This window comes from Astatotilapia calliptera, chromosome 15 (assembly GCF_900246225.1).
Source record: "Astatotilapia calliptera chromosome 15, fAstCal1.2, whole genome shotgun sequence".
Lineage (NCBI taxonomy): Eukaryota > Metazoa > Chordata > Actinopteri > Cichliformes > Cichlidae > Astatotilapia > Astatotilapia calliptera.
In genome coordinates, this window is record NC_039316.1 from 25,304,792 (window position 1) to 25,438,072 (window position 133,281).

The following is a 133,281-nucleotide window of genomic DNA, read 5'->3' on the forward strand; positions in this document are numbered from 1 at the left end:
TAGGCTTTGGCATTTGCTTATGGTTATTGTGTAATTAAAATAATCTTCGTAAAAATTGCGCGTAAACTAGCATGTATGGTGGGTCCTGCAGTTTTTCATGTATTGCCACTTACATACAGCTAATTTTTATTTATTTTATTTATTTTATTTTTTCAAATTAACCTTTTGGTGATGAGTTTTAGGGAACAAAGACCAAATGGCTCAGTTTATTAAAATGAGAGGAGAAAATCATCACCTCTTCACTGGGGTGAAGAATTTGGCCACTGTGGCATTGGAGGTACATGAATAAATCAATTTACACATCATATTCATATGAGTACAGTTTTATTAACCCTCATGCTGTACAGAACCTGTGATGTCCAGATTTCACAGCTCTTGTGTTCTGCTGTGAAAACTTTTGGATTTACAGATTAACATAGTTGCCATGGTTTTTTGTCTTCTCTTATTTTTTGAGTGTGATCAGGGCAGTTCTGGAGAAGCTGGACCTGCAGGGGAAAGTCACCCCTTTGCAGGCCAGAAAGAAATGGGAAATCTTAAAGAAAAATACAAAGTATGTATGCGTGTTATCAAGAAGATAATTCTTAAGAACGCACATTAATAAATGTGCAATTACTAAGAGTCGTTGTGTTGTTTTTATTTGTCTACTGTCTTTTTTGATTTCCTCTGCCTTTAGGATTGCAAGTATCCAGGCGCAGGAGAGGGAGTCAGTGGGAAGCTCACTGTTGGTACTTGGCACTGGAGTGTCCTCATGAATGTGATAGGTGATAGGACAAAGGCTTTCCATTAGGCCTCCTGTCCTAATTTCAGCAGTGGGTGACCAAAACGAAAGTGATGAGGAAGTGAGTCAGCCACCCACAACAAGGAGAAAGAGGAAAAGACACAGGGATGATGAGCTGCTAGACCTCATCAGAAAGGACATGAGGCAGCAAAGAGAGGCTGAGGAGAGGAGAGCGCAAGAGAGCAGGGAAAGGATGGACAGACTGTTTTCAATTCTTGAAAGATTCGTTCCAAAATGAGTTATGCATGAAGAAATGTATTTATTTGAATATATTCGTTATGTTGTTATATGTGTTGCATTAGTTTAACTTTTGTGTTATCAATAATTTGATTAAAACAAACAGTAATTGTCACTGAACTCATTTTATTTGCAGGTATTTTTAACATGTATGAACATAACACGAACAATTTTACATGGATATTTATTTGATGAGAAGAAAGTAAATAACAATAACTATAAAACAAGAGTATTTATAATGCATCAACAACAATCCAGCCTGGGATCCTCCCGGTTAAAAAAAAACAAACAAACAAAAAAAAACGTCCAGGACTGGGACACTCAGGTTAATCCTGCGGTACAAGGGTCTGGTAGGTAAAGGAAAGGGTGGAGAACAATTTCATTCAGGTGTGTTGACCCAGGGTGATATCTAAAACCTGCAGGACACTGACCCTTGAGGCCTGGAGTTCCCCACCCCTGCTTTAAGCAGACGCTGTTTTGATTTCTGTTTCAAACGGTCTGATTTACCCACAGCTGCTCCAGAACCTGAATCACCGGCTTCTTTATAACAGGAAGAGTTCCTCTATGTCAACATAAACCTGCCTTAGCCGCTTCCTCTAAGATTTATTAGAGAGGCCTCCTGTATGTTAGATCACTAAAGCTGGAGGACCGATTGTTTTACTTTACTTACTCCACGAATAAAGATTGTCACTGGAAGAGAAGAGTGAGTTTTGTTTTAGACGGGGAGACAGGGTGAGAGATGAAAGTACGCTTTAATCATCAGACATAAATGCACTTCTCTATCAAACTAATCATCATTCTGATAAAACACTGAGTCACTGAGTTTTTTCTTTAATGGTAAAAATTGAAGGTGAAGTTCCTCAAACCTGAAAAGTCTTAAATGCCGAGATCGTTATTGTTTCAGCATGTTGTTGATTATTATGAAGATTCGGAAAGAATCAGACCTGTGATCAGTGCATCCTCCTCATTCCTTGTTCATATGTCTTCATCTGCTTTTTTTAAATCTCTCTGTATTGAAGCATTGCTGCTTCTATATTTGGAAGACAAACAGACTGAAGCCTGAAAGACTCGTTTTTAAATTTTCATGCCGATTCCAGTCACTGTACTTCTTGTTCTGTCCTCTGTCATAAAAGTGCTTTTATTCTTCTGGTGGATCTGCCAGGAACAAACTGTTTCCTTTTTATTAATATTATATAAGCCTGCTCCTTTTTCACGGTTTTTTCTCTCTGTCTCTTTGCTCTCAGAAAACTTTCTTACTTCATTAAACGGCAGCATGAGTTTGTGAGCCCGAAGCTGATGTTTTCATAAGAGGGCTCCACTTTGAAAGCTGTGAGTCGCTGTTGTAGATATTTGTCGACGTGAGACCTCCAGGACTGAAACGTAAAGCCAGTAGGGCCAGATGGGTGTGCTGCAGTTCCTCTAATGTCCACCTGAGGCGCCCTCCAGACTCCCAGCTTCATGGCAGAAATATCTGAGAACATTTTTTTTTTAAACTCACCTGTTTTGATCCTGTTAAAGCTTTAAATTTGGGCCTGACAGGTGTTTGTGCCTTTTACACCTTCAGCTTCCGCCGACCTTTGGAACAAAGTCTAGTACCAACACAGGTAAAGTGTACGCTTGTGCAGCAGGAACTACAGCATGAAAACGTTTTACCAGAGCTAAAGACCACTGAGACTCAAACTGTGTGAAAAATCTGTGGTATGAACTCGAGTTCGGAGCACGTTTAAGAGAACATTTTAGAAAGAGTGGGCAGAGCAGATGGAGTTCTTTGACTCATGTGGGTCCAATTTGGTTCAGTGAGGATGCAGCTGGGAGCAGGACAGGGCGGTTACCTGCTGCTGCGTCAGGCGTCATCATGTCTGTGCGCCGACTCCATCAGACGCGTTTCCTGGCCCTCAGGGATCTCCTCCCTCAGGAGTTTTTCCAGCAGAATGCAAATCCGTGCAGCTCCCGAACTTCTTATCAGGCAGGAAGTTCGTCTTGATTGACATTTAGAGGCAAATGAGATGCAGCGTGCAGCTCTTTGTTTCCACTCATCTGCACGCGCTCCTTGTCCTCCCTTGACCAAGAACATTCTGACCACTGAAGGGCGAGTAATCACAATGCATGCTGGTAATGAGCAGCATTTATCTGCAAGTCATTAACGAATAAGTGAAAATGCAGAAATGAACGCTGTGTCGTCTGCTTGCTCAGTTCGCCCTCTGTGATCTCATATGGACCCAAGAGCAAAAAAAAAAAAAAACTATGCGCCTGGCTGTTTGGAGCACAAACTCTAACCTCATCACCGAAACATTGGTTTAAAATGAGCGGTCAGCTCTGAAATTGATGCGTGGCTGGAAATGACATCAAGCAGAATTAAAATACTTTAAAAGTTGTCAGGAACAAAGAAATAGATGGAACTGAGCTAGCCAACACTGAGGGAACATCTACACACACACAGCCCTGAAGCTCACAGGCAGGATGAGGCTCCTGTTACCATGGCACTGATGATCAGCTGAGTCTCAGGGGTCAGAGGTCACCTGTTTGTGTAACAGACAGATTTCTTATTTTTATTTTCTCATGTTGTTGTTATGTGTGAACCACCTGTGGATGACGCGCGCGCGCAGTGTGTTTTTCACAATAAAAGCCTGATGGTCTCCTCTGTACTTTATTTTCCAGGATCTGCTCCAGCAGGTGAGACCTGCGGGTGGGGCCGTGCTCAGTGTGACAGCTGATTGTTCTGTTTGTTCTGTCAGACAGCTTTTATTTTGATGGTTTGGGCGGAAGATTAATCGTATAAATTCCAGCCTGAGCTGAAGTAAAAGCCCGTGCTTGTGTTTTTCCTCAGCTGAAACGTCTTCGCGCTCCTTCGCCGGGCAGTCCGGGTCAGGAAAGCGAGTCACCCCTCGCTCTCCCCGCCTCTCTCTCTGCATCGCCCTCCCTCTCACTCTCTAAACTTTGGAGACTTTTGCGCGTCCTGGGCGCATTCTGGATTTGCTGATTTGGAGTCTGAAAACTTTCAGCGCGAGAAAAAACTGGAAAGCAGAGAAAGAAAAAGGGAAAGAGGAAAAAAGGGAGAAAAGAAAGAGGAGGAAAGAAGACCTTCCCTCGGACACCGGACAGGGAGAATGATCCTGCGGGGGAACCAGCTGCCGCTCCAGTGAAACATGTAAGTCACAAAGTGTGAGGCTGTTTCAGCTGCAGACTCGTGTAGGATGGGTTTGCTGTCTGGTGTTTGCTCTGAAAGCTTCTCAGAGACTCACTTTGAGTGTTTCTGTGTTTTTGCCTCCCGTTTGTGGGACATCCACAGAGTGGATCCACAGCAGCCTCCGTGGAGAGGCTCCTGGTTAGCTGAGTCTTCAGCTCTGATGGACGCGCCGTTAATGAGGAAAATCATGTGTGCTTTTCTTTGAGCTGAGTTCTCCTGTGGAAAATGAGCAGATCTGTTTCCATGATGCTGCTGACTGCAGATGTGTGCACATGTTTATGGTGATAGAGACGGAGTGCGCGCGGGAGCGGGTCAGTGTGTGTAGAAAGCGCACAGACTCCTCTGGGTTCTTTTCTTTTGTCTTTTGTCTGAAACCCTGAGTTCAGACTACACAGGCCTAATATATCAGAGCTCTTCAGGTCTAGCACGTAACTTGAGTCCTGTGAGGAACAAGACGTGATGTTTGAAACATGTAAAAACTCTGCGAGCACAGCTGGGACAGTCCCGGGTTTAAACCTTGGCTTAAACAGTTAAAACACCTCGATTATACTTCAACTAGTTCAATTCTTAGATCGATCATTATAAACTGGACTAAGATCTTGTTTAGGAATCAGAAAATCTCGGACTGTGAACAGAGTCCCATGGAAAAGTGTAGAAACGTGACTGGAACCAAAACGGAAACTTTGTTTTTCTTTAATAAAACTGCTTTTAAATTACCACAGTTTATAAAAGATTAGTCTGTGAAGAGTCTTTGATTACTTTGTGGACTTTTTTGTGTTATGTAGAGTGAAATAAGCACCCGTGCTTCATATGTGCAGGTGTGCGTGTGAGTCTGACAGCGCACACGTTATGAAAGCAAAACGCACCAAAAGACCCTGGAGGCACCGTGTAGAAAGTTTCTGTTTGCCGGCTCAGTCAGTGAAGTAGTTTGTTTTTCAGATGATGCTGTCTGTCCATGCAGCTTATCCCAGCTCCCAGTCCACCTGGACAGGTCACCAGTCTGTGGCAGGGCTAACGCAGAGAGACCCGAGGGGCATTTACAGTCAGTGGGTATCCCAACCCCACAGAAAGGCCCCGGGCTGGATTTGAACCCAGAGAGGCGAGCATGGTGACCGCTGCATCAGCATGCTGTTGGTGTGGGTCATGTTTGTGTGTCACAGCATGACAGGAGCTGTGGAGGCTTTGTGCCTTAGTAACGTGTTTCATTGTGAAGATGGGACGGCGGTGACTCCAGAACCAATCAGTGATGTTCGAGGAAATGAAAGATGCATCCTCACAGGTCCTCAGAGCCTCCGCAGTCCCCTGCAGGGAGAGGATTCCTCTTTATCGAGTTCTGACTTTATCAAAGAGCGTCTTGTTTAGGGTCTTGTTTACTGCCAGGTGTTACGCAACCTGCGAAGGCGATACGGCCAAAAACACACCAAGGGTCCCAGAAGGTGAAGCGCCGAACAGGCCGCCTTTAAACGGAGGCGCGAGGTGACGTCAAATGACATTCTGCTGACGGGAAGTGTGTGTCTGTGTGTGAGGTGAAGTTACCAATCCTCCAGGTGTACTGAGGAGCCCTGATACATGTACATATTAAAATGAAAGTTATGTTCAAACAGAATGAAATCCAGACGGCGGCGATAAGCGAGAACGAGCTCGCGGTCAGGCGTAGCAGAGAGGAATGTGCTTTAATTAAGCTAAAGGGGAAGATCTGATCTCTCCACCTGCACCGTGAGTCTGAGCCTGGTGACATTTGGTAGGATAAGAAAGAGGCGCTCGCCTCGTTTCCCCTTTTCGTCGTGAAACGGGCGCACAAACTTTTACAAACTAAGCATTGTGATTTATATAATAAAAGTGAAAATGAGTGAGTGGAACAGTAAAGTCACAGGGAAGGTGTTTAACGAGGTCCCAGGTGAGACTGGGAGGCTTGTTTTCCGACAGACTTCTTTGTGCAGGAAGAGGTGTCGCCCCCTGCTGGTCATGAGAAAGAATACAGGTTTAAGTCGCTTCCTTTTTTTAAACCCTAGAAACTGCTATATGCACACATGCATTAAAAAACAGGAAAAAATAAAGCCCTGTGATGAGTACTTGTGTCAGTGGACCGAGTCAAAGACGGATTCGGCACTGAAGGCTAATTTCATTTAAAATGTTATGCTGGTGCCTAATAAATCATAATGAGCTGTTTACACCGAGTTATGAAGATGAGCTCATCATGTGTGAAATTCATTTGGACATCTTAAAACTCTTCCACTTCCAAAAACATGTTTTTATGCCTTCCAGTAATTAACAACAGTCATAATGTCAAAAAAGGGCTCCATGCTGTGAATGAGCAGCGTAGGTTTTTTTTAGCTGTCCACACTAAGTGCTGTGATTGTGCTTAAAATACAACAGCAGAATCAGTCACCAGCATGGAGCCCCCTGAGGATCAGCACCGAGCTGACAGATCTTTGGAACATTTAGTGTGCTTTAGGCCCTATTTTTGGTTTTGCGGCACATTTCCATTGCATCTGTACGTGTTTGCATAAAGCAGAGAGACATCACTGCAGTGCAGCTGATCAAACAGCGCAGCTTCCAGGAGCGAGCAGAGACCAAAGCGGAGCTAAAAGCAAAGGGAATATCAGACACGCCATGTTGTTGTCCGTTTACTAAAAATCTCATGATGATTTTGAATATCAGTGACCTCAAGGTCAGAGGTCAAGTTTTCTGAATATCCTATGAATGCCATTATTAAAGAGTGAAGCATATTGGTTGAATATGATGGAAACTACACAAAGAAAATGAAGCAGTAAATTCTGAGAGTTAAGAGCTACCCATTTTTGTTGTAAATAAAATAAATAAATAAATATGTCATCGCTGGATTAAAAACTGCTAAACATGTCACCCTGGTCACCCCGTGGTTCCTTCACAGGTATCGTCCACCTGTTGTTGTCACACTTGTGTTGCACAGCCTGAATTGTGTGTCCTCTGGTCCGTGCTGCTGTTGGTGCGTTTAGCTTCGCCTCTGCCGTCTTCACAGCAGACAAAGAGCGTCTGTGTCAGAAATAACGGCTCCACATTGGAGGGCATTGTTTCCGGTCAGCGCGTTGCATCTGCGCTTGCGGGCAGCGCTGATGTTTTCGGCAGCTCTTCCTTTTCACAGTCATCTCTGCTGTGGTCATTTCCCTTTTGCTTCAGGCTAAAATTTCAGCCAATTGGAGTTCAAAATATGCAAAGCGTCATCACTCAGAGGCGTCATGCTCTTGTTCTGCTGGAGGACTGCGTTTAAGTGCGTCTCAGTGTGCGTCGTCCTCTCCATGCAGGCTGGTCAGACGGACACAACAATGGGCCATAAATCAAGCGTCAGGCAGCTCTAGCTGATCTTCTGTACACATGTTTGAGGAGGGCAGTTAGAGCAGTTTCTCACAATAAATTAGATTTACAACCGTGTGCGTGACAAGAACTTGGCTGCAGTGTTGAAAGGACAGGTTCCTGTGTGGGCTTCAGACCTCCACCAAGTTTGAAGAATTGTTAATATTGGGATACTGCAGCGAGACGAGTGCTGCTATGGAGATTTAATCCTGAATGACTTTGTTCTCCACCCCCAAAGCCGACAGAATAGAAAACAAGTGCGCCTGTTTAACAGACTGATTACACATGCACGACACAGAAATCTGAGCGCCACGCCAACGCAGAAGAAGAAAGAGCACAAATATCTTAGATTAACATCTCTAGAATATAATACACTCATCTACAGAGTCAAACAGTTTGTCCCTGTTTACCTTCTCTTACTTCATAAGAGAATCCATACTTCTTTCTCTGACTTACAGAAAGGTCTTCACACAGATCCAGACTTTGTCTTACATGATGTCTGAAAGGTGTTTGGGTCTCAGAGGAGTGTTTTTAAGGACTGCATACCCCACAACAGCACCCCTGCAGCCCTAAACTGGATAAGAGGTTAATTAAAAGGATGAAGGCTTGCCCACTGGCATGCTTATGTGGCAGTTAGAGATGGATAATTTCATGCTAGTGAAGTTTTTGCACACCTGAGTCACATTCAAGCCTTTTCTATCCTGTTTTCAGGATTTTAATCAGAATCAATAATGTCGTCAGTATCGATGACATCCCCATCACTCTCCATCCGGAGGCGCAATTCTATTTTCAACTCACGTGTCCATAATACAGAGTAACTCTCTGCTCAGCTTTAAAAACTGTAAAACACATAGAGGCGGGGCTTCAGCCGTAAGCTTTCAGCAGTGTAGTTTCCTGCTGTTGATCTACGCTGATGATGGTGAAGTATTTTTTCTCAGAGTTCGGTGTTTTCTGTCTTAGCTACTATACTTAGCTACTATAACATAAAACCCTACTGAATTAGGTCTGTTAAAGTTGTTGCAGGATGCAGCTTCTGGTGATGGTGTGTAATGCAGTAGTTGACGCAGCAGCAGTGGGGAGACTGGTCTCTTACACATATTTACATTTAAACATCAGCCCTTTCCGGCATGTAACCGAGCAGATTTTGGAAGCTGAGCCTCTCTCTAGGCTTCAGCGACAGCAGGTAAAAGACACAGTTTATTTTGTGTTTTTAGTGACTGCACTGATTTAGTGATGACATAAAGGCAAATTCTTCAGTAATGCATCTGTGGTAGGGTCCAATCAGGAAGCAGTTGACACCGTTGGTTTGTTAATTAGACCAGAAAGAGAAGTTAAACAGCAACAAGATAAGAAATACAAAGAATGAGGTGACGCTGACAGAAAATGTTCAGCGTGATGTCGGAAAGTTTTCTTTGATTCTTGTGTGTCAAACATGAGCAGTTTGAGTAAAATGTAGTTGGTTGTAATTAATAGAAATCAATTTTAATGAAAAACATCTGTCAGGCTTGTTTTCTCACTCATGTCCAGGTTATTAACCTTCAATGTAAATGAACTTGAGGGTGAGTCACAAAGGTGTTCCTGCTTGTGCAGAGGGGTTGGGCAGAGAAGGTTTGTGTTGCCGAGTCATGTCAGAGCTCCTTTTCCTGCAGTGAAAGGTGATTTTCTCAGTTGTTCTGCAGTGAAACCCTCAGAATAACCTCTGGGCCACAGAATGCCTGGCTTGAAACAGGGGTTTGCAGGCTGCCATCCAGCGCTGCAGACACATGAATCGCCGCCTTTATGTGGTCATGTCTACCGCCTTGCTCGCTGACCTCGCTCTTCTTGTCATTCACTCCCATTTCCACAGCGGAGATGGAGCTGGGAGGAGGAGGACCGAGAAAACAAGACGCATGACTTGACAAAGAGGCGAGTTTTCTTTAATGTCAGGAGCTGCATGAATTTGCAGCACTGGACACAACAAAGCTGAACAATGAAATTAAAATCGAGCTCTGTTCTCTCTGCTCTAAATATTTATGATGCAGGAACTGTTCCCAGTAGTAGGACGGCCAAGTTTGCATCAAATGATGAAAAAAATTCTAATTAAAAGTTCCCAGAGACCGAAATGTTTCTGCTCGTCTTTTTGCTTTCTCTACCTTGTACAATTTTCATTTCTTCCTAGTGTGTTGAATAATTCACTGGTTTGATCTGCGGAGACAGAGGAAGTGTGCAGCTGCCATGTAAAGTTGTTCAAACACACCGCTGAGGCCATCTGCTGCCTCGCACATAGAGACGTGACTTTGTTTCAGCATGAGGACTTAGCAGTTTAAGCTCAGACAGGGTGACGACGAGAAAACTTTGCTGCGTTAAACCGTTGAATATTCACTGAATGTGTAGCTTCGGCACAGCTCAGGTCCACATTATTCTGGACCTTTGGAAACATCAACGGCCAAATTTGTCGTGAGAAAAAATTTGTCTTTGGTTGTGCACAGACAGACGAGGAAACTTTGAAGTAGCTGGGATCAACCATGTGATCGAGGCTTTTCACAGCGTACTCTTTCTGGATTCGCACAGGGATGGATATCAATACCAAAGTCCTAATCAGTTCAGTCACAGAGTGAATGAAGTGCCATGCAGGCTTCATATATTTCTGATCATCAAGCTGTTCTAGAGACCATGCTAGGTTTGCTAGCCACATGTTGGTCTTCGCCAAAATGACCACACAGTACAAAGTGTGTGTGTGTGCCATTATCATTAAATATGCTAACCTTCTTCACTTCTACCTCCTGGATCGGTGCAGATGTGGCAGTACTGCCTGAGTGAAGTTCAGGAGGATGCTGGCTACATGTGCCGTCATGGCAAGCATATATAGGAGTGCGGTGGGTGTATCTTGGGCGGCTTTGGCCTGTTCAAGGAATTCACCAATCACTGGCAGATACATGCAGTATCAATAGAAACACAAGGACTCGCTCCCACACAGCTCTGGTCTTAACATCATGGAGTTGGTAGGAAAACACAAGGACCTGGGGGCCATACCTTTCTTAAGTGTTTTTGATAAATATGAGCCACAAAAAGATCCCAGCAGTCCCAGCCGTTAAGTGTCCAATGGGTTAATGAACAGCTGAGAGAACAACCTGAAGGCTGTTGTGGAGATGCCGTGGTTTCTTCTGAAACTTAAAGACATTCGGAATTTTTAAGCTGTGAACAACTTTTCTCGGTCTTCGGGTCATTTTTGCTGTGATTCATAGTTTAGTATTACGTGATCTTATAACTCAGTAACCATGAAAGAGGAGCCGAGTTTATGCTCTTGCTCAGTTTTTAGCACAGCTGTCACTTCTCTGCATTTTACAGTCTCCTGACAACAGAGACAACAAAATACAATCAAATCAACTCAGCCAGAGTCATGAGGGACCGTCCGAGACACCGAAAACAACCTTTAGATTCACTTCACTGCGTTAAGCACATAGTGCACAGATGATGTCACTTCCTTCCTTGAAACCGCTGTAATTTCATGTTTTCTGTCATCTGCCACTTGGCCCTCTGTCTGCTGAGCCCAGGTGCATTAAAAGTTATTCAAGTTATTCAAAAAAACAGCAGTAGGATATTTTGGTAGATCGTAAACAAAAATAAACAAATAAATACATATTAATATACATATTAATAATGAGAGTAGTTAATTATCAGCCTTCTTAATAATTAATAATAATTGATTAAGTGAGGAATTATCCAGAGAAACTTCATTAGCAGTGATTCAAGCAAACCTGGAGTTGGATATGTGGAAGGAGCAGATTATAAGATCCTGCTTTTAATAAGCAGACTGTCTGTGTGATGCTGCGGGTATTTATTACTATTTATAATTTATACACAGGCGACAAACAAAACCTCCACAAACCCACTGTGTGTGTCTGTGGAAAATAACTGGAAAGGACTTTGGTAGAAAACCTTTGTAACTGTGGTTTCAGCATCCTGCACTGCTGTGTGTGTATACATGTGTGTGTGTGTACGTGTGTGTGTGTTACCAACAGCGATTATGGGGATCAAAATCCTGGTTTGAAGGCATTTTTGAGACTCAAAATGTGGTTTCAGTGGCAGGGTTACAGTTTGGTTAGGGTTAGGCATTCATTTTTCATGGTTAGGATTAGGGTAAGGGGCTAGGGAAAGCGTTATGTCAATTAGATACCCCCGCCCGATGTGTGTGTGTGTGTGAGTACTGTAAACATTCGTTTCAACTGCAGGAAGAGACTAAATCAGGAAGAGACGAGCTGGGTCTCCACATCGCTGTTCCTCCCAGAGGCCTTTGAGATTTGGATCACTGGATGGTTAACCCTGATAAAGTATAGATGACAGCCTCGCTCGACCTTTTGGTTTCATCTGTGCTGAGATAAAAGTGTCCCGACCTCACAGCCGTCAGGAAAATAAGAGGTGTCAGATGGCTGACAGTGGATGTGTGTGTTTGTGTGTGTGTGATAGATTGGCAGGATCCAGCTGATGGGTGAATAAAACATGAAACAAAGGTGTGCTGACGCTGTGCCTGGAACATCTTCCTGAATGTGGCTGACTAGTTTGGATCCCTGTGTGGGACTGAAATACTCCCAAACGGACACATTCAGATGTGTTATTGGACTTTTTTTTAATTTGGAGACTTTCCACAGTTTTTCATTAAGTTGCAAATCAAGTGACTCTTTGATTATATTAAATTTGATTTTGAATAATGTTATGCTGCAAAGAATGCCACAGAGAGCAAGCCTAGAGTATGGGTACCTGACTGAAGATATGTAATATAAACAGTTTAACCCACTGATGTCGGCTTTATTTAAACATTTCCTTGAAGGATAGAAGTCAGTCCTGTTGGGATAACTACCTTCAGTCTTCTCATGAACTCTCACTCCTCTATAACACCTCCGACCCGTTGGGGCGTGGACGTCAGCTGATGCTTTTGTTCTGTGTGTTGTCGATGGGGTCTCCATAGGTCGGGCTTGTTCCTGTGCCCTCTGTGACCCTTAATAGGTCCTGAGCCATTGTTGCGGAAAACTTAATGAATGAACTGAGATAAGATTTGAATTTGCTTTAAAGCTGCTTCACTTTGCTGAAGTGAAACTCTTTGATACAACAAGTCCTCTCATTAGCTTCTCTCTGCATTGGAGCAGTTTGATTGGTTCCCCGGGGGTGTGATTGTCTGACACGCAAACACATGTGATCTGCAGTCACTCGTTTATTCACAGGTCTCTCGTCAGTTTCAGGGCTGCAGGACACATTTGAATGTGACTGGTGAGAAGCATTTGAAGCTCCTTTTTTGTAAATCTGCATCAGGTGAAGTTGCACTCCACCCACTCTAGAGCGAAGTGGAAGGCTCTTTGTTCCCGCTGATGCTTTTCTGTTGCTCGGACTGAAAAATGACAGCAAATAAGTTGAAAATGGTTCAGAGAGCAAATGAATCATAAAATGTGGAGTTTTCATCCAAGAAAAACAGGATTCATGTTCAGAATATGAAAAAGTCGGAATGCACTATGCTGAAAATTTCCTTCTTCGTCTGCTTTTCCAGGGAGACCTTTAGAGGTGAAGGCGGAGGAGGAAGAGGAGGAAGGTGGAGACTTCGTCACGTTGTCCCGGTGGTTCTGCTGTGGATGACCCTGCACAGACACGGTAGGACTCGATGGTTTTAACTCTGCCTGAATGGGAAAATCCAGGACAAATAGATCTTACTTTTATTTATTCACTGAAGCAGGAAAGCCGTGCTGCCCTCACAGCTGTCACACTGACAGGAAAAAAAAATCACACATATTCTAATAAATAAACCTTCAACCCCTAAACCGCGAGCAGGAATAAAACCGTAATCATCTGAATACTGAAGACACTCCAACTGCAGTGTGTGTTCAGGCAGTAGTTGGAGTTACTGGGTTACTTCCTGATGACATGTTTTTAGTGATGTTTGCTGTGTTATTGGGCAGCGTGGATATTTTGAAGAGTTCACCACTGCAGCCACAGCAGCACCCACATGGAGAACATGACAAATACGTTCACTCGCACTTTAAAACACAAGGAAAACGCCTGCAGGTCACCTCTGCAGGAGAGGCTCAGGAACAGGCATCAGTGTTCTCAGTTACAGAGCGATGCCGTCTGATGACAAAACACGAAACCATCATGAAAATTGAATTTATTTGTTTGTGTATGTGAATGCAAACATCACCTCTTTGAGTTACGGTCAGCTCGACTTTGGAGCTAACATACGAGGAAGTGTAAAAATCATCGGGTCCATCTGAGAGTTGAGCTGCAGTCCTTGGTGCGAGGGGCAAAACGACCCAGAAGGCTGTATTTTTCTTTTTACTATTTGAAAGTAGAAAACCTCACAGCGTGAACACAGATACAATATATAAAACTTCATGCTTGTGTCAACCTGGGAAAAGAAAGAAAAAGGTAGGGGGAAGGATTAGATCCAGGATTTTGATAAACACAGAGCTAGTGCAGGGAGGATGGGCTTCATGTCACGATGTTGGTTTCAGGTACAGAATGAATTAACAGTAAACAAACCTTTATTCAGGTGACCCAATAGTCCAAAGGGGCTGTGGATACACTAGGCATGAACAGGCACACCAGCAACCTGAGGCTTTAAAGCAGGGGTGGGGAACTCCAGGCCTCAAGGGCCAGTGTCCTGCAGGTTTTAGATATTACCCTGGGTCAACACACCTGAAATAAATGATTTGTTCATTACCAGGCCTCATTACTTTGGTTGTGTCCGAATTCAGGGGAAGGATGCTTAAAATGCCATATTTGGAGGCAATGACGTCACAGCAACGCGACGAAGGCTGTCCGAATTCAAAGAGTACTCAAAATGTGGCGACAAATGCGTCTTACTTTTCCACAAATTTTAAGGATGGGTCCGATGTATCCTTCGTGTCCTACCATATCCCAGGATTCATTGCTGGTCATAGAGGAGATTTGTTTCTGATAACGACGGGGGTCGAAGCGGGAGCAGAAAACACTTTCAAATGTAAGTATATGAAAATCTGGTTGTACAAAAGTTAAATTGTTATAGCGGTCGTGTTGTTAAGCTTTGGGCATCTGCATAGACTTTTTTAATTTTTTTTTATTTAAATAACCGTAAACCAGCTTGTATGGTGGGTCCCGCAGTTTTTCATGTATTGCCGCTTACATACAGCTAATTTAGATTTTTTTTTAATTGGTGACATGTTATGGGGAACAAAGACCAAACGACTTAATTTATTAAAATGAGGAGAAAACGATCACCTCTTCACTGGGGTGAAGAATTGGGCCGCTATGGCGTGGAGGTACAAGAATAAATCAATTTACACATCATATTCATATGAATACGGTCCTATTAACCCTCATGCTGTCCTATTACCCCACAGCAGCGGTCCCCAACCTTTTTTGCGCCACAGACTGGTTTATGTCAGACACGGAGCCTTTAAGGTGTCGCGGATAAATACAACCACATAAAATGGTCCAACCAAGACAAAAACTGTGGTATCTTGTAAATATAATAATAAACGTGAATGTACTGTGTAATTGTGTAACTTTATTAGCAGCGTTCTCCTGAAAATGCAGAGGCTGAGGAGAGGAGAGCAGGGAGAGGATGGACAGACTGTTTTCACTTCTAGAAAGATTAGTTCCAAAATGAGTTATGCATTAAGAAATTAATTTATTTGGATATATTTGTTACATTGTTATATGTGTTGCATTAGTGTAGAGGTTTTATGTTATTAATAAATTAATTAATTAAAACAGTAATTGTCACTGAACTCAATTTGATTTACAGGTATTTGTAACATGTATGAACATAATGCTAACTTTGAACAATAGTACTTGGATATTTATTTGATAGCAATAAAGTAAATAACAAAAAGCTTTAAACAAGAATTAAACAACAGTTTTAAAGATGAAAAAACAATATTTTCAGTTGTTCACACAGGATTAATCTGAGTGACCTGTTCCTGGACGGTTTCTTTCACAACTGTAATAGATTACAGGAAGTCTCTGGCAGTGTTGCTGAATCTGCCCGAGCAAGATCAGACATGGATGGGGTGCTGCAACTGAGACCCGCAGTTTGTCTTTTCTGGTCTGCGAGTGGAGAATCACACAGGGTGGTCTGCAAAGAGAGCTTTAGGATGCTTCCTCCCACTGTCCACTGCATTGTCCATCCACAGGGTTTGCAGGCTGGCTCACTCGTGGCTGCCACACCACTAAGATGTTTTCAAAAATATGCAAGCAGGAGATGGTGGATGCTAAATTATTAGTATAATACTTGTAACTCTGTAGCAGACAACAGTTTGATAAAGTGCTATGTAAAAGAAACCAAAGATTAGATTCTATAAGTTTCAAAGACCTTTGGTTTATATATTTTATACAATACAGTACATGTGTATGAATGACTGGTGTTGTGCCAAAAAATGATAGTCTGCCAAAAACTGATTGCTCGTATTTAAACTGCTATGAATAACATGTTGGTCTATAATACGTGAAACACATGTCAAATGTATCCCTCGTGAATGATATCAAGTCACCTTGAGCCACAAACAACATTCCTGTAACAAGGTAGAAGCTGCAATCAGTTGTTGGCAGACTTTTAAATATCCTTTATTTATCCAGTTCAAAAAAAAATGTTGTTGACATTGAAAAAAATTTTTTTATGAGTAATCTGGTCAAGTGGACAGCAGACAGCGCAACAAATATATCAACAGCTCTGTAAACATACTCTAAGTGGACAAAAAAGATCAGATTGGTTATAATGTCGGTACAATAACACAGAGTTATAAAGACACTTGAAAAACAGGTAATTTTTAAATTATATAACCGCTTTGTGAACCCTGTTCACCGAAGTCTATTTACCAACATACATAAAGATATTACACACGGAAACATTGGAAATCAGTTTTGGCAGGCACTTTTTGGCACAACACCGGCAATGATTCAATTATCCATGTAATTAGCTGAGTAATTCCTAAATGTGTGTAGATTAAAGGAATTTATTTTACCTGCATATGTTTGTCTCTGTTGAGCCTAAGCTACAAAACGTGCCGGCGACGACGATAAGGTTTTTCTAGCTCCTCGAGAATTACAAATGTACAAAAAAAACGGAGCGACATTTCTGGGTCCATTTTAAAGTTTTCGAGTTGTGGCGCTAGTGACCATAAAAACACGGAAGTAAGGGCAGACTTGAAGGCTAAAAGGCTGTCCACAGCCCATCTGTTATGTTGCATACTCATTGTTTGTTCAATAAAGTTTCTATGGAGAAAAAAGGGGGCTGTCCACAGCTGCTCACTTCCTGACTACCTGTCCATCTAAGGACACTACCTTGTGACGTAGGTAGGTAGTGTCCTTATGAGCATCCTTCCCCTAAATTCGGACACAGCATTCAAGACATGTTGAGGAGTAATTTAGCCATTTAAATCAGCTGTGTTGGATCAAACGCACATCTAAAACCTCCAGGCCCTTGAGGCCTGGAGTTCCCCATCGCTGCTTTAAAGCATACAGGAGGCAATAAGGGAACAGGAAACACAGCTGAAAGTAATCATAGATAATGAAATAAAACTGGTAAATCATAACAAGAAAACAGCAAACACATAGAAAAGGAGAAACTAAAGCTCAAGGAATCAAAATGAAGCTGCACCTACAGATTATTTCAATCTCATTATGTTCATCAGTAGCACGTCGCTGCAACCATAGAGAACCTCCCTGAGACCGAAACCGCTGCTGAAACACGAAAGTGTGGCAGTGAAGACTGTTTGATGTCATTAAGGTGCTCACAGGTGTAGAACACAAACATGGATCTTTGTGTGTGTTTTGACCACCCTTCCTCCAGTTGACACCGGAATCATTCAGTGTTTGTGGAGGACTTCCTGAACGCTCGCAGCTGTGAGGGCAACGCAGCACAAAATTCTTCCTCTGACACAGCAAAACGATAAAAGGCCCTCAGCAGCCGTCAGAGCGACTGCACAATGATTAAATGTCAGAGTTTCAGAGCGGAGTAAAGTCTGCTTTCACTCTCAGTCTCATTTTGTTCACTCGTTGAATCTTTGGAGTGAACATGAATGTGAAGTTTTTCCTTGATTAAAGCTGCTCGCTCTGTGATAATTGCTTTAATTACAATGAATCTGTGCTTCTAATGACATGAAATCATCCATTAAATGTCATTTTCAGATGTTTGTGTGATTATTTTAATTAAACATGGGGCTTGCTTGCATTTCCTTTCCCTGTGAAAATGCCTTTTATTGTGAAAGGCTCGTGGACATGACCGTTTTGTGTTTCTTTGCTTTGTTCATGTTCTCTTTGTGTTCAGCTGCTGTTGGGAAAAGACGCTGCGTTTTTGAGGGAGTGCTCATGCTCTACGTTCCTCTGAATAAAGAAATGAGCCACGTGTAAAAGATTCTTTCGAAGCTTAAACTATGGGAAAACCGGCATTCCCAGGGATGCAGCGTTTTCATCTGACAGCAGTGATCTTTCATTTTGTCTCTTCTTCTCCCCGAGTTTCCATCGTTTGCGTCCCGCTTCATCCCACTTTGTTTTTTCATATTTTCCATGTCTGTGTTGGAGCATGCCTCCTCTTCTTCATGCTTCCATTAACGAGAACCACCCGCCATGTTCCTGAAGCCTGCAGTCAGATATCTTTTCCATCTGGTTTATTTTTTATTCCGTGGAGAGCATGTCAGCAGCGATCATGCTCTGATGCTTTCATTCATTCATTCCCATGAGGTCAGAAATTCATCCTCTCACATCCATGCATGTCTTTCTGTCGCAGGCATTACTCTAACACCTACAGACGTCTTTTTGTTTTTTACTTTAACCTACCCAATGTTTGTGAGTGGTGTGAGGGAGGTTTGGTTCCTGGAATCAGTTTCACGTTCGATTTGGAGCCAAATTAGACAACACTGGGCCAGAAACCTGTTCTGAAGCCTAACGGAGTTTAAAAAGTTTCGTTTTATAGATTAAAGCCGCTGTGTTTAATGATGTGTGTTTAGTGATTAGTTTGGTTATTTTTCCATGGTTTTATGGTTCTGTTTAAAAACAGAGGAGCGCTCTGGAAAGGTTTTTTTTGGTGTTTTGTACTCTGATTCAATCCTCTGTTTGTCAACACTTTCCTGTAATCCAGTTATGTTTTCCTCTGATTGTTCAGCTTTTGGCCAATGAACTAATCAAACATTTGTTGGTTGTTTGCTTCGTTTGTATCTTTCTGGTTACTTCATTTGTTCAGAGGATCAGTTTGATTGAAACTTGGTTTGTTAGTGTATTTTCTTTTTCTCCTCACTGTATGGCTTTTTTCAGAGCTTGTGTCTGAATGAAGGTGTAGTGGGTGGTGCCCACAGACTCATCTGTGCAGGTTTGGGCTCTGTCAGCCCGACTCTGCTGTTTTTATTATTTTTATTTAATTTCCATTGGAAATGTTGACAGAAGGTTACCTCAGCAGAAATGAAAGTTGTTTATGTTCATCAGTGTGGCTTGCCTTAGAGCACTGTACCTGGACGTAGTTCTATAACGGCGTGTAAACTGAGTCGAGAGAAAGGATTTTCTTTGTTTTTCTACAGCATTAAATTACATGGATTAATTTTCATTTAAAGAGATATTTCAAGTTCACGAGTCAAAATAAGCACAAATGGCTGCAACCGCTGGGTCTCCTCAGAAACGTGCACCCAGTACAGACTGCATACAGTCATTGCAAGCTTATTATCAAGGGTTTGACAAACATGCACGCTCAAACTACTCTGACAGCGCCGGCTCTGGGTGCCAGTGGCATCGGATGGGACCAAAGTTTGGCCAAATTCTTGCACGGCAGCCGTGGGAAAAGTGGGGCATCCACAGACTTTTGGCCATGTGAGTGTTTTTCTTAGATTTCAGTGTTCAAGGAGAAATGCAGGAGTGGAGGACCGAGAGCAGGGAACTGCTGGCTGTCCATGTTTTCCATGTTTCTGCCAATAACACTCATTAAACTGAAAAATTCAAACTCCAAGTGAGAGAGAGACAGAGGGACGGATGATCGAGAGAGAAAAGCGAGGGGCGAGCAAGAGGAAAGAGGTGAAGGGGGGGGGAGAGAGTACATTTAATGCATTTTCCATACCTCATCAGCAGCTGCAAGCCAAACCGCGCGGTTCACACACTCGTAAAGTTCCCAGCAGTCCTAAACCACAGCACACACACACATGTGCACAGGGGTTAGCGGTGGTCGCTGTTCTTCTGGTGACAAACACATAACCGACATGTGTGTGCTGCTGCTGACCGGCTGATAAACTGCAGCTCTGAACCAATCACACAGGAAGCTGTAAATATTAGAGAACGAGCGAGGGGGAGAGAGAGAGAGAGAGACCTTTGGTCTGACAGCAGCGTGGGGCCTTCTCCTCTCTGACACGTCAGTCCGTTAAGGGTCACATGCCAATCTGTTTAAAGTTGCTGTGCCCTCCAAACACAAGCTAACGCTGTAGCTGTGGGTCTGGTGAGGTTCCAGTAAATGTATTCTGCTGTTTGTTCTGAAGCTCTGAAGTTTCCACACACTCAGCAGAGCGCAAGTCTTCCGAGTGCTGCACCACAGTACAACTATTGTTGCAGAACCAAAGTATTGCACTGACTGAAAATGATGCAACGTATCAGCTTCACGGAGCAACTCCCATCAGGACGTTGCTCTTACCAATTATCTCCCCATTTCTTACTGATAAACACGAAGCCTGAGTGAAATGCACAGGCTGACAGACAGTGCTGAGTTGTTTTTATCTGATGACGTGAACATGGGGCTTTATCGAGATGGAACCAGAAGCTGTAGAAATGTGCTTTCTGTCACTTGCCAAAACTAAAAGCAGCACGCCTTCCTAGCTGCTCAGCTCGGTCACTGACCTGACAGCGGAGCATCTACACTCGACCTTACAAACACAACTCTGACTGTGATTCCAGTTCCCAGATCTCACAGTATGACCACAACGTTTGACAACATAATGCTCAGACTTCCTGAGTTGCTGGTGATTTGTTTCAAACCATCCATTTTCTACTGCCTGTCTGGATTTGAGTTGTGGGGGCAGCCATCTAAGATAAGCACAGACTTCCCTGATCCTGAAATCTTCCTCCAGCTTATCTGGGGGAGCACGGTCATTTCCAGTCTTGCAGAGAGATGGAATCTGTCCAGCGAGTCCCGCGTCTGCTCCCAGCATGACATGCCTGAATCACCTAAACTGATTCCTAAACTATCCATCCATCCATCCATCCATTTATTGTATTTTGCTTATCCAATTCAGGGATGTGGAGGGCTGGAGCCCATACCGTAGGGCGAGAGGCGTACACCCTGGACAGGTCGCCAGGCTGCTGCAAGGCTAACACACAGAGACAGACAACCTTTCATACTCACGAAATAAAATCCAGTTTTTAAAAAAAAATCTGGTCCTGTTTTAATGATTAGTCAGCAAAATATGTAAAAAACTTGTTCTTTGAAGTGAGGAGTGTGCTCTGATATTGGAGCTTTCATCTTTAAAAAAAGAGTTTCAAGTCTCATGAAGTCCAAAGAGTTTTTCAAAATATGATTAATTAATAGTTCATTTCCCACAAACATGCCTTTTGTTTCTTCTGTTTTCTTTTTCTTAACGTTTCCGTGCGTTCCAGCATCCTGCTGGCATCTGAACAACGTTTAAAATCTTTTCCACCCTGACCAGAATTTCTTTTTCCTTCCTGCCGCTGACTCGCTGTGATTAGTTTTTGTCCCGTCTGGGCTCGGAACGTTATCAGGGATCAGCAGCCGCAAATTGTTAATGTCACCCTCCACCAACACTGCTAATTAATCATAATTATGGTGTACTGAATTTTTTAGACAGTAAGGAAATGATTTCAAGCCTGGGCGCCTAATGGCTGCCCACTGCTTCACAGTGTGAATGGATTAAATGCAGAGAGGAACTTCCCCACGGGGGATCAATTAAGTATACATTATTATTATTAAATTTCGGTGTGTGGTTTTAAGGAATCGATGCAACGCAGCCGATGAGACGTGAGAAGGAGCAGCTGAGGTTGTGCACACATCTTGCTGTGTTCTTCATAATACACATAATCACAGAAAAGATTATTAGACATGAAAGACACGAAGTAGCGTTTGTGTTAAAAGAAGATTTTTAACTGCTCAGAAATCGTGTTTAAATAAGATCCTCCGGTCCTCCTCGGTTAAGTCGTTCCTCTGGAGGCAGCGAGAGGCCGGGGAGGGGTCGTTCCTACATATTTCATAATATGATGTGGGTGTGTGGTTGTGGGACGGTCCAGATTTTATCAGCCAGCTTGGCGTCCTCCCCTCATCCCTCAGTTTTTATCTCTACCTTCACTTTTTTTCTGTTTTCTCTTCTGCACATGTAACTAAGTACATTTACTTTACACCTTTTGTGCTGTACATATTTATTTCACGGTTACAGTAACCAGTTAACCAGTGTAAAATATGATGCTTGGTTATACTATAAAATAAGAAATCTGACCAGAAAATGAACAAATGAACGGTGTTTCGCTTCCAGCTTAACTTGACGTGACAAGTTGTTGTTTTTCCTCTTTGATCTGTTTTTAATCGTCAGTTTGAGGCTGTTTATTGGACACTCTTCTCACTCTTTTCCAATAATAATCAGAGGAAATAATGAGCATAATAGTGGGCTGATACATTACTGAGCAAAATTACATCCGCCCCTTCTAATCTTCATTACAGATCTTTAAAGGTTCCAGCAGAATGTGCACCGTTAACATGAAACTACTGAAAATGCATCATTCAAACTCAAAAGGTGCTGATTATGAAATTGACTGAGTACTGCAAAATAAAGATATTTCTAAGTATTTTTATCCAGCAGCACAGACGATGCCACACTTTTTTTTAAAGAGTTACTGTGTTGCTGTGAAGCCTTTCAGTTTGCAGAGAGTCCAGCAAGTTTGTTCCATATAACACGAGCATCGGTAAAAGAAAAGCCAGTTTTATGCCATGAAAATATCTGTTTCACATCCGTTTGTTCATCTTAGAAAACCCAAATGTATTCTGTTGATAGTTTTCAGTTTCAGTCTGATTGGTTGGCATGAGACTCTCTGATTGATGGTTTTTGGTGGGAGTTGAGATGAGGTGTTCAGCAGCTGGCTGTTTCCCCACCTTCACGGGAGCATATCCATATATATCTCCTACTGAGCATGCTTCATATGATTGTTTTGGTTTTCTTTGTGTCACTGTAGGGTCTTTCCCGTATAATATGAAGGGCTTTGATGTGACTGTTGTGATTTGGTGCTAAATAACTAATAGTGAAATGAACTGAATTGTTGCTGTGTGGTGCTATTTACTGTTTCAAACCAGAGACATGTTCCAAATGTCCTGTGCTGTAAACTTTAGCGGTATGTATTTTCTTCAGTCGTGTGAATAAGCTCTTACTTTGTGTTAGTCTCTGCTTTAAAAGCAGCTGGGCAGAGATGAAGGTTTACTTGAGCCCAGTTACAAAACCTGGACGATGATGTCACTTTTGGCCTTCAATTTTCTTGTTGAGCGCAAACAAGGCGATACTCTGTCCTCTCTCCTGTTTTACACATCATCCCTTCTTCAGTCAGCTCTACCTTCCCCCCCAACTCTCGGATGCCAGTCTTGATTATCTCCCAGTGAAAGACAAGAGGATGATGTGAGGGAGGAGCAGGAACACCTGGGAGAGTGATTCAGTATTCACCTGCAGAAAGAGAAAAAGTGGGGGGGAAAAAAAAGTAAAATTCCTCTTTCACTATGTAATTATTGCGCTTCGGGCGAGCTTATCTGTGCTCATTTCAGTGCTTCAGGTGTGTGCCGTTCATGTTTGAAGCTGGAAGAGAGCAGCTGTCGATGGATTGAAATCCGGGGTCTGAGCTAGCCACCCTGTTTGCATCTTTTGAAAGACCCTGATAGGTTGTCCAAATTATGGAAAATATTAGGCATCATGTAAGTGCAGTCATTGTGTAACTAGTCCAGCTGAATAATTGACTTCTCTCACAGCAAAGTGGAAACAAAGGGTTTTCTATGGAGCTCATATACCGTGTCAAACTGAAACAGACATACTGTGTTGACTCAATATTGTCTGAAATATCTCTGTATGCAGTGTCAATATTTTCCTCTTTGGAAGAGGCAGCTCCTGGGCGAGGTGTTCTGAGCATGTCCGATCCCAGACACACTGGAGAGATTATGTCTGTCAGCTGGCTGTCAGCTGGTGAAACCAGCATATCTGAGTCTCCTGTAAACAATTTTTCTATGGGGACGAGATCATTAAAGAACTATATTTTATGTGTGTGGAAATGCTCAGAGTCAAATTAGTTAGAGCTGTAAATCATCATTTCTTGGAGGAGAGGCAAGTCTGTTTCTGACCGATGATTGGCCAACAAATGTTTCTTTCTGTAATTGCCATGTTTGTTGTTGTGTTTCAACCGCAGGACCTTCCCTCAGATTACAGAAATTCTTATAAGGATCTCAGTTCCTGTGCAAGAATTTAAACTGTAGAATGAGGCAATAAATTCACTTCTGATAAGGTCTGTTTATTCCTGGAAAAATACCTGATTAAGGTGTAAAATTATCAGCAGTTTCAGGAACTCCTGATTAAGGGGAACGTCACGGTTGTGATATATCAGTTCTTGGAAGTAAATCTGTTTGGATGTGGGTCAGTGAGTGAGGATTAGTGTTGGAGGTTGGCTCAAACAAAACATAATAAAACATAATAATTAGTGCTGCACTTCACTAAGTCTGCAGTTAAGGACTGTACACATTTTACTGTAGTAAAATGTGTCTGAACATCAGGACCAGCGCTGTAACTCCATCGTCTGATGTTCTGAATGAAGTCACCAAGAACCTGAGTAACAAATTAATATCTGAATATTACAGGCCAAGAATGGTTTTACTCTCAAAAAGATGGAAACAAGCTCTCTGTTTTTATTCTCTACATCATCACCGCTTATGAAGAAAGACCGCTTCAACATTTCCTGCCAGTAACCCTGTCTCTTTGTCTGTTCGATGACATCTGCCTGTAAGTACGGGTGTCTGGTACAGCTTTGCATTATGAGATGGTCTTGTAATGACTAGTTCCTTTCAAGCGCACCCAAGGCTTGATTGGGTTTCTCTTTTGTAGTCGGATCTTAAAAAGTCTTAGATTGTAATCAAAAAAAACACTTCAAGTTCTAAAACTGAACCCATGCTGGAAAAACCTGTGACCTGTTGAGCATTTATCAAAGTTTTGTCTCTAAAAAGCTACATCTGAAGTGTTCGCTGAGGGAAGCGACTTCAATTTCAAACCTTTTTGAAGTTTTGTCCCGTGTGTAATTTGAAGAACTTCTCACAGATTCTTAAAGTGAGTTTAATTTTCACAAAGCATGATTCAGATTCCTCTATACTGCAGACTGATACTGACCACAAAGGCATTCTTACATTTCATCCAGCATGGTAGGCTGTTGTGCCTTCATTTGGAAGAAGTGTGCACGGTGTTTGGACTGAACTGTGTTCAATTTGTAGGTGGGAAAGAAGGAAAGCAAAGAGAGGGGATCAAGAAGGAAAGCAATGGAGCGATAACAGTGAATGCCTGAAGAAGAAGGAAGGAGTAGAGAGGAATGCGAATGAAAGAATGTGAGAGAAATGCTAGAAAGGACAGAGAGGTGAAAAGAGAGAAGGGCAGGTTGATGGAAGCCAAATCATCTATAGGATTATTTTCAGGAGAAAGGCTGAAAGGGGCAGAGGGGGCTTTTATTTTTAGTGTATTTGTGATACCGGAGAATTTAAGATGAAGTTTGGCTAAGCTCCTTGGGTCACAATGAAATACCAGGTGTGCACTGATATCTTGTTGATAACAGAAATGATGCCAGAAAGTTCCTATTTCAAAAATCCTCTCTGACCTTTCCTCATTCTGTCATTTTCTAAGATCTTGGGGGTTAAGGAAAGGTCTCTCATATCTGTTATCAGAGTGGGCAGGTTTTAATACTGAGGACATGGTTAGTTGGCACCACTGGTGCATTAACAAATTTGCAAAATTAGTTTTTAAATAAGCTCTTCTCTTCGACGCAGAGATGCTGTACCAAACTCACTACAGACTCACACCAGCAGCTCTGAGTAAGCCCGATAAGAAAGACTGAAAAGGCTCCTTCAGTTGCTTGTTGTATTTCATCATTGGTCCTGATTGTAAAGGTGCAACAAACAGAAGTTTATCTTTATCTTTCACAACGACAGCAGTTTATCAGACACGTTAGCCAACATCAGCTATCTCTGGTGGTATCTGCTGTGTCAGCATGCTCATTACGGATTCTGGATTTTAACACCATGTGATCACGCACAGTATTTCAGAGCCCACACAGTGGTGTTTTGGTTATGTTCAAACCCACTGGTCAGCCTTTAAATAGTAAATGTGAGTCTCTGTGCTACTGTATTACTGTGATAGACTGAATAGGATACTAGTGATTGAGCACCGAATCGTTATTGACCTCGTTCACATACTGCAGATGACGACCTAGCATGAGTGGACTGATATCAGGTCAGAGGTGCTGCTGAACATGCAACAAGAGCTAAAGTCTATGATGTAAATTATGATCAGGCTGACTAACCACTGATACTATGAGCACACCAGAAATGTTGTGAATACAGCATCATTAATGAACAGTTATTACAGTTTGATGTGGTTTGTCTTGAATTCTCATTATACTATTATCTCAGAGAGTATTAGGAAGTCCTCGGCTGTGTGCAGCTCTTCTTTAACTTTTTAAGGACAGTTTAACAGTCCTGCTTGTGGAAGATAATGAAAGATTCACTTCACTTAGAACTCACAGTGAATAAGAGTGAAGCAGAGCACACAATGGTTTTATGACCCATCGTTCTGTAACTATTAAATTAGAATTTCATTGACTGGAATAGACTTGAGGTGTTTCTACACACACTTAAGTATTATTATTATTTTTATTATAGTGGACAGAAAAGCCACAGCCAAGTATGAGGAAATATATGAATTTTAGTTGAGCCACCATCTTATAATTCACTTCATGTAATGCAGACTTTGGCAGAGGCTGAAAGCTGCCACTGCTGTGATGTTGTCACGCTGGACGGAGGCCAGCAACTTGAATAGAACCCAAGCGCAAACACACAGGGCGGAGGCAAGAGAGCGTTTTAACACAATTTATTGGTGAATATATAATATATGTGAAAACACAAGGACGTGGCATCTGTGGTGTGGAAATGTAGCCGTGGAACTATTAGCGTGGCATGAACGTGAGGACAACTAGATCTAGGCAGGTAAGTATTGGTCACACTGGGGAGAGAGGAGAGTGGAGTTAGAGCTGGGTTAAAGTGGATTACCAGAGAGGGTAAGTATAACAGTTTTTCCAGCTTACTTGCAGGAGGTGGAGGTGTGGTATTGAGGGAGAGGTGAGGGATTTCCTCGGAGTTTGAAAAAGGTGAAATAGCTGACCTGGGGTTCGTTGGATCCAAAGTGGTGAGTGAGCAGGAGGGCAGGCAGGTGAGGTTTGGAGATATTTCCCAGTGAGGTGGAAAGAAGCTGAGATCTAAGTGGTGAGCAGCAGTCGACACTGGAGAAAAGGTCCTGAAGCACAAGAAACAGCGCGAGTAAATCTACTTGAGAATAGCAGCATGAATGTGAGAGCCGGTTACCAACATCAGGTAACTGACGAACTGGCAGGGAGGAGATGACAGCGCAGAGCTTAAATCCCCTTTGGCCTGATTGCCCCAATTAGCTCCAGATGCGTGAAGCTGAGGAAGTCCTGCCCACGGGCGGAGCCAAGGGTTCTCTGGCACTGATGGAAATTCCCAGCTGCTCACCTAGACCATGACAGATGTAGAGGTCGGCTGGATGTCTTTCTTCAGAAAACTTAAAACTTCAGAAAATATAAATTTCTTTCATTTTATGCCTTTATTTAACAGAGACAGTGACAGAGGGATGATGAATATCAGGAAACCAGGACGTTTGTGCCAGAGCTGTTCCTCTTTTACCCTAAACAAGATTTGGAGTTGCTGTAGGTTTGCAGGCTGTGGATGTTCTTGTTCCTTGTTTTACAAAGTGTCCCCAAATGTTCTCTCCTGGTGTTGCAATAGTCACCACAGTTTAGGAAACAGGCGTTCTCCTGTTGGATATTTGTCTTCTGACATGAGCTTAACTTTATCAGTAGGTGAACCTTTTCTTTCTAAAACCTAACCAAGTGTTTGTGGAGGCAAACAAATACTCCAAGTTTGTGAAGGTGATAACTGGTGAAAGAGGCAATGTAGGATTTTGAAATTTGTACCATTGGTGCAGCTACTAAATATCTTGCACGGCTTTGAATTTCAGTGACCTAGATGTCAAGGTCAAGGTCAGAGGTCAGGTTTTCTGAAAGTCTGGTGAATGCCTACTACTGCCTTCTACTCGGAGGCTGAGGGAAGTCATGGGGAGCCTCCAATATTTTTACATCCTTTCGCAAATAAAGGCCTCGTCTGCCTGTTGGAGCGACTGTGCAGTCATTCTAAAAGGCAGTGATTAAAAGGAGATGTTAAAAAGTGTCAGTATGTGATGAGTTGGGCGTTATACTCAACAAACTGAGCCCTCACAAAAGCCGTCACCAGCGCTTACAAAGTTAATAAGTAACTGCATCCACACACCCCCACCCAACCCCACACCTCACCCCACACCCCTCCGTGCTGCCTCTCCATAATTAAAATGTTGTAAATCTGTCTCGAGTGAGTAAAATGCACTCTTCTACACTTCTTCATTGTTGCATCTTTTTAAAAAATCCACTCTGGCAGAACTGCAGCAAAGCCAGCCTCCTGTCTCCCACACTAGCTCCCAGACAAAGGCCTTTTGTTTTCGGCTCCATCAGATGGGCTAAACGAACAGTGCTCTGGGTTGTAGCTCTGACAGAGAAGCGTACCCACATGTCGGGCTTCCCGTCAGGACTGGTTTCAGTATTCTGTGTGGGAACTGCTGCAGGAAACAACATCTTCTAGATGTCGACTTTGTTTCATCTAAAAATTTCTCCGAGCACAATGTGGCAGGCTTTGGTCAGTAGCTGGAAGACGTCTCTCAACGTAAATGTAGACACACAGCAAAGTAGACACATGTATTGCCAAACATAACACTGTGTAATTCTAATATTCAGTCGACCTAAAAGTATGTAGACAGTAAAAAAATGTATTGTCTTTATTGTCAGGCTTGTTAACCCTCTCTGGACTGCTCTGTTTCAAAGAGGGATGAACTCGTGTGGCCATACCTCAGCTAATCGTGACCCAACAACCCAGGATGTGTGTTGCTTCCCTTTGTCATTTGTAAATCGTACGATCATTTCTTCCTCTTAACCATCAAACAGAAGTATTTAAACACGATGCATGCAAAATGTTCAGGCATGACCTCGTTCAAAAAACGGAATCCTGCATGAACTACAAACTTGGGCATCTCCTCTGCAAATAAATCTAAATAAGCAGGAAGTCTGTGACCTTTCTGATAATCTACCATGAAAGAGAATCTTGGACATTAGCAGCAGTTTGTGAAGACACACCTGTACTGTGGAAGAAGTGAGTAAAAATATTTCTGAGGATTAATTACATAAATGTTCCTCAGTCAGTGATTCCAGTGGAACAGCATGTTGAGCTGGAATCTGGGCTCAAATTGTGTAAAGTCTGTAGTTATGAAAAATGAAGAGTGTTGGGAAAAGGCAAGCCTCTGACACACACACACACACACACACACACACACACACACACACACACACACACACACACACACACACACACACACACACACACAGCCAATAATTAGCAGCTCAGCATACACTTGCTGCGGGTCATTAGCCTCGGCCCTGCAGCCTGGTTGCGTGGATGCTGGTAATTAAAGCGACGTGTTGTTTGTATGTTGTTTGTCACATGCTTTTTTTTGGCTGTCAGGAAACTCAGGAGGGTGAATTAGCAGGAGTGAATGAAGGTGTGAAGCACACACACACACACACACACACACACACACACACACACACACACACACACACACACACAGACAGAGTGGAAACACTAAAACTGTGTGTGTGTTGCGTCATCTGTACTCTGTACAAACAGGCTGTTTACAGTCTCACTGAAATAAAGAAATATGTAATACTTGAGTTAACTGAATGCTTTTTAGCCTCGTTTATGTGTGTGTGTGTGTGTGTGTGTGTGTCTCTGTGTGTGCTTTGTTCAGTCAGTTGAACTGCTGCTGAAGCTGATGTTTCAGCCTGCCGGTACAGCAGTCCTGCACGTCTATCTCCTCTCTGGAGCAGAGCACAAACACACTGTGCACCGGTTGTTTGTGTCCTGTTCCTGATGCAAATATATTAAGTATTTATTCAATCTAAAGGATGAGAGGTGGAGTTTTAAATTGACTTCTACTTCATCAGCTTTCTGCCTCTAACGAGCTGAATACGAATCCTCTCTGCCAAACAGGGACAGAAGCCTCCCCAAAGACATGAGAAGGTTCATTATGACCTTTTATCTTTAACAGGAAACACAGCGACACACACACACACACATGTTTCCTGTCTATTCTCTGCAGTTCTCCTTTACCCACCAGTCCCTTTTCATTCTTGCCCTCTTTTTTTAATTACTTCCTTTCCTGTCACTTCTCTTCTATTTGTTGCCCTTTTGTCACGTTTTTTTTTTTTTTTGGCATATTTTCAATCTCCCCACCTTTCTTTCCTTCACATGCTGTCCCTGCTGTCCTTTCCTTTGATTATTTTTAATATTTTTTGTCTCCATTTATTTACGTACACCCCTGAGACATTCCTTCGTCCTTTCCTTTCCTTATTTTCTCTTATCTACTTTCTCCAAACGATTTCCTTTATCCAACGTCTCTGACCATCCGTCATTTCCTCTTTCTCCTTTTTTCTGTCCTCTGTGCTTCCCCTTCTCTGTTCTTTCATTTTTCCTCCTCTCTCCTCTTCCTGTTCTTGTCTTCGTCCTGATCAGAAGATGCTTCCTTTTTGCTTCCTTCTGTTTTTCTTATTTCCTCTCATCTCCTTGGGAAGACCCAGAACATGGCTCACTTATAGGTAAAAATGAATAAACTATTTTATTCAGTCCCAATTTTTATTCTGTCAGCAGAATCTGCTGATAATTTGTGTCTCTGTCACATTTCCTGTAAATAAATCCCGTTTTCATTCTGTTTGGCTTGGCTTTGATTCTCTTGCTTTAATCCAATTGATACACACAGGGTGAAATTTATAGCAGTCCACAGAGAAACACTCAATGCTGCCAGGATCATAAAATATTAACCTTTCAAATTAATTCTGTAGTGGTGAAATCATCCACCTCTCAATGTGTGACAAGCTGCTGCCAAAACCAACCACCCATCTAAATGTAAATGCGTACAGCTGTGCCACTGCTAATCCTCCGCTCATTACACACGTTCCTAATGATTCCTCCGTTAACTGCGACAGAAATTTAAGGAGACATTAGCAGGAAATAGACTGCTCCTGTCCACTCTCTCTCCCTGACTCACATCATTAGTTAACAGTCGAGCTGCAGAGCGTCCTCTTCATCATGAACGAGGGGGAGGCTGTAAAGTTTTCCTCCTGCTCTGATTATCAGCAGTGAAGGTGACTTGGAGCCAGCAAGGAGGCATTAATGTGCTACCGCTGAAATAACAGTCAGCAGATCACACCTCTAACGGAGAGACCCGAAGATCGTTTGTTTTATTACATCGCTAAACACAAGCAGAAGGAGACAAGGGGGCAAGAAGTGGACTGACCAGATTAAAGCAAGGAGACAGGAGATGATTCGATGAACAGAGGGGAAGAAACTGGAGGGAGCAAGGAAAGGAAAAGGGACAGTAAAGAAGAGAAAAAGGGGAAAGGAAACAAAAAATAAAGAAAGGATGAAACAAGAGGAAAGATGTCATAGAAAGCAGAGGAAGAGAAATAAGGTAAAATGAGAAAAATAGAGGAAAGCATACAAGAAGAGGTGAAAAAGGAGTCAGGAGGAAACAGGGGAAACTGATGGAAAGGATGGAAGAAGAGAAGAAGTGAAGAAACAAGAAGGAAAACAAGTGAAAGTTGAATAAGAAACAATAACGAGAGAGGAAGCATGGTAAAGTCAAGAAGAGGAAACCGAAGAAGAGAAAGGGAAACAAGAAAAGTATAAAGATGAAAAGGAAAAGGGAAGATGGATGGACTGGAGAAAAAAGGAAAGAGTAGAAGGGAGAATAAGACAGAGGGGGGTGAAAAGAAATTAGGAAACAAGAGGAGAAGAAAAGAGGAAAAAGAGAAGTAAGAACAGCAAAGACGAACAGGAAGAAGAACGCTGCGCAGTGAAGTGTGTCACTTCTCGGCCCCTCCCACCCTGAAGTCATTGTATCACTCTAGCAGATTATTGTGAAACAAATCTCTCCTCATTTCCCACATTTGCTTATCAGCACAGTCATATTTGCATGGGTGGACTTCCTGTCTGCTGTTCTGCTTTTTTTCCTGTTTGGCAAATACACCCACACCCACCACTAAACACACACACGCACACGCACACACACACACACGTCAGGGTTTATCAGCTGCATGGAGCTGCCAGAGAAATGTCATCACATTAATAAGAGGCAAGCAGAGAAAAGAGAAAGAGTTTAGGTTTGATTGATCCAGCTGGTGAGAAGTTCGGCCATCGGGGACGGGCTCAGAGTAGAGCAGCTGCTGCTCCACATCGAAAGGAGCCAGCTGAGGTGGTTCGGGCATCTGACAAGGATGCCCCCTGGGCGCCTCCTGGGTGAGGTGTTCCAGGCATGTCCCACCGGGAGGAGGCCCCGGGGCAGACCCAGGACACGCTGGAGAGATTATATCTCTCGGCTGGCCTGGGAACGCCTTGGTATTCCCCCGGATAAGCTGGAGGAGGTGGCTGGGGAGAGGGAGGTCTGGGCCTCTTTGCTTAGGCTGCTGCCCCCGCGACCCGGCCCCGGACAAAGCGGATGAAAATGGATGGATGGATGGATGATCCAGCTGCTGAGGTTGTCCCAGGGTGTCTGATTCAGAGCCGTGTGAATCTGTTTACCTACAAAGGTGTGACTGTGTACGTACACACCGGCTGACACTGAGGCCTATTGTCCCACCTCAGCCAACAGAAATGTTCCAAATACAGTTTTTGAATATTAAGGCTGTACCTGTAAAGTCATTTCACACTTACAACACAACTTCTTGACGGAAGTGCCAGACGCAAACGGCCGACACAGTAAAAGGATGAAAAAAACACCATGTCATTAGATTATGCAGCACAATTAAAAAAAATAAAACAGTTTAAAAGAAGATCTGTGTCTAGAGTACATTTTATATTAACAAAATGGAGAAAAATACAATTAGCACATTTCCTCAAATAAAAACCACCGGGCCTCGGATAATGGAGGGGTGTGTGGTCGACACAGCAACACAGCTTTTTACAGGCACTTTTAAAAGTAACCCCAACGCCTGCAAATATTTCACAATAAAAGCCCAACATGAAAACAATCCAGTCTTTAAGTGATGACGTGATGAATCCTGCTTCTGGGCCCGAAGTACTCTGAATTTAATAAGGCTGATGTGTTTTTTACATGTTTTAACCTCCTAGGACAGGGGTGTCTAACTCAAATACACAGTGGGCCAAAATTCAAAATGGAACATTAATATTTGTTGAAAAAAAAAATCTTCCTCCAGATATAGGAATGAATCTTTTCTTATGGACTCAAACAAGTTTAGCTGAAAAACTGAATATGGGACAAGCAAAGCTTAATACTAAACAATATATATATTAGCTGTATAATACCAGTAGGCCAGCTCTAATAGTAATTTGGTATGGCTTCGGGCCAGAGTTTGACACCTATGTCCTAGGACCTGGCGTCCACATATGTGGACATCACATTTTGGGTTATTTAGACCAAAATACTCAATTTTGCTTTACAAGGGCCTGATATCCACTTATGAGGACATTATACTGCTACTGTTCTATCAAAATTTTAAACAAATATCCTCATCCTCTTGTTTTTCTTAAAAACAAAAATAAGGTAAAACAAATAAATAAATCTGGTAATTCTTTGTTTTTATGTTCTTGGGCCCCAATATGCCCAAATATCAAAGAGAAATTAAAAATGCATGCTGTGGAAAGGTTTGGGTCTTAGGAGGTTAATGCTTTGTATCTTGTTCTATTTTATCTCAACAAGGCAATGATCACTGTAGGCTTCTCTCAGTTTTTATTACCGCTAATCATTTTAAAGCTCAGTTTTTAAACCCGTACAATGTAACTACAGCCCAGCCCATGCAGCAGTATATCAATGACTAACCTCGTATTGTGGATGGATTATCTCAGTTGTTCTCCTGACTGAAGTTTGGTTTGTTTACAGCATCCTGCCATGCGATTGCATTTGTCACTAACCATCGGGAACCCTCACGTTAACTTTTATCGAGTGGAAAAAAGCCCTCCGTTCGATAGCGTTCGTCGTCCAAGTTCACTATTTATATTGTGCTACAAAGCTGTGATCACATGGCACATCATTATATACCAGCTAGCCCAACTTCAGTAACCCTACAAACATCAATGCTGTTTACTTTCCCATCTTCATTTATGTTGGAAGTGATAACAGAGCTATACATTTTAATTTGTTTCATAAATCCCTCAGTCAGAACATGGTATATTATATTTAGATGGAAGCTAGCAAGCTGACTCCCTTCTAACTTCTAACTCAGTTAAACTTCATAAATTCTGTTTTCATGGATGCCTGGATGTTAAACTTAATTGTTACTCCTGGTAAAGCAGCCACACTGATCATTTTATTACAGATGAAAGAATTTAGATAGTTTTTCAACTCAGTAATGCTGCAGTGTTCGTTTAATTTAGGGACCTGCAGCGGAGTTTGGGCCCAGACATGGCTAATGACGTCAGACTTAAAGACCGGATAAGAATGGTTTCTTTTTTCTTTTAATTTCATGGATGTGGTGAAGGAGGACATGCAGAGGATTGGGATGTGTTGGGATCCCTTCACCCCAACCGGTCACAGCAGATTCCGGCATTCCGGTTCTGGCAGAACCTGAGTCTGGGTTCTGCCAGAGTTTACTTCCTGTTAAAAGGGAGTTTTTCCTTCCCACTGCTGCCAAGTGCTTGCCCTAAGGGGTCATTTGATTGTTGGGTTTTTTCTGTGTTGTTGTAGGGTCTTAACCTTACATTATAAAGTGCCTTGAGGAGACTGCTGTTGTAATTTGGTGTTCAAAGCTCATTTGCTGGTGTTGTGTTTTATTCATGTTCATGTTAGCTAAGCACAGACCTTCTCAAAGTGTGGGGCCCGCCCCCTAGGGGAGGCGCAGAGCCATGGCAGGGGGGGCGCAGTATGAAAAGAGGGGAAAAAAAACAAAACGCTTGGACACTGCTACCATGGGGCGCCCACGGACACGCAAAGCAGGAGATGAAGCATGGCTGAATATGTTTCCAAACCAACTTCATTCTAAGCCAAAGACTAGAAAATATGGTGAAGCATATCTTCCCTTTGGCTTCACCTGCACAAGTGCCAAGGTAGGTCTCCCCTGCAGAATTGGTTTTACCTTGTTGGGAGCACGCACTGGGCTCTTCAAATCACGGACAAACGGTATCCCACATTCTTGATTGAAAGGAGTTTTAAAAAATTATCAGTTTTCGGTGATTCGAAACGCCGTTTACGTGTGGAAGAAACAGCTGCGTTTTCAAAAATACCCGTGTAGGTGTGGACGTAGCGTAAAAGAGTTAGTGGTTTATTTTATTATTTATTTACTACCTGCAGATTACTTGTATTTGCTTAACTGTTTACTAAATGTTTGAGGTGTGAAATAAACCGCAATGGAGCAAAATGGGGGGGCGAACATTATTCTTGTAAAACAAGGGGGGGGGGGGGGGGTAGCAAAAAAAAGTTTGGGAACCACTGGCTTAGCAGAGCAGTGACACCATGAGTGCAGCAGGCAGCTGTGTTAATTAATTGAGGCCCCTCCTCTGTGTTAAAATAATGACCCATCTGGGGAATTTCAGGCCACCTTGCCCATCTTCTTCCACACACCACAGAACTAACAGCCTGATGATATAAATTTAACGAGACAATCAGGACAAGGTCGGATTTAATAATTCTTTTGAATTTGATTGGCCCACTGTGCCTAGACCAGGCAATAGACACATGACAGTCAACTTTGAACTAGCCAATAGGTGGAGGCTTGACACCTGAAAGGTAAAAAGAACACAAAAGCAAAGCCACATCTCTTGGCACGTAACAGTGGACTACTGAATTTCCTCTTAAATACCAGAGTATCTGTATTTAAGATGTTGCCCATGTGTTCAGCTGCTAGTGGAGGGAGGGGCTGTGTGTCAGATGGAGGAGACAAAGATGGCTATGTTGTTGAAAATGAATGAAATGAAAAGCATCTAATTTGATAGTAATCTTTATTGGTACCCAAATATCACTCTCTTTTAACAAAACCCTATCTGGCAAAAACCAAAGTACTGTCATGTTTTCAGAAATTTAGTACTGAAAGGTAATGTAAATATTGGTTTTGGTGACATCCCTGATTATACTCATGCTATAGTTTTTTTTTAGTTTTTTTTTTTTAGTAATACTATTTAGTAAAGTGAAAACATGGTGTAACATCTTGAGATATCAGCCAGTTTTGTGGCTTTCTGCTGCCTCCTAACTCTGCTCAAGCCCTGTTTCACGGACGCCTGGATGTTAAAGAGACCAGCCTCACTGACTGTTTTATTGGAGCTGAAAGACATTTTGACTGTCACTGATGTTGCCGTCTTTGATCTGGGAAACTGAAGGAACATTTGGACAGGAAATGACTAATTATGCCAGACTAAGTGAATTACACCCAGCACCTTTAAATCCATTGAATAAACAATGTCCAGGGCATCCTGCTATATTCAGCCAGCACATTGTGCAGGCATTGTGCCGAAGAGACATGAAAGAGAAGCGTCAGAGTCTGTGAGCCTTGTAGTTTGATATTCAGGCTGAAAACATGAAACCTTTTTTTTTTCCTGCCTTCGCTGCTCTGATCTTGAAGATATCGACACTCAGACCAGCTGCAGTCAAACAGAAGCACGCAGGACTGGTCAGACCAATGGCATTTGGACACTTAGAGTGCACTCAGGGAGAGCGTCAGCATCTTGTACTAACAAGATGCTGACGCTCTCTAGTTGGTGAGATTTTCAGTTAGTGAATATTATTAAAAATATTATGGCTGAATATTAAAATGTTGGCTGATGAGGGTCCAGCCATTAGAATCAATCAGAAGGGTCGGCTGGAGACGAGAGAATCCAGAGAAATGTGAAGTTGTACTGCCAGAAACTTGAGAGGCAGCTTTTAGGCTTTTGAGGGATGAACTGTGCGACTTACAAATGCCCCCCCTTCCACAGACACAAAGCCTACCCTGAATGAATGAAATCAGGGAATCAGGAGACATGGGGAAACACTCATTTTGTGTGTGTGAGTGAGAGAGAGGAAGAGAGAGAAGCAGAGCAGAGCTGGGAAAGAGAGAGAGAGTGAAGCTGTTTTCTGAATCGTGTGGCAGCGTCTAGCTTTTCCATTAGTGGAAGGGAGGAAAAAAAGCTTGGTGCTTTTTGATGTTACATCCAAATGTTCCTAAAATTTCACGCTGAACAACTTTAATGGGAGCAAAAGGTTTAGCTGAGACACACTCACACACACACACGCACACTTAGGAGGATTGGAATTTTTGTGCATAAATTTGCCATGTGTGCTGTGAATGTGTTTGCGTGCACCTGTGCAGTCAGAGTCTGCATGTGTATTTCTGTCAGCATAGAAATCCTACATCACCCTCTGTTGATCCGACATGTTCAGCATGCTTTCAGTAAATTGCTTGTAGAACATAAATGACTCAAGGAAAGAGGGGTGGAATAAATGGGGGGATATAACCTCACGCTCCACGGTTTGAACTTTTCAATTCAGCCAATGCCATTTCAAAGCCAGGTGCATTAAAAGGCAGAAGCACAGCAGGAGTATGGCTTACAGCGGCAGAAAGCATTTAAAACCTTTTTGGGACACAGTCAGCAAGAGTTTGTCACCACCCGTGAGTGGTGATTGTGTATGTGCAGGTTTTTGTGTTCCGTGTCCTCTGAAATCACCAATCACCAGATAGGCAAATAGCCTCGTCACAGTGTAAACAAACCCTGAATCAAAAAAAACATGAAGCACGAAGGTGATCACGGTTTCTTAGGCAGAGGTCTCTAAAGGACACAGCTGGGAGATTCCTAAATACTCCTCAGCCATTGCTGTGGATGGTAGGCGTGTCCGAGGATATGCCTGAGCTAGGCTCGTGCATTTGATTGACCAATTGGATGTGAAGGCTGGGGAACACCTACTCTGATTGAGTAACAGTAACACAGCACTGCAAAGACTCCTTATGTGTGTTTTTGGGAATCTGTGAAGAAGCATCATGTCGAGGATGTTCCATTAGCAGAGAAACACTGACCCCTTCCTCAGGTCACTCATACGTACAAATATTTGTGAAAGGAGGTAAATGTGTGGCTTATTTGCTTATTTAAATGCATTTAAATGACTCCTTTTTCATGTTATGACTCGTCCTGGTGGCTCAAAGGATTAACGGCCATGATTTAGCTGTTTGAGCAGCTGTCTCCTTATTTTTGATTTAAGCAGCGCTATAGAAGCCTGAAAGCGTTTCAGGATCTGGCAACATGCCACGATTGTTTTAGCCGCTCGTAATTTGAAGTCTGCTGCACTTGGTTAATAACATTTACCAGAACGATGCGTGAGCTTCACCTCATCTGCTTCTGTTCCCATGAGCGAGGCGCGGAGCTGTCAGTTTCTGCAGTAAAACATATGAATATGAAATAAGACGACTGTGAGAAATGTTACACCGCCAAGCTTTTCTTATTGGAACGAGGGCTCTGAGACGCGTGCACGTGCATGCTGGCGTTTCTGACGTTGGCTGTGGTTTTGGCTGCCGCAAAGGCCGAGCCTGAGATCAACGGAGGCCATTGTTGCCCCGAGCGAGAGAAGCAAACCATTCTTTCCACTTTCCATTTCAGCTCTTGTCTGTTATTTTTTTTTTTCCTCAGGAAACGTTTTTGTTTCCAGCTGTTGTTAAGGGCGATGAAGGCCAACATGTTTCATGTGTAGAAAATTTTATATCAAGCTTCATTAACAGCCAACATTTTACGGTTGGAGGTGGATAGGGCTATACGTGGCCCCGTTACCGGGATGTGAAAATGTGAAATATGACTTTATATTAACTTAAATATGGAATCTCAGCCGGCCGAAGTGCAGCATGTATCGGTACCTTTAAATGAAAGTGGTTTTCTTTGGATCTCAGAGAACTGAACACAGCTGCTCTTGTTTTTTTATTTTCTGCCAAGATTTTCACATTTTTGTTTAAAACTTAAGAATTTGACTGCTTCTTGAAACAAGGGTGACTCACTCACTTTGCATGTGCATGCTTGTGTGTTTTCAATGTAAACTTGCAAGAGACTGGTTGTGGTGTCAGTCTGCTAGTTTGATTACACTCTGGATTAACTGCACGAGTTGTTCTGGCTCATAACTGAAGTGCAATTGCTCCAAGATTACTCCTGAACTACTCTTCTTGCATCTTATCTTATTGTCCTGTAAACAGCAATAAAACATACTGGGTTTGTCTTCTGAGTCCTTCTTGAAAACCTTTCTTGATCCCTGACTGGCTGACTGGGCTGCGTTTGTCCGTGAGAACTACTTTGCCTATTGACTTCTAAAGATTGTATGAAATATGTCTGTTCCCTGTCTGTTTCACATCTTATGGCCCTGTAGTCCTGTACTCTTTGTCTCATTCTTATCCCCATGTCCTTGTTTACTAAGCGTCCTGTCTCCGTTATGTTGCTGCCTCATTGAAGGTTGTCACAGTGTGAACACTCATGAATTTATCACCCCCAGTACTGGGCTGCGCCTCCACAAACTGTAACCTGGTGCTAACGGAGGCCCAGGGAGAAATCACATCACCGTGCTATCCCCAGAGATACCCCAATTCGTACAACTGTAGGTGGATCATGCAGGCCCCCACCGGCTTCATTATCCAGCTGTCCTTCCTGGACTTTGAACTGGAGGAGGCGCCGGGATGCATCTATGACTGGGTGAAGGTGAATACAGGCAGCGCTGAAGTTGTGTTCTGTGGTCTGACGGCCAACGGGCTGACGCTAAACTCAACGGGGAACCAGATGGTGCTGTCTTTTACCTCCGACTTCAGTGTGCAGAAGAAAGGCTTCAGAGTTAGCTTCCAACATGGTAGGTGAAAGCCGCCAACAGGGTCCTGATCTTCAGCTGTGTCTTAAGTCAGGCATTAAACAATAAGAGTTTGAGGATGGGTTTGGTGACAAGGACGGCTCATTTGGTTACATCAAAGGGCCGATGTTACAGCATGAGGATTACAAATGCTCTGCTCACTAAACTCTGACCAAAAGCACCATTGTCACATGTAACACACAGTGTTTAATCAAGGAGAATTTGGTCCAGGAGGTTTTTCTCACGCAGGTGTGAACCCACTTTGGTTTGCTGACATGTGAAATCTTTGCAGCCGACCATTAGCAGTCCAACAACCAGCCAGTGTTTATGTACTCACAGATGGCGGGTGTATGTGTGCAGCATACTGCAAAGTTTCAAACTGGTAAAAACCAGCAGGGGTGTCAAATGTACGGCCCGCTGGCCACATCCGCCATACAATTATATCCAGCCCATGAGATAATTTCATATGTCAGTTATTGATAGCCCTGCTGAGAATCCATGCGGACGGGGGCGGGACTTTAATTTGATAGGAATGATACATAAAAAAAAACTCCCTTATGGCTGTTCGTACTGCACAAAGTAATTTACAGTACGATAAACAATTAACCTGCTGAACCCCAATGCCCCGTTACCGGAGACGAGAGGGAGAACATCTGGTTTAATGTGATGTACAGAGATCTGTTATTTAAACATAGACGTGTGTGGTATCCACGGGAACGTCAGAATCTCAGCTGAAAGCTCAAAAAACCATTTTAACGACCACCAAACAGCTGAAACAGCAAACGATGAAAGAACAGGTAAACAGACTCTGCAAAAAGATGTAAACACAAAGTATGGCGCGTTCACCTGATGGCGTATACGTGGACACACCATCAGTGCTGACGTCTCACAGATTCTGATGTTGCAACCTCATTTCTGCTGTTCAATTCCGAAGAAATTTCAACTTTCACAAATTCTGCCAAATAACAAAACACGTAGCTTTGTCTCTAATAAAACCTCAGTGAAAAACAAAGGTTTCTGCTTTTCACTTTCTACCATAAAAATCTATTTTTTAAGACTTAAGTTAAAATCTAATGGACAGTATCGAAAATGGGCTAGCAGAACTTTTTCTGCAATTTTACATATTTATTTCTTACAGTTTAAGTCCAAAGAGTTGCACTGACAGATTTCTTTCTTTGTCACAGCAAAGAACGAAATCAATTAAACACATAACTGGCCCACTTAAGGTCAAAGTTTGCTGTAAAATGAGTTTGACACCCCTGGCATAAAGCCTTAAATCATGTGAAGAGGCCTTATGGTCTCTGAATGAACCAACAGGTGCAGATAACATATAGCGTTAGCTTAGCATGGATTTCAGGGCAGTTTGTTGGCCCAGGAAATGTTGGACATTGGACTGGAGAGTGGAAAGGCTTTGTTGTTTAGTACCAGGTGTCCAGTGTCATTGCACTCCCTGCTCTTCATTCACCAACACGTTAAGACACCTGCCATCAATGCCTGTGTACAGCTCCTAGCTCCAGCTTAACACCATGACAACAAAGCTGTTCCTAAATCAGAAACATTTATCATCTATCATCTAAAAACAGAGGGAAGTGTTTCCACACCAGTTGTTTCATCAGTGATAAAAAGTATAATCAGTCAATCAATTTCCTGGTTTGTATGAGAGGCTGAATTGGACTTGGAAACTACATTGTCTCCTCGCTGGAGGCCAGCCTCTTGACTTTAGCTGTATGAGTTCATGCACAGTCTGACTGAAGGTGCATGTTTTTAGGTTATCGTGCAGTCAAGAGACCGAAGCGTCTCAGACGTCACAGACAGTCCGATGTGTCACCGACTGACCCAACGCTGTTGCAGTGTGTTGATGCACCGTGTGTACCTGCCTTCCTGCATGTTTGCTGTGTATATTTGAGCGCTTTTCCAGTGAGCAGTGAGAGATGACAGCTCCAGCCAGAGCCGCTCTCCTGCTGAGAAACGTCGTTTGACGTGACGCTTGAGAAAGGCTGAGGTCCTGGTTAGGAGCTGCTTGTGGATAAAACGTCTGTTTTCTGAGAGTCGAACTCAGACTCATCATCACCGCTTTGCTTTTTTCAGTCAAACTTTCATTTAAAAAGTTCGGCACATGAAGCAAATATTATCACCAAATCACATCTGAACAATAATAATTAGCTTTGTTGGGTGAAATCGAGTTTTGATTTGACCTGTTTAAACTGAAAAACCAATCAAAGACTCGGTAATTTTCCCTTCTGTGATTCTGAGTTTTCACTCCCGTTTTTGTCCTTTTTTTTTTTTTTTTTTTTTAAACATTTCTTTCTTTCCTTGATTGAATTTCTGGATTTCTTTTTTTTTTTTTTTATCTCTTTACATTTTTTGCTTCTCCTACTTTCTATTTTTGTTATTTTTACTCTCTTTCATTCTTTGGTGCTTTTGTTCTGGAATTTTGTCTTTTATTTCATTTCTGTCTTTTTTCCTTTTTTATCCTGAATCTTGAATTTTTCCTGAATTTTCTTTTATTCTTTTTGCTCTTTCACCTTGTTTCCTTTTGCTGTTGCTTGCTTTTTTCCTGTTTCTTTCCTCCTTTTTACTTTTCTCGTCTTTTGTCTTTACTTCTCGTCCTTCCTTCTTCTCGATGTCCTTCTCTGCGTTTTAGTTGCTGTGGCCCTGAGGAACCAGAAGATCAAGATGAGCAGCGGTGTCGGGCAGATTACCAAGGTCGCCAATTCTGTTTCCATCCCTGCGCTGAGTCAGCTGACCATATGCTTCGAGGTGGAGCGCACCAGCCTGAAACAGGTCTGGATAAACGTCACTTTTTGATTTGACTAAACTCCATCTGGTCATTTATTTCTTTATTTCATTAACTTTTTTTTACAGCTTCAGTCTTAAGTAAGTCAAATCATAAGAAAATAGACCCATTTAGGGGCTTTAAATTATTTAATTTATACGCACATGTGTGTTATTCATCCCACCAGAGCAAGTTTGTGTTAGCTATTGTTCTTGTTCCCTGAACAGAAAGAATGGATCTTCACTTACTCCAAAGACAGCAGCGCCATGTTGCTGAGTCTTGGTTCCGATGGAACGGGGATGAAGATGGTGGTTGATGGAGTGGTCTGTCCAATAGACAACATCATCTTACCATCTGACTTCACTAACTCCATGAAGTCCTTCTGTGTCCTCTGGACATCATCAAATGGACGTGTGGCTGTTTACTTCAATGGGAACTACTTGGCCAAGACCTGCTCCAGCTCCACCGGACACTCCGTGCAGGCTGGGGGAGAATTCCGGATAGGAAGTAAGCTCCAATACGAGTTGTATGTTTTTGATGCATTTTGTTAGACGTGCACGTAAAGTGTCAAACCACTTTAAAGACATTCTGCAGAGAAACTTCACCACCCGGTAATCACAGGTTTGGGGATCTGCGGGATTATGAGATGTGAAACTGTGTGCATTAAAGGATAAAATGGATGAAAGACACTCGTAGACAGAATATTAAAGCAAAAAAAAACAAAAACCTGGAATGCTGATTCTCTGCGTGACATTTCATGGCGCCCTGTGCTGTCACATACAGTAACCTTGGTTTGATAAGTGATGCAGTCACTTCTGTTAGTAAGCGGGAAAGTCTCAAGCCCTGCTCTATGGTGCTGAGCTCATTACTAACCCGCTTCTACCTAAGCAGACATTGATGTAACTGCATACTTTGAGGATGTAGAATTATTATTGTGATCTTAGAGGAAAATAAATTAATACATTTCTGCAATGCTCAGTGCTGTTTTTCTGGGATTTGTTCAGGTCAGCAGCAGAGCTTCGATGGGAACATCTACAACCTGCGGCTGTGGAATTACGCCATGTCCATTCAGGAGCTCGGCGCATTAAAGTGTGACCACGTGGGGAATGTCATCGACTGGGACAACAGCTACTGGACCATCCCGGCCTCTCTGGCCCAGACGAACACCTCGCTCAGCTGCAGTGAGTACAGGAAAGAAATCAAAATGTGATTAAACAAGCACGATGGCGGGAACAGGAGGGTGTGCTGCATGGGCTGTGATAGAGCCACGTGTGTTGCAGGTCAGGGGTGTCACACTGACCTGCCAGGAGGCCTGAACTGGGTCACTGGATGGAAATGTGCAAAAAGGAGAGAACTTTTTTATTCGACTTTTTTACTGCATGAGCACCGATCAGAAAGTTTGTTTCTCTGCACATCCAGCTGCTAATCTTAGATCACTCCCTGGTAGTCCAGTCTGACACTTCGCCATCTAAACAGACCTCGAACACGATCAAAATTTTTAATGACGGATCAATGCCAGGATCGGAACATTCTGAGCCCCACAGCAATGAGTGAGAGCAGGAGCACGATCGCCATGTTTTTAAATCATTTATTGGCTGTTCTGCGATGAATGAGACCCCTGAGGTATCTGCGCACACAGCACTCTTACTGTGAAGGAGATTTTTGGCTGCACCGACACATCGCCATCTTCAGTCACGATCTAAACCGCTTGGCAGATTCGCTGCATCGTTGCCCACTTCCCGAAAAATAAAACCGAAGTTGAATGATGACCAGTTTGACACTTTTAGAGAGATCCCGCAGCCATCACAGAGGGACTCTAAGAATAGCAGCAGCGCTAAAAGCAGGCACATTTAAATGAGGCTTTTCATTTGCATCGAGCGTTCCCGTAAGCTTCTGCTCACACCTCGTGTTTCACACTAGGAAGCATTGTGTTTCAAGTCAACCGGGCTGCGTCACCGCGGTGGCGTCCGACCCAGAGGTCTGAATCATTGTCAGCATTACATTACCCACAGCCTGCCACAACACACAGAAAAAAGGCGGTTAAATCGAGAAGCCACGCTGACACGTTTCTTTGATTTACAACATTAGACTGAGCAAATGTGGAAAAGCTGAAACACGAAGAAGAAACTAAAAAACTCAAACTCTGTTCTTTAGCTGGAACCAGCGGTCCACACAGAGGAGTCAGGAAGAGCCGAGAGACGTTCTAACACATCATATTTGCTGAGTGTGCACACTAAACGTTGCCATGAAAACATTTTTCTTCCCATTTACTGTGGCACCAAGAAGTCGCATGTCTCTCCCACACACACACACCTCCAGGTACTCTTCAGTCAGCACTTCAGTCTGTTTGCTATCAGCGTGGAAAATTAGAACCAGACTTCAGCCAAATTCTGGTAGATTTTAGCTGCGCCTGGTGACTTAATCAGCTCCAGCAACCTGTTTGGCTGCTGATCAGAAATCGCTGTGATTCCTGCTCTGGTCCACAAACCCACTTGGCTGGTGAAACACACAGACACAGATGTGTGCTACTGTACCGCTCCGAATGGAGGCATGTACATTTAAATGACTCAGTTATTAAAGATTTCTCACTGTTTTTATTAACATGTTTTGCACACATACACACACCCACTGGTACAAACCTGCGTGTACATTTGTGTTTGTGTGTGTGCGCGCGTGTGCGCGCACCGACAGTGCAGTACCTCCTAGTTAAAGCTTTGTAAACGAGCGTATAGCCACAGGAGGTTAGCCACAGCGGTTTTAGTGAAATTCCAGCCAACACTGTACCCACTGAAGAAAGAGCCTTCTGTGTGTGTGTGTGTGTGTGTGTGTGTGTGTGTGTGTGTGTGTGTGTGTGTGTGTGTGTGTGTGTGTGCATGCCTGTTTACCTCTGAGACTTGTGGTGGTTTTTCAGAAATGCATGATTCTGCACTAACCTTCCATATTGTCCTGCGCTTACAGTAAGAAGCTGACATTATCTTTTCCGGGGGGTGGGGGCATTCACTTTAGCTGTACCTGAAACTTTATCTGTGAGATCCACACATACAGAGACTTTATAGACCGAGACATGAGTGAGGTTTTTCATGTTACAGCTTTGACATGGTGCAGCACACAGTGCACAACAAGCTTCAGAGCGACATCAACAACAAGTGTTTAAGACTGCAGGCATTTCCATTTCGGGTAACCTCCACACATCTGCAGACACGCACTTTTGATTTTGAGGGATCTGCCTAATTCCTGGAGCTTCAGACCACCTACGCTGGTTTGACTGATGTGCTGAAGATTAAACGCTGCCTGAGTGACTGATGACTTACTTTCTGTCTTTTGTTTATTAAGTGTGTCAACCTCACATTTGCATTTACAGATCTCTCCAATGATTCTTGCCTGTATTGTTTTGGAACTCATGCCCACTAACCTGTCCCTCTCTTCACAGTTTGCTACCCTCATTGTATTCACTTAACAACTACTGCGCCAGCTAGTGGTGAGTGCTGCTAACACCTTGTGTGCACCTGTGTGAGTGTGAGTTTATGTGTGTGTTGGCTTGTGCTAATGCATGAACTGGGATATGTAACGGTCTCCTTTTATCATTCTAATACGGTAGCCTTTGGATTCATGTTTCTTTAATGTAGAAAAATCAGCAAAACATAATCACAAAACAAAAGATCTTCCCCAGCAGCAGTTATTTAAAGGTTCTGTATATGTTATTCTCAGATTATTATAGGTTCAGATTATCAGCTGTGTATGAAAGCTGTAGATTATGCTCTGTGGCATCTTCCATCAATTTCCGGATGCACTTTGAAGCCTTGACTTTACCAGGATGTTTTTTTGGCCTGTATTAAAGCAATCCGCATCCATATACTGTACAGATGCAACACGCATCTCTTCTCTGTGCATTAAATACTGTCATAACCCTGCAGCCGAATCATCCAGCGATACAGAAATGCATTGTTAGATAAACTAAACACTTTTTTTCATTTCATCATCAGTATCCACAGGTTCCCAGGATTAAAACACCATTAAAGTCTCTTCTTTCACATATTATAAATTAAACATCAGTAATCGTATCATATCAACTCATAATGAAAGTAACTTTTGCTCGTATCCCTAGATGATCACATTTGCTGCAGCTGGCCTTCCGCATTTTGCTCAGCAGCAATCGCAGCAGAATTATTAATAAATAAACATGACATGAACTTAATTGGTCCCTACAGGGAAACTGGATAATTGCAGCAGGAGGAAACACAAACAGAGGATTAGTCTGGAGAATAAAATATGTTGGGAGTCATTCGCAGATGTCTGCTGCTCGGAGATTAGAAATGATTTGATGTCACACTCATTCACAGGTTTGTGTAGCAGAGGTTCAAATGCAGGTCACAGCTTGTGCGAATGGATTCAGATACACATAAATGCCATTTACACAGAAGCAGTAACAGCAGTGGGAAGGTTTGGAAAAGTCTGAAAAAGCCCTGGAATCTTTTTAATTTCATTCGCTGTCATTCATTGAAGAAAAATGTGATGCGTCTTTAGATTTTTGGACAAAACAAGCAAATATTTTAAATTTTTGCTTAAAAACTGAATAATTATTGAGCTCCAGATTTTAAATCATCTGTCCTTATTTGGTGGTGATCCAGCTGTTTGCAGTGACCTCTCTGTTAATGTCTTTACTATTATTAAGTTTAATTAATGTTCAGGAATTTCAGTTATGTGATCTTTAATTGTCATTGAATTAGACATTTTTGAGGCGAGTCAGGAATAATTGATTGTTCTGTATTGATAAAGCTTATTGATAATTAATAAATAATAATTAGGTGTATACACTAAAAACTGTTTGTGAACTCCCAGAGAGTCACAGTTCCACACAAAGCTGTGTTTTATTATTTAAATAAATAATCATTTAAAATGAGTTCTTAGAAGTGAAAGTGGCCCTGGCCGCCCGTTGACCCCCCGCCTCCGTGTTCTTCATTTAATTTATTATATAGTTAAAAAGCGCTTTGTATGTGCTTGGAAAGAAAAAGTTCATTCCATGAAGTGGAATGAAGCAGTTAGATTTACATCATACTCTCATACTTGGTCCAGTATGTTGGGGAAATGAAATTAGTCCTTCAAACAGGTCTCAAAACGTCTTTGTGTAACAGAGGACAGCGTGCAGTAATGCTGGCCGTGCACACTGTCCAGAGAGGGAACACTGAGAGTCACTGAGCATTGGAGTGTTAGTGTTTCTGATCAGCAGCCACAGTTTAAGGATTAACTGAGCGAACTGTTGTGTTTTAGTCTGAGCCCGATGGAGATGCACAGGAAAGGATCAGAGCAGACATGTGAGGTCCCATCTGAAGGTCGCAGAGCTCTTAAACACGCAGGCTTCAATCTAATATTTGCATGTTTGGCTAACGAGCTAAAGGTATTAAGAAAAAAAAAGTCTCAACCATCTTTGCTGAGCTGTAAGCAAACGAACAGTTTTTTAGACACGCTGCTAAAACTAAACGGTCCTCTGTAATGATGTTTTCACTGACTGTGTGCTCACTTCTGAGGGTACAGTTTGTTGGTGCCCATCCTATTCAGATGAACAGTTCACCCTGAATTATATTTTTGTGTTGTAGCATGTTTTCTTCCACTTTAGGAGGAGGGTTCATATAGCCTTTAGTATGTGGCCAGTGCTGGTGGACACAGAGTGCTGGATTTACCTGCCAGAGCTTCAGTGGACTTTGATTTTGTGTGGTTTTCATCACCATTTGATGATGTCATCTTTGGCTTTGCCTTTTTTTTACCTGCGTTTTTCCCGTGTTTCTTTTCTTTTCTACTTTTTAGCTGTACTGTCAGTGACAATAGCAATGAAGAAATACACTCAAAGGCAATAAACTGCCATCACCATCTCTACTTCATACCTTAAGCGACTTCTACAAGATATCTCTGTCATGTGTAGAAATGGATAAGGTGGACCCAGAATGCAGACTTGGAGGATGCAGTGGAAATACCAAAGCTAACCTTTAAATCCAGGCTGCAATCCTAGAAATCCAAGAAATCCTAGTAACAAGTGACAGAAAAAAAACAAAGTCTGTGTATCAAGTGGGAGAAATGTATGTCTGATATCTATCTACCTATCTACCTATCTATCTACCTATCTATCTACCTATCTATCCATCCATCCATCTATCTAAAAACTTTATAATGAAACAAAAACTGGATGATCTGTCCTTTGAAGCATAAAAATGGTGACTGTTAAACTAAAACTAAATATTTTGTATTAATGATGTCTGCGGGGACGCTTTTGTTCCAAGTACACTTCACACTCGTTTATGTCTCCCCGGAGAAAAGTGCTGTTGATTTTGTTTACCTGAAAAGGCTCTTTCCTTTTTTATGAGCCTAGCAGAGAGCCGCTGGCCAAACCAGGTTTATGTGGCTCTCTGGTCTGTTAATGAGGCCAGTGGTGATGGAGGCTATGTGCTCATACAGTTTATATTGTACATGCATGTGCATGTGTGTGTGTTTGCACGTCAGCTTGCCTTTCATCTCCTATTGATGCCGGGGGGGGGGGGGGGGCAGACACCTACAAGCTGCTAATCGTGTTGCTACAAGGACTTATTCACGGAGTGGTTTTCTTTTAATTTGACACAGTGGACCGTATGTTTTATGGCCTGAAAATAATGCACATTAATTTAGAAGTGCAGTGTGGATGGTTCCTGTGAACAGGCAAAAGCAAAGCTATGTGTATTCATTGGGGAAATATTCAGAAACAAAACACGGCTTCATATGAGAGCTGTTCTACAGGATGCCTTGAAGTCATCTGCCATCCTGCCAGACCGCAGAGAGAGAATTTAAATCTCGGTTCATCTTTGCCAGCTCAGAGAGGAACATGGGTTTTTTTTCCCAAGTAAAATCCAGCCAGGCACTCACATGGAAAAGCTTCAACGAGCTGAATATTGGTTAACATGCCACAGTGTTATTACAAGTGTCAACTGCTGGTTTATATGAAAATGCTGCACAATATTACTTTAACCGCATCTGGCGCCCATAAATATGGACAAACAGCTCTCGAGTATAAACATGTTTTCCACTTATCACGGTGAGTTATGGTGCGCTGTCCTGTGCCGAGTCATCATATTAATTACAGTTCATGAGCTACTGTCAGCACGGCGACGCCCTGATGAAGCCATACGGGGCGAACATAAGCGCCTTTGCTGACAACGAAAGGAAATTTGCATTTTGAGCTGCTATGAGAACAGATCGCTTGTGTTTTTGTTTGTCTCAAATTCAGATATGCTTCATGTGGACAATTGATTAAGCGTCGCTGAAAAAATAACTGTGAATCTCTTCGTGCTTTTTCCTGTCATATATTTTGACAATAATGGCAAAGCAATTTAGTTGTCTAGCAAGTTAAATTAAAGCTCATTACCAGTGACAACTTTCTTCATCTGCCTCCACTCTTTCTGGCCCAACACTTTGTGCTGTTAACGGGCTCGGCATACCTGCTTATCAGCACGATGCTGCTTTTAATCTCCAATCACAACATCCTGCACAGAGACAAGAGGAGAATCAGAAAACAGAACAAGAGGCAAAAGTCAAAATAAAATATAGGACATGGACACGATCACTGTCAGCACAGTTAGTGCTGAAGAACATTTGCACACCTCAGAGGAGCCAGGATTTTATCTTCTCTCTTAGATTCACGTGATGGAAAAAGAAAGTTGTTGGACTTTTGTGAAGATGTTCCACCTTTGATCCATGACGCTTAAGTTCTAAACAGAACGCATGTGGTGGTTGGCACACTATTATCAAATAACGAACCGAAGTGTGATAAAAGGCGTGGGTCATTGCCATCACTAGGGTTTTACGGGTGAAGCTGTCATGATCCTGGGTCCTTTTGACCCAGCATTTTGTGTTTTCTCTTCGATTTTGGTTCTGTTCTTCCTTTGTTTAGTGTTTACTCTGTTCTGCCCATGTGTTCCTGTTTTATTGTGAAGGTCTGCGTCTTATGTGAGTGTTTTCAGTTTGCCTCCCTAGTCTCGTTATGTTAATCACTCCCAGCTGTGTTTCCCACCTGTGTGTAATCTCCCTGTGTTCTCTGAGTGTATTTAAGTTGTATTTTCTGTCTTAGTAATTGCTGGTTCGTCTGTGTTGTTTCCCCTTGGTCTCCCTGCGTCTTCCCATATGTATTTCTCCGGACCTCCCTGCATCCTCGTTCTGGTTTGTCTTATTAGTTTACCCAGTTTAGGTTTCCAGTTTCATGTTTTGTCGCCACCGCTGTTTGTACTTACCCACCCCTGTTAATAAACACTCACCTGCACCAGAGCTGCTGCCTTTTGTGATGGCGGCAAGATGGCAGATGGCGGCGCGCACGGGTGCAGCGGCTCTTAGCTCTCCAGTTTGGTGCTCGTTTTTACTTTTAATGTGGATATTTTTGAATGTTTGCAACGCCGCCATCTCTTACAGTCGCCAGAACCTAATTGATCTAGGTTTTAAATATAGTTTGTCTGTTTCTGGCGACTATCAGCGAACACACAACATCCTGGTGGAGATAGCGAGACCGCCAGGGTCACCGTGGATGGTCTGCCCGCCCAGCAAGCGTAGAAGGCGACGGAGGGAAAGAAAGCAGAAGAGGGGATGCCGGTCGGGCTCAGACGCTAGGCTACGCAAACATCCACACCGGCCAGCACTTCCGAGCCTTTTCCTATCGAACGCCAGATCCATCACCCACAAACTTGACGAATTGGAGCTACAGATAGCCAACACAAGCTTTGCACGTAACTGCAGCATTATTCTTATTACGGAGACGTGGCTTCACCCGCTGATTCCCGACGCTGCAGTCGAGTTAGCAGGCCGCACGCTACACCGGCATGACAGAAACAGCAACTCAGGTAAAAGCAGAGGAGGGGGGCTATGTGTTTACGTGCATAACGAGTGGTGTTGTAACAGCAGGATCATTCACACACACTGTTCTCCTGATTTGGAGGTTCTGGCAGTCTCGTGCATACCTTTTTACATCCCGAGGGAGTTTACAGTAGTTATTGTGATAGCTGTTTATATACCGCCGGATGCTAACGTTAGCACGGCTCTCAGCCTCTTGCTCAACACCATAAACAAACAACAGCTTGCCCACCCCGATGGGGTTTTTATTGTCGCCGGCGACTTTAACAAAGCGTGCCTAAAGACTGTGCTTCCTAAATTTGTCCAGTTCGTGGACTTTGCTACGAGAGGAGAACACACTTTGGACCATGTCTATTCAAACATCAGGCATGCTTTCAGAGCGACACCCCTCCCCCACCTGGCTGGATCTGACCACCTCTGCATGTCCCTCACCCCCACCTACACCCCCCTGCTGAGAAAAACAAAGCCCCAGACAAAGACAATAAAAACCTGGCCTGAAGGAGCCCTTTCTCAACTGCAGGACTGCTTCTCAACAACTGTATGGGATTTATTCTCCAGCCACAACCTCCAGGAGTACACGGACACTGTACTCTCGTACATCAGGAACTGTGTTGACAATGTCACCGTCAACAAAAGGGTCAGGGTGTTTCCAAATCAAAAACCCTGGATGAATAGCGAAGTGCAATCCCTCCTAAAAAGCCGCAACACTGCCTTCAAGTCAGGGGACAGGGCTGCGTATAGGGTGGCCAGGGCAGACCTGAGTAGAGGCATCAGGAAAGCTAAGGCTGCCTATAGGAGGAGGATTGAAGATCACTTTGCTGACAACGACCCCAGAAAAATGTGGCAGGGGATCAATCACATTACCAACTACAGAAGCAATAACCAGGCAACATCTAGGACTGATGCCTCACTGGCTGAGGATCTAAACCGTTTCTTCGCCCGCTTTGAGACGACCAAGCCCTCAGCTGCCACACCACTTCCACCCGCCCCCAGCACTGGCACACTAACACTTAGGGAGCACCAAGTGAGGTGTGTTCTAAGGTCAGTGAATCCCAGGAAGGCGGCAGGTCCTGATGGAATACATGGAAAGGTTCTCAGAGCATGTGCTGACGAACTGACCGGAGTCTTCACTAAAATCTTCAACCTTTCCTTGTCATCAAACACCGTCCCGCCCTGCCTCAAAACCTCCACCATCATCCCCATCGCCAAGAAGACAGCTGTGGCCAGCCCAAATGACTACAGGCCTGTTGCACTTACGCCTGTAGTGATGAAGTGCTTTGAGAGACTGGTCTGTCAGCACATCAGGGCCGGTCTGCCTCCCACTCTGGACCCCCACCAATTTGCCTACAGGACAAATCGTTCCACCGAGGACGCCATCACCATAGCACTCCACACTGCGCTGAGTCACCTGGAGCACCGAGGAAGCTATGTGAGAATGCTCTTTCTGGACTTCAGCTCAGCATTCAATCATATCATCCCGGAGATCCTGGTCCAGAAACTGTCTCACCTGGGACTCTCCACCCCCATCTGCCTCTGGATCAAGGACTTCCTGACAAATAGACCACAGTCTGTCAGACTCGGCCCCCACCGGTCCAGCACCATCACACTCAGCACCGGGTCTCCACAAGGATGTGTTTTGAGTCCCCTCCTGTTTACGCTCTACACATCCGACTGCTCCCCTACCCATCTCTCAAACACCATCATAAAGTTCGCGGATGACACCACAGTGGTTGGACTCATCTCAAGGGGGGATGAGTCGGACTACAGAGATGAGGTCAACAGACTGACTGAGTGGTGTTCAGTTAACAACCTCCAACTGAACACCACGAAAACTAAAGAACTTATCTTGGACTTCAGGAAGGGCAGAGCAGACCCGGCCCCACTTTACATTCACGGGAGCTGTGTGGAGAGGGTACACTCCATGAGGTTTCTGGGCGTGCAGATATCTGATGACCTCTCCTGGACTGCAAATACTACAGCGGTGGTTAAAAAGGCCCAGCAGCGTCTCCACTTTCTGAGAGTGCTCAGGAGGAACAACCTGGAGGAGAGGCTGCTGGTGACATTTTACAGAGCCACCATAGAGAGCATCCTAACGTACGGCATAACAACATGGTATGCAGGGTGCTCAGCTGCAGACAGGAAAGTACTGCAGAGGGTCATCAACACAGCCCAGAAGATCACTGGCTGCTCTCTGCCCAGCCTGGAGGTCACTGCAAACTCTCGGTACCTCAGCAGAGCTGGCAATATCATCAAGGACCACTCTCACCCCAGCAACCAACTGTTTGAACTATTACCGTCAGGCCGACGGTACAGGTCACATAAAACCAGGACAAACAGATTCAGGGATAGCTTCTTTCCCAGAGCTATCACCGTAGTAAATAAGCACAAAAACAATTGAACCTATTCCATACCGTCACTGTCATTATATTATGCTGCTATTCATACTGTCATTATATTAATGCTGCTATCCTGTATATATTGTACATACTATTGTTTGAGTACTTACGATTGTTTTTTTTGTACTTTTTATATTTTACATTTATATTTATTATTGAAACTTGCACCAAGGGAGTGGCACTCCAATTTCGTTGTACTCTGTACAATGACAATAAAGGCTATTCTATTCTATTCTATTCTATTCTATTCTATTCTATTCTATTCTTTTGGGTCCTTCCTACATTCCACACGGCTTGCCCCGGCAATCCGTGACAGTACGAACCAGCCACCATGGACCCAGCAGCAGTAAATCCGTCCGAGGAGCTCCAGGACGACGTTACATATAACGTGGAGATTCTCCTCGGGCTGTGGCTTGAAAACCCTCCAGAGGAGCTTCGCCGCACCGTCGAAAGCCGGCTACAACGGCTCTTTTCCGGCCTGCCATGGCTTCTAAAATCGCTTCCTCCGACCATGCAGGCTTTTCTCCAGCACACACCTCACCTTCTCTCAGCCACTCCTGCCTCGCTGCCCGACTCGCCGGATGTGATCTTGCCCGGCCCGTCGGAGCCGTCTGCGGGGAGGAAACGCCGATCGCGCCGCCGACGCGCCACCCCACAGCCGGACGTTCGGACTTCTAATTTACCGGCTGTGGTGAGTGAGGACTCTGTGTCTTTTCCAGACAACGTGACTGTTCATTCAGGGGCTGTGTTTTGTGTGGCGGATGTCAACGCGAGCTGCGTATCGCCTGTGCAGCTACCCTCAGTTCAGTTAGCTCCCTCGCAGCCACCCTCAGCTCAGTTAGCTCCCTCGCAGCCACCCTTAGCTCAGTTAGCTCCCTCGCAGCCACCCTCAGCTCAGTTAGCTCCCTGGCAGCCACCCTCAGCTCAGTTAGCTCCCTGGCAGCCACCCTCAGCTCAGTTAGCTCCCTGGCAGCCACCCTCAGCTCAGTTAGCTCCCTGGCAGCCACCCTCAGCTCAGTTAGCTCCCTGGCAGCCACCCTCAGCTCAGTTTCCAGTGTCCCCCTCAGCTCAGTTTCCAGTGTCCCCCTCAGCTCAGTTTCCAGTGTCCCCCTCAGCTCAGTTTCCCGTGTCCCCCTCAGCTCAGTTTCCCGTGTCCCCCTCAGCTCAGTCTCCCGTGTCCCCCTCAGCTCAGTCTCCCGTGTCCCTTTCAGCTCAGTCTCCCGTGTCCCTTTCAGCTCAGTCTCCCGTGTCCCTTTCAGTTCAGTCTCCCGTGTCCCTTTCAGTTCAGGCCCCAGAGCCACCCGTGTCCCTTCCAGTGCCGCCTGGAGCGCAGGCCCCAGAGCCACCCGTGTCCCTTCCAGTGCCGCCTGTAGCGCAGGCCCCAGTAGCTCCAGTGCCGCCTGTAGCGCAGGCCCCAGTAGCTCCAGTGCCGCCTGTAGCGCAGGCCCCAGTAGCTCCAGTGCCGCCTGTAGCGCAGGCCCCAGTAGCTCCGGCTCCAGTATCCCCGGTTTCACTCATTCACTCCATGCAGGGAGAAAGTCTAATATCACCTCAAGGGGCTTTTCGCGGTTCAGCCGCCATTGGCACAGTTTGCCGCTCCAGGGCTTCCCCAGAGGCTAGGTCTCAGTCCCCAGCTGATTCTGGACCCCTGAAGTCTATGCAGCCACCTGAGAACTGCACCATGTCAGCGTTGCCTGGGCAGAGCCAGTGCTCAGTGCATTGCCAGTTGCCTTCGTGTTTGCCAGAAGACTCCATGACTGCTGGCTTAGTGTTGACTTCTGCTGGAGGGTCCGAGGGACCGCTCCGGCCTTTGTCTCTAGTCTCCGCTGGAGGGTCCGAGGGACCGCTCCGGCCTTTGTCTCTAGTCTCCGCTGGAGGGTCCGAGGGACCGCTCCGGCCTTCGTCTCCTGTCTCCGCTGGAGGGTCCGAAGGACCGCTCCGGTTTTCGTCTCATGTCTCCGCTGGAGGGCCCGAGGAGCCCGTCCAGCTTCCTACCTCATCAGCTGGGGGGCCCGAGGAGCCCGTCCAGCCGCCTGCTGCAGCTTCATCATCCTCCTCGCCGGCTGCAGCTTCATCATCAGCCTCGTCTGGTCCAGCCTCAGAGCCTTCAGCCTCGTCTGGTCCAGCCTCAGAGCCTTCATCCTCGCCTGGTCCAGCTTCATCCGAGTCTTCATCCTCGCCTGGTCCAGCCTCAGAGCCTTCATCCTCGCCTGGTCCAGCTTCATCCGAGTCTTCATCCTCGCCTGGTCCAGCTTCATCAGAGTCTTCATCCTCGCCTGGTCCAGCTTCTGCCTGTGCTTCGCCTGGTCCAGCTTCTGCCTGTGCTTCGCCTGGCCCAGCTTCTGCCTGTGCTTCGCCTGGTCCAGCTTCTGCCTGTGCTTCGCTTGGTCCAGCTTCAGCTTCAGCTCCAGCCTCGCCTGGTCCAGTTTCATCCTCGCCTGGTCTAGCTTCAGCTTCAGCTCCAGCCTCGCCTGGTCCAGTTTCATCCTCGCCTGGTCTAGCTTCAGCTTCAGCTCCAGCTTCGCCTGGTCCAATTTCATCCTCGCCTGGTTCAGCTTCAGCTTCGTCCTCGCCTGGTTCGGCTTCAGCTTCGTCCTCGCCTGGCCCGGCTTCATCATCTCCGCCTGGCCCGGCTTCATCATCTCCGCCTGCTGTGGCCTCAGCCTCGCCTGGCCCGGCCTCGTTTGGGTCTGGAGCTAAGCGGCCGTTTTCTAGACCGCTGGCTAGGCTACTGGCCGGCCACCATCGCCTGAGTGGCCGCCGTTGCCTTCCGCGCGGCCGGCCCCCGGACCGCCATCGCCTGAGTGGCCGCCGTTGCCTTCCGCACGGCCGGCCCCCGGACCCTCTTCGCCTGAGTGGCCGCCGTTGCCCTCCGCGCGGCCGGCCCCCGGGCCGCCATCGCCTGAGTGGCCTCCGTTGCCTTCGGCACGGCCGGCCCCCGGACCCTCTTCGCCTGAGTGGCCGCCGTTGCCTTCCGCACGGCCGGCCCCCGGACCGCCATCGCCTGAGTGGCCGCCGTTGCCTTCCGCACGGCCGGCCCCCTGGACCTTTCTGTTTTGGACTCCTGTGCTGTCGGCCCCCTGGCCGGCCCCCTGGTCTTTTCTGTTTTGGACTCGGTTTTCCTGTGCTTTTGTGTGCTTTTCTTTTGGTTTTGGACTTGTGTTTTGTTTTTCTTTTTGTCTTCTGGCCTTCTGGTGCTCCTGTTTTGTTTTGCCTCGAGCCCTCCGTCCTGGACCCCCTCCGCCCGCCCTGGTCGGGTTGTTTTCTGTTTTTTTTGTTTTGTTTTTGGGCTGTCGGGAGCCAGCCCTTGAGGGGGGGGGGGGGTTCTGTCATGATCCTGGGTCCTTTTGACCCAGCATTTTGTGTTTTCTCTTCGATTTTGGTTCTGTTCTTCCTTTGTTTAGTGTTTACTCTGTTCTGCCCATGTGTTCCTGTTTTATTGTGAAGGTCTGCGTCTTATGTGAGTGTTTTCAGTTTGCCTCCCTAGTCTCGTTATGTTAATCACTCCCAGCTGTGTTTCCCACCTGTGTGTAATCTCCCTGTGTTCTCTGAGTGTATTTAAGTTGTATTTTCTGTCTTAGTAATTGCTGGTTCGTCTGTGTTGTTTCCCCTTGGTCTCCCTGCGTCTTCCCATTTGTATTTCTCCGGACCTCCCTGCATCCTCGTTCTGGTTTGTCTTATTAGTTTACCCAGTTTAGGTTTCCAGTTTCATGTTTTGTCGCCACCGCTGTTTGTACTTACCCACCCCTGTTAATAAACACTCACCTGCACCAGAGCTGCTGCCTTTTGGGTCCTTCCTACATTCCACACGGCTTGCCCCGGCAATCCGTGACAGAAGCCACTGTGAGACCTTGCCCCACCCTATCATGTCAGGATGGGGCAAGGTGTGGCTGCGTGATTTGCCACCCATATGGGCGTCATGGGAGTTTGCTGTTCTGATTCCTTGTTGTGGTCCAACACCGTGAAGAAAGAAGTTAAAATCTTAATAAAAAAGAATGAACAAAAATTTGCAGTCCAAACAGATGGCGGGTGGCATGAGCAGAGTTTGACATCCACAGTTCAGTTGTTGGTAGTCAGACACTGGAGTCAGCACAGCCACATAACACATAAGAACAACTGCAAAATGAGACGGAGTACAATACGACGCAAAGCTGGAAAACGGAGACGGCTAAAGTACAGCTCATGAACGAAAGTTGTCTGATACTCGCATACTTGAAATAGGCAGTGGACATGTGAACATGAAGCCTGACTGGAGAGGGTCATGAGCTTAAGGTTTTCAGGGTTTTTGCTGTCTGTGGGAGATTTGGTTCTGTTAGGGTCATCAGGCTGGTCTTGGAGACAGGGTGAGGAGCTCAAACTAGAACTGCTCATTTTCATTTTACTGTAAGGGGATTTAGGCATCTGATCAGGATCTACTGATATGTGTGACATCCTCCCAAAGGAGGTTGATGTTTTTGGATGCATGGGCACCTAGACTAACTTGTTTAGTCTGCTGACTCCCAAACCTGAGCTTTGATGAGGTCTAGGACTGAAGTCAGGCTTTAAGTTCTGGCTCACGGTCCGGTTTCTGCCAAAGGTGTTGAAAAGGGGTGAGGTAACAGACTTGGTTCAGACAAACACCACACTGGCAAAACTGCTGGTTTAGAGGAATACTGCTGTGAAGTAAAGTTTCCTTTCATTGGAGCTAACTTGTCCAAACCAACAAAAGTAGTCCAGACCAATAAGTGGGCTGTGGTATCCTGTTCCTAAAGAGCCCAATCTCCATCTCCCCCCATTTTCTTCCTCTCACTTCTGTACTGTGAAAAAGAGACCGTGGATTATCTGTCTGCTACAGTACACTGAGGAAAATAGAAAAGAGGTAATAGAAGCACACGGAGTAGAAAATGGGAGATTCGTTGTGCTGAGGTTGTGAAAAGAACAGGAAGGGGAGAAAATGTAAAAGCGAGGGCAGCACTGAAAAACCGAAGCAACATAAGAGAAGGTGACAGTCAGTCAGAGTGTTAGGTTAAAAAAGAGGACGAAGGGAGAGAGCTGGAGGTAGATTATGACTGGGCACAATCCTCAGCCCTCCTCACCTCTTTTGATCCACATGCTATCCACGATTACTGAATTCCTGCTTTTTCACTCGGCTGAATGCTGCGATGATTTGCTGACATCTCTCGAACACATTCCTCTCAAACAAAGTCTCAGCTTTCTCCGTCTGCCCGTCCACCCACTCTGCTGAATGGTCTGTGAATATGCAGCATGTGTGGGCTGCAGCCAGGCTCGGGGTCACATTTCAAATGGCCAAAGTACTTAAGGAGCGCTTGATTTTTGGCTGCAGTAAGCACACAGTTGGTTAGACAGACTGTCCCTGAAATATAACTTTGAGGGCTCGATCTGTGCAAGCAACCAATCTGCACCCACCACAGACCTCAAAGTCCGATTGATTAGAAATCTGCACGCCATTAAAATGGTGTGGGAAACTTTCTTAAACAAGCAGCAAACACTTTGAGAAATAGAAGATTGTGTTACTCGTCTGGCACTCTGTTCAGTGTGTCCATGTCTTCATGTCCAATGCATGCTGGGATAGGCTTCAGCTCATTACAAGCCAGAAATGGATAAGCACTTCAGGCACTTGGGTTGAACCTTGATCACATAACTGTTAGTATAAAAACCCAAAACTGAGCCGGACGGATGCAGCCAGGTCTGCTGCGTCAGACTGGTATCAGGCATAAACACAGTAAGCCAGAGTTACTCCAACCCTGAGAGTACATTTTACATCTGCGGTATGGAGCTGAAGTACCAACCAGGCAAAGTAGCTTAGTGCTGGAGGATCTCACATTTACCGTCTCGGACTCCAGACTTATTTGTACCTGTTAAACAGGACACCATCTTCAGAGAGCTTTTTTCCTGCTTTTTGTGGATTTCTACCCTTTCTCTCTCACACACACACACACACACACACACACACACACACACACACACACACACACACACACACAGGAGGTGTTGGCGATATAAGTCACGCAGAAACATGCTAACATCAGACTGTGATCAGTGTAACGGTGTAAAGATTGGCATGTGAGCTTAAAATATGACATCATTATATGAATAATATATATTCTTTCATTTCTTTTACTTTATTTTGAAAAAAAATTTTATACTTTGCGATTATTTTTTCTAAAATAAAAAAATCTTTAAGCATTAACCAGTGTAAAGATTTCATTGTGTTTATCAGACTAAAAATCTTTCCTCCTCTCCTCCCAGGCGTCTTCCCAGTGAGCAACGCAACCCTCAATAATAACTGTGACCCATCTGCGCTGGGCTGCCCAGGTACGAAACGATCACACTCTTTGACACAATTGCTGAAAAGACCGCTTTTCCCCCCGTGAACGTCCTCTGTTGTTGTTTGTTGTGTGTGATGTTCACGGCCAGACTTGCACTGAGCATTTGAGCATTTTTATTGTAAAGAAAAAAGTGTTGCCAGGAATCTTTAATAAGTAAATTCAATTAGTTTGTTAAATCGAAGTTTATCAAACGATAATGTATTAAGATAAGATAAGATAAGATAAGATAACCTTTATTAGTCCCACACGTGGGAAATTTGTTTTGTCACAGCAGGAAGTGGACAGTGCAAAAGTTATGACGCAAAAATTAGAATACAATAAGAATAAATACAGTACACAGCTGTACAGAATAGAATAAAATAATATACTATATACAGTAGAATAAAATAGAATAAAAATATACAATAAGATAAAAATAGAATACGAATGCTATATACAACTGAGTAAAAATACAACGATGCCAGAAAGGATTATTGCACTTAGTGTTATTGCACATGTGTGGATGTGTGTGTTTGTTCAGTTAAAGTCTTTGTTGTGGAGTCTGACAGCAGTGGGGAGGAAAGACCTGCGAAATCTCTCCGTCCCACACCGTGGGTGCCGCAGTCTCCCACTGAAGGAGCTGCTCAGTGCTGTGGTCTGTGGTCATGCATACTCTTCTTCTTGGACCAAAGAACCAGAAACAAAAAGACAAATACCCTGTTCTTCTAACAGAAATTTTGAACTGATGGAGTTACAGATAACATCAGTATGTTGGGTAACGCCAACTACTGGAGATTATGTATCGGAATTTCAGGAGCAGGACCACGCTTCCAAACACGCTCCTTCCGGTTGTCATCTACTGTATATAGGCTCCCCCAGTTCTGCAAGCTGTTCATTCTTGTTTACGTGCCCCACCCTCCCTCCCTGTTCTCAATTCTTTAACTTCTTCATTTCTATTTAGTGTATGGGGATCTGCCAGGCCCGGGAGCCATTGCTAGTCCCCTTCGAGGCCTTCCCCAAACCGCAGCTGTCAAAGCATTCACTTTTACCTACCAAAACACTGTCAAACCTAAAATGAGGACGTGGGCCCAGCTAGTGAAATCATATGTAAAACACAAATGACAACAAACATTTTTGATCAGTTCTTCCTTTAAATGAAAACATCTTTTCACAAAATTGCTTCAGAGTCTGCATAATTTCATACATTTTTATTATGAAGTAAAAATGGTAAAAGACTATTGCAGGTAGGTCTCCGTAGGTCTCACAACAAAATCAGCTGTAAGATTTTGTCTTAATGAGTCACTGACTTTACCTTTTCTGTTACATCTGGTTGCTTAATCCAGATCACAGTGACAGACACACTCACACCAGTCAAAGTTCATTAGAGCTTAGACAGAAGTGAAGAACACAAAAGTGAATCTAGCACAACATTAACCTTTTCAGATAAATATTTGCTCAGAACAGCTGATTGGCAGATACCAAGAATAAATTATGGGGTTCTTTAAACATGGGGTTTGTGCCATTGCATCGCATCTCCTTGGTTGCATTGATGTCTTTTCCCTCTGACATTAGTGCTGTCAAAACTGTCAAATATCTATTAGTCTCTGTTCTTAGTCAGCTCTTCACACTGTGTTACAGTTTGGTGAAAAATGCAAGGGCTGTAAGGACCTCAGAGGAAGTAAGAAGGGAAAAGAGTTTTGACCATGAAAAAGTGACAGTTTGAGTGTTTGAAGGCGAATGGAATATATACAAGAGCTATAGTGCTGGGGCTGAACCTGACAGTGTATACACTTTGAACTGTTCAAGTACAGAAGGCATTGTACAGCCTTGACATCTATATAAAAGTTTTCCTCAGTGACCACATGAACTTTTTATAAAGGTAAACCAAGTGCATCGGTGCCTACACTTCTTATTCAGCTTCACACTATGATGGTTTTTTCTGTCAAGCTTTGCTTTCCACCTTGTGAAGAAGTGTCTAAGGGTCAGGTTTTTTGGGAATGTGCTCATAAGAGAAAGACGCTTAATTGAATTTTGAACATCCTGTTAAGAAAAACTTTCTAAATGAAAGCAGGCTCAGGTTTGGATCGAGATCCTTGGCTTTCCCCAAAGCCCTGAACATATTCTAGCCTTTAAGCATTCCCAGTGCTGTCACACTGCTCTGAACAGTGAAGAGATGCTAGTTTGTTCAAGGATGAATCTGGCAAGAGGTGAGAAGATCAATATAATTGTGATCAACAACTTTGTTTGTGGTGTTTCTAGAGAACCGCATTTAATGATACTGCAGGCCGGTCACATTCTGGTGATGTCAGAGTTTTGGAATTTGGAAGCCAACGCTGCATAATTTGAAGAGCACAGCTTGTCCTTACCTAAACCTGCAATAAACCTTATGAACTTCTTCACGCTGTCATTGACTTTGACAGTTTTTGCGATACAAACCTCGTTCTCCCGGGTCAAACGCCTGTGCTTGACTCCTTTGTCCAGGGTTTATTGTACTTCCTAAAGCTTTTCTGCCAGAAAACCCTCAGTGACCTCCTGATCATCACATCTGTGTTTGCTGTTAGGTCCTTCTGTTACTGACTGGTGCATAACTGTTAGTTGGGACATGAAGAAAACAGTTACAAATTAAAATTTCCAACATTTACACTGAAGATTTGGTGAATACACAAAAAGAAGATGAATTTTGGGTCAGTTTTCTTATTTAAAGCAAACATATGAGAAAAGAGAAAGTCGTGCAGATTGCAAAACCCTTTGATTTATGGTTTTGGGCTTCATATGTGACATTAATGAGCCTGGACAAGAAAAGAAAGCAAAAGGGAATGGAATCTCAGTCAGATTCATTCAAATGAGGACATTCTTGAAATGGAGACAGATGCTTCACTCTGCTTTATTCATTTAATCAGCCTTCATAAGTTCAAGTGGCTGATAAAGGAGGAAAGAATAAAAATGGGCATTTGGCCCATGTCACCTACTCTCACCAGTCTACGTGGATCTGCCAAGAATCTATCCAGGAATGCTCGGTTAATTACATTTTCTAATTCCAAAGTAGATCATACCCGAAGAAACAAAATAACGTTTTTAAAGCTATATCCCCCAGGGTGCCGTTCAGCTGCTGCCATAGCCATTAAAACTGGAATGCTGTCCCTGCACAGATTGTGGCCCTCGAGGAAAATGGACCTCCACCAGTTTCTTTTGCTCAAAGAGGTCACATGATCCAAGACTTACCAGTGAGCTCTGGTCAGAACAGTAGCTGTGGGCCAACTAGTAATGTGACCCAATTGACCCAATGTGAAATGTCAGTTCTCACACTGTCCAGAACTATGGAAGCCTCAGAGGGACATACTGTATTTCTAAAGGTCAGTTTTTGTGCGATTGCGCCATGAGAGCATGGAAGTGAAGCCAATTAAACTACAGTTTGTGTTGCAGGATAGAAATTAAGAGCACAGACAGCTCAACAAGCCATTAGAAAGGGTGATAATATAATAACTCGTAAGCTCGATGGAACAAAGAATAAATGGTCAGCTGAAGAGTAGAGCTGTTAGAAAGTTAGGGTGGTGGTCTGAGGAGTGAAGAAGGCCTGAGTGGGTGTGCTTCAGTGGGTGAAGCTAATTCAGGTGTAGCTGTCCTGAAAAACATAACTCTGACTTCTGTTCGGGAGATGTAGGTGGAAGAAGTTAAATGGAACCACAAGTGAGTGAGCAGCATTGTCTTTTTTTTCCCAAACACATTTGACTTCACTTTAACTCTGAAGCACAAACTTCTTTTCATGAGTAGACTTTATCACCTCTTGTTTCAGTCCACCTCTGAAATCCCTTTGATGGTACAGAATTCATTGTTTCAAAACCTCATCTGTGACCATGCTTAGACTCAAGCCTTTCCACATGACATAATCAAACTTAATCTGTGTAAACCGTCTCATGGCTTTAAACCCTTTGGTCAACAAGAGCTTGGAGAAACTCTGGAGACTGAGCTGTGTATGTCAGCTTGACGATGGCAGGAGAGGAAGCTCGGGACAAAATAAAAATAAAAAACCGGACTGTGTGGTAAGTTTTGACAGCAGCCACAGTCTCAGCTGTTAAATCCACATCACTTATTGGTTGGTTGCTGCTGGTTAGTGTGATTATGTTGTAAGCGGTACACAGACCCACACAGTCAGCTTTGATTAAAAAAAGAGAGCTTTTATCATTATGACTACATAACTGTTGAATAATTTGCATTCTTTATTAACGATGCTGAGAACACTTGAGAAGCCCAGATCCAATACCCCTACTGTGTACATTTAAGATGTTCATTCCTCATCACATCCATTTATCATCCTTTGCATCTGTTTCTCTCTCATCCCATCACATTGTCACTACCACCAGCTGTTTCCTCTCCTGCCACCTCATCCACTGACTCCACTAACACCATCTACACTACTAATGCCAACACCCACGGTAAGCAACCCTCCTCTTCATGCAGCCTCTGTCCTTCCTTTCCATCTTCACCTTCTCCACTTCTCTGTGCCATTTTTGTTCCCCTCAGTGTTTTTGCTTTATCATCACCTCGCGGTTCCTCCCCCTACTTTCCCTTCTTCCTTCCATCTTTTTTTTAAATGATTATTAAACATTTTTGGTTGGTTTTAAGCTTCTGGATTTTTCAGTCAAATACCTTTTCTGTAGAGGCTTCCCCTTTTTTCTTCTGTTTCATCTAACTCTAATTTAGGATAAACTTTTTAGGGTTCATCCAACACCCACAAAGAAAGACCTTTTTTATGGAACTCAGTTATAGTTCATCACCACAAAGCCGTTATTCTTAATGGTTTTCAGAGAGATTTCCCTCATAAAAATCTCAAACCTTTTTAGCTCTGCCATATTTGACCTTCCAGGAAGCCATGAAAAGTAGCTTGAAGCTATTTTGCCCCTCTAAGATCAGTTTGGTCATTCTCTTATTCATTAACTACCTGTGAGAATACTCAACTAATTCAGCTCTGATGAACCCGTCCGCTTGACAGACGAGTAAATTATCTAATGCTGCGTTTGAAGACGGAGTTCATCAAACTTTTCATTAGTCAATTAACCTTTCTGTCGTCCTTTTTCCAACTGAAAAGTTGTAGCTCTAAATGAACTTTCCCAGGAATTTATGAAAAATCAGCTCTCTGTGTTTGATTAGGATAATAAGAACTTTTCATTCTTAATGGAATTTTAATGAAGCACCGATATGTGCTGCTTACATTATATATATCTGTTTGTAATATGTGCATGTGAGAGTTTTAGACCTTCTGGAACATTTGCACTCAAACTGGGCTTTGGGAAAAAGCACACGCTCACGCTAGCATTAAAACCACTTTGTTTTTGCATGTGTCATCCTCTCGTCCTGCCTTATCCTTTGATTTGTCATCATCAGTCCTCTCTACCATCACTCCATCTCCCAGCATTCTCTCCACTCGCATGCCTCTAACCTCTATCATCAGTACCACCGCCTCCGCTGCAACCAGCCCCTCCTCTTCTGGTAAGGCTTCATCTGCTTTCATGTTTGATTCCTGTGCAAAACCTAACAAAGATAATAATAAATGAATGTGTCCCCTAAACTATTGAGTTTACGATTAAACAGGCTGAACAGGAAGCCTCAAAAATGGCCGTTACCTCTAAACGCTAATCCATAAGACTAATCAATGGGTTCCAAGAGAACACATATACACAGTGTGTACATAGAGAAATTGTTACTTGAAAGTTACATGAGGACTTTTATCTCCCAAATGTCATCAGGCTAAATAATTTTGCCACCTTTTCAGGTGGACCCCTCCCAGTCTAGTCATGAAAATTAAATACCAGTAAAATTACACATCTAAGTTTCATCATAGGCTTCCTTCAGGTTGGCGCATAGCTTATTGTATCTGCAGACAGTCACATGAAGAAGAAAATCTTCACAGGATTTATGCAGCCTTACCAGCAGGACAACAACAGTTTAGTCTTTACCTGCTAACCATGCAGGTGAATTCTACGACTCAATTCCTTGTCATTCCTAACATTAAAAGTTTACCTCTCCTGTGACTACATAACATTTAATCTTTAATCAGTGGTATTTGTGGTGTTAGATAAACAGCATAGATAGAATATTTCTGTACCAGTTATTGTTCTGGCAGTCGACCTTTGACCTCAACAGTGAGTGGTAACAGTTGTTTGTGTTAGAATAACCTGTTCAGTGAGCAAGTTTCACATTTCTCATAATGCATCATTAATGTGTCGTTGAATCCAAGATACTTTTGTGTTACTGACATAATCCAATCTGATCTAATCAGTTTTGCCTAATACTACCATCACCACCACCACCAGAGCTCCTACCTCTGCATCTACCGATACTAATGTTTCTGCATCCAGCAGCACAGCACATGGTAAGGTAGCTAACACTATCTTCATATACAGTGTTGTCAGTAGCTGCCATTCTTTATGACTCTGTTAACAGCTGTTTTTGTTGTAATTAATCTTTTTTTTAAAGAAAGATTAAAAAGCTGCTGCTAAAACCCAAATCCAAGTGGACACGATGGTAAATGGTCACAGGATTTTGTATCCATCACACGAAACACTACTTTTTTTCCCAAATGATGTGACTTCAAAGTTCAAAATATTGTAGTTTTTATAAACTAAAATAATTATGTAGTCATATTTTACAATCCAGTAATGGATTTGATTCAAATTAGTCTTAGAATAAGGAGAGAAAACTTACACATGTGGAAAAACTCGTATAAATTGTCACTGAGTGAGGTTTTTATGTTTTCATGAATGTGCTGTAATGACGGGTAGTTAGAAGAAGAAGTGGCTTTTAAGGCCTTTCACTGCCTTGAAGTGAGTGGGTGCTTTCACAGATACAAAGCAAGAAGTTGCTTTCGCATGATTTACTGAATTATTAACTAATCAAAAAAAAAACCCAAAACTTAAATTCAACTTAAAGCACAATAAAGCATACAGCATCGTATTGACGTCTCCACAGTTTAGGTTTGTTTTACCTGCTGTTGTTCTCATATTGATGCATTTTGAACGCATTAATATAGGATGTAGTCCACTGTGAGCATTTTGAATCAGTTGTTATTCTGTCAGTGTCACTGTGTTTTTTTGTTTTCCCTCCAAAAAGCAGCTCTTTTTCACAAACATCCCGACGACATCTAATACAGACGTTCATATGTTGCTAGCTCCATTCAATAGCTGCCTTTTAATCCTTACAATAAAAGCCATGCCTCAAAACACAGCTTTACTTTACGTTTATATTTACACTTTATTTTACTGTTGTTGGATATTTTGTGACCTGCTCGTTTGTGACTACAGTTGAGGGTGCACAGGTACGTTCACACCAACTTTTCTGGGTGCGTTCAGTCCACTGTGAGGCCCTGTGCTTGTCTGACCTTTGATGGTTGCAGGTTGCAGGGCCACTCACCTGTTACTGTACAAGGACGGCCCAATGGAGCACAAAGGAAGTTTGTTCCACATGTGGTGGAGTTTGGTGTTCATGCTCATTAACGTGTTATGTTCAGCGCAAAGAATTTAGTTTGATTTATGTAATGTGGTCACAACATGCAGCGGCTGGCATCATAACATATATCATGCGCGCTTTTTTTGGCGACAGCAGGAAGGATGTACCAACAGACGTATTCATATTAATCACTGTCTTTGTTTCTAGTTTATTTGTGACACTGATCACTGATACCACATTACATCAGAAATATGGCATTTCTATATGAAGCTCTATGAGGCTGCGATGTAGCGACAGCGTGTGTCAGTTCAGATGACTGATAATCTGTGATTGTTTACTTCCTGTAGCCCAACAGCCAACCAGCAGCACGGCAGCTGTTTCATCTTTTACCACTAACCATCCAGATACTAACCCCACCCTGCATGGTAAGAGGAACAGTAATACCATTGCCAAAACTGGCATGAATAATATTGTCACTGTCTAACTGCATGGATTTTTAACAGTAGTATTTATGCAGCAGATACAGAAACTGTATATGATTGGATGTTGTTGTGCCACAGCCTCAGCTCTTATAAACATAAACGTGTCCCCAAAAAGTTGATTCTGGTTATCTGGACTTGGCCTTTATTTCCTGTGTCTTAAGATCTTGATTGTCATATACTGTTGAGGATAGTTTTAGGCCTCGGGCTTCGTCTTTTAATAATACATTGATTTGTTCTTACTCTTCTCCAGCATGTTTAATTCTTTTAGTCCCTACTCTCATTTCTTCTTCTACACACTGTTCCAGAAACATCTGGCCAGCTGCAGTTCATGACTACTAACCAACCAGAGACTAACATAGCTGTTCCTGCTGCTTCTTCCTGGGGTAACATTCACACTTCCATGTCTAGCTCTTAAACCAAGATCAGTGTTAGCCAATCCTCATCATTCCTGTGGAATATGTGAGGCTTTTCTGCTAATAGCTGTGTGTTTGCACTGCAGGATCTAAGGCCCATGAAACTTTATTTTTGGGGGTCTTTTTTGTTTCCTTCTCCTTTTTTAGCTCTTTAACTGCTTAATCAGCCTAACCTAGTTATAGTCATGTCATATCTTTTGCTTTGGTTTCTTCTCGTATGGTTCATGCACTCCTTTGTTTCATATCGCTGTTACAGACATAGTAATCACTGTACAATCCTACAATACTGTCTGTGACTGAAGGATGTTGAGATGGCTTATGTAAAAATATCGTGTCCTATATTAGTGGTTTATTTTTGAAATGCATTTTTTTACCTTTATTTATTGTATGTAACTTGCTTTTTCACTATAATTACATCTGCTTCGATCGGCCATATCCCGGTGACAGTGGAGGAGACTCAAATTATGCTTCAGCAACCTGAGCCAATGGCCTTGAAGTCCAGGTCCCTGACTGTTTGGCCAGCTGGTTACCTCAGAAGACAGACTTCTGGATTTACTGTTGCTGCACTCTCTTTTTCCCAAACCCCTAGACATCCAGTTCCTTTAGTCCACAAAATCAGGCAAACCAGGTCTGCGTTTTTTCGCAATCCTCCTGGAGGAGCTTCTCTTCATAGATCTCTTACGTCCAGTCCTTTGAATCCCCCCGCTCAAACCCCCAGTCCCCATCATTCAGCTCATCAATCCAGATTCTTAGCTTCAGTCCCTGGTTCCTCTGGTCCATCTGAAGCTACCCGCCCCAGACCCCCTGCTCCCTTCCAAAGACCTCCACGGTATCGAAGATCCAAGATTTCCCTGGGGTACATTTCAACCCCTTTGAGGAAGAGGCCAAACCGAGGAAGACATCAAGCTACCACTAAAGCACCACCTAGGGTGGAGATTCACATCACAAAACCTGCTGTTCCATTAGCTGATCTCAAATCCACAGCCAGGCTTAAATTCACACCAACGACTGGATTCAAAGACACAGATGGGTTGAAAGACTCGACGCCTGCAACCATTCATCTAAATATTTCTTCTGTTACGTCCCAACCAAAAACTTTTCACCAGTCAACCTCCAAAACGGAGGTCTCTACCACCACTCAGGACTTAAAGTTCCTTCCTGAATCTCATACTTCAAGTTCACCTCAGGGGTCACCTCTGCAGCAGAATAAAAGTGAGGCATTAGCTGCGGCTGGGCTAGCACCACTGTCATCATCGTCGTCATTGTTTTTGTCATCATTATCAGCACTTGGCATTAGGAAGAACAAACCTGTTGCTTCATCATGGTCACTCCTGAACATGAGTGGTGGTGAAATCCAAACATCTGCTGCGGGTAACCTGACAGATCAGGAGATACCGGATAATGAATATTCATCAGGCTCTGGGCCATTCATGTATGACATGACTGAACTTGTGGGGGAAAGGAGTCCTTATAGATTATATCAATTTGATGCCTTATCCAAAGAACCCAATACTGGACCTGATGCCAGAAACTCAGACCCGCAAAGTGCTTCCCACCTTTTCATCCAACCCTCAACTCCTTCTGAAAGAGGAAGTGAACATTTTTTCACCCAAACACATTTCCATAATGGCTCAGAAAGCCTGCTCAGCATCCTAGCAGCAGGCATCAAGCCTTTTAAAGATCACTCACCAGACCTACTGGTACCAGAAACATCCATCAGCACTCTTAATCAGACTTTGACAACAGCTCAAACCCACCACGAGCTTCCAAAGAGCAGCGGTCCAAGTGGACAGAAACAAGAGGAAAGTTCCTATGCACAACTGGAAAGACTGAGTTTGCAAGCAATGCCGTCTTCCCTTCCTCCCTCCTCTTCATCCCACCTCTTCATGCAGCCAACACCTTCTTTGCCGATGGCACATCTAAGCTCCCCTTCTTTCCTCGCCGAGGTGGTTTTCCCCAAACAAATCTTTTCCTCTTTTGTGCCACAGAAGGAAGACAAGGCCCAGATATCCTCACTTTCTTTAAACCCTCTGGGCAGTAAAGCTGGACTAGCTGTAGCCAGCAGTAGTCTGGTTAACAATTTATATACAGACGCACATGCACACATACAGTCTTCTGTGCACGTCATTCCCCATCGATCATCCATTCTCTCCCCTCCATCTCCTCCCTTTCACGAGCCATTCCAGAGCCCTCACTACTCCTCATCCAGTATCCTACCTCCTACTTCTCCCTTTTCTCTCTTTCAGTTAGAATTTACAGCCACCTCCGCCCATGCCTCCCCCATTCAAACCGTCATACCCCAGTACTCCCCACTCAGCCCCACCCTTCCCTTGGCCTCTGATCCCCTTTGGCCCACCCTGGTTCCTTTTCCACCTTCTGCTGCTCCTCGGTACCCCTCCCTCCTCCTGCCATCATCTTCCCAGCCTGCAGAGCGAAGGCTTTCAGAAACTGCTCACATGCCAGTGTCTGTGTTGTCATTTCTGTCCTTTAATCTTCAAAAGAACTTTGAGGACTCAACGGTTGACACAGCATCTTTGTTGTCATTTCCTCTCTTTTCTAAAGCCCCAGCTGAATCTCAGTCTCCTTTTGTTGATAGTGCACTGCACCCTGAATACCACTCTGCAGAAAAGTCCTCTAGTGGTTTATCTAAAGCTAACAGAAATGAAGTGCCCTCCACTGTGCACAACCTGTCCCCTGATACTCGATCACATACATTAACCCATGCAGAAGATTTTTCAGATAACTCCTTTAGTCACACTAACCCAACTCCCTCAAGATTATCTGTGGAGGCTCTGGTATCCAGTCCTGCAGCGCTTGTGCCGGACTTTGGTCCAGCCCTGTCACAATTAGAGTTTCCTGTATCAGAGCTAAATTTGTCAGTGGTTTTGTGGCCATCCTCAGATGCAGCTAGCCTGTCAGTCAGACCTTTTTTAGTTCATTCTCATCAGAAAGATTTGAGCGAGATAGAAACTCGTTCAGTGCTTCACACTGACACTGGCTTGACCTCGCTGCCAACAGCTGGTATTTGGGGCCATGATCACACTCTGGCTCTGCTCAGGGCAAATATTGAAGGAAAGCAAGAACCGCCCTCTTCCTCTGCCTCTTCTACATCATCTTCCAATGTCTTCCTTTTAACTCAAAGCTCTCACATCCCTTCATTTACCGACTCCATCAGGGAGACAGAGGGGATGATGGGAGAGGAAACCGTTCTGACTCAGAAATCTTTGTCTGGGTCACAAGAGAGAGATTCTTCCAGCCCGACTGTTAACAGAGATCCTTGGAGGCTGCATCATGCAGTCTCACATTTACACAACCAGGGAGAAGTGAATGGAGCTGCTGGCACTCGGACCAACTCGCAGGCCCCTGCTGGCTATGACAGTGGATTTAGTCTCTCCACTCCGCCTTTGTTGAATCCGTCCCAGATGCTGGCACACCGCGACAGCTCAAGTGCACAGCTTGGTGTGACAGCCCCCCGGCACGCTCCGGGGATGGCTCTAGCACACGTCTCAGGCCTGACACGAGCTAATACTGTACAACCCGGCCGTCTGATCCAGACACACATTTCAGCACACACACAGCTGCCCACACACTCTAACAGTCAGGCACACACTCAGAACTTTAGGAGTGATGGGCTCAATTTGAGCGAGGGGGCTAACACCAGGGGGCCACGGCAGCAATCTCCAATCTTGAGTTTCTTCACACCCTCGCTTCCTGTCCTTTTGCCCTCCATGTCATCTTCTGTTTCTCTCGTAGAAAGTGTTTCACTTCTTCTTCCATCTCAGCACCTGTCTTACACCTATCCTCCTGTCTCACCCTCTGTCTCCACCCTTTCATCCTCCTTTCTCCTCCCCAGCCGGGCGACATGGCCAGCAGCACCTGCTAGCATGATGAACACAGAAATTGGGTCCTTGTCACCCACTCGTCCTACTGTTAGATTCCTGCAGCCCACAGCAGCACAGTCCTTACAAAGACCCACCATACAGCCAGTTGAAGAGTTTATCTCAAACACTCAATCTCTTTCTTTTGGTCAAGTTTCCATGGAGTCCATCCAGTCACGCCTGCTTATTTCTCCTAACCAGGATGAGGTTTTATCACAGTTTACAAACCACTCTCAGCCACAAAATGAGTCTACGTTAGTCGGCGTTTTGATATCTGAGGCCTCAAATAAGCAAACTGCTGGTGGGAGATTATCACATCTCTCTGCTCCATTTAACCCTGCAGATGTTGTTCCAAAGATACACTTTGCTAATGAGCATGTCTCACCTGTGAGCAACAAAGCTCCTGTAATCTTAAGCGCTGTAACAGGCCATCACCCTAATGAGCATGTAACTCCACAATCTGCCCTGAATTCTCTCTCATCTCCTGTTGATATGCAGAATACTCCCTGTCCTATTTCTGAATCCTGTTATCAGCCTGGTTCTGCTACATCATCACAACCGAATGTTGCTCTGGTTCTTCCAACCCCCCTGCAGTCTTCTGACCTTAATACCCCCTCTTCCACCTCCAGATCCCCCACTGGCTTCTCTATCGAGATCACAAATCATGGCTTCATTTCTGGGCTTGATGAGCTCTCACCTCCTGGGAGAGACAACCACACCACAAACACAGCAGGCTTTAAATATATACCTGAGTCTAATTCAACCACTGCTGTGGCACTCCGAGACTCTCCTGTGGCGCCGGCTGCGATGACCAACATCACAGCAGCTAAAGATGCTAGTGCACTCGTAGAAAAAGGAAGTCTGGATGTGTCGGAGGGCAGTATGACAGGCAGCAGGCCAGTGCCGGTGCTCGTGAATGCAGCAGCAGCAGCAAAGTCAAATTTAACCGCCTCAGAGCCAGGTTTGAACTCAAGTCCAAATGTGTCGAATCACAGCAGGAACCAGAGCTCAGGAGGTTTAATGAAGGGGGACGTGAACCAAGACCACGGCACTGGCAAGATCAAAGACAACAATCTCAACTTTTCCCCAACGCCTCCAGCAGCTGCCAGTGGTTGGCATCTCATAACCCCAAAGATCTCCTCTCCTACACCTCCATTCAGAGCTCTCAGTCCATCAGCTAACGCCGGCAGCAGCAGCGGCCTCAAAAAAGCCACGTTGCACCCCAGTCTGGGATCCCCAACAGCAAATCCATCCATCAGGCCCACACTGCCCTGCCGGTGTAAACAACGCTTTCTTTTTACATGTCAGTGTGGACTGCCATCGGGGAATAGTATGTTATGCAGCAACAACTTTGTTGTCATAGAAAATAAAAATAAATAATCAGTAATATTACAAAATTGCAGAAATACAGTATTTAGTCTTCAAGTCTTTTAAAGGATCTGAATCAGAACGTTTTGATTTGAGCAGCATTACAAATGCATACGGACACCTGTGTCCGTATTATTAAGTGTTTTTGTGGTGTTTCCACCTCACAGTGTTCCCATAACCAACTCCATTCAACCAGCCCTCTTTGGTTCTGAAGAACATTACTGGTCCCCATTCAACTTCCTCCCTAATCTGAGGTGACAGTGATTCAGACCTTACCGGCTGATATCATTGTTGGCCCAAAGAAACCAAGCTCTGGCTGCCAGTAACGGATAATCTTATAATAGAATAATCAGAATAATCTCAGAATGACATGTTCAGCTGTTGTACAGTCAGTTATGGGTCAGTCTTTGGTTGAGTTGTAATATCAATGCATTGGTTTAAAAACACAAAGACTTTAAGACTGAATACTCACTTCAGGTGGTTGGGTTTCAGAGCAGGTCAGTAGTTCGAATCATAGATGTCAGTACAAATGCTGTGATTGGGCGGGATTCCCATCAAAGTTGAGACTCGTGATTGGTTTAAAGTGATTCTGGCTCATTGTAGTTCATTAACCATGAGTTTAGCTGACCAATCAGATGTTGGTATTTAGCCTGGTACTTGTAGTGAAAAAAGGGATTGTAGTCTACTTTCTGCCTGTTTTCCTTTCCTCTCTGATAACTGCCAACACCTTTTCTTATTACATAGTTTTTCTGCTTTTCTTATATTCATTTTTCAGTCCGTGCAGCTTCTTGGTGGAGGCATCCTGCTTTGGTGCTTCGCATCGTCCGCATGCTACTTTCTGCTATCAAATCAAATATTCAAAATCAATCAGCGGCACTCTGAAACTCTGAAAAGTATATTTATAACCAAAGATAAGCAGCCTGCAGGATTTCCCTCCAGACCTGATGGAGTGGAGGTCTCATTTCCAGTCAGTAGCATTTACTAACAATTAGAGATATTAGAGAGACATCTCGTGGCCGGTGTCAAGCATAGCAGGAGCATGGAGGGCCCTACAAGGAAGAGCTTAGATGTGCCTCCTCTGAAACCGAAAGTATGCGTTAAAAAGTTTTTTTCTTTTTTCCCTTTTTTTATAAGCTTTAATCAGTTTTGATTCCATTAGTCGTTACTTTCTACACGTATCTGTTTTTAAGGAAATCAATACACACACAAAAACTCAGTTAAATGAGTCTGTGTAACAAGAAATTAATTTTACAGGAAGTTTCAGACCCCAAAACTCTTTAACATTTACATTTCTCCACAGATCTTTAACGTACCTGCTTCATAATTGTGCTCTTTATTCCTTTTTAAGGTGGATTTGTGAGAACGCAGATCAAAGGGTCAAACAATCCTGAGAAAGACTCAAATTGCACAAATCCTGCTTCAACTCCTTGATTTGTGCAGTTTGAAAAAAGAAAGGGGAATGACTGTTCTCCCCTCAGCGCCGACGTTATTGTCCGTCAGGCGGTGTGTTCCCATTTTTCATCATTTTACTTCAAAATGAGATTTTTACATAACTCGATCAGCTCAAACCGCTCGGGCCGTCTCCTGCTATGTGCCACAGGCTCGGTATGAATTAACTGTTGCACATCGAATCTGAAGTGCTCTTCTTTCTTTCTCCTGTGCTCTCACCTTGGTCTGCAGATGAGCAGTTTTACCGATTCGAGTTTGTGGTGGATGACAGCAGATCGCAGACGACACGGGAGACGCTTAAATCAGCCGTGGCTCTTTGGGTGAGTTTTTACTCCACTTATTCATCCATGTCCAGACCTCAGTGAGCGTAACCGTGGCAGCAGCGACAGACCTCATTAGATTTTCTTTCATAATTTTAATTAGTTGAAGCTCTGAGCAGCTTAACTTTATCAAACGTAGAAATATACTAAAATATGATTTTCAATACAAAGTCAAAAAACTGTGTAAAATGTATTTTATTCAAAACATAACACAGAAAAAACCTAAAATTTCAGAACCGCTTCCAGTTATTATCTTCTTAAATGAAACAAAAGGAAGTCTCAGTACAACATAGTTTAATGTCTGTGGCAGCAGCCCTGCACTGGCAGTGATGGTTTTACTGGTTACTCTGGTTGACTGGCATAGTGGTGGTGTAGCTACAGCAGCTAGCAGAAAGTGTATGATGCTGCAGATAAAAATGAAACAACAAAAAGTGTCAGAATATCTAAAAAACAAAAAGATCAAGTGTGCAATTACTCTCACTGCCAGGAGAGGGAGACAAAACAGCCACACTACATGAGTTCAGTAAAACACTGGCACAGAATTATTGAACAGAACTCAAACTTCATCTCCAGGTCTATGATAAACAAGATTAAAGTCATATTTTATTTAATTAAGACTGAATTAAGATAACATGGGAGTGAAAAAAATTTCTGAGCTGCTGAACTTAAAGAAATGAAGATTAGGAGAATACAGAGGTCGGGAGCAAGACTCACCTTTACCTGAACAAGCGATGACTTAGATTTGTTGGAACAGTTTTTACTCATGAAGCAGGTACATAAAGTTTCTTCTTCACACCAATGCGGCAGTTTAATATTCAGTGCTGAGCAGACTTCAAACCCGATCTGTTATTTTTACAGCTCAATCAGACCTTTCAGGACTGGATCCACAAAGTCTACGTGGGCAACATCAGGTAATCCTGCAAACAGCTATCACACAAAGTGCACACGACCTAGGGCAAAGGTGCTTTTGTATGGGTGATGCTGTTTGGGTCTGTGCTCGTTTTCAGCCATTTCACAATAGCTAAAAAGATGAGCTACACCAAGGAGAGAAAAAAGAAATGGTTAGAAACAGTTAGACCTGTGAGAGCGACAGGTCACGCCAGGATGAAGTTTACTGTCCTGCTCCTGTGAGCACGAGTGCAGATGTGTGAGGTGTTTGAAGCTGAGCAGTAAGGCTCTGCGCTCCTGGGTCATATTTTGAGGTGAACAGTAAAAGTCTGACTTATGTGCTTCCTCCTGGCTGCAGGTACTTTACTGTGTTCATGCATCATTTATCATTTGTAGTCTTTCATCTCTGCTGCTTCTCTTCTTTTCCCTCTCCAGTGTTCAGCTGAGTCCACAGACTGCAGGAAACCTGAGCAGGTAGCATGACTCTGTTTAACTCTGCAGGTTCCTGTCATTATGTGCTCACCACCTCATAGAAGTCAGGTGTTTAGGATGGTAGGTCATTCTGGCATGTCTCTTTTTGCTGCAGCTATGAGTGCCGTGGTCTGCTGGTTTATACCGAGATCATCAACAAGAACCTGAGCCTCATCGATGATGCGTCTGCCCGGCTCAGACAGGGGAGCGTGTCAGAGGGTGTGGAGATCCAGAGCGCCTCTGTGGAAGTCAAACAGATTGGTGAGAAGGTTACACTGAACGCTAAACACAGAAAAATAAGAACCGGAGATAATAAAGAAGTATGGTTTCTGCACATCACTCACACAACTCTCTGGATTTGATTTGTTGTGGATTTTATTGTCTAAAGTCTGTCTGTTCGCCTTCTCTGATCACTCTGTGCCCTGGATGTTTTTCCTGTTTCATTATATGAATGTATGTCTGCTTCAAAACTGTGAAATCACTCCTGTTTTTTTCTGCTTAAAGAAAATTGCCCGTACGACCCGCCTTGGCCTGAAACCAGACCGACCGTTACTGAGTACCAGCCCTGCTTCCCCAACAAGAAATGGAGGACCTGGTAACACGAACACACACAAAACATGAGCTGAATGCAGCCAAACACGAATATTTGATTGCAATATTTCCAGCTCCATATTCTTATTTTCCACTTGACAATAATCCTTCATCATCCTTGCAACTAGCACGTTTGCACAAGTTCAAGGCAAATATTAGGATTTGCACTTATATTCACGAACTGTTATTTATTTCATATCCATCTTTTGTAGGCACTTTGTTCTCATGATCATTGTGAGGTTTTCGTGTTTCTGGGGAGAGTCATTAATCAAGACTGCATGATATATCCCAAAATGTATTTTAAGAACCCCCACTGTGATAAAATCAGCAGTAAAAGCAGCTCATATCTTTTCTTTGTTAGAGTCTGTGGTTTTAATCAGATCTTTCTGAGACACTGTGGTGTTCAGTGAAACAGCATTTGATGTTGATTTATTGACTTAATTCATCTTCCTGTAATGTTATACACCTCATGGTGATCTATGATTTATTAGTATGACAAGCAGGACATCTTCCGACGCCCACGAGTGCCTCAGCATAAATTCTCAGAGGGAAGTGGTCCTTAGTGGGGTTAACTGTGGAGTCAGTGGGGCTAAAGTTCTGGTTATTCTTCTCCTTTTATCACACGTTTCCACAGCAGCATTTCTGTTGAGCAGACTCAATGATAAAGTCTGAACGAAGCAGTCGGACCTTTGAAGAGCGCTGCTGCACACGTACTCCGGACCGCAAACACCAGGGCTAAAATCCCATTTGAACCCTTTAAATGTTACTTCACCATCTTAAAACAGGAAGTAGGCGATGTTATTGTCATAGAGTTAGTGTAGGGAGGAGGTCGGGGCGGATGGGTGGGCTGATAAAGTCAGAGAGTGCTATAACTACCTTTACTGCATGTTGAACTGTGTGTTTGGAGCGACCAGGATTGGGTTTGTTAAGCTGTTGAATATTTAAGCACTTCCTCCACATTCCTCCACAAAACCTGCCTGCAGCAGTGCCGGCTATCTTACTTAGGACTACTTCTTTAAGCTGAGTAATTATATGTCTTATCGATAACCTCTTCTTTTCCCAGTTTAATCAGTTCGATGAACTACTCATCGTACTGGTCAGATCCAGACAGCAGCAACTGCACTGATATCGACTCCATCCAAGTGTCAGCAGGTACGCTCAGACACAAAGTCAATCTGACAGCGGACTGTAGACGTGGCGTGCCGACACCGTTGATTCTAACAATGCATCATTTGCTTTGTGTGTAAAAAAACATAGACAGCTGAATATCTGAGTTGTTTTATTTTTGCATGAATAAAAAAGCAAATACATGATTTTAAATTATTTTATTCCAACTGCCGCAGTTCAGAATAAAAGTATTAACAACAAAGTTAAAGAGTCTGAGACCACAGCGTAGTACAGATTTAAAAATGTTATTTTCCAGTGTGGGAACATTTTATTCACTCTTTGTGCGTTTCAGATAATAAGCTGGGTCACATTTTTACAATATTTTCTGCTCGTCCGTTTCTGATTTGCCCCAAAATGGTATGGTTTGAAATATGTAACATATATGATTTCTGCAAATAATTCGCTTCATATATCAAATACTTATTTACCTATTCTTTTTGACATACGGTCTCTGAGCATAATTGAGCATGTTTTTTCACACCTGTTTGAATATAAATATCTCACAATGAACTATGAAAGATAAAAGCTTTTCTTCCAATAACATTTAATCAGGATCCATAATCCTGCAAAATCAAACATGCAGAATTAATTTAACATAAATTCACAAATATAAAGAAATATTCATTCACTTTTAAAGCTGCTGTGAGTAAATCTGACATTTGTAAAAGAAAAACAAAAATATTAAGATGACCTGTATGAAACTCTAATTTTCACTTATTTTTGACAAATAGATATAGATTTTTGTTCAGTTTCAAGACTTTATACATTAAACTATTTTAAACCTGAATTATAAGTCAATAGACTAGAAATGACACAGAACTGGAAAATGAACCTGAATTTGTGTTTTAATCTGTGATATATCACAAAGTTGTGATAGAAAGTGACAAAATGGAACCATTTGTGTGTTGCTTGAGCAGAAAATGCATCTGATGTAGCGGAGCAGCTCAAAGCGTTCACCAACAACAAGCTGAATGAGAAAGAGGTGAGTGTTTACACTGGCATCTGTTCGCTCAAGCCTCCTGTGACCAGGAGAGTGACTCCGTGTCCTCCTGTCCTCCTTGTCCTCCGTGTCCAGGTGTCTAAAGTGGTGTCAAAGGTGGAACAACTAGTGAACGTATCCAAGATCAACTTCACGTTAGCCTCCAGCATCGTCACCATCATCTCCAACGTCATGAGTGGCTCAGCTACAGTCCCGGCAGCCTCAGACAAGTACAGACTTCTTACTCTGCCCACCTGATATTAAAGTCCTGTTTGTGGCACATTAGTATATGTGAGGGGGGCAAACTCCTCAAGATGGGTGGTGACCATGGTGGCCATTTAGAAGTCGGCCATCTTGGATACAACTTTTGTTTTTAAAGTAGGAAGAGGGCCATGTGACACATCAAACTTATTGGTAATGTCACAATTTAGACCAACTCAGACTGGTTGTTATGTGATGGTTGATCTGCTAAAATCTTAATTTTGTAACCAAAACATCTGAAAAATGTAAAGTTATCACTCACACACCACCAGGAAGAAAGGGTGACTGGAGAAATTCTGCAAATGTCACCAGGTCTGTGAAAATTAGCAGTTAGCAAAGAAACTTTGAAGCATCAGGATGACGATAAACTGAGAATAAGGTGGAGAGTCTGCTATTAGTTTGGATCATCAGTTTCTGATAATTTGATGATTAACTGGAATAAATCGGTGAAAACTGCAAATCATTTGCTGTCTCCATACAAAGTTTTTCACTTTAAACTGAAATTTACATTAAGCATTTAAATTCAGAGTCCAGTAGCTTCTGAAAGTAGGAGATTTAACTGCTCTGTGACAGCAGCGGATGAGTACCTAACATTTGCATAGGAATAAAACTTGAGTTTAGCCTCCTATTGCAGCGAGTTTCACCATAGACAGGTTGTACTGGTTGTGCAGACTGACTCAGACTGGTTGTTATGTGATGGTTTTGTGTGTATTTATTAATCACATGAACATTATTTGCAAAGGTTCACCAACCTATCTGAGAGACCGCAGCAGTTTGGACATAGGCCGCCTTCCACCAAAAGTTCACTCGGAGATTGCAGAGTGCTCCATGCTCAACCTCTGGGCAACCAGCTGATGCTACAACTACTTACAGTTGACCTCCAACAGCAAAACAGTTCAGCATGATCACCGGAACCGACAGGTTGCCCTCAGTTGCGCGGAGGCCGTGTCCCATTTCTACGATAGCAATCAGCTAGCATGTAGTCAGAGTGTTGAAACTTTCTGCCGCTTAATGAACTCTCAGCCACAAAGTTTGCTGGCAGGACGGAAAGTTCAGTATTAAACTGAAACTTAAACGAGACTCACATGTTTGAGTCTGTTTCACATGAATCACCTTCAAACATGATCATTTTCAGCTGCGTTTCAGTCAGCCGTGTTAAACGCCACCTCTGTGTTTCTCACCAATATCTGTCTGGTTTTGCTTCCCTTTGAAATCATCGTAGAAATACTTTGCTTCTCTCTCCTCCTCCGAAGAGCTCTGAAGACCGTGGACGAGCTGGTGCAGAAGATCCAGTTTGATGGTCCGTCCATCCAGATCAATTCCAAGAATCTGGCTGTGGGAATTCTGGCCCTCAACACGACGATGTTCAACGAAACAACCCTCAGCGCCTTCATGTCTCCAAATAAGTCAGACCCACAGGTAACAGCTGGGAAAGTCAAAACTTTCTCCTGTAGAAGGTGGATTTGTGTTTTTTGATTTAGCTTTGACTGTTTCCTGTCCCCTCTCAGATTGATTTTAAGTCTAAGCGGCCGAATCCTTTAGCTCAGGTCACACTTCCCGCCTCTCTGCTGTCCAGAGTCTCTCATGCCGAAGCCGACACACCGTCCAGGATCAGCTTCATGTTCTTCAACAGCCCCAGTTTTTTCCAGGTCAGAGGTCACGGTGTGACGTTCACACAAAGGCTGATGTTTTAGGGTGTCTTAACATGACGTGTTTTTCAGAAAAAGGCAGAAAATGAATTGATCAGCTACGTGGTGGCGAGCAGCGTGGTGAACGTCCCCATCCACAACCTGAGAGACCCAGTGAGGATCGAGATCGCTCATCGCTCTGACCCGGTGAGCGTTCACGTTTTTTCCTTTCTTCTCTGTTCCATTTTTGGACTTTATACACATTATTTATATATTTGCGTCACTCTTTTCACTTCCTTTCTTTGACCTGTGCTTCATTGTGTTGTCTGTTTCATATAAATGACCTTTATGTTTCTCATGTTCCCCTTTTTCTGAGGTTAATTAATACATTTATTAACATTAATAATCCATATTATTGAAACTGTCAGTAAGAATGTAGTTCCTGGAGATGTGCTGAAGGATTTGAAATGACAGTGTCAGAAGATCATGCAGAAATGAGCCAGGTGTGATGGTCACGAGTGGCTCTGATTGTCTGCTTACTTGAACTTGCTGCTGAGTCATTGCTCTTCTGTCCTCTCAGGCTCGTGGGACTCTGGACTGCGTTTTCTGGAACTTCACCAAGAACGGTAAGTCTGTCCGTCGCCTCATCACTCACCTCAAGTTCATCACTGGTCCTCAGATCTGCAGAGAAGGGAGTCGGCAGCTGTTACAGCTCGTCACACCTCCGTCCTGCTGCACTTTTACTTTGACGTTCTGGTCTGGTTGCTCTTTCAGCAGAAAATTCTGGTAAATTTAGCAGCTTTTCAGGCCGTATTACCAACAGATTCAAGTACTGCAGTAATTACTGAAGAGGACGTTTGTGCGCAGTCTTATCTCAATACAGATATTTGGCTTCGGAGCAGCCGCCCTCAAACTTTGCAGAAATATTTCGAGCTCCTGAATCCCGAGCAGTGCTTTATTTATTATAAAAAAACACATTTATTATATTATATTTTATTATTAGAAAGAAATCAATCTTTTCATCTGTTTAACTACACATTTTCATTTTGTGTTGAGGTGACTTTGCTGTAATGCCTCTGTGTCACCACTAGATGGAACTGGAGATTGGAGCAAAGAAGGCTGCAAAAAAAACTCCACCGAATCCACCGCCAACAAAACCGTCTGCCTGTGCGACCACCTCACACACTTCGGTGTCCTCCTGGTAAGACCGCCGTGTTCCTGTGAGTGTGTGTGTCCGAGCTGTCCTCACACACCTGTCACACTGACGTCCTGGCACGGGCGCCGCATACATGTCACGTTGTGTGGATCCTTTCATGTTTTTGTTGTGGTCATGATGGTCTCCATAGTTGCCCTCTGGCCTTCTTTGTTGTTCATGTGCGTTTCCTTCATTCATGTAGTCGTTGCCGTCTCTCTCTTAAGGACATCTCTCAGACTTCGCCCTCCATCGATGAAAAGAACAACAATATCCTGACCTTCATCAGCTACATTGGCTGCGGGATCTCCGCCATCTTCTCTGCTGCCACGCTGCTCACGTACATCGCCTTCGAGTGAGTCCACCGTTCGGCTGCAGTATGAACCCTCCAGCTTCCAGTGCCTGGCTATCGTCTCTCCTCATCCGTGTTTTCCATCAATGATGTCATTGTTTTTTGGTGACAAAAGCGAGTCAGTCTGTTAAAGCAGAACTACACAAAGTGTTGGAAGACAGTCTAGATTTCCATCATCTGTAGTTTCCTTGAGTTGTTCCTCCCAGAGTGTGAAACACCGCTGCTCTGTCGGAGCTGATGGTGTCTCACAGATGTGCACGACATGTCCTTTGGCTCCAGTGCTGTGACCTCTGGGTTTGCAGTAAAAGCAGCATGGATCGCTCTCTTTCAGCTCTTAAAAAGCTGCATTAAGCTTGTAAAAGCACTTTGCAGAGACAGAAGGACTAAAACAGTGTGATATAAATGCCACTCCTTTGTTTCTCTTGGCTTCGCATTTAAATCCCAGAGCCAAGCATCACTGTTCAAAGTGCAGGCTGTTTATACAGAATCTGTTTAAACCCAAACCGTCATCTTTCCCAGGTTTACATGAGTGCAAACGACACTAATCAGCAGAGCCTGTTGTCCCAGGTGTGAACACCTGTACTCCGAAAAGGAGGCATGGGATGGTGTGGAGGACAGAGGGTTGCGTGCATCACTGTTATCACTTTTATCAGTGATGTCAGTGATGCATGAATAAAGACATTTAGTGTGTTTTTAGCTCTGTGTTGGGTAAATGGAGCGCACATGGGTCACGCTCACGGTGCTCTGAAGGCTTTCAGCTCGAATGTTGTGAATCACCAATAAATTTCAAAGTCACAGAAAAATTTGGAGCAGGAAACCAGAGAGAAACTTGAGAAACTCTCAGCTACTGCATGCGGCTTTGACTTGAATGAGAATATTCGGAAAAAACTGCAGCAAATATATTTCTCGACAATATCAGAATGTAACCACGCAGAAATTTGTGCTTTCCTCCTCTTGTCCTTACAGGAAACTGCGACGTGACTACCCGTCAAAGATCCTGATGAACCTCAGCACATCCCTGCTGTTTCTCAACATGGTGTTCCTGCTGGACAGCTGGCTGAGCACCATGAAAAACGATGGGCTGTGTAAGGCTGTGGCCATTTTTCTCCACTACTTTCTGCTGACCTCCTTCACCTGGATGGGGCTAGAATCGGTCCATATGTACATCGCTCTGGTCAAAGTCTTTAACACCTACATCCGCCGGTACATCCTGAAGTTCTGCATCGTGGGGTGGGGTGAGTCGCCCACTGATGATCCACACAGACCCACAAAGACAACAAAAGATCATGAATAAAGTAAAAGTGTCCAACATGGTTTAGCATTTCTCTGCATCAAGAATAATTTATGATTAATAATTACTGAAGCTCCTACTGTTGTGCACAAGTCAAGTCTTCGTTTGGAGGTGGATTTGGTCGGGAACTCTGTGAAGCTGCGGGTGTCTCAGGGCAAAAACACACAGCACAGCTTCAGCTTCATATCATTCCTGTTGAATATGATTAATAATCTCTTACAGACAGGTCTAAGTGCATGTAAACCTGAACAGATGTGCACCAGCGTACCAAACATTCCTCCGAGAAAATATCTTCTGAGATTTATATCATCCTCCTGAGACTGGAGATGCAATTTTAATTTCTATGAGCTGTTTGGGATTAAATGGCGCTGATATGCACAAAAAAATTAACTAAAAAAAGGAGGCCGTTACCTCGTTAGATAATTGTTGAATACTTTTCTGTCTTGATATGAGGACGTGGGTTTAATTTACAAGATAAAACAGTTTGATGCCATTTCAGTCTGTGATTGTGATGCAAGTATAAGAGACCCGGGAGACTGACGTTAACGTGCGGACGGCGTGCTTTGTGTGTTCCAGGTCTTCCTGCTGTGCTGGTTGTGATTGTCGCTGCGGTGGAAAAAGACGCATACAAAGCAGTAGAATACAAAGGAGGGTCAAAGTTGTAAGTGTGCCCAGAATCTCAATAACAGGTCTACAAACCACGTCACTAAATATGGACGTGATGATTTCTTGTCAGAAAAATCAGGATTTGATTAAGTCACTGAATAACTCATTTATCAGAGTGTTGCTTAATCAGTCAGTTAGCTAACAAAAGAAAAGCCTTGTTACATGCAGGCATCATCGTTAGCACAACTGCTCCACGGTGCCAAGTTTATGATGAAAGGACAACAAGTTGTTCAGGATTCGAGTTAAAAACTGCTGTGTGCATGGCGCTGACGTGCTTGAGCTCCTGCAGCTGATTCTGTCTGTTATCCTGCAAAACTCGCAAAAACGATCAAACTGAACAGCTGCACAAAATCTCACCTTAAGCAACCCTCAGTCCTCAGGGTTTGCTATAACGGGATGACCAGTGCACTTTCACTTCGTTTTAGTTTACTGCATCTCAAATTGATTAAGGCTGGATTTAGTTTCATTATAATAAAGTGGCTGATGTGTGAAAAAACCTTAAATCCCTCTTTAATAGTTTGAACGGGCATGTGTGTGTTTCCTTGTCAGCTGCTGGATTACCAATGACGCCGTCTTCTACACCACCTGCGTCGGTTACTTCTGCCTGGTGTTTCTGCTCAACATGGCCATGTTTGTCGTGGTGATGCTGCAGATCTGCGGACGCAACGGCAAACGCAGCAACCGCACGCTGCGGAAAGAGGTCTGTACTCATGCCCAGTGATCTGGACTAAGACTGTTTCATGATTTAAAAAAACTTTCTGTCGGTTGTAATAACTCTCTGAATTAAAAGTTAACCCTGACATTCCTGTAATATAATAACAACCATATCATAACAGGTGTCAGCAGCCTTAAGGCTCTGTCAGTTTCTCATGTCTGCTTCTGGAAAAGGAAGTAAACTAAGGAGACAAGGAAAGGAGGGAACGTTTAACGCTTTAAAATTCTCTCCTGCTATGATCCAGGTTCTCCGAAACCTACGGAGCGCCATCAGCCTCACCTTCCTGCTGGGAATGACCTGGGGGTTTGCTTTCTTTGCCTGGGGACCGGTCAAGCTGACGTTCATGTACCTCTTCTCCATCTTCAACTCACTGCAAGGTGAAGTGACCGCATAGCGTGATAGTGTGAACATGTTTAATCCGTGTGCTGAGTTGTGTTATGTGTAAAGATAAAAGGTTATAGAGCAGGTTTGTGCAGAGGCGATAACTGTAAAGTGACCCAAGCAGTTATTTTTACCTGTCAGCAGGTCTGCTGTGGTAGAATAACTCATTCTGTTTCTATCTGTCTGTTTTCAGGCCTCTTCATATTTATTTTCCACTGCGCCCTGAAAGAAAATGTGCAGAAGCAGTGGAAGAGATACCTCTGCTGTGGCCGATTCAAGCTGTCAGACAACTCAGGTATCCCATCTGTCTGTCTGCCTTTTTCAGGTCAAGGCCAGTTCACGTCTCCCCTCTCAGGTCTGTCTGCCGGACCCCAGAGAGGTTCCCACGGCAGCATAAAAAAAGAAATAAAAGGACGTTTTATTAAAAATATAAAAGCTAAGTCGCCACGGCTTCATAGGTAATAAAAAAGATAAACCCAGGAACTCCTCCAGGTGCGCTCAGTCTCAGGATGTGCTGTCCGGGTGCCATTTCATTTAAGAGAAATCACTGAGTTTCACTTGATGCCAAAAAATTACTGTGCAAAAGTCTCCAACCACAGATAAAGTTTTGCTTGGAAAATAGAAAATAGATGCATAAATACACAGAAATACAACCTGGAGAGCTGGATGTTTGCCTGTTTCGGACATCAGAGGCAGATACTATTCATCTTCTTTTAAAACAGGTTCTTTCCTCAGATGTCTGTCATGTGTAGACATGACACTGATTCATGACTTTAAGCAGGCGAAAGATCCAGTATTTACTGACTGTTATCAGTCGTGTCCTGAAAAGTCCTCTTTACGTGATTGAACTCACAAATCCAAAGAGCTCCACTTTAGTGCCAGCAGTGCTTTTATGAAAGGAGAGAGAGGATGGATGCTCCAGCCCTTGCTTCGCTTTAACATGTGAAGGTTTTCAGTGAGTGAACACGTCTTTCACGTGGACATGTGTGAGATCCGTTTATTCACTTATACAGAAACATCTCTGAATGTTTCAGCCAAAACATGTTTGGAAAGAAACAACTCAAAACGAAGCTTTATTTAATTTATTTTTCATTTGATAAAAATCCAGATTATGATGACTTTTTAAACTTGTTGGAATGAGTTCATGATACATGTTTGTGTTAAAGCCAAAATCTCTCAGTTCAGGTTCCCTAAAAACATCCTGAGAAGCTGTGAAAGTAAAAGTTAGACCTGCTTTTTTATGTTCTGCTGGCAACTCTTCAGTCTGATGGGACAGGATTTTCCTTTTCTCTGTTTTGGCAACAGTTGGATGGGTTATCAAAACCACAGATTATGTTTCTCCCTCATTGGAGAATTATTTAACTGGAAAAGGAAGGAATCATTTGTAATGGTTTCATCCACCTGTCCACATTCTTTCCAGGCCAGCTGAATTTAAACAGGTGTTGTTGGGAATTGTTCTAAACAGCTGGAAACGGAATGTTTAAAGGTTAAATATGCATAATGACAAGATGTGTGTTATTCAAACATCCTGAACATTTTTAATCTCAGCAAATTAAACTTCAGTTGCAAAAATCCTGAAAATGGAAATAGTGCAGATATAGTTCATGTTGACTGTGAATTGTTTAGTCAAAATCTAAATTTGTACATGTTCCTCTAGAAGAAAAATGTGGAGAATTATTAGAGAGGTCCAGTAATTGTGTCTGACACTGAACTTCAGTAAAAGTGAGGAACATTAACATTGAAGAAAAAACCCTACAACACATTGTGTCCCACTGATATCGTCTCTAAAAATCTGGAGATAATTGATTGTTTCTCGCGTGCAGACTGGAGTAAGACAGCTACCAACAACACCAAGAAGGTGAGCTCAGACAACCTGGGCAAGTCTCTGTCCTCCAGCTCCTTTGGCTCCACCACCGCCAACTGGACCTCCAAAGCTAAAGCGACGCTCAACCCGTTCAAACGACATAGTAACACAGGTGAGACCCGCTCAGAAAGGCCCTCGCAGCACAAACGCTCTCATACAGTAATTACTTAGAGGAGACTGTGAGACCGAGAGGACATGGAAGCAAAGAGAGGAGAAACATCCAGCGTGAGTTAGTCTGAAAAGAAAACCACCACCCTGTTTAGACAGCTTGTCTGAAGTCCATTGCTCTTTGTGAAAACACCGCTGCACATACTATGCCTCAGAGCTTTACTGCTTTAATAACACTTGTATATGTTAGCATGTAGCCTATGGCAGGCATGAGTGCGTGGACCAAATGTTCCCCTTATGCTGCGCAGCACTACTATGTAGTAAACAAGTTTGCATGCAGACTCCAGTGTTTTCTGTCCTGAATATGAAGATGAAAGGAACTTGAATCACCCCCTACTGTGGAAGTTAGTGTAGCTTATCACAACCCCGAAGCAAAAAGGCCTGTTTGATTCCATCATAGTTATATATTATAACGTCCTGCTCAGTAACAATCTCTGTTATTAATCCACCTTTCTCCTTGAATAAATTAGAACATCTTTAAATCACTTTCACTATTTAATGAACGGGATGATCCATAATAGTTGTTCAGTGACTCGGTTTGAAGGAAAGACTTTAAGTGCCAGTTAAACCCATCTGCATGCAAACTTGACTCCACTTGAAGATCAGTTCCTTTTTTCCGTGATTGTTGCAGGTTTGTCACTGTTACCATGAAAGCCTGTGTAATATCTCCTGGTACGTGATGTTGATGTGTGTGCCTCTGTGTTTGCTGTGTAGACAGCTATTCCAGCCAGTAACAAGAATGGAGGACCAGTGGAGGTAAAGCCTAAGCCGATTAGAGGGTTGTGCTCCTGCTTCCAGCATCATGTGATCTGATCTGGGTTTCCCAAAATGCTTCTGCTCTAAAATTAATCTGGAAATCCAAATTCTAGATGATGTTTAATTTGGTGTCTTTAATCCAAAAGAGGAAAACGTTCAAAGGTTTCACTAGCAGACATTTTGGGAAAGCAGCCACTGTGATTGTGCTGTGATTGTTTGGTTGCCATGATGTCATACACGTCCCTTGTTCCCCACCCCTGAGATACTCTGTTATAAGTGAGAGCTCAAACTCAATCCACTCATTCATATTTTGGCCTCAGGGTGCCTCGGGGTGCAGAAACAAGCGCGCCGTGTCGGGCTGCTTCCGAGCCGACATCTGCAATGTGTTTAATGATTTTGGATTTGTGCGAATTTGTAATAAGAGCACAGTAACACCAGGCTAACTCTGTGGTTCACATTAGAGTGAGTAACTGATGTGATTTCTTGTGTTTGCTCATTAAATTAACACCAAATGTTGAGGATGTCAAACACTCTGTTTGAGTCCCAACATTACACGATGCGACTGACTCCCAAAGAGACTGAACCTCTCTCTCTCTCTCTCTCTCTCTCTCTTACTGATTGTGATCACATTAAACATCTGCTCTCAAAATCAGAGAGGTGCAACACTTCCTACAGTTTAGTTTAATTACTTTAGGCACAATTGTATAATATCCCCAAACCATTTGTGGAAGGCTCTGACACTCATCCATGGAGTAGAATAAGCACGTTCCAGCAGGCAGAACTCGAATGTGTTTTCTAAGGATATTAAAGCTATTACTTCTTTATATATTTAAGCTGTGACAGAGACTGTGAACAACCACAGTTGAGTATAACCCACAGATTAGCACAAATTAACACAAAATTAACCCAAAGAACAAGCTCGATATTTGAAATTGCAGTAATATAATTACAAGAGGAGTCACAGAAACTACAGTCACCAGTTTTTTTTACTCTTAAAAGTGGAAAATCTAATGTTTGTTTTTTAACTAATTATCCTAGATGGTTAACATGGGCTTCGGTGCAGTGAATGATGTATTGATTCCAGGTTAACTCCAGGTTAGTTTGAGTAGATGGACGGGGTCTGGTTATACTGGTTATACTGGTTGTGTCTAAAAAAAAATCGGTGTGTGCAAGATGGTGCAATATGGAAACACTTGGCCGTCTTTGTTAAATCCAAGAGAAGCGTAACGTTTTGGCTGCCCGACTCTGATGACTTAACTCATGTGAGCGTACAATAATGTTAAACAGCGAGGTTCATCAAGTTCATCAAGTTATTTCTAATGTTATTGTTTGACTGTGGTTTACAGTTCTAGGCTAACCCCTGTCAGCTTGCCACATATCAGCTATAATAGCTATATTGGCCATTTGGAGTAACTTTATATTGCGTTTGCTACTGGCATTGCATTTAAGATTATTTGAGGCTAAAGGTGACATGAATAAACTTTTTATGTTGGCCACTTCAGATAGATCCATAAGCCTTGATGTTATTGATGTCGTCAAAAACTCAGTTCATTCCACGACACGCGAGCCACGCCTGTTTCTGAATTTCCAGAATGAAAATAACTGCAAGTCCATCGCAGATACTAAGATTAAGTAAGGATTAAGTAAAGGACTCTAACCTATGAGAGTGGGGGAGGAGGAGCTTTGGACAGTGAGGGGAAAGAGAGGAGATTTGCAGGAGGAAGCTTTCAGTTTCCAATTTCTTGGTTCACCTTTTTCTAATGTTACACAATTGCAGCTTTAAATGCTAACGTGCATGCTCAACAGGTTTGATTTTATGCTCCCTCTGTGCCCCCCCTCCCTCTGCCAGTCAGAAGATTAGGAAACTTTTCAGTTGGACATGTCCTTTCACTTTTCACTCTCACATGATCTGCGACAGCCAAAAGGAATGACTAATGTAATTCCAGCTGTAGTTTAACTCTGTGTACATGATGTGTTTAGTGTTATGGACTGAATCCATCTTTAAGTAATTTACTGTGTTTCCATGTGAAACAAAAAGACCCAAAGCAATCTTAAAACCACAGGAGAAGTAATTTGTCTGTAACAAATTTCACAACATGTTGTTTTGTTCCCACTAACATTAAAAAAAATCTGGTTCGTTTTGACCGCTTTATAGATCTCACTGTTCTCTGGGCTGATTTGGCAGTCCTGAAATCTGGACTTCCCCTTCTCTCGAGCACAGCGTACTCCCTGTGCGGCCATTGTGTCAGTCAGAGTCAGCCCGAATGGCAAGGGTAAAGTTGAACAGGTAAAGTGTCTCAGCCGCTGCATTATATCTCCAGGTGAGCTGAGAGAACAGGTGAGGACAGATCTTTAGTCTCTTTGGGAGTTTGGAGGTTTTCGCCAAAGCTGTGATGTCAGAGTTTCTCCTTCAAACTGGCCACATTCACTCTGAGCTCAATTAGTACTCTTACTTTCATTCCCAGCGTTCCCAGCCTCCTCTCCACAGACAGCTGGGACTGTGTGGAACTGAAGAACACGCAGAGCCTTAATGGAAAGAATGAAAAGAAGTTTTTCCCTTTAATGCCAGCAACATGTTTTAAAAAGCTGAGGCTCTGAGACTTTTTCTTACTAAAACGAGCAGGAGAACAACGTTGTCTGCATGGAGTTCACTGCTGACTCGTGCGGTGAACTCAGAACCGTCCGTGCTGAATCTGTGTGCAGAACAGAGCTGATGATTTAAACCCCAGTAGTCAGGAGCTGAAGAGTGAATGGAGCCACTTTAAAGGTTACTGTTGTTCAGGGAAAAGTGCTTTCTGGAACATCTTTCAGACAGTCAACAAATATCTTTCATGGAAGACGCTTTGGGGAATCCACTCATGAATGATGCTGAATGATGCTGAATGTTGCCTTAGCTGTTGCCTCATGGTTCCTGTTCAGGTTGTGTGCTTTACTTTGGGGACCTGACACGTACTTTGGGGATCATGCTGCTCCATTTGTGTCAGCGTAGTGATCTGTCTTGGTGTGTTTGACCCACAGGAACTGATGCACATGGAAGCTCCAAACAGGATATTTCTCTCACTCTGTGATGGTCACACACACACGTGTGGTTGAAATCTCATATACACATTCCCTTACACACTTCACCACATTATTGCATAAATGCTTTGCAAGCTACAGACCTATGAGTCAAACGCCAAGTCCAACCTTCCATCCAGCACGCTGCCAATCCTTTTATTTATGACCTTCATCGATATGTCTCATTGCGTCCCTGCACGATTAGATCATCCCTTAAACCGCTTGGAAAATATTGGAAAATACTGTCATCGTGCACAGTAGTCTACACTAGTGAAAAATTTGGACCCTGTTCTGGATTCAAACCAAGCCCAGGACAAATAAATCAATTATTTCAAAATAGAATAATAAGCAAAACTGAACATGTGGGACTAAAGCAGACCCAAAATGAGCATGGTGTTCCACCAAGATAATCGGTTCATGACTCCCACACCCATCTTATCTTGATGCTTGACTATATAATCACAGCTGACAGTGTAATGAGATGTAGTGGCCCCATCACACTCCATCATGCTGTGCTGCAGTCAGTATTTTATTATCTTCCAGTAAGAGAAAAAACGGTTATTAGACATTTGTCACGACAGAGGATGAAATCATTTGGAGTGGCAGTGTTTCAAAGTTTAAAGCCATCAAACCTGTGGGTGTGTGGACCCCCTGATATATATTTCACTGTCTCTCCTTTACAGTACTGGAAAAACACAGTGAACCATGTCCTTGAACAGCTCGGCTGAGCACCAGCTAATGGGAGTTTCATTACTATGACCATAATTATTATGCTAGCCCATAATTATTCATACCCCTGGCATATTTTGACCTAAAGTTATTTTTATTCAACCAGCAAGGGGTTTTTTGACCAGAAATGACAAAGGTGTTTCCCAAAAGATAATAAGACGATGTACAAGAGGAATCATTGTGGGAAAAAAATTTGAGCAAAAGGTTTCATGTCCAGAATTATTCATACCCTTCTCAGTAATCAATACATAAGCCTTTATTGGCTAGCAATCAAACGCTAATTGCAGACCAGCTTTTTTGCACGTCTACACAGGCATTTTTGCCCACTCGTCTTTAGCAGTGAGCTCCAAATCCTTCAGGCTGGAGGGTCTTCTTGCCATCACCCTGATCTTTAGCTCCCTCCACAGATTCTCAGCTGGATTCAAGTCAGGACTCTGGCTCTGTTGAGAATCTTCATGTATTGCTCTTTTTTTCATGGTGCCATTTACTTTGATTAGGTTCCCTGGTCCACTGGCTGAAAAACATCCCCAAAGCATTAGGTTCCCACCACCATGTTTGAAATTGGGGATGGTGTTCTTTGGGTTAAAGGCTTCTCGTTTTTTTACGCCAAATGAAGGAAACATCATTGTGACAAAACAATTCCATTTTTGTTTCATCTGACCATAACACAGAAGACTAGAAGTCTTCTTCTTTGTCCAGATGAGCATTTCCAAAGGCCAAGCGAGCTTTTGTGTGCCTTTTCTGGAGAAGTGGCGTCCTCCTTGGTCTGCATCCGTGGAACCCAGCAGTGTGCAGTATCCGTTGGACTGTCTGCCTTGAGACATTGCCACCAGCAGAGCCCAGATTTACCAGGATGGCCTTGGTGATGATCCTTGGATTCTTTTTCACCTCTCTCACTATCCTCCTGGCCAACACAGGTGTCACTTTTGGCTTCTGACCACGTCCTTTGAGATTTTCCACAGTGCAAAACATGTTGTGTTTTTTAATAATACTTCACACTGTAGCCACTGGAACTTGAAAACATTTAGATATGGTCTTGTAGCCCTTTCCTGACTTGTGAGCAGCTACAATGTGTAGCTGCAGGTCCTCACTGAGCTCCTCTGTCTTAGCCATGACTGTCCACAAACCAACTGCAGAGAGCTGCTGTTTTTTACCTGTTGAGTTGATTAAAACAGCTGTTCCCAATTAATTAGGGTAATTAGGATGCTTTAGACCAGCTTCGACTATTCGGAATGGTATAGAACTTTTGATTTTCCCAGAGACTATGACAGTTTGTGAAGGGTATGAATAATTCTGGACATGGCACTTTTTGCTGAAATGTAAATAAAAGCTGAGAAATTTTTTTTCTTTCACACAATGATGCCTCTTGTACATCGTCTTATTATCTTTTGGGAGACTCCTGTGTCATTTCCTGTCAAAAAACACTTGCTGTTTGCATAAAAGTACCTTTAAGTTAAAATTTGCCAGGGGTATGAATAATTATGGGCTTGACTGTATATATTCACTACAATTCTCTTCTTGTGACTCACTTGATGAAATTAAAACCAACCAACAGCAAGATGTCAGTCCCAAATCTACAAACAAACCCTCAAAGCCTGTGAGGAACCAATACCATCCCAACAAAAGCTTGTGTTTTCTCTAAAAACACAAGCTTTTGTTGGGATGGTAAGCATGCACTAGCTAGCATAACTCCAGGAGTTATGCTAGCTAGTGCATGCTTACTTTAGCCAAAAGTAATGAGCATCTATGCTGAAGGAAGATGTCTTTTGTCATGCAGTGAGAGTGCTGGCAGTGGGATTTAGAGAATCATTGAAGTGACTTTGGTCCTCATTGATGACTGCAGCAGTGAGTGGCATGTTACTGATAAGCTGCATAAAGTGTAAAGGATGCAAATGGGAACATGTTCAGTGTGTTCCACAGCTGTGCCATCGCTGTGCTCGTCCAGACGTTTGCATCCAAATGGGGACAAAACACTGTAATATGTTTAAGTCTCAGACATCTTTATAATGCTGGCTTTGACTCTTTTATATGCACAAAGTTTAGTTTTAAGAAGGAAAGAAAAACCACTCTGTGTCAGATATCCTTGTCTTTTGAGGGTCCAAATGACCTTTTTTGCTTTTCTGTTCCCATTTTTAAAAACCTTTATAAAAGTATTTATCTGCAGACATCTGAACAGCTCTCGGTTGATTTTGGGTTCCCCTCAGATTGGTGTTTGAGACTAATTTTACTGGAATGTTGATTAAGGGTTTTTGTTTTAGCTCTTTTGTCAGATTTAATGTGGGTTGATGTGTAACCTTATGTCACCCTGTATCTGAAATCTATTGTCAAGTTGGAACTAAGATTAGAGCTCAGACACGTCATCTTTTGCCTGCTGCACTAAAGCCCAGTATTTACTTTGAAGGCTGCTTTTCCTTTTTCCAGGTAGGCAGCCTGGTATCTTGCGAAGGCCAAATTGAAACCCCACGTCCTTCCTCATAGCCTCACTGATATCGCTGTGTAGCTCAGCCAGACCTAACATATGGAACTACTGAATGATACATACATCCTCCATTAACCGAGGTGCTTGTGAAGCATCTGTTACTGTTTCCAGTCAGATTTGACTGATAGGAAACCTCCACTGTGTCCTGCCTGCACCATGTGAGTCCACAAAGTTGGGATACGGTGAGACGTGGTGCAGAGATTAAAACTCAGATGAGCACGTCAGGCGAATCATGGACAGCTTTGGATGCAACACTTGGTTCGCCTCCAAGCAAAACAGAAAATACTTTCCAACCACTGTCTTTTTCATTTTATTGGCAGTGTTGTGTACAGAAATTGTCAGAATGTCTCAGCCAGGTCCAAGCCACTGAAGAACTGCAGATCTCGCATAGTTCGAGGACTTTTCACTGATTGTCTATTTTTAAAATGTTTATGCGTGTATCAGCTTCTTTGACCCGTCGCCCTTCCCGAGGTTCTCTCCAGGGGTACCTTTTCAGGTGAAACTGGATTACACCTTTGTTATCAAGCACAGACATGCTGACAGAGTAAGGGGACACAGTTTGAGTCGGTTCTTAGTCAACAATCACTTCTTTAACAGTATTTGCAGTAAAGAACAAAAAGTTCTAAAGTGAGGAAGGAAAATGGAGGCCAACAAAAAGATAATGGAGTGCAGATGAAAACATAAAATGTGTTGGACACCACAATAAAATAAATATTTTAGTCAAAAGCTTATCCAAAAATAATTTTTACTCTTTGATTTAAAGAAGTTGCTGATTGTGCCAGTTTCAGATTGTCAGACAGGGCGGTGATATTGACTGGTTTTGTGTCAGCGTTTGGCCAAACTAATAGTGCAAGAAAACACACAAATCCTGGCCGGACACCACAAAACTGTCCACATGGTCATGCCCAGCTTGCTCATTTTTACTTTGTACTGTCTCGTGTGTTGCCTGAGCCACATCGTGAGGTCTAATCAGCAAAGACAGTATGGGATGTCTGAGTTCTACTGACACTCGAATACACATGAAGACATTTGCCATTTGCCTTCAGATCAGAGCTTTGTTGCTGCTTGTTGTCATCTCTCTAGATGAGGCCTGATTTGCTGCACAGTGTTGGCTGTGCATGTCATTCCAGTATCTCGCTCTGTCTTTTACTTCTAAGCACCAATAGAGCTCAGGACAGAGTCTAAGTAGAAGGAGAATCATTGCCAAGTGATCTGGTTGTTGTCTGGTTAATTTCTTCAAGCTTTGTCCAAAAAGTGAAACCCTGAAATATTCTGTCTTGTTAGGAGCCATTTTTATTTGCAAGTGTGTCATTTGGACACCAGGGTTGATGGATGAGGTAAAAACACAGTTAAGGAAATCAGGCAGATGATGAACAGAATTCAAAGAAGAAAGAGATTCAGTGACTGATCTTCTCAGTAAAGTTAATCTGGAGTCTCATAGTATAGTCCTCACAGCAAGAGGTCAGACACCTTCTGTCTTTAGTCGGAGTCCCAGGCCAACCATCACACGTGCTCAAGAATATTAGTCAAAGAAAATTAATTAAAACTGTTCAACTCTCCTGGTTTGAGTCAAAGCTTGCATACATACATTCTCCCTGTGGATTATTTAAAAGTCTTTAAAGACAAAAAGCTGCGTCCACAGTGCTACATGATGAGCTGCATTAGCTTTTTTATTTGTTTGCGTTGCCACTTGGAGGCAGCAGAAGCAGGGGGTGAACTGTGCTACAACAGCCACACACAGGACTTTTGCCTTTACACGTGACCTGGAGCGACATTTAAACTTAACAGCCTGCTGCGACCCCGTGCTGCGGGAAAGATCGGACGATAAAATCTGTGTGGGTTCGACTGCATAAGTGTAAACTTTAACATGTGATACTATCAGATCATCTGTGTTTCACATAACATTCATCAGCGCAGCTTTATTGTGTGGAATGCTTTAGGCCTGCGCAAACAGACTTGTTTGTCTAATTGCTTTACTCTAACATAAAAGCATGTACTAAAGAAAATGCATTTTTATTTGTACCTTAGAGGAGGATGGTAAGCATTCTCATTCAGATCGTGGCCTGCGGTGGAAATGGACAGCGTGTTATTAAGTCATCTGCGCTGAAGGAGGAATTCTCTCTTTGTGTTTCCTACGAGGTTGCTTCACAGTTCCTCAGCGTCTTCACAGTGTCAATCTATCCTTGTATCATTTCCAGATGTTTGAGGTCGGAGCATCTCTCCATCACAGAGCAGGCAGATCATGACCAGGGACCGACCTGCTATTCCCAAACGCCTTTTCTATGACACCAGCTCAGCTCTAACACCCCTCACAGTTTCTGTCTCTGTCTCAAAGTGTACTCTGGTGTACAATTGAGGGATTAAAAAAAAATAAAACAGTATTCCCCGTAAAAATGTTGTCCATGTGTCAGAGGAGATGCAGAAAGAAAACAAAACATCTCAGTGTGACATCATGGGGCATTTTAAAAGTCAAAATGAATGAATAGGACCAGCTGCAACATGACCGCGTAAGGCCAGCGGCATAATCAGCGCTGTCATAATGCACAGTGAAAGGAAGTCGTGACTGCAGTCCACGCCAGCAGGAAATCATTGCTTGACCTTGAAGCTTTTTGTGTTGCAAAGGGACAACAGTTGGAAGAGATGTTGGGAATAATCGCTGAATGTGTAGTAAGACAACACAATCAATCAATCCATGCTTTGTTTAATCAGGCAGCGATAGAGAAGGAGCTTCTTTGTTTGAACAGCGTGATTTAGATGCAATCTCAAATATTCCCTGCTTTACAATATCAGACCAGGAGGTCAGCGCACAGACATATGCATGTGTTTGATTTGGCTCAAAGAGCATACATTTAAGTCGATTGCTTTGGCCCATTGTCCACAAGAATGTTCCATAAAATGTGAAACTGTGAAGACTGCTGGTATATCTATACCATAAATCCAGAATTCAGGATGACATTTTTAACAAGTAGACAAAATTATTGTCTCAAACTGCCACACCTGTAAAGAGCCCCAGAGCATCGTTAACTTCTAAGAAGTCTTCCTGGACTGAATGAGGAACAAAAGGAAACCCCTGAAGGTTTGATGAAGACACTTTTTGTAACTGAATGAACATTTTCCAGACATTCTCACATTAAGAGCATTGACACTAGTGTTTGGACTTCTATTCTTCTCGGTCTAATTTTGATGTTTAACTTGCTCCCCGGTTAGCCCTAATTCTAACCTAAAACAAACATGCAGTTCACAAAATCCCATCAACATTTGGGACTTGTGAACTTTCTGGAGCTTGCATTGTTGCTGGTAGCTGTATGTTAGGTTATAAGAGGGTTGGTTCTTAAATTCAGGGTCACGGACAAAGCATATTAACACTTTCATATTTCATTTTTCCTCTTGTGCCCATTTTCTTTGATCGTTCATCATGTTCGGAGTCAGTAGATTATCTGGTAGCAGACTTAGAAGTACATTCCAGTCGTTGTTGTCCCCAGCATTGTTTCCTCCAATTTTCCCCCTGGAGGATCTTGAGACAGTCTCAGGTCAGACAAGATTTGAAATCCCTCCAGTGAGGGTCAACCCCAACGACTCTTCTCAGCTTGTTATGTTTGGGAAACCTTTGATTCAGTTTTATTTATATTGCTCTAGTTTCAAAGTGCTTTATATTATGGAAGTAAAGACCCTACAATGTTAGCAAAAGAACCATAACAATCAGACGATCTCCTGTGAGCAAGGACATAGTGGTGGGGAGGAATAACCCCCATTAAACTGGAAAAGGCCTCTGGCAGAACCAGAATTGGGCAACCATCTGCTGCGACTGATCTGGAGCCTGAAGAGAAAGATAAGGGAGAAAACCGGAGCACAGAGAGGCCACAAATTATATCCAAGCACATATCCAAATTATGCAGTTTTGATGACCTTGTATAAGCAACCACTTGGGAATAGTGGTAAGGAAGAACTCCCTTTTAACAGGAATAAAACCTCTAGCAGAGCCAAGTTATCCGCCACGATTGGTGGCAGGTGAGGAAGACAGAGACACCCTGTGGAAGATGAATAAGATGAATAATAACTAATAATTAAACAACATATGTTGTGTAAACACATAAAGCAGTGAGTGAAAAAAGGTGAAGACGACGTGTGTAATGTACAGCACATCTTTTTATATGAGTCCCATCACCTATGATTTAAACACATCTTCAGCTAAAACCATGATAACAGCGGTTAGGTCAAAATTATATACCGCATACTGTCACCGTTCCCTTTCTACACATTTTGAGTTACGATCTCAGCATCGAGTGCAACATGAAATTTCGACCCCATGTGATACGACCCAGAGTATCCCGGTTATATTTTCTGCTGGCTCATAAAATCCTTGAAAAAGCAGGTTTTTGAGCAAATAAGAAAAGAAAGATGGAGAAAAACAAAACAGAAAACCAGACAAAAACCAGACGACATTTGGCAAGACAGGTAAATAATCTGCTCTAAGTCGAGTTCATCATAGCACCGTGAGATGATCAGAACTTATTGACTGTGTTTTCCCATCCAGACTTGTGATAAACTCTGCTGAGAGAAGCACAGAAAAGATTGTTAATCTTGAGAATTTCACTCATGGTTAAATAAAGCAGCAAAGATCTCAGGTTATGTAGTGGTTGGCACTACCTATGTGTTCTACGAGGGAGCTGTACTCTGGCATTTCTTTCAGTTCCTGTTGAATAAACAGAGTTGGTCCTGGCTTAAGTCTGGCCAGTGTTCATATCACCATCTTTGTACCGTAGACCTATTATGCCTCACTCTTGCAGTCCTCCTTGTCACTCTGTGTAGGACAACCTTCAGCTGTTCTGAGCAGTGTTTAAATTAGACCATGAACAACTTTCATGTAACTGTCACGTCTGAGCAAGAACATGTTTGACTTAACATATTTTATGTCATTTTATGAGTTCCAAAACAGTCTAAAGACAAATAAGAGATATTGTTTTCACAAATATCATGCTGAATGTAGATACTTTTGGCTCAGGGCAATCATGAGTGTGGTACATGGATCGTTTTCACAGGTAGGGTCAGATATTATTGCACATGACTGTAGAAAAATATGTTGTGTTTCTCCTGGACATTTTGACCTCACTCCCACTGCTGTGTTTTATTTTCTTGGTAAGTTGATTTAAAATATGCTGTACTTATGTAAATCCTTAATTTTTTCTTGGACTAAGGAATTCTGCTTGTATATTTTAAGGTTTTAACAACTGCCAAGTTTCTACATTTCTTCAAGCTTTCCAAGTTTTTGCAGATCGCATTTTGATATTGCATCGTATGAGTGCTGCAAGAAGTACAGTATTAAATGTCTGTGGGCTGAGTACTTGGTACTGCAAAAGGCTGAAGGCAGAAGATGAAATGAAAAGTGGTACAATGTAAACGTAACTACAAAATCAAAGTTAGCACCAGGTCTTTGTGCAGCCCAGAGAGATCTAAGTGGACTCTCTGCATGTGCTCACCGTGTTGCCCTGGATGATGTGGTGCGGGCTGAAACAGCGGACACAGTAAAGTCTTGAAGGTCTTGAATAACTTTTGGTATTTATGTATTTTAGCACAATGTTTTAAACTCTCATGTCAGCAGTGATTTGCTGTTGCACTTGGGCGTTTCCTGATTTTTCAACCTATTCAACAAATTTTATAGCATTCTACGGCACTGTTGGCTCCTGTCAGCATGACTACGCACCAGCTCCATTTTCTAGCTCCATCTTAATTTCCTCAACCCTTGGCCAAGGTGTGGCCACTTCTTTCATAATCTCATTCTTTTGGTTACTATAAAGTTCACTAGGCCCTTGAATAACAAAGTCTGCATAAGAAGAGAGCAGTGGTTTTTAAAAGTCAAAATACTGCCAACCAGGAGAGTGCAGCATGCTGGAGGGTTCAGTTTTTGCACTCTGCTTGTCTGTGGTTTCAGTTTGTTTTCATTTGCTCTTTGCTATGATTTAGGCTTAAAAGTACTTGGTGAGGTGTACGTCAGGTTCTGGGTTTAGGCAATGCCAAATAACAACACTATCTCTGTGCTGATTATGGTGATCGCAGTGAGACTGATTGTACTCTTTATAATTTCATTCCCCAGAAAGTAGTCTGTCCACATCTATTTGAATTTAATTAACAGATTATCATTCTTGGTCTTTGTCTTCTCTTCCTTTTCTTTCTACCTTGTGTTCAGAGCATTCTTCGTCCTCTGCCTTTAGTCTATATAGTTTTTATATTTTACAGGGTTCACCATGATACCAGTGCAGTCCGAATGGTTGGTTTTACCATATGTTTAGAAACAAGTGATGAGCAATCACATGAGTCAAATGATCCACCCGATCATAATACATACCTTATTAATGTATCCTGTTTGTAAAGCTTTTAACTAGAAGTAATACTAATACATGAAGGCTAAATAACAAGTGCTAACATGTTTAATTTGATTGACATTTTCAGCGTGAATGACAGTATCAATGTAATCAGATTTCCTTCTAATAACTGGAACGAATCCATAATTAGGTCATAACACCCTGGTTTCCCTCTGTGTTTTTCATCCCTGTAGCTAAATACTACTCCAAACAAACCAATCCAAAGTGCATCTCCTCATCCTGTTCCTCCTCAGAAGTGGAGCCCAACTCCTCTTCCTCCTCGTCCTCCATCCTTCCTGTCAGCCAGATGATTGACAAGGTGAAAGGTTACTGTTCCACACACTCTGACAACTTCTGCAAGAACATCATCATGCCTGACACCTGCACCCACTGCACCAGGTTTTAGATTGCCCTCAGCACTTCTGCTGCCCCCCATTAGAATATGTTCTAGACCTGCTCACATTGTTCTAGAAACTTCTTAACATCCTGTTCACAGCTTCACTGAAAGGCTTCTGTTAAAGGTTCATACATGAAGCGCAGCACTGGAACATGAGTCATTATTCTGTACATGCCGCTGAACATTATTGAACCTTTTGTGTTCTGGAAGTACGTCTAACATTTCTGGATTTCAGCATTCAACTGTTCAGTCTGTTGGATATCTTCCTAATGATCCCGAACTTTGTGAGAGCAAAATTTGATGTTTTGAAACGTATCCAAGTATTCTAAAGTTGTGTGACAGCCTCATTCCAAGAGAAAGGTTGTAGCAAGTACCGGCTGACTGAGAATTACAGAACATGATTATAAACTCAATGAAGCCTGAGTCAGTGCCCTGAGACTTTTGCACGTTCCAGAAATCTCCAACATTCGACAGTCCCTGTGTTTCGAAAACTCTCAGAGCCTCAACGGTTTGAGAAGCTTTGAATTGTAGAGCTCATCCAAGCAGTGCAGAGCTCTAAAAGCCTTAGTCAGAGAGTGTGTTTTTTAATTCTTCTGATATTCATTGAGATAGCCCCCTAACACTGTACAAGCCCAACACCTACACAAACTGTTTAGAAGCGTTCTGATTCTGTCTCAGCCTCAGAGATGTCCCTGAAAACTTTGTTAAATCGTGTGTCATCATGTGAATTGTTTGTTTTGCTGTAGGAGCACATAGTTTTTTGTACAATTAATTCAACAATCTGCAAAAATTATTGATATGTGTTCTCATTTATGTTAAATTTACAAGGAGCAGGCCGGTTTGTCAGACTGTACTCTAATTTGATTGGATATTTTTCCTCAGTACAGAGTATGCAATAACGTGATTAAATTCCTTTGTACAAAAGTCCCAAAAGGCTTTTCAAGAAATATGCTTTTTTTATGAAATATGCTTAAACGGCAGCCTGTGAACTCATCAGAATTAAGTCAGTCAACAAAATTATTCTGATTAAGAATGATAAGAGAAGCTACAGGGTGGTCAGTGACGCTGATGTGATTCTACTGTATCATATCAAATTACCAAAATTGGCCGACTTGGCTGCCAGAATGTAAGATGAAACTAGGAGCAAGGGGGAGTGATCAGAGGGGTGAGGAAAGACAAAAAAATGAAAAAAAAAAAAAAGGATGTTATCAAAGAAAAAACTAGACTCTTAGGTTTGGCATCTTTTTAATACTGTGATGTTTATTAAAACTGTCCATTTGTGCACGTGTGTGTGGAGCCATACCCTCTGTAAATATAGATCTATGTATTCTATGTGCCTTATTTTTATTGTGAAAATCTGTCTGGATGGTTGATTTTATTCATGCCTTTGTAAGGTCCTCAAAGGGTCACTGCAACTGTACATACTTTATGCTTTATATACATGCTTTAAGTTGTGATGACCAAAGGGGCAGAAATAGGATGGACACACACAAAAAGAGAATTGAACAGAATATAATCTCCACCAGGAAAGGCCGATTGATCAAGGTGTTTTCAAATACTCATTTAACATATTTACATTTATTAAAAATATTATTATCATGAACAAAACTTGGTATGTCTATTGATGGAATGCTTGAGTTTATCAACACATATTTTGATTTTCAGACTCCATTTTTGAAAATGTTGTGCTCATATATAATTACTGTAATATTTCCCACATGTTTGGTGGTTTATTGGATAAAAGATGTTGAAGCTTTCTTGTGCATGTCAGCCAGAGTTTAGCAATCATAGTGGTAAATTCTTTACTGTTCACATTTGGAGGTTTGTTTTCTTACTCTTGTTCTAATATCTGCTCTTATTCAGAATTTTGTGATAGTTTTTTTTAAGGTAATACAACTGCTAGAATGACAATATTATAGCCTAAAGGACTTATGGATAAGTTTACCCAGATCCCAGCAAAAATGCTAAGTCTGCCGATGTTGTGGTTTAGACAATACAACTCAGCATCAGTGTGTCTTTTTATATCCGATATTCAAATTACTACAAGTATTTTGCAGACCTCCTTTTAGAAGGAACATATTTTTAAGAGAAACCTGATGACAGCCAAGTCTGTAGATTACCCAGCGGTCCTGGAAGTGCAAGAGGAATTCCATCCTAGTCCTTTCATGTGGTGGCAAATATCTAAAGCGGAGGAGATTTAAATATATCAGCATGAAAAACGAGAGGGAACAGGAGCAGTGACAGAGGATATTTTTGTTCTCGTAATTCAGCTGAACTGATCCATGAATTTAATCATCAGTATCATTTTTTCTTTTTAAGAGAATCAACCGAGTTAGCAAAATAATCTACACTTATTTCTCAAAATGTAAAAAAGTCAATATCAGTTTCATATTAATGTTGTTTCATCACCTTCTACACAGGTAAAGCAGCATTTTTACATATGGTTTAATTTGTAAAGCCATGAAAGTCAGCACTTCCTTCCCTTCCTTAGACTTTAAATCCTGATAAGAATTCCTTTGTATAATAAAGAGATATAAAAAGAAACTCCATGGCACACATGCAGCCACCATGCAGTGATCAAGTGTGATATTCATTGTTTGACTGTGTTTGTATCATGGACAACATCGTCAGTCTAGGTATGCCACACTGCATTGACATTTTTAACTGGCTGCAGTTTATACAATATTTTATTAAATTAAAAATGTTGAAAATGTAATTCCTCATTGCTGTTAGACCAAAACTGCGCTTTCAAATCCGCTGGATAAACTCACTTTTAATTACTACCAAATTAAAAATAACTAATTCCCATGTTTTAAGGCCCCTGAGACCTAAACCATCACAGGTGGTCATCCTAACCCTGTTCCTTTATTCCGATTTTCTGGAAGCAGTGTAAATAGCTTTTGATATCAGTTGGAATCATTATTGTCTGGGAAGACAATTTAAGAAGAACAGAAATAAAATATTCCGATTGGCGACTGGGTTGTGGCTGATGAGAGGGTTAACGACTTGCACATGAAATGTTATCCAATTTGCCACCAAACAATCAAACGTAATCTTTTTTCTTTATTTTATCAATCAAATTTAATAGAAACATACACTCTGCACATTAGACCACGTGTTAAATATATATATAAAGTAGTAACATTGTATCAGTATTTAAAGCTGTAAGAGGCTCAGTTAGTAGTTAATTTGTAATGAAATTTGAAAAGTTCACTGTTACATTTAGAAAAATATAACTTGTGTGTGAGTGACATCGTAGTAGTAGACCTTTCTTTGCCCGGCAGCACTTTAACTCCCATTTACACAATTAGCACTGGAGCATTCTTGGTGTTGCATTAATAAAAGACAATCAGTCAAACAGTTTTATGATGGTTTTTTGTCACCACCATAAAATTTCATGAATTCTGTCAAAGTGGGGAAAAAGCACCATTCTGTTCCAATAGAAGCCTTTTTTGAAAAAAAAAAAACAAAAAACAAATATGTGTGCTATTCTGTTCCATTGCTTTGAGCATCTTTTGAGCAGTGTTTATTGTGTTGTATGCTATTTATTTTGTAAATGTTTTCCTGTGTCCGGTTAACCACAAATTAAACTTACTGGAAGGGAAAACCATAGAAGATGAACATGGGGACCTATCTGAGGTCTTTTTTGGTATTCAGACTCATTGGACCTCCACTCATCAGCTGTTGGCTAACTGGACTTCCACTGCCTACATGGAGCCAACAGCATTCAACACTGCAGAATGTATTGTAGTAGTCACACATTGTACCCCTTAACCCCTGTTTCTTTTTTCTTTTGCCCAGAGTGGCAGAAGAATGCACTCTTCAGCACTCAGAAACAATTCCCTTGAGACTGTGAAAGAAGAGCCGAGGCCTTTTTGGCAGCTCCGTGCGGGGGCATAGCTCAGTTATCCTGTCAGTCACTGGACTGGCTTCAGAAATGCCTTAAAATGTTCATATCAAGCACGACTGCCCAAAGAGGACAACACACACACACACGTCAGGTTTTCAAATCTGTGGGGACATCTAATTAACGTAATGCTTTCCTTAGCCCCTTACCCTAACCATAACCCAATTGTAACCCTGGCACTAAAACCACATTTTAAGTCTCAAAAATGCCTTCAAACTTGTGGGGTCCAGAATTTTGGTCCCCACAAGTATAGTAAACTTCCCATTTTTGGTCTCCACAAAGATGTGAATATATGCTCACACACACACGCACACACACACACACTCACACACACACACAAACGTGGATTACCAGGTGTGCACACAAACTGAATTTTCCTGACTGGAACAAGGCTGAATGTTTGTGTGGTAACAAAATGAAAAAGTACACACAGAGTGTAAGGAGACTGCTCAATCCAGACAGGCTGAAAACAAAAGTCATGTGACAAAATCAGATGAACCCAAACTCTGCCCAACGCCAAGAAAAGGCCAATAAAGAGCCTTAAAGTTAAACTCACTCGCACTGCTTGGCTGAAGAGGCCAGAATTCATTTTATGTTTCTAATCAAGCAGAAATTAATTATTTTAATGAACTGCCGATGCCCACCTTAACTTTTTGAAGCCGTTTGTAGACGAGTTCTTTAATCTGTCTGCTCTTGTGCAGAATTCTTGTTCCCTAACGGCTCTCTGGCAGCTCAGCATGCAGTAGCATTATAGTCACTGTTCAATCAGATATCCAAACTCAGTAAACGTTACGAGTCCCGTTTCGTTTCCTCTGGGCTGACTCGTCCACTCACAGGTTAAGTCCTCCCACATCTCTATTTTCCTCTAACATGACGTGTGTACAGTTGCATTTAATGTAAATACTTCATGTCACCTGCACTATGTTTAGTTGACGGATATTGTATCACATGCAGATGTTTCACAGAGGATTGTAACTCATCTTGGCTTTTGCTGTGTTTTAGCGTTTGTACTATTTTTTCTATGATTCTGTGAACGCTTGTCCTCCCTTCACGGCTGCGTTATTGCCTGGTTTTTCTGTGAGGTTATTTTGTGAAAGCACGCTTTAGTTTCAGCATTAAAGGGAATAAAGGTTTGACATGATTACAGAGCCGGAGTCAAACTTTTGTGTTGCTTCTTTATTTATTTTTTTGTGACATATGACTTTGAGTGTGATCCATTTCAGTTAAGAACACAGAGGAAGTTCCCTGCTATAGTATAGTGAAAAGATTTCTATCAAGCCAAATCATGAATTGTTGTTTCTTTCATAATCAAATGATGGTGAAAATAAAGAAGGAAAGAGGCTCTGCTGCAACAGTGCAGATAAGAGCCAACAAGGTCTGATTTAAAAAGAGAAGGAAGCAAAAAAAAAAGAGGACAAACACTACCTGATCAGCCGATGGCATGGATTACCAAGTGATGGCATCCCGCAAGGATTAAAGGACATCAGTTTTACATTCACCCTTAAAAATCACTTTCAGTGCCATCATTTGTGCAGAAACAAGGTCTGAGGCAGAAGAAAGAAACTCAAGTAAGAAAACATCTGGAAGTCCCTCAGAGTTGCTGCTGTGCCCTAGAAACGAGCCAACCGAGGCAGTTCAGGCTTCTAATAAGGATGCCTCCTGGGTGCCCCCTGGAACCCACGGAAGATTTCTTAGGCCGCCTTGGAGTTGTTAACTCACCTCATTCGAGCACATCTTGAGATCTCCTGCAACGATTGGGAAGATGCTGCTGGGAAGCGCGTTTGAAGTAGCTCGCTTAGTACAGTGCCACCATGACCAGACTTGGATGAGAAAGTGGATGGACAGACAGGTGTTTATATTTCAGTACACGAGGCCCGTGGGTTTTCCCATCCACTTCTACTTCTACTCAGCCTTATACAAGTTTTATACAATTTTAAGGTGCAAAAATTGAACATATATAATGAATGCTGTCCATATTTTTTGAAAAATGGTCCATCAACCTGCTTTCAGGTCTTTTTTTATTGTTCAGCAGGAATAACTAAAAGACTATGAAAAGATAAGAGGCTGAAATTTTCTCTGACCTTTCATGCCATCAAACTGAATCAGGATTTGTAATTTGGCAAAGATACACCAGAAAATGTCCAAGTATTGGCTGGTTAAGTTAAGATAAAAGGTCACACACTAGTAAAGTCTCAAATTTTATTGAATTAATTTAAAAAAAATGTCTGAGGACTGTTCCACATCACTAAAGCATGCTATAAGGTTACTTGGTAGATATCTGAGTTCATCAACTTAGCCACAAGTCAAATGGGAGAAAACACAAGACGTCCTAGGTCATTTCTCATAGTGTGCATGGAGATGAGGTGGTTAACACATTCTTACACAAACAGTCTAAACAGTGTTCACTCAGAATTCACTGGTTTCGCTCTCTTGACTCCTGAAATTGATTTTAATGCCACAGCGTCTGGATAAAGTATGTGGTTTGGAAGCTGCTCTGAGTAGATGCTTTTCTGAGGTTAGAGAGGTTCCTGCTGCTGCACGGTGGAGGAGATATCCTGAGGTCCTGGACTGGCGCACAGCCCTGTAAGGGAAAAAAGACCAACTCAAGTGCACATTAGTTCAGTGGCCACACTTTACTCTGAAATCTAATCTGAAATCTGAAATGTATAGAATTTAGAGGTGAAACTGACCATATGGAGACAGAAAGTAACTAAATATGAAGTATATAGTGTACGTGCTCTTATCTTTGTGGATCTGGCAGCTGTAGCGATTATATTTTCAGTCTGCCTGGCTGATCTGGATGTTCTGATAGACTGAGCTTCATGATTTGCAGCTACAAGGTATGAGCATGCATATTTCTATAAACCGTATATATAGTGGTAGATCTAAACAAATATGGACCATACAGTATGTAATATAACAAACATACAGTACTGCGCTATGATCAGGGCTGCACTTTTTCTCCAAGCAGCAGATCACTGAATCACTTTCCTTTATGATAAAGCATGTAGTTACATGCTTTATCATAAAGGAAAGTGATTCAGGGCTGGATCAAGTGACCCTGAATCCTCCCTTAGTTATGCTGCAATCCGGTTGTTCAGTCTGACGTCACTAGCCGTGTCTGGGTCTAAACTCCGCTGCAGGTCCATATATCAAACGATCACTATGGCTTTACTGAGAGTTGAAAAACTGTCTAAATTCTTTCATCTTTAATAAAATGATCAGCGTTCTGCTCTACCAGGTGTAACAATTGAGTTTAACATCCAGGCATCCATGAAAACGGAATTTATGACATTTAACGGAGTTAGAAGTTAGCAGGGAGTTAGCTCGCTAGCTTCTATCTAAATACAATATAGCATGTCCTGACTGCGGGGTTTTGGAAACAAATTAAAACGTACAGCTCTGTTATCACTTCCAACATAAATGAAGACAGAAAGCTAAACAGCAGTGACGTTTGTAGGGTTACTGAAGTTTGGCTAGCTGGTATATAATGATGTGCTACATGACCGCTAGCGACACAGCTATGTTAGCATAATATAAACAAGCTAACTTTTTTTCCACTTGATAAAAGTTACCGTGAGTGTTCTCGGTGGTCAGGAACAAATGTAATCGCATGGCAGGATGCTGTAAACCAGGGGTGCCCAATCCCGGTCCTCGAGAGCTACTATCCTGCAGCTTTTAGATGCATCCCTACTCCGACACAGCTGAATCAAATGGTTTGATCTCTTCAGCATGCCATCATGTTTGGCAAAGGCCTGATAACAAGCCATTCATGTGATTCAGGTGTGTGGGAACAAGGATGCATCTAAAAGCTGCAGGACGGTAGCTCTCGAGGACTGGGATTGGGCACCCCTGCTGTAAACGGACCAAACTTCAGCCAGGAGAACAACTGAGATAATCCATCCACAATACGAGGTTAGTCATTCATGTACTGCTGCATGGGCTGGGCTGTAGTTACATCCTAAGGTTTTAAAAACTGAGCTTAAATAAATGATTAGCGGTAATAAAAGCCGAGGGAGGTCAACAGTGATCGCTGACTGTTTTAGGAGCTTTTTGAGATCAAATAGAAGAAAATACATAACATTAAACATGTTAACAACACAAATGCCATATTAAACGCAGACTACTTTAGACCCGGAAGTAGGATTCATCACGTCATCACTGAACAAGCGGATAGGTGTAGGCTGCTGGGGGATTCCCATGATGCACTGTGCGTTTCTTTTCACTCACTATGTGTTAATAGACCTCTCTGCACTGAATCATACTTGTTATTAATCTCTGGCTCTCTTCCACAGCATGTCTTTTATCCTGTCTTCCTTTTCTCATGGCAACCCTCGTCACCCCTCCCTGAGCCTGGTTCTGCTGGAGGTTTCTTCCTGCTAAAAGGGAGTTTTTCCTTCCCACTGTCACCAAATTGCTTGATCATCTGGGATCGTATGATTGTTGTGTTTTTCTCTGTATTTATTATTGTAGGGCCTACCTTACAATATAAAGCACATTGAGGTGACTGTTGTAGTGATTTGGAGCTGTATATGTCACGGTTTGCGGGGCAAGCCGTGTGGATTTGTAGTGAGGATCCAAAAGGCGGCAGCTCTGGTGCAGGTGAGTGTTTATTTACAGCAGTGGGTACAAACAGCAACAGGGTGTGAACATGAAACCGAAACCTAAACTGGGTAAACTAACACACAAACCAGGAATGACGGTGCAGGGAGGTCCGGGGAAATACATGCAGGGAGACCGAGGGGAAACAACACAGACGAACCAGCAACTACTATGACAGAAGACACAACTTAAATACACTCAGAGAACACAGGGGGATTACATACAGGTGGGGACACAGCTGGGAGTAATTAACATGACGAGACTAGGGAGGCAAACTGAAAACACTCACATAAGACACAGACCTTCACAATAAAACAGGAACTTACACATGAAAGGACACAAACTAAGAAACGCGGACTAGATACAGGAACACACGGGCAGAACAGAGTAAACACTAACCAGAGGAAGAACAGAACCAAAATCGCGAAGAGAAAACACAAAACGCTGGGTCAAAAGGACCCAGGATCATGACAGTATAAATAAAACTGAATTGAACTTAATTGAACTGAAGGCCGAATAGTCAGTTTTGTTGCCCAAGTGGACATGAATACCATGTTGAAATGCATCATAACTTATATATGAGCGTTTATGTAGCCCTGCACCGTACTGAAAAATGTCTGTGTTGGAATAATGACCATGAAGAAAGGGAAGCTGCATGCTTTGTATTCCATACAGAGCAGCTTTCCAGGATTCACAGTTAAAAATAAGCTTTTTTTAATGACACGCTTGTGCAGTGCCTCAGTGCACAGCCGAGGCGATCAGGTGTGTGAAGGTGTTCAGAGCAGTTTGAGCAGCTGGCTCACAGACTGACTTACACTGACTGCTCCTTACTTTTGCACTGAATAGAATAAATGTATTAGACCGTCTGTTATGAAAACAGGAAAACACAAATATTTTCGAAATCTGTTGTGAACTTCAAAAGTAAAAGTAACCGTTTTGAGCCTGTAAACTGGAGTTCTCTGAAAAGCAATGAAGCATAACAATCATCCACCAAGGATCATTTCTGTTCAGGAATTCAAATAAATGAAGGAACTTACTGGATAAATATTCATATCAAGCATTTATTTTTCTTTAATTTACAAATATTATTATTATTTCTTTTTTAGCTGATAAGATGCATTATGAGGAGACTAGAACAGTCCTTTTACTGTGATTATGCATGGCAGCTGCTTTAGTGTAAAAATAAGGTTCATAAACAAAGGAAGGCTTATTCTTTTTTTCTTTTTTTTTTTGCTAAACCAGCCTCTCTGTCTCTGTGTATTTATTTCATTCAGCCTGACAGACCTGACTGCTGCATTGTTGCAGGGGTTACATCAGACTGCGGTCTGGCAACACAACCGCTCTGAATTTTCCTCATTTATCATCTCATCAAAACAGAAAATGAACAGAAACCAATTAATGTGACTGAATAACCCTTCATACCACTACACTGCTCCTGAAAGTTTGCTCATACACACGTGAAGACCAAACTAATGAAAGCCAAAGAGGCAGATAGAAGACACGGCTGGAAGGCTGAGCACAGCCGCAACATGAAAACCACTGACAAAGGAAGTGAAATGATCTGCTGGGAACTCTGTGGTCCTGGCTCACCAGGAAATCACCGGAACACCACCAGAGACCTGCGCTATGAAACAAGCTGAACACAGCCCAATATCTCCTTATCGTGTGTTATGTGAGTGATAAGGGACCGAGCCAAAACCTGCTTTAAATTCCAGGCCTCAGATGAACAGGTATAACTTGCACAAACTAACCAGACAGTCCCGTTAAACAGGGTGCTGATGCGTCGACAGTAAACACAAGCAGGTAACCTGTAGGATTACAGAAACCTCAGAGAACTTTAGCAAGAGAAAGATCACCAACAGAGCTAACACCTGACGTTTAAAAAGTGAGGCAGCATAGTTTTATGATTTATCCTGTAGTTTTTTCATCTTCCATTCAGTTATGAAATATGCAGGATTTGGAGGAGAGGACGGGAAGCTTTAGTTGTACTTTGACTGATCACATTCAAGCAGATCTTCACTGGTTTACTCAACAAGTAAACAGTTTATTTGCCGAAATTAAATGTCAGAAACATCTGCAATGCTCTAATTTCAGGTTAGCTTTTAAAATGTAAAATCTATGGCAGTAAATGATGATGAATGGAAGGCCCTCAGAGGGCATGTCAGCAGGGGGTTTTCCAGACCGAGCACTGTCTGGACCGAGCTAAAATTCAAACTGATGTTTTCTGGCTGGAACAAAAAAGATTTTTTTTTGGGCACCTTGTGGGATCTTTACTGGTTTCAAGTGTCGATTGTTGTAATGAGACGCAGAAGCAGTTCAGGATTTGCAGCCCTCTGCAGTTTTCTGGATCAGAATTCACGACTTACTTTTTTCGTTTGGAGGTGAATTTCCCAGATAAGCAGAGTATGATGCATCGCTGTTTACTGCCCATCTCTTGACTGCTCTCCCTCCGCTCCTCTAGTTTCAACATCTCCTTTGACATTTCCTTTTCCTGCTCGTGAAGTGATGAGCGCTCATGATAAATATCTGGAATATGAACATACACCCTGTTTTCCTGTTGCACTGTGAAACGTGAACAGACCATGAATATTAATCAAATTCTTTTTGACTTTGCCAAGGGAAAAGGAGAACTTCCCTTCAGTAAGACTCAGCAGCAAATGTAAATCTTCAGTGCCTTGCTCAAGGACATGTGTGCAGGCTATTAGTAAAGGAAAAAAAAGAACAGTTAGCCTCAAATAAATCTTAAATATAGCAAATGGTGCTGATTCCACAGCGGTAACAATCCTCTATTTGTCAGTTCACTTCTGTTTGCATTAAAAAAAAACTGATTCTCTGTTTTTATAAACATGAAGCAATAATTTTGTGCAAAATGCAACAGAAATATATAATATTAACAGTTTTTATCAAGGAAAATATAGTTGGTATATACAGAATTTACAACAGTCAAGTCCATTTTATTTGTTTTTCCTGAATCATGTGTGAAAAATCATGTCTGATTTTAACGATCATGATGTGCAGTATTTGTTTACAAGCAGATATTTCTCGAGTTTTTTTCAATGTTTTAATGAAAGCATTACATAATGTGGATGATGGAATCCAAATCTACAGTTACACTTTCCTATTAAACATTCTGGTCACTCTGAACTTCTGATATAAATTTATTGATGCATTTTTTTTAATACAAGCCATCATGAGGACGTGTGCAGAAATGTTTAAAAAGTGTGAGGCTGAATACATCATGTAACCCAGTGAGTTTACACCAGGGGCGGAGCGTGGGGGTGGCTTACGGGGCTTAAGCCCGGGTTGTTTTGTCAGAAGCCCGGGGTATTTTGGAGTGTAATTTTTTCATAGTTAGATGCCTGGCTGACAACTGTATAAAACAAAAAGTACACACAATATTCGAAGCACATAGTGCACACTGTGGGAATTTACGACTGTGCGTGAATCCCCCCCTGATATTGGTATGATCCGAGCTCAGGCACTAAGCGACTGAGCGAGGGGGCGGGGGGAGCTGCTGCCCGTGAGTGCGCTGTTGGAGAGACGGAGCCAGCCATACTAAGGAGAGCTTAAGTTTGACCAGGTACCAAAGCAAATCATTCGTACCGTACAAATAATGTAAATATGACGGTGCATCACGAAAGATTGATATGAAACTGATCACTTGACCAATATTATTTTACTCGCTCTTCAAGTGAATCAACAAATGGCGAAATGAAAAGCCGAACAAATGCTATTTTTTAGAGAGTGTTAGCTTACGTGTGTTTATTTCATATTTTCAGTTCTTACCCTCCCCGACTAAATCGGTTTCAGTTATGTACTGAAATATAAGAATGGACATTAGAGGCTTCTTTCAAAGAAAAAACTCTGGTAAATGTTATTTTATATATTATGCTTTGTATGTTGTTCAGTATATTTCTATGCAAAACAAGAGGGATTTCAGTACACAGCAGAATATTCACAGTTATAACCAGATATTTACACTTTAGGGAGAAAATTTTTTTACTGTACAACATCAATTTAGAGTAAACTTTTGTTTTAGATAAATATTGAAATATCTTTTGAATTAGTTAAATGTCAGAATAAAGAGAGACAGAGCTGTCTATTTTTTATCACTTTCATTAAATTTAGGAGTACATGTACACTAAGTTTATTGTTAATTAATAAGAAAACTCCAGACGATTCCATTCTGAGCTGAAGAAGCTTCTGATTGGTTAGTAGAGTCCATGTGAGTAAACTGGTGGCACAGCTGTGGATGCATATAAGGCAAAACACAGAGCCTGTTTCTGTGACATGGGAAAATCAAGAGATGTCAACCAAAACACCAGGAAAAGAACTGTGGAGCTCCATAAGTGTGGCTCAGTTTTGAATACAATTTGGTGCCATTTGCAATTAAAAAACACAGATAGTTTCTCTCTTTACTCTTAAAGTTAACAAATATGTTTTTATATTTATCAATCTAAAAAAATAAACATTTAGTCTGATTTGATGTTACAATTAAAAAAGTGTTTTGATCTGAAGAGTTTGTAAATATCTGGTTTCAACTGTATATTTGATGATTGTCAGCACAAAGAGAGAGAGAGAGGAGCAGAGATTGAGATGGAGAATGAGGACAGAACAGAGATGAACAAGAGCAGGTGAGACACACATGTTAGTCAAATGGTTGCTTACTAAAAGTATCACCGTATCATAGGTCCTCATGTATCTCGTACCTAGTGTTTCTTTTTAGGTTTGTTATTTTTCAAATTCTATATTTATTAAGTTCTGCAGGCTTGTTTGCACAACAAGGCTAAATAATTATATAAACTTTTCTCAATCTAAATATTGTACTTTGGTAGAATTAAATAAATAAGTGTAGTGCAGGTCTATGATGATTTTTAGTGCTACTATCATCTAGTTCTGATTGTGGTTATGTCTTGGTTAAGTCCTCAGTAGTCCTGCTTTTGAACTGTTGTAGTCCTGTTTTAATTCTGGATCAGTTCTGGGTCTGGTTGAATTGGGGTTTAGTCCTCGTGTCTTGATACAGCCCCGACTTCGTTCTGTCTCGCTGCTTAATTAAAAAACTAGTTTAAGGTGTCCTGCATGTGTGATATATATATTTCCCTATATGAAGTCATTCTTTTTTGAACAAAACTCAAAACAGAGCCTATTAATCTTTCAGTCATTTCTACACCCCCCCCCCCCCCCCCCTCAAAAAAAAAAAAATCCCACATGCATACTACCCTTTAGGGCTAAGCCCCGGGTGTTTCAAATGTCTGGCTCCTCCTCTGGTTTACACGACTCAGTAATGCACTACAACATGTTATTGTTAATTGGGATTTATCATTACTCTGTTAATCACTGAGTTGATCAAAAATAAATCAATAATAAAAGATAAATACTATAAATATAAGAATAAAACCCAAAGAGTATATTTAACACCCCTACTGGTTAGGAAGGAACAAGCCCCGCCTTCCCCTGCTCTGTACCGTCACGTGCTCAGACACAGAGAGAGACAGAGGTGCAGGAGACCATCGCTGATTTTCACCGCCAAGCTTTTTGCTGGAAAATAACTATTAACTTGATAAATTGAGCAAATATCCATACCGGAGATCTGCATGGACCTTGGAGAAACGGACCTGATTTATTGTGAACATTTCGGACCTTGAAACCATCGCGGTGAGTCAGAAGCTGTTAAGGTAACCTTGAAGCTAAAAAGCTAACAAGAAGTTAACAGGGAATATAATGGCCCAATTTCAATGTTGTAGATCTGCGCGGGAGCGGATGAAGTGGACAAGATCCTCTCTGAGAGTTGAACAAGATCCTCTCTGAGAGTTGAACAAGATCCTCTCTGAGAGTTGAACAAGATCCTCTCTGAGAGTTGAACATTAGAAGTGTGCTGGTGAGTTAAACTGGGACTGGGCGAATCAGGCTAATTGAAAGCTAACTAGCCTAATGCTCATAGCTGCAGCTGTAGCTGACCACGTTTTCACTGTGGGAGAACACACGGGGTTTCTCATGGAGTTCAGCCATTTTGAGCACTCAGCTTGTGTGCTGATGATATTCTAGTATTACTTGTTGAATATTAAATGCACTAAAATTAGATGATGGAATAAGTTAATGTTGATCTTAAAGGTCATGAATCTACTTTATTTTGTTACATTTGATGCTCGAGCGGCACTGGATAGATGTCCGTGTGTATTCTTACTGTGCTGATACGTTACCACATACTGTAAAACTACAGCCTGTGGGTTTTTGTATATTCTTTTCATAATTTTATTTTGTACATTGAGTGTAAATAATATATTGCTTCATTGCTATGCAGTGTATAGCAATGCTCCTGTAATTCAGTTAAAGGGCAATACTGTAAAAAACCAATCTACCATAGTTTATGGTTTATTTCTGATTTCTGATAGAAATGTGCACCTTGATGATAGAATAAGCTGATTGTGATTTAAAGATTGCATTCATGATTAAGATGCACTGTATAGACTATAGTTAGAAATTAGAATTAATGTTTTGTGCTTGTTTTGTTATAGCACTTACATTATTTACATATGGCCATGTATATCTTTAGAGTGTGAACTGAATTAGTAATAGTCCTGTTGTTTACAGGCTAGGTTTTTTTTATGGGATCGTGAGACCTGGATCTCTTCCTGACGAGGAAGATGGCGAGCCTTTCCCTTTGAACCGAACCACAGCCATTCCGAGTTGGCCCAGAAGGGCAGGTTGCTCTTCTCTCATGAACAATCGCAACAGTGCGGTAGGACGAAATCTCACCAATCACAAACTTTTGACCTGTTGGATTTGACTTGACTGAACACTGACTATTAAGCCGGCAAGACTGACATATCTGAGCTCAGATAGGATTCTGATTGTTATTATTATTGCTGTCACTGTATTTTATTTTATGTTTTCATTCCTGTTCATGAAATGCTGTTAAATTGTTGCTAAATAGTTTAATACAATTCATAGCAACTTTACCTGTGGCTCCAGTCATTCTTCTCCACGCAACTCACTATCCCTCCTACGAATCTAGCTATTGGCCCATTCTCTCCATCTTACTTTAATTTCCCCTACCCTATCCTGTACTGGGCTACAATCACATTTCACCTGTTTTTCTCGTTTCATGCTCATTTGCTGTTTTGTTAGTTTGAGTTTGGTTTATGAAAAATTGCATTCGGATTCAAATGTGCCTCATTGTGATTTACATTGTATCCAACAGTGAAAATGAACGGTGAAACTAAAACATGCTTATCTTAAATGACACCTTCAGAATGACACCGTCCTCTCGAATGAGTCATTATGAAATCATAACTGTGGATTTATGTTTTATAAATCACAATATACAAAATCAATATGTGCCACTGTTAGTTATAAAACAATATACATCCTTAAACATTACTTATAACAACAAGTATTTACTGTTAGTATTCTCAGTTCAACACAGGCTTCCAGTGATTTGGAAATTGTAATTTTTCTTCTTTCTTTTTTTTTTTACATTTTACGATGTCCAAACTCTTTTAAGAAATTGGGCTGTGATTCGTTTTTTCCTGTCTTAATCCACTTTTCAGCTTCCACATAACATTTGAAACGGATAAATGAAGACTATTTCATTTTGACGTGCACGCCTGACTTCTCCAGCAGATGAACCTTATGCATATATATGTTTTAGAAATGGGGCCAGATTACATACAGTCTGTAATAAATCCCAGGCTCCCCTGAAGCTCGAACACAATAAATCACATGCTGTTTCTTTTCCCTTCCCCATGTTTCTTCTTTACTGCATTCCCTTTCAATCACCTTTCTTCTTATCTCTCCAATCCTTTCCTCTCATCTCCTTTTCTTGTTTCATTAGGTTCATTGAAAATAAAAGTGAGCTGCTGATAAAAAACAGGCTGGGTCGGTCATCAGCCGTTCAGTACGACAGACCAACATTTGATTTTCTGCTTTGAAATAAGAGCTTGAAACAGTAAACCGAGGTGCCTTCTCACTTCCCATAAAACATGGTTTAGGGGAAGGAGGAGGGATGAGGTCGGCCAAACATCAGACCTCATAAACCCGTACGTACCATATATATAAAGTGTGGTCGGAAGGAAGGGGAGCTGGAGGGGGGCAGCAAGGTTACACTTAGAAGTCATTTAGGTAAACCGAGTCCATTCCTGAGCTCAACTGCTGTATGGATGTGGTAGGTCAGGCAACATTTGCATACCGCCTTTTTTTAACAAAAGCAAGGAAAGTGTCATTTATCCCCATAGCAACCTTTACAATAATTAACCCTTTGAAATGGTAAACAAGCCTCACTTTAAACTGAGCAACACAACAAAGTGCTCAACTTGGAGTTCCATGTTTGGCATGAGGACGGTTCAGTATGTGCAGGAGTCAGGGATAAAGCTACCAAACATTTGGAGGTAATCTAACAGTGTTTACTTAATAGGTCTCTCCCAACAAAAAGGTAACACAATGGTGACTGAGCATGACTGAGGTGACTCGTATTTATTAAGACTTTTGTGAACTGGATGTCTGTGATTGCTACTAGAATCAATACACATTCCTGCTCATGCAAAGGCAACATTTCCTACAGCTGCTATTTCAAATAAACAATATTTAGCTAGCGAAATACACCAGATGACTGGTTGCCTACTGTTTGTTAGTGCTATGGTAACACTATGCTAAGTGTACTGTGTTAATCATCAAAACTCTGTTTACGGAACAAGACATGGTTCGTTGATGACGGGATGCAGGGGGCACTGTGAGCAGTTAGATGACAACCTGCACACCTGCATTGTCTCAGAGACTCCCTCTGTGAGTGTAATTTATGGTCCTGCAAACGTGGCCATCTGTGTAGTGCAGGTAAGGGTGTCAAAGATAAGGCCCGGGGGACAGAATTGGCCCGGCGAAGACTTAATAAATGGATGTGGATGACCCATGTGTCAACACGAAAGGAGGAATAGCAGAGTTCACCAGGAAAAGGAGACTTCCTCTCTCTCTCCTCGGCCGGCTGACGACCAGCAGTAGCACAAATAAGAGTTGCATCTGTCTGCCTCCAGCCAACAACAAACCGCTTTCACGCTTAGGCATAAAACAAGCATGATGCTGCTTCCAGCTTTTGGCAGAGCCGTGCAGTCTGCAGCGTGAAATCAGATCACTCAGCTGATAGAAGGAGATAAAAACATTTGCTGTTACCGCCAGTCACAGCGCTCGGAGAAGGTTTTGTGAGGTTTGTGCAGGAGGCTTGCCACTTTGATGCCAAGCACGTTCAGGTAGAGTCCTGTTATAGGTAAAGTACAATAGCATGTTGTCAGGCCAGCATCCTGCCCCATCTCGTCACTACTCTAATCTTTGACTATATAACAGTAATTAGTTATTCAATGCTAATAGAAACTAAAACCACATAAACAATGTAATAAATAATGTTCAGTTTATCTGTTCAGATGTATCCTCATTATAAAGGTTTTGAAGTAAAGTATGAGAGTAGTAAAACATATCAACATACCTATAATATTTGACGTGCGGTTACAAACATCTGTGGAGAGAACTGCAGTTCGATTTTTTTGTTGTACATCAGGCTTTTGTAACAAATTACTTCATCAGTAAACACACCTGCAGGCCATCAGGTAACAATTTTGTGGGTTATAAAAACCTTTGAACTCGGAGAGAACACTGCATAAACAACCTACCACACAAGATTATAGAGGACATTTAATTGAATTAATTGAGCTTTTTAAACTCATTAATCTTTGTTTTCTTCAAGTGTGCATTACAGTGAAAAGCTGGAGGACAAAATCAGTGTGTGGTTGCCATAAATTCACATTAAAACTAATAAAGGAAATGTAATTAGGATATCACATGTCAGTTGGCTCGCTCCAAGTAACGATTTACCAAGGCTGTCACTTTTATGACAGGTTCATCATTTTCTGTCTGTTCACATGAAGGCATCTGGTTTGATGCTTTCTTTTCCTTTGTCATAAAAAAAACAAACAAACTGGAAGCAAACTGCATCATATTTCCTCTCCAGTGACGTGTTAAGTTCCCCGTGAGCTCTTGTTGAGGCTCACATTTACAGCTTTTCCAAATCATTACAAATTGAAAACCCATTTAAGTCAAGCACCAGTCATAATAAATCAAATCTCCACCGCAGTTGGTTTTCTGCTTTTCTGTTTATTTGCTCTGATATTGCATCTGAACATAACTTTTTCCAGTGAAGAGCTATCTTTTAGCAATGTTATGATCATTCATTTCCCCCTCGAGCTCCAAACAGTTTCACTGCTAATGGGTCTAGAGCTTTTTGAAAAATACAAATAGGAACAAACTAATAAGAAACAGCTCTTGATGATTTCTTGGCATATGGAGCTTGTGGGACCTGAGGCTGCGTTCAAAAAACCCTCTTGCCACACTTGGCAGATCCTGATCCCACAACATGCTCGTTTCTTATATGAAGAATTAAAATTGATTAAGGCTGATGGAGTAAAAACATGATTGCTGTAAAAACATGCATCTATAACCCAACAAAGAAATGTAAAAATTCACCTAGTTTAAAGCTTATAAATGCTCTTGTTTGCTTTGCAGCCTTTATACGTTTTTGCTGTTTGATGAGGTTTGGTTTCCAAAATAGTCATGATGTCAGATATTAGGTGAGTTCAAAGAAACTTGCAATGAACCCAGAGAGTGTGTTCTGGTGTCAAACAGCATCATTCAGCAGAATGTGCAGAAGAAACAACAGTTACAGACGTCTCCCCTGTGCGACTTAAAGCCACGGCGAGCCGTCTCCATTGTTCTGTGAACAACCACATGTTGCGTTCCCCAAGTTCCTTTTGCCGGCTCATCTGTCAGAGCTCTGTTTTGATCTTTGAGGACCAAGCCTTTTCCAGAATTAATCACACAACGCCTCAATCCGTTACCAATCAGTGGTGGTCGCCTGCCAGAATTCTTATTAGAGTGTCTTGCTGAGCCTCAGTTTTTAAAAAAAAATTCCCCGTCTGGCCTCACCCCAGTCATCTTTTGGAACAAATCTGATCTGCTGTGGTTCCACCTCATAGGGACTCAAATGGTCTGGTGCTAGCATCTTGGTGCCAAATAATACAGGACACCTTCAGAGGTCTGTTGGAGTTTAGGACTTTGTAGGTCAGAACTGTGTAGTCGGAGGTAGGGGTAAAGAAAATTTCCTTTTCTGTTCCTACAGGTACAGTCTACACAAAGGTAAGTGCAAGAGAGAAGTATCTCACATTTTCTATATGTACTTTTCAAATTAGGAATCACAATGTCCACATTCTGCAGTGGCTTCTGTTTTCTTTTGGCTTTTGGCTTTTATAAATTTCCATTTGGAGGATGATGGAGAATGATCTCAAAATAAATAGTGACGCTGCAAAAACCTCAGTCTTTGCAAAATCAGAGTCCACGATTAAAACTCTGATGTACCTTTAGATGTGGTGGGGTGCCACTGTTGGACCTAAAGGTGTAGTAGGATTCTTTATTTTGTGATGCAGAGACTCTGGCTCCTTTCAGAGGGCCTTGATATAGTTGGGGGCATTTTGGGAAGTTCGGAGGTGGTGTTGTGGGTTGTGGGTTTAGCTGGCTGGTTGGTATTCAGAGGGCAGGAGATGTGTAGGTGGAGTGGCTTCAGACCAGAAGCGTCTGCTTCCAGACTCAGACTGTATGATGTGGTGTTTTCTCCAGCACAAATCCACCGGCTCACGGCTGTCACAGCAACAACAAAGTGAGAAAATGCTTCCTGAATCAAAGCAAACCGACTCAAGTGCTGAGGTGTAATTATACAAGCGCAGATGGAGCCGTCGACCTGGCCAGACGACCACAGACCCTTTTTTTAAACACTGTTGTACACATTTGTGTGCAAGTCTGCGTACATCTGTGCTTTCAATTATTCAAACTGAGAGATGAACAGGTTGTTTTTCTCCACTAAAGCCCATCTGTTTGGGCCTCTAAGGAGGCAGAACACCATTGAAGAAGAATTAGCAGTAATTTATCCTTCTAATACAGCTCACTGATCTTCACCGTGTGTTAAAGTCTTTACTGGTGAGGAAAAATGAGAGAATGTGAGGAAATGGTTATCAGACTGTGAGGGGAGAAAATGAGATCCACATGAAAAACAGGCACAGACAACTGAGACAAATCGAACCAAACATCACATCGATAATGAAGTCTTTGACAGTGTAAAACATCCTTCACTTATTTAACAGCAGTGCAGATGAATTTAAAATACGAGCTCATATTTAAATCATAACCCAAATTAACAGGCGACACAGTGCAGTGGTCGGTACTGTCCCCTCACAGGAAGAAGGTCTCGCTGTGCCTGTCAAGGACATTAATTTTAGTCCTTCAGAGACTTTCAGCCCCATGTGCATCAGGTTAACTGGTGATTCAATAACTCTGAATTGGACACAAAAATGAAATGGAAACCAAAATTAAGCTGTTAATTTTAATAGACTTACACCAAATCACCAAACACATCTCCGCATGCTCACTGACTGGCAAGACTGAGATCTGTATTTATAATAGTCAAAGATCACCAGTGGCGTGTCTAGAAAATTTTTGTTGGGGGGGCCAGGTAGGGGCACAGATTTGGAGAAGGGTGGCAGATGTAATTGGCAGATAATGTTTAAAAAAAATTTCTACCAACCGTTAACCATAATTCAATAATCCTATAAACCTAATAACCAAATGCACTTTTAACTCTTATTAGAATGAGATTTTAACCACTACGGTGCAAAGTTTTTAGATACTGCGTTGATAAAGTACAAGAGATACAATCAGTGCTTTGTCAGTGTTTACTCAGCAATATTTGCATAGTATTTTTACTGACATATAGTGCGCATATGTTTTGGACAAAAACATTTTTGAATATTAAAATACGAACATTTGTAACATACAATTGACAAATTAGCCAGTTCCAATGTAAAACTTTATCTGCCTGTTAAAAAAAGAAGATAATCTTCTCACAAACTGGTGTTTGATTTTGAAACAGGAAAAAAGTGGGGAAACAACTGAAAAGACTAACATTTGAATAAAACCTGAAAGCAAGTAAATACTTTCTATGCTGCCTTATGGTAAACTTTGGTAATATTGATAAAGAACAACACTGGCTGATGATGAAATACAGTCAGCTGGCATGGTGACACTGCCAGTATTAACCTGCAGGGCTGGACTGGGACAAAAAAATTGGGCATTTTCACTACAGGCCGACCCACCAGGTAGTAAAGCCATAAAGACTTTGACTGAAAACAAACGCTGTTGTGACAGTGATGTACACTGTCTTGTTGGTATATGTATGATTTCTATACATTTTACGTCAGATAAAAACTTTGGTTGTAAGATTTAGATAATTATTTAATAAAAACTAGGTATTTTAAATGAGAATAAGAAAGAAAAGTATTTCTTTGTGCCTTTCCCTGTTAATGCCCTATCTGGCCCCCTGGCAAAACTTTCCTAGATCCACCCCTGCACAGTTACCAGCTGTCAGCTACATAAAAAAGGATCCTGGTGTTATTTGCCTCTCAGAAACAGTTCAAAACTTCCCTTCAACTCATTCATGTGACCTAAAAGGTAAACCTGTTTCTCCATCACCTGTTCAGCTCTGATGATTCAGTAAGGACATCTCCTGGTTTCATCTTCATGTTTCCCTCTCACCAGATATCCAAACCGACATAATGACCAGCAGCTTTACAGCTGTGGCTCCAGCAAACATCAGCTGATACTAGAAATTAATATTAAATACATTCTAACAACAGCTGATCAAGCTTAAACGTGCTGCTGTTGTTTACCGCAACATCTGCTGGTTTCCTGTTTCTGGTGCAAAGTGGGCGATAAATAAACAAGAGAGAAAAGCCGATCAGCTGATCATTGATCAGTTTCATGATTGAAGTAGCAACAGGAGAGGCAGGGGGAGAGAACGAGAGAAGAAGAGGCAGCTGTACAGCGTAAAGACAGAATAACTCCAGCTTTGTGTCTTTTTGCATTCTAGCTAAAGTCCGGGACAAACTGCGTCTCTTCTCAGCTCAATACGAAACGTGTAATATTTTCTCTGAATGAGGGACCATTCCATTTTTAAGGAGCCGTTGGCAACTCTACTAACTAACCTTATGAATAAAATAAAGTTCACTATCAGTAACATCATAGCACCCACCCAGCTGTATAAAAACTCTGCCAAGCTGGCTAGAACGCAGTATGAGTTATTGCAACTGACGGTAAAAAGTCAGCACAACGAAAATAAACTCCACCTAAACTTAGTTCATATCTGACCCAGATAGACTGCAGGTCATGACTTCTTACCTGAAGTTCAGTTCACCTGACACTCGGACTGGTGGCCGCCTCGGGGCTCTCCTCCTGCCTCCCCTTCCCTCATCCACCTGCTGGCCTCTGTGGAAGCCCCGCCATAGCCACCACCAAACAACGGAGTTATTTCTACACATCGACCTGCATCTGGCCAATCCACCACCTCTCATTGTTCATGCCATTACAAAAAAAATAAAAAATAAGTCAAATAAGCCCGATGGCCAGTCCAGCTATGTTAACCTGCAACCAAATCTGCAGCTCCATACAGCAATGTTACGACTTAGATTACATCTTATAACTCATAACTCTTATGTTAGCTGCCCTCAGTAGCCTACTGTCTGAAATATTCCACGGCTGCAATAATTCTTTAAGTGTTATTTTTTTCCTTGGTATTCTAATTTCACCTTAGTTTACTAAACTCAACAAACTTAATATTACTTACCGGGACATTTATTCTGTCCTCATTTTCTTTCACCGAAAAATTGTTTCCTGCAGTGCCGTCTTTCGTGCTTTGCTCTCCTACCTTTGCTAACCTGATGCACATAGCGCAGAAGCCGATACTGCATTCACTTACACTCGGATATCTGAGCGTCACCGTGAAAACATAATCGGACATTTGATATTTGATTGAATTTTATTGTTTTGCCTTTGGGGTGGCACCTGGGGTGGCCAGTCTGGTTGGGGGGGTGGCCTGTGCCCCCCCAGGCCACCCCGCTGGACACGCCATTGAAGATCACACTGACTCAGTTTTATTAACGCTGTTCTAACAACCATCAACTACTACACGATTGATCTGACTGAGTGTAAGGACAAATACTCTGGGACATTCAGAACATGTCTCTGTCTGGGAGGTCTCTGATGCAGAAAAGTTCATTCAGATTCTGTTCAGCAGAACAACAACACAAAAAGGCTTTCGAAAGCTGAAGAGAACCAGTCGATATAAGGGATTTTGTTTGGTGACCCTCAGGTGCAAAACACTTCAAAACACCAAAACCCAACATTTCATAAAACATAAGAATGGAAAAAATAAACACAACAACCTCAAGACCGCTAATTTCCATCTCTACAAAGATTACAGTTAGAGTGACCCACAGAGAGAGAACCGACACCAGAATGTAAAAACCCAGACTGAAAGAGAGTGGAAGGATCTTCTAATGTTTCACAAACAGTGAAAAATGTAACATCCTTTAATGTTCAAAGACGACTCCTTTAGTGAAATCTGTGACCCGTAAGCTATTACTTAAGATTACACTCAACTGTCACTGTGTTAGTAACACCTGGGTTTCATGGCTTTGACATCTTTTTGCCTCCAGAACTGAGAAATGTACCATGTCAACCCATCAAAAATCGATATGGCAACATGACATTTGTTGTTTGCAAAACTTGTGCATATGATGATGCCATTTATATTTGCATTTAAAGTTATGAAATATGATTCATTAAACATGTTTGTGGTTGTTACAGTAAAAATAACTTTTTCTACTCGAATTTTATGGGTTTTTTTCTGATTTTAGATCAATTGTGTTAATACAGTATGCCAAAATGAAAACATAACTGTAAATTCAGACATGTGAGGTTGTGCTGAAAAGGATGATACCAAATTTTTCGGTAAGTGAATGTGTTTAATTGTAGGCAGGGACATTACTGGATATTCTTTTGTTATTGCTACAGAATAATTTATGTTATACTTTGTTATTGCTACAGAAGAATATTGATTTTATTGTTTTACATTTACAATTTTTTTTCCTGGGGACCCTGTGACACCCCATCGAAGAGCCGTAGTCTGTGGATCTCTTAAGATCTCGCTGTTGGGTTTGTAAGGCCATGTTACTCCTCAATTTCTATCTTGTTCAAAGAGAAGATATAAAACAAAGATCTAAGCTAATCGACCTTAGTGTTCTGCTTTTTAAAAATAAGAATCGATAAGAGAATCGATAAAGAATCGAATCATTAAACATAATCGAAGATGGAATCGGAATCGTGAAAATCTTATTAATTCCCATCCCTATCTGACTCACAACACAAAACTAGAAATCTAGCAATCTAAACAACATAGAGTCAGGAACACCAATGTGTAAGTATCACATACCTGTGGATCCTTTGTGCCTGTCAGAGTGAAATTCAGCTCAAAGCTTTGCTCTGTGACCTTGGATTTTCAGCTGGAGCTGGATGCCAGCCTCACCTTTTCTCGCAGCTCAACAAAGATTTTTTCATTTCCAAAGCTCAAGTTGGCTTGTTTTCAACAGCGCAAGAACATTTCAATTCAATTTTATTTTATTGATAAAATTGAATTGAAATAAAAAGTATGTGTGAAACACTGAGTTCATATTTCTGTTTCATTAAAGATCCAACCCTGTATCCTTCACATGCCCTGCTTGTCTCTCAGGAATGTTGATCCGGTCTTTGACTGGTGGACAGAAAATATGGGGTGGATTTGTGGGCAGAATTAGGTGGTTTTTATACTAAAGCTGATCAGGACATTCTGTTCATGGGAGCTCATAAAATCTGCCTGTGTGTATTTTTTCTTTGTGTCCAGTTGAAGCAGACAGCATGCTTTTATTGCTCCTGTATGTCCATCATTTTTTCCAAGATGAGTTTGATGTGCATTCTCATCATCGGGGAATTTCAAACCAAAATGTATTTGATGTATTTAAAGTAATGGAGAAAATAAATATACATGGAGAATACTAAATCCAAATTTTAGACACCTCAATGTTACATCAGATGTAAGCTGGCAAAAATGTGAAGCTGACTGAAAAAAGCTTTGTGCCAAACTTTGTTAAACATGTAATAAAATCGTATGTTTTATTTCACTTCATTCAGCGTGCTGCGTTCCAAAAGAACCTCCTCAGGAATAAAATCTGTTTGTTGTTCTACAATGAACAAGTGTGCATTATATACATAATAAAGGCCATAATAGGAACACTGGGATTCCAAAATCCATCATTTTTAATTTGTTTCAATTCAGCTTTATTTATACAGTGCAAAACCAGAACAACAGTCGCCTCAAGGTGCTTTATATTGTAAGGTAAAAGAAGAGAAAAAGAGAAAACTGTGGGCGTGAGATGAACAGGTGCAGTACTTAACCGAATTTCCCAGAGGAACCCGCCCGAGGGATTAATAAAGTTCTATCTTATCTTATCTTACTTCTTTTGTTGCTTTTTGTTTGAAAAAGGTGGGTTTGATTCTTGAGGAGTTGCTGTCATGACTCATCCAGTGATTTCACTCCCTGGTCAGTCAGTGGCATGCAGTCTGTTGAAACTGTTTTTCAGCTCCACTCAGTTTGTTTGGAATTCTGGTAGTTAAGTAGGTACTAAGAAGTACCTGTGATCAGGTACTGCTACCTAATGGTAAACACCTAATGGAAATGAGGCATATGTATTGCAATTGTATTGTAACTTATCTCCCTGGATACCAGATTTAGGGGTGTGGCCACATTGATTAACAGATATCCTGACACAGAACAATGGAGCCAATCAGTGTCTGCTTAGCCTCACTTCTGCTATTCCTGATTAATTTCTGTTATTCAGCTGTGGTCAATGAAATTCTCTTATGTATTTATATTTAGTTTGTTAGCACTAACTGACAAATTTGTGTCTCTGCATTGCACCTGTACTGTTTATGAATGTAGCTTGCTAGCCAGGTTTGCTAATGTTAGATGATAACTTAGCATTCCTCTTTTCATACATATGAGGTAACGTCTGGCATCATAAAAAACAAAACACAAAAACTGGATTAAAGCAGAATCAGAAATTAATGTGTGACGTCATGATGACTACAAACCGTCGTTTAGTTTGTTTGTGACTAAATTAAAGAGACAGAGTTGCAGTTCCTCTAATGCCTGCTTGGATTTGACTTCAAAAACAGGTCAGAATCTCAAAAAGTTTGTTCCTCATTTTGATCTGGTTGAGTCTGTAAATGTCACAGTCCCCAGCGTCTCAGACTGTTAAAGACAGACATTTAAATTCCACATCATTTCCCAGCAGTTTGTGCACATTTTGGTCCTCCCTACAAATTCCAACATTTTTTTTACCTGCAGCTCCACAGCTACTTTAGTGTGCTGTTATATATTATGCACAAATGCAAAGAAGAGATTGCCCTGTTTATGAACAAAAATAAATTTAAAAAGCCAAGAGTGCACCTGGGAAGCAGATTTGTGTGGATATTTGTGCCATGTAAGTTGACAGAGGGTGGATTAATGAAAAAGCTGTACGGTATAGTCTGCCATGTCCCTGCACTTAATAAGACACTGGATGGGATAATACACAGTGGAAGAGAGGAGGGGTCGTGAACACATGCATTATTCAGGATTGCATTAGTTCCTCAAGCTGTTGTTACCAGGTGTAACTTTAGATGGTTGACATTTTCTAGCCAAGTACTTTCAATCATTCTATTAGTAATTTTGGGTTATTCATTTCACCACAAACACATGACCATCAGAAAAAAGGCCAGAGTAGAAGTGGAAAGCTGTTGCTCTATCAGAACAATTAAGCCTGTGTAATAGAAGAATATAATGATGAAGGACTAAGCTTTGGTCTAAGGTTTCTCACCTTGACTCATCCTCACACACTCCAGGGAACAGGGAGGGAGCTAATCAATCAGACATTCCTCCAAGTCCACAATATCATACCACCATACTGTGGACAGATGGGAATGTTGAATCAGAAACAGCAGGGAGGGCCTCTCTGGAGTTAGATAACTTGACTTGAAGATGAGAGAAAAATGGAGAACAACAGTTACAACTGATATGAAAAACTCCTGTGGTTAAACTGCAAAAACTCGGACTGTAATGAGATGAGCTAATCTTTTTCAGATGTCATTAACATTAATGATGGATTGCATTTTTCCTGAATTCTCCTTTTTGTCTTTGTTAAACCACCCAGCAAGCGGTAAACTTGATATCAAATTAATTTGCTTCCGTGTACCCTACCAGAGCTGGGTTGGACCAGCATACTTTCTGGCTAATCACTTGTTTTTCTAAAAATAATTTTAATGACAGTGTTTAAAAATTCAGACAGATTTAAAGGGACACCTCACCACCAAATCAAACTTTTTTTTTTCCTTTGGCCCATAGCGCCATTTATCCTTCTAGATTGTTTTAGCATGTGATGAATAATTTTGGAGATATTGGCTGCAGAGATGTCTGGCTTCTCTTAGATTTAATGGAACCAGATGGCACTTGCATTTTGGTGCTCAAAGTATATTTTAAAAAATCAGCAACAGTGTCTTTTTCCAGAAATTATGACCTGGTTACTCATAAAGGAATAAGACCAATCTTTTTGTGAGCATATTCACATGTGATTTTCCTGTTTCTCCAGAAGCAGCATAACCTTTTCCCAACCATTGCTTTCTGCCATCCTTTTCCATTCCTCTCTGTTGATGATCTCTATAATCCAGTCTTCTAGTCTTCCAACATGTGCTATCCCATTTTGTTAATGCACACAATACATCTATCTTCAGGTCTCAGTTTAGTTCAGTGGGTGAGCAAACTACCATTTGTCTCATGGCTAGACTGCAGTGGCCCAGCTTTGAGCAAACCGGAGGGCCTTTGCAGCACATATCTGCTACACTAGCGAAAAAAATGCCCCCCAAAAATCATCTTAAGAGATAAAGACAGTTGTCTGCATATGAAAAATGTTAAAGGCTGATTTACAAGATTGTTCAATGGTGAACTTGGGTGGGGGTAACAAGGCTTTGAGTAGCTTTGAGTGAAGGATAATGAATCCTAATCCTATTAGAGCACTTCGCTCTCGCACTGCAGGCCTACTTGTTGTTCCTAGAGAATTTAAAAGTAGAATGGGAGGGGAGAGTCCTTCAGTTTTCAGGTCCCTCTTCCGTGGAACCAGCTTCCCATTTGGATTCGGGAGACAGACATTATCTCTACTTTTAAGATTAGGCTGATAACTTTCCTTTTTGCCAAAGCGTATAGTTAGAGCTGGACCAGGTGACCCTGAATCCTCCCTTAGTTATGCTGTAATAGGCATAGGCTGCCAGGGGATGTATTGAGTTTTTCCTTTCCAGTCACCTTTCTCACTCACTATGTGTTAATAGACCTCTCTGCATTGACTCGTACCTGTTATTAACCTCTGTCTCTCTTCCACAGCATGTCTTTATCCTGTCTTCCTTCTCTCACCCCAACTGGTCGCAGCAGATGGCCCCGCCCCTCCCTGAGCCTGGTTCTGCCGGAGGTTTCTTCCTGTTAAAAGGGAGTTTTTCCTTCCCACTGTCAGCAAAGTGCTTGCTCACAGGGGGTCATATGATTGTTGGGTTTTTCTCTGTATTTATTATTGTAGAATCTTCTGTACAATATAAAGCGCCTTGAGGGGACTGTTGTTGTGATTTGGCGCTATATAAATAAAATTGAATTGAATTGAATTGAATTGAATTGAATTGAATTGAATTGAATTGAATAGGCGGGTTTATCCAGAATGAGACAAGATGCACAAGAAGTGATATGAAGCACAAAAAACAAAAAATGACAGGAAGTCACAAGAAAAACACGACCAGACTTGAACACTGTTACCAGAAAGCTGCCAAACAATCTGGCAGTGGTGTTTAAATGGAGAAGGTGATTATAAACAGGAACCAATGAAGACTAGAAGGAGCCAAGTTAGAAAAAGTTGGAAAATAGGCAACCAGCACTGAGATGGAGAGAGAAAGATGTTAAAGAGGCAGATTAACACTAGAAGGAAATGGTAGATCATAACAAGGACAAGATATTTGGTACTGGAAGCAGTGTGATTTCTGGTTGTAGTAAGTGTGTAGTATGAGTTCACAGCTGGCTTTGGTTTCATTCAGCCCAAGAGAATCCAGTTATATAATCTTTCCTAATATATATGTGTTCATTAACATTGACATACAGAACCAACAGGAAGTACAAGCCTGGATATTCTGGCTACCTGGATCTAAATCTGGTAGCTATAGTACATTACCCACAATGCACCTTTACCACTTATTGGCTAGTAAGTAGTCAGATGGTGTTACTCATGGCACATGGCAGCAGCTACAAAGCTCAGGTAAAGTCACTTTCGCTGTCTTTAAAATCACAAGAATTTGTGTCATACATTTCATAAAAGCAAATCTGCAGCCACACAGTTCAATGGCTTCCTTCCATTGTCCTAAAGCCTTTGATGCAGTCAGGTACACAGTAGTAATAAGGCTAGCAGAGATGTGCAGGAAACCTGTTCCTCACAACTTCTAAAAAGAACAAACGTATAAGAAGAAGACATGTCCAGGAGCATTGTGCTAACATTTCTGTCTATCTGTATTCATGTATTAGCATACTTTGAGATTCATCCTCTTGGAATACAACAATACAGTCATAATGATTATTCAAATATTTCCATGTTAAGAATATCATGAAATGAGATTTTAACAGCATCTCTCTTCACTTTACTCTTAAACCTTACAGTTCAGGCAGTGTGAGGCCTCGTTCAGCTCTTTCCACGGTGTCATCACTGGAAGAGTGAACACTTTTGTCCTTTACATGCCGATTAGTCCACATTGTTGAGCATTAACACACTCTTCCTCTTTTTGTCACCTGAAGCTGCAGACAGTGTTCTATTCAGAAAACACTCATTGCTGTGGTCTGCTTACCAAACTAAATGGTGGTCCTGAACAGGACAAAACTCCAGAGCAGCTGCTGGTGTTTGTTCAGAGGTCATCTGGAATTATAACTCTGTTATTCTCAGAAATTTAAATGTCTGGAAGAACCGGCTGCTGGTGGTCAAAATGCTTTTATTTATGATAATGTCACTGCCAGTTCAGCTGCCAGCACACAAAACAGATAATGACTCGAGTTTTTTTTTTTGTTTTATTTTGTTTTTGTTTTGTTTTTGTTTTTTTTGTTTTTTTTGGGGGGGGGGGAAATCTCACATATAGCAGACTATCCAGATATGGATTAAGGCTAACCCCAAGTTAAAAGAACTGAAGATTTCCATTGAATTAATAAATAGACATTGCTTCATATGTATAACTGGGTGTTTTTACTTTTACCTTAATATTTCACGCTGATTTTTTTTTTGTTGTTTTTTTTTCATTTTAAAACATAGTATTAACAAAATTAATCTAAAATAATACAAATATAAATCCGAGTAGGAAAAATGTTTTTACTGTGGAAAACCACATACACGTTCAACCATAGCTGGACTGGCCATCGGGCATACCGGGCGGGCCGGTGGGCCGCTGGCGATTTTTTGTTTTTATGGGCCGATCGATTTTTTTTTTTTTTTGGAAGGGTATAAATAATGAAAGGTGTTGGACTGGCCAATTGGTCATGATCAACTCTGGGCTGGACCAATTACAGCCGAGGAGGTCGGATACACCCTCCCCCTTGTTTAGCAATCTTATAGACGAACTAAAGAAAATGGAGAACAAAAAAAAGGAAAGGAGGTGCAGAAAAAATTAGGGCCAAAAAGAAACAAGCCCTTCAGGCAGACGCTGCCAAACGTGTTAAAATAACTGAATTGTTTGGCGGTAGCTATGGCATAGCTTCCACAGATTTAGCAACATCAGCAAGTGGTGGAGGCCAGCAGGTGGATAAGGGAAAGGGGAGGCAAGAGGAGGAGTTATGACCTGCTGTCTATCTGTGTCAGATATAAACCAAGTTTAGTTGTAGTTTGTTTTCGTTGTGTTGACTTCTTACAGTCGCTTAGAATAACTGGTACTGCGTACTAGCTAGCATGACGGAGTTTATATACTGCTGGGCGGGTGCTATGAAGTTACTGATAGTAAATTTTATTT

The 133,281-nt window shown here is 42.3% G+C and overlaps 1 protein-coding gene and 1 long non-coding RNA gene across 3 annotated transcripts; both read left to right on the forward strand.

Moving 5' to 3' along the window:
- Positions 1–2,492: 2,492 nt before the first annotated feature.
- On the forward strand, positions 2,493–105,125 carry adgrg6 (adhesion G protein-coupled receptor G6). 2 transcript variants are annotated; one of them, XM_026143647.1, is made up of 35 exons: positions 2,493–2,619; positions 3,843–4,163; positions 13,054–13,154; positions 39,338–39,685; positions 42,327–42,466; positions 42,686–42,965; positions 43,463–43,639; positions 45,889–45,936; positions 59,963–60,028; positions 64,383–64,454; positions 65,404–65,508; positions 66,299–66,391; positions 67,812–67,889; positions 68,252–68,329; positions 75,286–75,374; positions 76,233–76,285; positions 76,698–76,736; positions 76,849–76,994; positions 77,238–77,328; positions 78,388–78,476; positions 79,409–79,473; positions 79,567–79,700; positions 80,985–81,150; positions 81,240–81,380; positions 81,453–81,566; positions 81,940–81,985; positions 82,451–82,560; positions 82,779–82,906; positions 83,870–84,138; positions 84,771–84,855; positions 85,410–85,560; positions 85,820–85,952; positions 86,150–86,251; positions 87,780–87,932; positions 101,563–105,125. In XM_026143647.1, coding segments are annotated over exons 2-35 (4,104 nt in total). In that variant the 5' UTR covers positions 2,493–2,619; positions 3,843–4,161; the 3' UTR covers positions 101,775–105,125. The 2 variants fall into 2 exon arrangements, with proteins under 2 accessions (XP_025999432.1, XP_025999433.1); XM_026143648.1 differs by lacking the exon at positions 39,338–39,685 and having other exon boundaries at positions 2,494–2,619.
- Positions 105,126–115,547: 10,422 nt separating this feature from the next.
- Positions 115,548–117,130, forward strand: LOC113006829 (uncharacterized). The gene is made up of 3 exons (XR_003269811.1): positions 115,548–115,929; positions 116,019–116,152; positions 116,866–117,130. It is a non-coding gene; the product is annotated as an uncharacterized LOC113006829 (long non-coding RNA).
- The last annotated feature ends 16,151 nt before the right edge of the window (positions 117,131–133,281 follow it).

Excerpts from the sequence above, each read along its gene's own strand:
- adgrg6 (XM_026143647.1), top strand. Across the intron at positions 66,392-67,811 it reads ATCCAGCAGCACAGCACATG|CCCAACAGCCAACCAGCAGC; the intron begins GTAAGGTAGCTA and ends TACTTCCTGTAG. Across the intron at positions 79,701-80,984 it reads GTCCCGGCAGCCTCAGACAA|AGCTCTGAAGACCGTGGACG; the intron begins GTACAGACTTCT and ends CCTCCTCCGAAG.